Source organism: Clupea harengus, chromosome 2, assembly GCF_900700415.2.
Source record: "Clupea harengus chromosome 2, Ch_v2.0.2, whole genome shotgun sequence".
NCBI classification, from domain to species: Eukaryota; Metazoa; Chordata; class Actinopteri; order Clupeiformes; family Clupeidae; genus Clupea; species Clupea harengus.
Window position 1 is genome coordinate 32285830 of NC_045153.1, and position 107989 is coordinate 32393818.

A 107989-nucleotide genomic window follows, 5' to 3' on the forward strand; every position below is an offset into this window, starting at 1 on the left:
CCCATAGTACAGAATCGTCTACACTGTGTGGGGAACTACAGAAAAATACTAAAAATAATACTTACGGCTAATAATTTATATTCAACTGTATTTAATTAATTTGTAATAAAAGCATTTGTGTAATTCATTGCTATTTGTCAGACAATCAACATAACCTACCTAAGAACTGAACACCAACAGCAATAATAATAAAAAAGAATAAACAACAATAGTACAATAAATGTAAACAATAAGCAATAATCATGATAATAATAATAATGAAAAATAATAATAAACAACTAACCATGTCTGAGGAGGACACATGCAGGACCAGTGGGGAGGAGTGTAGAGGAGGGGCAAGACTTTATGCCTCCAATCCAAAGTAGGATTTTTGACCAAAAGAAGTACAGTATACTCGTGGCCCAAGGTGTGAAATACAAATGTGGCACCTTGCAACGCTTTAAAATGCAGAGGCACCAATATTCTTCTACTCCAAGATCCCACAACAGAGCTAAGGAACATTTAGAAGAAGTAGTGTTCAGCGCACTGCTCTGCTGGAACCCAATGTTATGGTCACTAGATCCGGGAGAACCTTCCGTCCACCAGAAAGACTTGACTGGTAAAATAGACTGTAATTAGTATAGTTAGACCTGCTCTGAAGAAGAAGGAAGAATAAATCCCTTCAGCAGAGTCCGAAGGTGCAGGGAGTCTACCCTGTTCTAGCTTAGGTCAAAACAATGCTATTCATGTTTAAATAAAAAAAAATGTAAAAAAAATGAAATAGTGTTTTGTTCTATTACCAGCTAGATAAGATTTAAAAGAAGAGTTAAAATAATATGTTAAATGACTAAAATGAGGGGTGTGGTGGAACCATGTCAGGGCACTAGGCAATGCTTGGCACTGGGGCACGAAGGCATGCATCAGACAAATGTAATAGTGAATTGAACAACAGAGTGAGTCCACCAAATGCTGTCTCCTTCATCATTGCCTGTTGAAACTTTTATGTAAACGTCCTTTAATGTAAACAGTAAACAGAACATTATACAGTACATAGTGGAGTATATCTTGTTTTGACATCTGAGATTTGACAACAAACAAGCTGCTTTTACTACTCACATCGTATCACTCCAGATCAATTTGGCCCTCTAGGTAGATGTTCTGATGTAGAGATACAGTAGCTTGGTTTTCCCTAACCACCTCTGATAGATCTGAATAAAGATATTGAGGTGGAACATTCCTAATGGTGGTCACTGGTGTGTTGTACTTTTGTTCAGTTGCTAATACATTTCTTCATTGTCCGGGTCAGTTCCATCTGTGTCTACAGACTCAGATATATTAACGGAAAAAACTCTACAAAGTTTGCAAAAAGCCTTACTGTAGCTTCATTCATTCTAAAAATGTGACTTGATGTTTTCTGAATTTACGCAATCATCACCCTGACCCATAATCCAGTGAGCTGCAATTATTGCAACTTTTTCTTTGACTGGGTTAGGCTGTGTGCTCCACCACTGAAGCTGAGAGATTATTGGAGCTTTCAAGTCAAGACCTTTCTTAAAAGCTTCAGATTCTTTTTAGGCCAGGCAAATTAACCCATTTTGGAGCCAAAAATAGAATTAATTGTAAAATATTTTTTTTGAGCATAGATCATTTCTATGAGGGGTCCAGAACAACATACTAAAAGTCTTAAGAAATCCTAGTTGAGGAAATATGTTTAATTCTCATCAATCTGAGATGTGTGCTAATAATGGCAAAAATACACCTCAAAAATGTAATTTTTTCCTTTACTCCTATCAAAATGAAACTTTACACAATGAAAGTACCCATGAAAAGTAACATTTTTTTTTTCAACATCTCAGATTGATGAGAATTAAACATATTTCCTCAACTAGGATTTCTTAGGACTTTTAGTATGTTGTTCTGGACACCTCATAGAAATGATCTATGCTGAAAAAAATATTTTACAATTAGTCTGTCGTAAAACGCTATTTTGCCTGGACTATTTTTGGACTTGAATGTACCATTGATTTACTCACAGTTCAGTGTTTGCCATACATTTTAGTTGGAACACCAGGAACGCAATGCTGTGCATCACGTTGTGGTCGGGGAAGCATTTTCTGACGGACGCATCAGTCATTGTTGTTGCCTTGTGTAACTTTGATGATGACGAAGTTGAATGTAGGATTATGAATGAATTGTCAGTGCTCAGTCATTTAGCTAGCTAACTGTGTTTAGCTGTTTAAAATGCCCTCGCGGATTGTATGTAAAGGCACAGCTGCGGCTGTCGCTGCAAGAAGAATAAGGAATATTTTGGGACCTGTTATGTTGAAGGGTGAACGGACATGTTCCATTCACAATGTTCAAAGCAAATTCTTAAACACGTCCTCAGGTAACACACACCCCAGTGGATTCAGTAACTTATTTTCTAAGTGTATAGATCCAGTGTATAAATCCAAGTCGCGTGCATGTTCGTTTCAACGTCAGTACGAGGTTGAAACAAGCAGAGAAGGAGAAAACCCTGTCTGGCAGAAGGGTTCAATATGATGATTAGCTGACTCGCAACCAACTAACCAGCTCGTCGGCTTTGTTGTTTGCAAAGCAGGACAATATCTAAAATGCTTTCTTATGTCACTGATGAAACTACCCTTCACTTTTGTAGGTGACATTGTGAAAATTGGAGACCTTTCATACCAGCTCAAGAAGCCCCAAAGACCAGAGCTTGTTCCCATAAAACACAGTAAGCATCTTGTACACCTGCTGTAAAATATACTTTTGACATTTTTCTCTCCTTTTTCTTTCATGTTTTACTGTTTAAATGTGTAACTGGTTGGCTGTTCTCTTTAGTAGACCTACCTGTAGCCTCTTAACCTGGCTATTTCTGTATATGTATGACTTTTCATCAGTTCTCTGATGTTTGGTGTGACTTGCAGTGATGGATTCCTTGCCCCAGACGGTTGTTCAGCATCTCAGATGGATTATGCAAAAGGATCTGTTGGGGCAAGATGTGTTCCTCATAGGACCCCCAGGCCCACTGAGGCGTTCCGTAGCTATGCAGTACCTGGTACAGTACTTCACAATCAGTCAGCTGTATTCTAACCTTGGTTCTCTTGGAAACCATAACGTGACAAATGGCTGAATTAGACTGTTCATATTTGTGATCCCACTAACTGTACTGCATGCGTGACAGTGGATGCAGTAATATAGAGACATTAACTGTACTGCATGGAAATACCCTGGAAATTTCCAGAATAGAATATTGCAATGCTGTTCTAGCAGGCTCGGCTGCATGTATCGTGAAACTGTTGCAGATGATCCAGAATGTGGTTGCGCTTCTGGCCTTTGATCAGCCAAAGGGGAGACATAACCCCTCTGCTGGTTACCCTTCATGAATCCCTCTTGAACACCCATCAATAGACTATATGAGAGTGGTCGAAGTTGAGCTGAAACTAGTCAGGCAACACAGATGTCGCTACACGATGGTAGTCCTTTGGGGGATAGTAGTCCCTCACATTGCGCATGCTCAGACACAAACGGTTTACGGCATAAGGCTCAACATCAACATCAACATATCTGGCTTGTCTTAACGCATAATGTAGGTTTATTTAACGTAATATTTAATAATGTTGTAAACGGTTTAAACGTCAACATATGGGGCTTGTCTTAACGCATAATGTGGGTATATTTAATGTTATATTTAATTATGTTGTAAACGGCTAACAGCATAAGGCTCTACGTCAACATATGAAACGAAACTGGGGAGAGACTTTTTGATCCTCCACCTCATCTGTTTTGTCCACTGTGACATCTTCTTTGTTTTTAAATAAATGGTCATGTTTTCAAAAAACTGGCTATCGTTGCTTTTCTCCATGATTGAAAACGGATCTGTCATTGTGACGCATGCGCGCGCGGCTTCGCTGTCGACAGTGTCGCAAAATGACGCATGCGCAATGTGAGGGACTACTATCCCCCAAAGGACTACCATCGTGTAGCGACAACAGATAACAGCACAGCTAGCACTGATAAAAGCTAGCGAACCTGCTAACTGAGGATACTCTGTAATATATTTGACAATGTTTGCTGCAATAATTTTCTCACATTTTTGTCACCACCAAACTGCATAGTTAATAGCCTGAGCAGTTAGTGTTAACAACACTTCACATGACTTTGTACCTTTAAAATTAATTTGAGGATGTTCTGAAAACTAGCTACCTAGCTTAATTTACCTTATAGACGGTAAAATTGACCTTTTGTTAATACCTACTGTTACTGTAATAACAAGTAGCTAATGGAGAAAAGCGCATTTTCAACAGCATTTGCATTGGCTAATTGAAAATGATCTGAACATCTGAATTTGCTCTACAGGAGTTGACAAAACGGGAAGTTGAATATGTTGCCCTCTCTCGTGACACCACTGAAACAGATCTTAAACAACGCAGAGAGATAAGAGCTGGAACGGCCTTCTACGTCGATCAGGCAAGAAACAGCCTTATGGCACTATTTTTCATTGGAATAGCTGTTATCTTTATATAAAAAAATATTAGTCATGAGTGAATGGTATGGGACACCTCGGCACCCTTTATTATTATTATTATTATTGTTGTTGTTGTTGTTGTTGTTGTTGTTAATTATAACAATAATAGTGATGATGTATAGTAATTAATATGTGTATTTATTATATTTATAAAAAAGTTATTATATATTTATACACTGAAGCTCATATTGTTGCTTATGTATACATGTACATTTCATAATATATCAGTTATGAAGTCGCACTTATCCTCATAGTCACGAGTCAGGACACAAAACACTTCACTATCAGTGTACAGCCACCACGGTCACTTGCACAGTCACTCAGTTTTTGAGGATGGCCTGCGCTAGGCAGACTTACAGCTGTGCCATCATCCTTCTGTTTCTTGATGACGGATTGGACATGTACTTGTATCCTTCATCAGACTTGTGCTTTTCACATTTAACATGGTCATGGAGTTGCTTTGAGTGTGATTTCGTCTTCGTGGTGTAGAGTTTCAGCAGTCATTGAAACAGGTGTTGAGATGCATTGAATGCACACAGGTGATCTCCTTTGTGAGTGATCTCCTAGGTGAGTTACTTTAAAGGGGGTGAAGATGTATACTATCAATTATTTTGAGTTTTATATTTGTAATTCATTTAGATCACTTTGCAGAGGTCTGTTTAAAAAAATTGGCCATGATGCAATGTTGTAGAACAGTAAAAGGTGAAAACTTCCAAGGAGGATGAGTACTTTCTATAGCTACTGTATATACAGTATGCTTTGGTTTCTTCATGATAATAGAATGGATGGCATATCCAACCTACATTTCTTCTGGTGTTCCAGTGGTGTTGTTCTCCAAGAATAGAAAAGGTTGTCTCTCTTGCTTGTCCTGCAGGTATATTTGAAAATGTATAACTTGCATGTAGCTACTCTGAGTAGCCCATTTATATGTCAGGAGAGATGGTGAAAGAGATAAACAGTGTCCATGCATGTGGGTCAGTAGTTAAGTTGGTCCAACATGGACATGTTATAGGCTATAAGTAATATCAACTTATTTAGGGAGAAACAGAGACATGGCAGGACTTTTGACCACTGCTTTTTTAACTCTGAGTTTCTCTCTTCTAGTGTGCAGTCCGTGCAGCCACGGAGGGGCGCATCCTCGTCCTGGAGGGGCTGGAGAAGGCTGAGAGGAACGTGCTACCAGTTCTAAACAACCTGCTGGAGAACAGAGAAATGCAACTGGAGGATGGGCGCTTTCTCATGTCATCACAGCGCTACGACAGTCTCCTAAAGGTAGAGCTTGCCTTGCCCATTTGATTTGCAATTGAAGGTTGTACAAACATCAGACATTAAAAGATACAGATTCTAGATTTTTGTATGCAACTGAAGAATCAATTCAGGTACCTGGTGTATATATACAGTATTGTGTCATTGCTACTAGCTTCATGTCACAAAGACTGAACCAAAAGACCTTAAGAGCTAATAGTGGGGGTGTGATGTTTGCAGGAGCACACCAAAGAGGAGCTTGATTCTTGGAAGATTGTGCGTGTGAGTGAGGACTTCCGTGTTATTGCCTTGGGTCTTCCTGTTCCAAGATACACCGGGAACCCACTCGATCCACCGCTACGATCACGTTTCCAAGCCCGAGACATCTACTACCTACCCTTCAAGGTCGGCTGGGTTCATTGCTGTGAAGTTTAGTATGACATAACTCAGTCTGAAATTAGTACAGTACAATCATACCAATTAAGCTGTGTTTGACTTCTTTGAGTTTTCTATCGTAGGACCAGCTGGAGCTGTTATACAGCCTAGGACCCAATGTGGCAGCACAGAGGTGAGGAACCTCCTCTTCTTGATTTACAGTAATAGAATCATTAACAGCCTAGTCAATACATCAGGACCTTGGAGTTACAAGGTTCTATCTGACCCCTGTGCAGTTTTAAGATATATAAACAGAAGTAAATGTTTTGGAACAACATAAAAGGAGAAGCACTATATGTCAACTGTCTCTGAGTTTTGCCAGTGATACCTAGCTACTGACTATATAGATCTTTTCACAAGCTACCCTCATTTGATCCATACAATGGAACGTCTTGAAACTTAAGACATTTCATCTGTGAGAAAGGCAGCCTGTTAAGTCAAAAACAGAGACGGGGGTGTCTGTCAACGCTTGGGTCAAACACAGTTCATTGCTCTTCAACGCTTGCTGGCAATTAAGACAGTGTCGGGGATTTAAATGGGAATGATGTACTTTTGCTCTCTCGTTGCCTGCACTTAGGACACCGTGTACAGGAGACATGGTCACATCAACATTGTCACATCATCAACCTTTGCAAACAAAATTGTATTCTCTCACTGGAGAAATCTTTAAAAATATGTGGTTAGATGGACCTTCTTACTCTCTTACCCTTACTCTACATCAGGGGTGGGCAATTAATTTCCCCAAGGGGCCACATGAGATAGTGGGAGTGTTGTGGAGGGCCGGACCAATAGGCTGAACTCAATTCTGCTCAATATAAGTTGCATCTCTTTATAAAAAAACATTAAATTGTATGGTTTTGATTAACTGCTACTGGTAAGAGTAGATGTTGCATTTAGGCTATCAAAAAAATGTGGTGCAGGCATAGTACAAATTCCAACATTATTTAATCAACATGTAATCAACATTCACCAAAACGATTTTGAAAATGAGCATGTTTTTGCAGTATTAAAGGTGTTCCCAGACGACCAATACACATGGCACACACACACACGAGAGCAAGCTTGTAATGCAATAGTATAAGTATACAAATAATAGTAATATAATTTTGTATCAGCGCAAATGGTCGCAGGCACGCCCACACGCACGAATGTAGGCCTACGGAAATAAAAAAAATATCCCGCAAACATACGGTTAGCCTACTTGCCAAAACAATAGAAGACATTTCTCCAAAATACCTCTTTTTGATGATTTTGTTGCCGTTTAGTTCTTCACGCAAATGCGAAGCAACCCGCCTTCTGACTTCAAGTTTCAATGACTTTCAGTTACGTTAAATGACCGGACTACTTGCGTTGCGGAATGATATGAAAGATGTGAATTAGAACACACAAAACCATTGCCAATGACAGCAGTCATACATTTTTCGCAGCAGTGAATATAAAGAAACTGCAAACGTTGGGATGGCCCATTCAAATCAACGGAACTTTTTGGAACATTCTGAAGAGCCGTATAATAAATACAGGTATTTACGTTTGATTCCTAATTTACAATTGACCTCCGCGGGGCGCACAGGGACAGCCAACGGGCCGCAAATTGCCCTTGGGCCGCACTTTGCCCAGGTCTGCTCTACATGGTAAAATATCTATGTTAAACATGAATGGATAAATAGTTTTCAATTTTCTGTGATTCCATGGTCTCCCCTCTTTCATTTTAATGAACTTGACCCTGCAAGATTAAGGCATAGCTGGCGAATCAGTTACCAAAAAGCGCTTTCCGCTCTACATATCTTGCTGGTTATTAGAGACTTTTCTGAACAGTATTGGTGGTGTACGTTGGTATAGCCAAAGTGTTCAAATTGCCCAGTTAATTGACCTCAGTTTGGCCGAAAGGCATTCATTGAATGAACTAATACGAGGAGGTGCAGTCAAACGGTTCAGAGACTGCGCCTATGATTGAAATGTGGCTGTCATCATGCCTTCGAGTTAGTCACTTTGTGCAGAGATACACTTCTCCCAGTGCTCCTCCGCCACCCTTCAGCTTGAACTTCATCTTGAGGAAGAGGAAGAAGTCCCAGGGAGCCAGATCTGGCCAGTAGGGGTGGTGGGGAGAAACAATAGTGTTGAAAACTTGTGTTGTTTTCCACATGCTGTGAGCATTGTCATGATGAAGTACCCAAGTGCCAGTGCCCACAGGGCAATCAAACTTTGCATTTTCTTTGCATCTCTGGTTCTTTTTTGGGAATGCTCATCCTTGGCCATTTGTGGGTATTTGTATCTGATTTCCTTTTAAAGCCTTTTGATGTACAGTTGCCTATTGCTATGTGATGACTCCCATATCCAACTTAAACTACAAAAGAAATGAGCCCCTTGAAAAATAGTATTGAAATGGTTGTGTGAGCTTGATTTCCTTATTTGATACAACCCAATACAAATAAAAAACATTAGAATAAGCAGTGCCAGAGAGTCTCAAAGCTGTTGTTGAACTTGAAGCCAACTGGTCTGATGAGCCTTTCCCCTATCTTAGGATTTCACAGCTTCTTTCTGTTGCTACCGCCCTCTGCTCCCAAGAGTCTGCTAATCTGGCCATACCTGATTTCCCTGTGGACAACCTGGCCTCAGCTGTCAAAGTCTTGGTGAGTTCGAAAAACGGACAGGATTGGCATTGTTTGTTACATGGAGTGCTATAAACAGAATGCACCATTAGTAAGTACACTCCCTCTGAAATCTGACAAATGAAGCAATATGCAAGCAATATCGACTTCCTCCTAAAAGTGACAAAACGACCAAAATGATTTCTGATGCTAATTAAGGGCAGTTGATCAGTGGATGGGTCTGTTAAACCATCCTACTCACAAGGTAGAACTGGTCAACCAATACAAAAGTGGTGCTTCTCTTATCTAAGGAAGACATCAATGGCACCACATGGGAGAGAGTTATCTGGAGACTTAAGAAAGATAATAATTTATTTGCACAAAAGAGGACAAGGGTACAAGAGGATCACTTGTAAAGCACTGTTATAAGTTAGAACACTGTAGCCAAAGTGATACAAAGATACTAAGAAAAGTATGGCCTAGTTCCCTCAAACTTTCAGATCATTGAAGTAAACGTTCAGCTCGTGATGAGTGATTTTTGCTTAGAAAAGTGCTGAAACCAACGCACCAGAAAGCCTGTTTAAAGTTCCATATTCAGACTCTAATGGTCTGAACCTTTTTGGATTACATTAGTGTCTAGACATGTTTCAACATGACGATACTCTAAACGTCAACTGCATTCTTGAGGAACAAAAAGGTGAAGGTGCTGCAGTTGGCAGGTATATCACATCATTTCAACCTAATTGAGCACCTGTATGGGATTTTGATGATTGAGCAGCACTTCCCCTCAAACACCAAGGCACTCAAGGTGGTGATCATTAAGGAGTGGAACAGGGTAGACATGACCGTATGTTGCTTGTGCACTCAATGCCATTAAGGATCAATGCAGCACTTGTTAGTAACATGAGGAGGACATACTAAGTTTTAGAATATTACATATTACATATAGTAACATGAGGAGGACATACTAAGTTTTAGAATATTACATATTACATATAGTAACATGAGGAGGACATACTACGTTTTAGAATATTACATATTACATATAGTAACATGAGGAGGACATACTAAGTTTTAGAATATTACATATTACATATAGTAACATGAGGAGGACATACTAAGTATTAGAATATTACATATTACATATAGTAACATGAGGAGGACATACTAAGTATTAGAATATTACATATTACATATAGTAACATGAGGAGGACATACTACGTTTTAGAATATTACATATTGCAGCGTTTAATCAAGGGAATACTCATTTTTGCGTTGCCCAATTAACTACTTTCACAGTTATTAATAACCGAGATTTCTATGTTGTTTTCAAGTATAAGTTTAATACATTTATAATCTGTCATCTTTCAGTTAATTGTGAAATTGATCATTGAGAAATAGAAATATGTGTTGATGTTTAAGAGGGGGGTGTAATTATTCATGTTGTACACTGTAGCTACATATGTTCCATGAGCATGGTTATACAGCATGGTTAAGTGAAAATAAATGTACTAATTCATTATATATATTGGTATAGAAATTTTCAGACTATTAACCGCAGTTTATGTATTGATTTTGCACAATTTTTGCAGCCCTTCGGTAATACTGGTATTTTGGTTTCTGTTTTTTTGTTTTGACTTGTTTTCCAGAATCTCTTCCCCATGCTGACCCCCCAGCAACTGATCCGGAGACTGTATCCCTATCACGTCATCCTTGGCAAAGAGGGGCGCACTGCTGTGGAGGGTTTACTCCATGTAAGGCACACAAACACCTGTCCTCCCACGGGAAACACATCAAAGCTTTCCTACAAATGAAGCAGTTATAGGTCAGAGGCAATGTAATGAAAGACCAGTTAATCCTCTATAGTTTGGTCAAGAGAAATGAAATCAATTTAGTCTTAAATCTCGATTTACAGCTTCTCACCATGTTATCATACATTTGTGATGGCAACCTTAAAGCCTTTTCTTTCCAGCATATCCACTTAGAGTAGCTAGGAGAAGTGAAAAGCCTTAATTTTCAGTTCTAGTCACATGGTAATGACTTACATTTACATTTAGTCATTTAGCAGACGCTTTTGTCCAAAGCGACGTACAAGGGAGAGAACAGTCAAGCTAAGAGCAATAAAAAAGCATGGTGTAACCATAAATACTACTTTACATGAGAATTAGAAAAACAACAACCTAGAAAAGAGGAAAAAGAAGTGCAGGAATGTAACTGCTGAAGTGCAAGTTAAGCACTAGTCAGGTGCCAGTTAGGAGGGGAGGTGCTCTCTGAAGAGTTGGGTCTTCAAAAGCTTCTTGAAAGTAGAGAGGGACGCCCCTGCTCTGGTAGTACTAGGCAGTTCGTTCCACCAACGTGGAACTACAAATGAAAATAGTCTGGATTGCCGTGCTTGCACGGACGGCAGTGCCAAACGACGCTCACTAGACGAGCGCAGCGTCCTGGGTGTAACATTTGCCCTTACAAGAGCATTTAGGTAGGTGGGAGCAGAACCAGTAAGCACTCTGTAGGCAAGCATAAGTGACTTGAACTTAATGCGAGCAGCTACTGGCAGCCAGTGGAGCTCGATGAGTAGCGGGGTGACGTGTGCCCTTTTCGGTTGGTTGAACACCAGACGCGCCGCCGCGTTCTGGATCATCTGTAGTGGTTTCACCACGCAAGCCGGCAGGCCCGTTAGGAGGGCGTTGCAGTAGTCAAGGCGGGAGCTCACCAAGGTTTGCACCAGCAGCTGGGTGGCATACTGGGTTAGGTACGGCCTGATTTTGCGGATGTTGTATAGCGCAAAGCGGCACGACCTGGAGACAGAGGCGATGTGGGCCGTGAAGGTCAGTTGGTCATCAATAATGACCCCGAGGTTTCTTGCTGTTTTGGATGGAGCAAGAGATAAAGAGTCAGTATTGATCTTGATGTTGTGGTGGATGACCTGTTTGGCTGGGAGAAAGGCCACTGTGAACACAACAAAATGCCATCCATGGTCGAGCACAATTAGCTCACTATTAGCACAATTAGCCATCATTTTTAGGTTTTGTCTCTCGTCACAAAGTGACTTAGGCTACCCTAGCTACTCCAGCATATACTTAGAAAGAACCTTTGGTAACACTTTCTATGAAGGCCATGTCTATAATGATGTATGCATTCATAACATGATATAATGCAATCATAAGGTACAAACATGAGACTGTATAGCAATGTACATAATGCATTATGAGATGTTGATTTAATGTATTATAACTAATGGTAATACCAGATTATATATATATATAACTTAAGAATCATTGACCATGTTGCATAGCATGTGCATTGTAACAACCAACCCTGCCTAGTCATAAATACACACCAGTCACTGTATTACACATATTAACAATTTATGATTAGTGATTGCACAAGATGGAATAATACCAATGACAATAAAATAATATTGTTGGAGTTGACAGTCCTACTGACAATGCTACAAAGGGTTAATGTGGTTTAGGCATCACTTTGGGCATAACGATGTATTTGTGTGGAAGCATATTTGCAATAGACCTTAAAAGTTTTGAATTACTTACAAACCCAATGTGAAAGGGCCTTTCACAGGGCATAATTTGAGAATGGACAATTTGTAGAGAAAGCCTACGTGTGGCCAGACATCTGTCATCTTCTGTGATTTTCAGAAGCAAAACAATTTAAATAATTCAACTGCAATTCAACATTTTTTTTTAAATGTCAACATATTTATATTTTGTGTCTCTGAGCATGGTCTCATTTAAACTAACTATTAGAGAGAGATGAGCCTAAGTAGACAGTCGATTCCCTTCCCTGTCATTTTTCCCATCTTTCTCTGTCCTTTGGCTTGCTGGTCACCTGGTTTGTGTTGAACAGGTTGGCAGATGCTTATCATAAGTTGCCTTATACTATTTAAATCTTTGCTTGGTTTATGCACCATTTATGATGATTCACTTTGCTAGGCAATATTACCTGTTTCCTAAACACCTTTGCTGTTTCCTTAGGAATAAATTATTGCGAGTCTCTCTGTTTAAACAATTGTCATTGTGGGATCAATACTTCTCTCTCGTTCTTCTGTTGGCATGTGGCTGGGACTGTTCTGCCATTAAAGTCTGATTATTTTGTTATTTTGCAAGAAAATGCTGTGATGCTGTGTTTTTGGTTTATTGAGGGATAAGCACATTTTATATCTGACATTTCTCCTTTTCTTTAGCGGTTTGAACTTGTTGAGTCTCGTGAGAGCCAAGTTTCTGAGGTGGTCAGCGTGGAATCTGTAAGTACAGAGACGACTGCTCAAGTGGCTGTTACCATCCGTACTGCAGCTGATAATATCACTTTTCAGGTGAGTGATGATTGTGAGGCTATTGCGGGTGTTGTTTGTAGTAGGGCTGAACGATTTGGGAAAATAATCGAATTGCAATTTTTTCCCCCCAATATTGCGATTGCGATTTAATATGCAATTTTTTTTATTTTATCCTAATTTTTTCTCCAACATATCGTAATGAATTATTTAAATATGACCAACACAATATTGGATACATTTAGTGTAAAATATTATTTCCCACATTTTACATTTTTATTTAACTGCTAATTACAGAATCAAGAACAACAAATCGGTGGCTTTGCCACTGTGCATTTAAGTCATTTAAACAAAGTCATTGTAAGAATAAACACAAGGCATGCACTTTTTAAACACTGTGTTCAAAATTTACCATCATAAGATGGTAAACCACGTTTTTAACGTTGCGGTTAGAAAATCGCGTTCTATCATATCGCGATTAAATCGCAAATGCAATTAATTGTTCAGCCCTAGTTTGTAGTCAGGATATTATGCCTCAATGTATCTTCTGCATCCACAATTTATGAAAACACAACATTGGCTTAATATCACAGCTGTACATCCAAGGAGAATGTTGTCATTGGCTCTTTGAAGACACGTTTTTGGTTGAAGTAGTTTGAGGCCCCAAAGAGCAGGATTAAGATGACTTCCTAGGTTGATTTAAAGAATGTTTATTTGTCTGCCTTAATGAGTGTGACTAAAGAGGGATGCTGTGATTATTGAAGACTGTGTTGTCTGCATGGTCTTAGAATCAGTGCCATTTTCTTTTTCCAACCTTTTTTCTCTCTTTCTTTCTTTCCACCTCTAATCTCTTCCCATCCTCTCAGGTTCCATCTGGGGTTTGTCCCCCCTGTTCACCCCACAGGAGCTCTGGCTTCATCAAGATACCTACCCATTCTTCCCTGCTTGCAGAGATGATGCAATCCCATCTTGTCAAAGACATTTGTCTGATTGGAGCCAAGGTATGCAGTCATCACCTGCCATCTAGCTGTTCATTAGATGTGAAGAAAGAGCTAATTTATTTTACTCTATCTTTCAAGCAATTAAGGACTGTTCATATTCCATAATTAGTTTGCTCTGTTTTCCCTTTTCATCACACAGGGGTGTGGGAAATCAGTGATTGTCCGTGAGTTTGCTGACATGCTGGGGTATACCATCGAGCCCATAATGTTGTATCAGGTACATATGCACTACTTGACTAGTTAACTGGATGATGTTCCAAATATTGCGCCTGGTCTTATACTGGTCTGGGCTTATCTAGGCAGTGCTCTTCCATTTTATCTAAACTTCATTGAATGTACTGTCATTGGCAGTGGTGGAAAGCTATAAAAGCTAGGCACCAGTGCTTTTATCTGACATGCTCGTCGCAAGAAATCCTGCTCAGTGAGATTGCATAGAGTGGACTGTGCGCTGGAGAAGGAGATGGTGATGTTGACAGCATGTTCACGGACTCCTTCCTTATGGTCAGAGCAGATGGCTGACGAGTGTGAGACTGCTGCCCGCAGGCCCATGTGGCCGGAGGAGAGGGCTGACATGGGAGATCCCCTCCAAGGCCGGTGCACGTTGGTTGGCCGCCTGGGCCTGGGTCTGGGCCTGGGCCTGGGTCTGGGTCTGGGCCTGTATCTGAACGGCCATCTGGATGGTCAACCCTGCCGGGTCCTAGTAGACTCAGGGTCTCCTCTCCTGGCCTTTCCTTGGTGTGACCTAGCATCCTCATGGGCACCGCCTGCCCAGTGCCCACTCTCAGCAGCATGGCCACCAACCAACACCCAGCTGTTAGTTCTAAACTCTCAGCGATACTCAGGACTCTGAGTGCAGTCTCTTAATGTCTATCGACTATTTTAACCTGCATTAAGATAAACATTTGGATTCACTGAAGACTTTATGGCAACACTTGATGGCTTTAACCTAACACAATATGTAGATTTTTCAACCCTCAGACAATATGTTCTTTTTAACCCACTGATGTGCTACACTGGAATTACACCACGCAATCTTGGTGCTGCTAAAGTACCCATCTTAGACCATCAAGTTGTGCTATTGGACACATTTACATTTACATTTACATTTAGTCATTTAGCAGACGCTTTTATCCAAAGCGACTTACATATGTGCGACTTACAATGTATACACATTTTACATTTTTTTTACATTTACACTGATGGCACACTGCACATCAGGAGCAATTAGGGGTTCAGTGTCTTGCTCAAGGACGCTTCGACAGGGACTCGAACTAGCAACCGTCTGATTACTAAACGACTTCTCTACCTCCTGTACCACTGTCGCCTGTGTGGACACCTACCTGCCTGTCATGTAATCAAAAGTTCAGCGTGTCATATTCATTCATGCTTCTTCACGTAATACAGTTCATTCACATGTCCCCAAGTAGTCTGTGAGCACTGCAGCCATAACCACTGGCTCGCTTTTTCAGCAGCAGCCTCAGACAGCTCCTTTGACTGTCCTTGAAAACCAAAATCCAACAGGAGTGTTGTGGTTGGTGTAGCTGCAAAGCCTCTAATACCCATCTCCTTATGTGCTTGCCAACCTCGCTTCCGTCACCAGCTTCGCATACCTCAGTTTCTTCCCCTCATAGGTTTACTCAATCGTATCTCCAAAGGGAATCGCTTACTCAATAATGTAAACGATGCGCACGCACTCAGAATACAACACCATGTCTGATCTCATAGCAGTCACAACAATACAATGGGGCAACCTGAAGCTGCCTTCCGACATCAGCCAGCAATCTCCAATCCCGCGCGTTGCCCCATTTCCAAGTACAGTTTGTGCGTGTCTGGTGTCCACTTCTCTGGCCCTGTCACACAAAACACATTCTACTGTGCCTAGAATTAACCCGTAAAGAGTTAACCTCAACTCTCTTGCTGTCAAACAAACACGCAAATAATTATAAAACCTGTTTGTGTTTGGACTATGAATTTATGAATCTCATTCTACAGCTTTCTGTGTTTGTGTGATGTGTCTTGCTCAGGACATGACTGTGTGTGTGTTTGTGTTTGTGTGATGTGTCTTGCTCAGGACATGACTGTGTCTGTGTGTTTGTGTTTGTGTGATGTGTCTTGTTCAGGACATGACTGTGTTTGTGTTTGTGTGATGTGTCTTGTTCAGGACATGACTGTGTTTGTGTTTGTGTTTGTGTGATGTGTCTTGTTCAGGACATGACTGTGTTTGTGTGATGTGTGTTGCTCAGGACATGACTGTGTTTGTGTGTGTGATGTGTCTTGCTCAGGACATGACTGTGTGTGTGTGATGTGTCTTGCTCAGGACATGACTGTGTGTGTGTTTGTGTTTGTGTGATGTGTCTTGATCAGGACATGACTGTGTTTGTGTGTGTGATGTGTCTTGCTCAGGACATGACTGTGTTTGTGTGATGTGTGTTGCTCAGGACATGACTGTGTTTGTGTTTGTCTGATGTGTCTTGCTCAGGACATGACTGTGTGTGTGTGATGTGTCTTGCTCAGGACATGACTGTGTGTGTTTGTGTGATGTGTCTGGCTCAGGACATGACTGTGTTTGTGTGATGTGTCTGGCTCAGGACATGACTGTGTTTGTGTGATGTGTCTGGCTCAGGACATGACTGTGTTTGTGTGATGTGTCTGGCTCAGGACATGACTGTGTTTGTGTGATGTGTCTGGCTCAGGACATGACTGTGTTTGTGTGATGTGTCTGGCTCAGGACATGACTGTGTTTGTGTGATGTGCCTTGCTCAGGACATGACTGTGTTTGTGTGATGTGTCTTGCTCAGGACATGACTGTGTTTGTGTTTGTGTGATGTGTCTTGCTCAGGACATGACTGTGTTTGTGTTTGTGTGATGTGTCTTGCTCAGGACATGACCGTGTTGTGTTTGTATCTTGCTCAGGACATGACTGTGTTTGTGTTTGTGTGATGTGTCTTGTGTTTGTGTGATGTGTCTTGCTCAGAGGACATGACTGTGTTTGTGTGATGTGTCTTGTTCAGGACATGACTGTGTTTGTGTGATGTGTGTTGTTCAGGACATGACTGTGTTTGTGTTTGTCTGATGTGTCTTGCTCAGGACATGACTGTGTTTGTGTTTGTGTTTGTCTGATGTGTCTTGCTCAGGACATGACTGTGTGTGTGTGATGTGTCTTGCTCAGGACATGACTGTGTGTGTTTGTGTGATGTGTCTGGCTCAGGACATGACTGTGTTTGTGTGATGTGTCTGGCTCAGGACATGACTGTGTTTGTGTGATGTGTCTGGCTCAGGACATGACTGTGTTTGTGTGATGTGTCTGGCTCAGGACATGACTGTGTTTGTGTGATGTGTCTGGCTCAGGACATGACCGTGTTGTGTTTGTATCTTGCTCAGGACATGACTGTGTTTGTGTTTGTGTGATGTGTCTTGTGTTTGTGTGATGTGTCTTGCTCAGAGGACATGACTGTGTTTGTGTGATGTGTCTTGTTCAGGACATGACTGTGTTTGTGTGATGTGTCTTGCTCAGGACATGACTGTGTTTGTGTGATGTGTCTTGCTCAGAGGACATGACTGTTTGTGTGATGTGTCTTGCTCAGGACATGACTGTGTTTGTGTGATGTGTCTTGCTCAGGACATGACTGTGTTTGTGTGATGTGTTGCTCAGGACATGACTGTGTTTGTGTGATGTGTTGCTCAGGACATGACTGTGTTTGTGTGATGTGCCTTGCTCAGGACATGACTGCGCGGGACCTCCTTCAGCAGCGGTACACCCTACCCAATGGGGACACGGCTTGGAGAGCTTCCCCTCTAGTGAGTGCTGCTCAGGAGGGCAAGCTGGTTATACTCGATGGTATCCACAGGGTCAACCTAGGCACACTGGCTGTTCTCTCCAGGTCAGTGAACACTCAGAAGTAGCTTCCACTCTTAGATTAAGGGTCAGCAAATAATTAATATGAATTAAGCAGTGTATTACAGTATTATAAAATACAAACAAATATACTGATTCATTCCATGAACAAGCAAACTGGGATTCGTTATTTGGTGCTTTTATGTTATCAAATGAATTCCCTTGATATTATCAGGTACAGAAACTGCTGATGTCTTCCCCCCTGAAAAGTAAATAATTCAAAACAATTTGAGAAATTGGGGAGAACAACGATTGAAATAGTCGATTAGTTGGGGACGTCATTAAACACATTATTAAATGCATTAACTATCTCAAAGACAAGAAAGGTTCTTTCTGAACAAGGCAGCCTGTACAGTATGACGTTACTGTATTGACTGTATACTCAAAAAGGACAATGCCACATAGAAGCAATTTACTGGGGATTCTACACTAAAATGAGAAAGTTCATCAGCTACCATAATGCAGAGTTGACTATACACCAGCATTTTTTAAATAGAAAAATGCACTTTGTGGAAGGAGACTAAGCACTATAAGTTCACTTAATTTCAAAAGCAGCAAGATTTTCAACTAACCAGTAGGAATTGTAGTAAAGAGATTGTAAAATTAGGGAAGAACTGTAACTTCAGTTTTCACATCAAGACTTTCTCTTTAAGTCACCAACTCACTATTAAAGCTTAATATAGAATAGCTTGCCCAAAAATGAACATGTCTTCAGACATTGTACGCACATATACATAGATAATTAATGATTGTAAAGCAGGCAGACTAGTTTCATCATCCCGACTCTTGTATGTGCATGCTGTAATAATAGCTACATGAGATTATGGGATTCCTGACTTCAAAACAACTTATACCATGATGTGAAATTCAGTTCAGCTATGGTTGTTTTATTGTAAACTATGCTTAAATAAGCAGTATGCAGTAATTTGCCACTCTTTGAGGTATGTCTAGTACTAGTAATAATGTATCTTGATATTGAAAATGTCTGGACTTATTAGTAAAGATAGCACATACTTCTTTGAAATTATATGTACCAGTAGATTTTGGTGTGTACCGTTGTAAAAAGCTCTCCCCCCCCCCCCGTAGGTTGCTTCATGATCGAGAGTTGTCGCTATATGATGGCACCCGTTTGCTCAGGTGGGACAGGTACCAGGCTCTTCAGCAGGAGCTGCAGCTATCTGATGAGGAGCTACAGCAGAGGTAACGGCCCACACACGGCCCGCACACAACTCAGTGGAGCTGCCATAGTTCATTTTAGTATGTCTACTTATCTATAGGCACACATACAGCATCATTAATCAACTTTGTTTCAAGACTACACAGTTTGGACCTACAACTGATTTTATAGGACTGGAAAACTGAAGAAGTAATATTATCTATTTTGGTGATGAAGAATCAGTATGTGACTTTTGCCAGACAGTTCAGTCGTACAGTCCGAATGTGGCAAAAGGATATTGATATTGTGCTCAACAACCAAACAACACCCCTCCCTTCCGTGCTCCTGAAGCAACATGTTGATTGGCTGGACCAGTGTATGGCTAGTCGGACTGCACAAACAGAACAGACAGATGGAAGATTGTGAGGAATAGTTTGCTGAATTTGACTAAATTGGATTAGAATTATGGTCTGCACTTAACCTTAACCGAAATCTTTCATGTCTGTGCCACTTCTGGGATACAGCACTTTTCAAATCTTGCATGACAAAAAAACATGCCGCTGTGTTTCTGTCTTTAGGTTTTCCCCGAAATCACTTTACATCATAAATGTGCCACGGCGTCCCAGCGGAGGTCCAAAAGCACGTTCTAAAAGAGGCTAAATAGTTGAGCGCTCTGCTCATATGCTTCTTCTAGTGTGTCTTCAAACACCAAATCAGGTCACAGCATAGTGCTTTAGATACATTGTGCCAGCATAATATGGCCAATGATGTCTATCATGACTTCCTAGTCTCTTGCTGTAAGTCACATACTGTAGATTTCATTTCATTTATTTCTTTAGTTTGATAGGGACATGTATAGACAACATACTATATATTCAAAAGAATAGTAATAGTAGTATGTATTTCTTTAGAAACTTACATAAGACTGGTAGTATTGAAATTGTTAGATGGATACCAGTCAGGATCCCCTGATTTGACGATCAGTACAACAATAGCCTTTTGATGGTAGTTGAATTTGGACATGATCATTTAAAAAAAAAAATGTGGTTACGACCTTTGTCTTTTGACATTATAGTCCCCATAAATAATGTTTTTAGTAGTGTACATCAGTAACATTATTTCCTTAGTTCTTCCATTTCTTTATAGAACGGGGCTTTGTGTGATGGTGGATGAAATATAAAACAACAATATTAAAATGCATATGTGGTGAGAGTGTCAACTCTAAAGCTATGCATTGCAGAGCGCTGTTGATGGCTATTTCACTCATATATACACTCATATATACACCCCGTCCTCTGCTCCCCACTGATCTTTCTTTTCCAAAGCAGATATACCACAGCAAATGGATCAGAATTGTTGGCACATTACAATGCATCCGGGTTTAGTTCCAGTTAGTCCAATCCCAACCCCTCTCTCATCGCACTCTTGAGATAAACTAAATCTGGGTATAATTAACCTGCGAGCACAACCATTAGCACATCAATGACCGTGGTTACATGGATTCGAATAACTGCCTTAGTCGGACTGAAATCGCATTATCCGTTTCATGTAAGCACCTTAGTCGGATCGTAGTCGGACCGCACATAGTCGGACTAACACCCCTGGATAACTCGATCCGATCCAGTTGATAGTTCGACTATTGCGGCATGTAACGGTGAATTGGATAAGGAACTGGACTTTGCGTCTTTGCGCATGCTTGAGATCCCGCCGCCCTCCTCCCTCCCTCCCTGCCAGGTCGTGACCCGGAAGACGAAAGAGACGATACGTTGTCTCAACTGTTCATACTAATGACACGTTTATTTATGAATATCCTGCAGACTGTCTCACAAGCTTATTCTTGTTGACTATGAACAAACATAACAGAAGAGGTCCGAAGATATGAGTACCTTTACAACCCCTCCTTAAAAACGTATAAGGACGTTCAAATTACGATACTTATGTGGTGCCAGTGTTGACAAAAACGTTGACTGCGACTGTTTGGACAGAACGCGCTAATTCACCGAACAAATACTTTCATATTAATTTCCCACCACTTGTTAGTCATGTCATCCATTCATATCGATGTGAATCAATCAATACTAATACATCTTTAACTGTGATGTGTTTTTGTTTCATTTCACAACGTATTTACTGTATAATCAACGATAGCAGGTGCCCGCTTGTAAACAGTCCACATTTTATTTGCTTAAAACACACAGCAGTACTGTCAAATCAGAAAGCAAATCAGCTGTCAAAGGGCTGTTACCTGACCAAATACCTTTCAAACTCGGTGATAGTATTCACAACTAATTTGTTCTTCATTCTATCAAATATGATGAAGTGTGGTCCGCGACGGCCACAAGTAAATTATTGCGACATTTCTAACATACAACTCAGAACGAAGAGAACACAGCCAGTAGTAGCCTAATCTAATAAAGAGTTGCCTAATCTATTAACAAGGTCATGGATTGGTGGCTTAAGACAGGAACTATGAAAAGAAAATTAAATGAGAAAGCCTCTAACATAGACAAGGAGAAAGTGGTTCAGCCTCATTGGGAATTATCTCGCCGCGGAGTTGCATTCAAAACACTGTGTTTTTCTCCCGCTGAGACAGCAAGATGATAACTAGGCTATATTCTGTGTTGTGTGACGTTGGATAATGACAGCTCTTAATTATGAAAAGTTGACTACTAGGATGGCTGTATTAATGCCAGTGGGCTAGCCTACTGTTGGTAGTGAAATACTGCGGTCAGTATGCGCATCGTTGTGTTTTGTGATGTCTGTCTGAGTGTGTGATGGGAGTATGAGGCTGTGAGCGAACTATAGTTTGTAACATAACCAAGTCACGCATGGAGCAGGGTTCCAGATGCTTTGCCTTGCGCATTGTCATATCTATAACTAGCCTACTGGTACGTACAAAAGGAGAGCCCACCCGCGAAAATCATGTGTGCGCTAACAATTGTCTGGCGCCAGGTCTTGGGTAGGAGGCATGTTGTTCCGGGGATATTTAGTTAAATGGTCCGCGAATTTTTTTTTATTGGCTAAGTGGTCCTTGGTCTGAAAAAGTTTGAGAAACACTGCTTTATAGACAATAACGATCATACACTCCCATTGCACTCAAACAACCACACTCAAACGAGGAGATATTGTATCAATTAGCCTATTAAGTACTGTATTTATTGATTGCAAAGAGTTCAACGTTACAGCAACATAACTTTGCTCCGGTCGCTAAATCTGATATATCCGTGTGCATCATCGCTCTCCCTCTCTCTCTCTGCCACACCCACCCTGTAACCTACGTGTTTATACATTATAGAAGCAAGACCATTATATTGTAACAAATCACGGAAGCGTGGTATATTTGTTATGGCTTTTTATTAAACACTAAAACACAACACACTGTCACAATGGCACGGGCTTTATGCCCTGGTGCAAGTTACCACGAACAGACTGTGCTACCGTCACCCACCTGTATAAGCTCTGTCCCAACACAGAACAACGACATGTAATTAGAACGGTAAGGAACATATAGGGAACGTCGTTGAGCTAGTGCATCACATAGAGTATAACAGTATGCGCCCGCTGCACGGCATTACGGGGCGACTATGCCGGCACGTTAAAATATTCTGGTTTAAAGTTAATGCTTGTGAAATCAGCTGTCACTCGGCTATTACCTGACCAATACCTGTCAAACTCGGTCATAGTATTCACAACTAATTTGTCCTTCATTCTATCAAATATGATGAAATTTGGTATTGTACCCGTGAGGCAAGCCTGAGTTAAGTTCTGTTCGGTTATCTGGCGCTGAAAAAACCCACGAATAAGTACTGTCAAATCAGAAAGCAAATCAGCTGTCACTCGGCTATTACCTGACCAATACCTGTCAAACTCGGTCATAGAAAAATATCATGAATGCATATTTATTACAATGGGGAAACTATAAAATCGGAGTACGGACAACTAATGCCCAGCGTTGACGATGCAGATATAGAGCTGGAAACAGCTAAATGAGCTACAGCCCAAATGCAGTGAGCTTTATCAAGCCCTGGAAAGTTCGGCACATTTGCCCGTTTCCACAGCGTCTGCTGAGCGGTCATTCAGTACAATGGGGCGTCTTAAGACATATCTTACGAAGTACGATGACTGACAAAAGACTGACTGGACTTGCTCTCATGAATATTCACACAGATTTGGAAATCGACAGCGAAGAAGTACTAAAACAATTTGATGCAACTGGCAGAAGGGCAATGCGTTTTGGCTGTAACCCATTATTTGCGCGCGTGTGTGTGTGAATGTGCATGCGTTTCTCTCGCCTTTTATCTTTCACCTTTGAATAATGTAACTTATAAACACGTTGGCCCAGCAGAAACAAACAAACAACGCGATGGACAACCCAAGAGGCAACACGCATTTCTGGACCGATGAACAGACGCGATTCATGCTCAATCAACTGTTGTTGTTGGTAGTGGTGAAGAGGTCAAGCGGAAATGGCTGTATCACCACTAGTTGTAATGAAAACAGCGCCACCTATCGTATCGGATATGACATGCTTTCGGCCAATGATTCGATTTATTCACTGCCATGTATATTGGGATAATAGCACCTACCCTCGAAAGAAAGCATAGTCCGACTAAGCAAAGATTCGAATTATACCATCATGTAAACACACTGACCGAATGCATAGATGAAGTCGTATCTTTACTGTGCTGTGACTTGCCTTGGTAATGGAGAATAAATGCAGTTTTTTTATAATGTGTCTTGTATAGGTCGGTGTTTCCTGTGCATCCATCTTTCCGTGTGGTGGCCTTGGCTGAGCCCCCAGTAGCAGGCAGTAGCACACAGCAGTGGCTGGGCCCTGAGATGCTCACCATGTTCCTCTTCCACACAGTCAACCAGCTGGGCAAGGCTGAGGAGGCCGCCATCATCCAGGGCATGGTGAGAGTCAACACACACATCTCATCCATCCATCCATTCATCCATCCATCCATCCATCCATCCCTCCCTCCATCCATCCATCCATCCATCCATCCATCCATGCACACATATATGCAGACAAATTCGTCCAATAACATGCTCTCTCACATACCGTAAATCCTCAAATTGTGGCCGGGGCTTTTATTTACTTAGGCTGCACAGCGCACCGGCCTGTATTTGGAGCAGGCTTCTATTACGGGGAGGCCTTTATTTCGTACTTATTATACGGCTCTTCAGAATGTTCCAAAAAGTTCTGTTGATTTGAATGGGGCACCCCAACGTTAGCAGGTCTGTAATTTCTTGATAATCACCACTGCGAAAAGTAAATGACCGCTGTCATTGGCAACGGGTTTTGTGCTTCTAATTCACATCTTTCATATCATTCCGCAAGAAGTCCGGTCATTTAACGTAGCGGAAAGTCATTGTAACTTGAAGTCAGCAAGTAATGGGTTGCTACGCAACACCTGGAACGTTAAAGTTATATTAGCCTGAAGAACAATTTTTTTCTTAGCGGAAATCACGAGACGGCAACAAAATCATTAAAAAGAGGTATTTTGGAGGAATGTCTTCTATCGTTTTGGCAAGTAACTGTATTATAATAAATTCGCCTAGTAGGCTGAAACATTTCTTTTTTTATTGCAAACAGCCCATAAAATTAGCCAACAACATTAAACATGAGGAGAACATGTATTTATGAAATGCATTAAATACAATTTGTGATGTTTGCTTTGTGCTGATGGACTGATGCTGGTAGGCTACAGTAAAATAGGCTACCGGTGCCTTTTTTTACCCCCGGCCTGTATTCGGGGCCCGGCCTTTATTTGTCCGTATCGACCACGCCCCCGGCTACTATCTGAAGCCCGGCTTCTAATTGAATCCCGGTCTTTATTTGAGGATTTACAGTACTAATGGTACTAATATGACGCAGTGCACTGTCATCCTCTCAGCCCTCATTGTGATCTCCACACGGATGTTCATTATCCTTGATGTGTTATGTGCTTCGGTGAATCCCAAGTGGTCCTGGTTTCAGCTGACGGTCCCCCTGAAAGGGCTGCCCTTGAAGCCAGCAGGTTTGCTTGTATCCAAAGTTATCTTCCAGCTAGCTAGCTAGTTAGGCTGCAGCTAGCGGCTGATTAACTCCACTTCTTCCTGACAGACGCAGGTGTATCCCTGTAGGGGTGGTTTCCATGTTGTCAGACACTTACTGTTGTGGATGGTAAAAGGTTTTCTGAAACGCATGCTGAAAAGGGACCACCTATATACCATCAGGCATTAGTCTCATGTTCTTCTTCAGACACCCTATGTTGTATCCAAATGTAATCACCAGTTGCATTTATGTTGCCTTTGGATGGAATATGCTGCTGAATTCAGGATGCCAAATCTGTGCGAATCTGTGTGTTGTCATGACTGGTGTTGTCATGACAAGTGTTGTAATGACCACTGTTGTAATGACCAGTGTTGTGGTGACCGGTGTTGTGGTGACCGGTGCTGTAGTGACCAGTGTTGTCGTGACCGGTGTTGTCGTGACCGGTGTTGTCATGACCGGTGTTGTAATGACCGGTGTTGTAATAATGACCGGTGTTGTGGTGACCGGTGTTGTGGTGACCGGTGTTGTGGTGACCGGTGTTGTCATGACCGGTGTTGTCATGACCGGTGTTGTGGTGACCGGTGTTGTGGTGACCGGTGTTGTCGTGACCGGTGTTGTAGTAATGACCGGTGTTGTTGTGACCGGTGTTGTGGTGACCGGTGTTGTGGTGACCGGTGTTGTCGTGACCGGTGTTGTAATGACCGGTGTTGTCGTGACCGGTATTGTTGTGACCGGTGTTGTCGTGACTGGTGTTGTCGTGACCGGTGTTGTCGTGACCGGTGTTGTAATAATGACCGATGTTGTCATTACTTAGTAATTCTTTTTCTATTTGCTGACTTGTGGTGTCCTGCTGGTGGAATATCTGTACTGAAAACAATAGAGGGGATTGTGTCAGTTTTGTTGCTGGTTGCCAGAGGTCAGAGTGCCATGACTGAAGTTTCATGAACAAAGCAAACTCTGGGGCAGATGTACGTATGTTGGGCAGCGCAGCGCAGACAGAAACATTACCAGTCTGCAGAAAGCGCATGTTATATCTTCATTTCACATTGAATGTACTTAACCTGTGGCTGATTGCGTCATCAACGCATGTCAACGCAACTGTAAATTGCGGGTCCAATTGAATGGAATCATGGAGTTGCTGACTGACAGAAAGGGAAACATAAGTTTAGTGATCAGGAAATAGATATACATGCTAAACATGTGTCATCAAACATAGGGCAGTATTATCCAGGGCTATAACAAACTAAATCAATAGCGTAAGAGATGGTAGACACAAAAAGGTGAACTAAAGGAACGATTGCTTTCTACTTGGTACAAATGAGAAAACCTCATGCTTGGAGTACTGCTCATGTTGTTTCTGGATGCTTCTATGTTTCTATGCATGCATCAAACTCACAAGCTGGATTATACATGCTTTTAAAAGTTTCAAGAAAAATGTCTGTCCCCTGCATACATACAACAGCATACATAATAAGTGCCCCCAGCCTTGATGACCTTGTTCCCCATGGCTTATAGCGCCACCGATATGGCATGTATAAGTTGCTGAACTGATTGTATTCTACAGATCCCACATGTCCCAAAAGCAGCTGTGGACCAGTTGCTTCAACTCAGCCACAGTCTCAGGCAAACCAACGACCCCACAGTAAGTTCCATTGTGTACTGTACACGATTAGCTCATTTCAGGAGGGAGTTCAAGTTTGGTGCTTTGGTAAAGGCTGCTGCTGAAATCCTTTATCTGATTACGGCCACCATATGGACATCCAGTAATATCAATGGGAATCTTTAGAAATGGCTGTCAATTATCATTATGCAGTAATTGCGTCTGTATTTATCTGTTCATGTGTGTGCTTGTGTGTGGTGTGTTGCTTTTTTTTGTTCACGTGTAGTATTTTTCACTATTCATTCAGGCCCAGTCTTTGGCCTCGTCACTCTCCACCAGACAGTTGCTTAGGATATGCCGACGTATCTCGCAGTATCCAGAAGAGAGTATTGCACATGCTGTCAACAAGGCTTGCCTGTCCAGGTAAATCAAAACAGCACAGATAGCACACACTCAATTAGTTGGGCAACTTCAAATCATTGATTTGATCTCAGTTTTGTGTATTAATGTAAAGTGTTAAAGGTTTTCTAGGTTTTACCTTGAAAGTAAAATCATATTCCAATATATTTGTGTGCCTAACTAAAAGTGGTGCATGTTCACCAGTTATTTTGGTAACTACTGTTGCCTATTTATAGTTTATTGTCTATTTCTAATCCTTATATCACCATTAAGTCAAGGATCAAGCCACTGCTTAGCCCAACAGTTAACCCCAATTCACAGTGATATGAAAAGACTATGTCAAATCTATCTTTAACTAGGAGTGGAGATATTTTCAATGACAGATTAGATTAGACACCCGAAGGCAGCAAATCCCAAGATGCACGTGCACGTACAACTTCTTAAGCACAATGTCAGAAGGAGGGGAGAATTGTTATTTTCTTTCATGAATGGGCATGATCCTAGCCTAGGTTATTCCAAAGTCTATGTGGGATAAGTTGAGCAGAAATATTATTTTGGGGACGTGTTGCTGCATTTCTGATTTGTCATAGCATAACTGTCGCCCTAAAAATCTAGCAGTAGCCAGCAAGTAAGTGCAAGTGAACAGCTAACACTAGCTAACACTAGCTAACTTAACCTAGAATACCCCAGGGCACTAACATCAGTTTGTGTCTGAATATGTTGTCATAACTAACCTTATAGACACTACAGCAATAGGCTCAAAACATTTGAATATCATGGAAAATGTTTCAAGCCTTTTTTGTTTGAATCTTGATGATTACGCTTACAGCAAAAATCCAGTATATCAAAACATTAGAATTTTTTTTTTTACAATGCTTTGATTGATCATTCCTTTTTTGAGGTGCACCTTTACACGATGCATAGAAAATTGATAGTGGATAAGATGGGGAGAGACCATTCAAGTGTTGTAGAACAACTTAGTTGGTATAGAGTGGGCTCATAAGGTTACTACTACAGAAACTATGTCAGTGGTGGCAAATATTGACATGACGGGTAAATAGCACAGAATATGTAGATGTATCATGAGCAGGGGAGAATGAATGCATGATGCATGCAGGGTTTCTGCAAGAAGATCAGGTGGAGAGACAGACATGTTTTGTATCACTCCGTGAGGTGCTCTTAACGTGCCATCGAACATGACAGACATGTTTTGTATCACTCCGTGAGGTGTTCTAAACGGGCCATCTAACATAAGCTGGCACATTTCTCATGTTCTCCGTTAGATGGCACGGTTAGAACACCTCACATATTGATTTTTTGGAGTGTTTTGGAGACAGAGAATTATATTTATTGTTATAGTTATAGTTTTAGTTATAGTTATTGGTAATGCTGAGTTATGTTGTCTGATAGCTTTCAAAAGTAATGGTAGCAATAGCCAGTTGGGTGATGTTATGTAAGGGATAATGTATTGTCCGGAGGTCATTATCCAAAAATAAATCCCGACGGTGTTGACGCGCAGCGGAGGGGTGTTGTTTCGTCCTGAAGGGATTTATTTTTGGATAATGACCGACGGACAATACATTATCCCGCTTATTATACGGTTACTTGCCAAAAACGATAGAAGACATTCCTCCAAAATACCTCTTTTTAATGATTTACTTGCCGTTTCGTGATTTCTGCTAAGAAAAAATTGTTCTTCAAGCAAATAGAACTTTTAAGTTTCAGGTGTTGTGTAGCAACCCATTACTTGCTGACTTCAAATTACAATGAGTCTGTTACGTTAAATGACCGGACTACTTGCGGAATGATATGAAAGATGTGAATTAAAAGCACAAAACCCGTTGCCAATGACAGCGGTCAATATCTTTTCGCAGCGGTGAATATCAAGAAATATTCACCTGCGAACGTTGGGATGACCCATTCAAATCAACGGTACTTTTTGGAACATTCTGAAGAGCCGTATAATAATAGTACAAAAAGCCAGTTCATTTCATTATACTGAATGTGTCATTTAATTTTTCCCAAGGACTGCTGTCTCTCTTCAATGAAAGTCTTTTCAGAATACGTTTTTGTCAACAGTTAGCGTATTATTAGCAATTATTATTATTAACAATTATAGCGTAATATTTGGCCACATGGTAGTCTCCAGCCAACCCAACTGCTATACTGAAAGGATGTTACCATCACTAGATGTCTCGGTGAACTGCCGAATGCAGTGTATTATAGATTTGTGATCTTACAGAAACCCCCCATGAAATTGTTCTTGGTGATACCAACCCCTAAATGTCACTATTGTGTTTTATTTGAATCACAAATACATGTATTGTTTTTTAAATAGGTTCCTGCTCTTGAAAATCATTAGATCCTCCTTGTATTGGCAAGAGTTTTGAGTTTTTAACATACTTTTTAACTGTTGCTCTTGTTTCTCAGATTTTTGCCCAGCTTGGGTCGCACTGCCTTGCAAAAGTACCTTGCCGATTGTTCCATCCAGGAGTTGTCCCAGTCAGCCACATTACACAATTACACATGTGAGTGACCTCAGTCAGCAGAGATCAGCATGCTCTGAGACCTTGTGTCTTTCTTTCTTTTCTACTAACTTACGCACTTCCTCAATGACCTCACCCTCTTTTCTTCAGGCACAGTTCAAAATGGTATCCTAACTATAGGGCAGGTGTCAGCTCCTGTCTTCAAAGCTGATGAGAAGATGAAGGTTCCGGATGTGCTCTTCTATGAGAACAAACAGGTATCTGTGCATTACCAAAGTACTGTATAATGCCACACTTCTCCTTTTTGTTTTGTGTGACTTACAGTGGGAAAAGCAACCGTGATCTCTCTAGTTAAAAGATTCTTTTCCAAAGGAAGTATTGCTTTTTAGTATTTATTTTTGTTACTCTTGTAACAAAACCTAATATGGGCCAGGCTCTTTACACTTTTACATTTATGGACACTAGTCATATTCCATGAACAGGCAGTAGAGTGCATGAGTTGTTTGTGAGCAATCAAGGAAGGGTATGTATGACTGGCAGAGTGTGAGGATACATTGGTCGTGTAGTTGGAGAGGATGTGTAAATTACTGGGGGAAAACATAGAAGGAAGGATGACCTATATTCTCTTCTTTTTTTTTTTTCGACCACCTAGCCTGTACGGAATGAGAATATATAAGGAGGAAGAAGATATAAAAAGTTTTGCCATGACCCACTTCTATATGACCTGCTTTTTGTCTTTCCAGTGCCGGATAGAGAGATGGCAAGCATGTATGCCCGACTGAACAAAAATGAACGCACATTCATTTTGACACAACTGTTTCCTGTACATGCCCATACCACTTGGCCCATACCACTTGGCTCATACATACTCTTGGGCCATGCATACTCTTGGGCCATACCACTTGGCCCATACCACTTGGCCCATACCACTTGGGTCATACCACTTGGCCCAGACATACCACTTGGCTCATACATACTCTTGGGCCATACATACTCTTGGCCCATACCACTTGGCTCATACATGGCCCACTTGGGCCATACCACTTGGCCCATACCACTTGGCCCCTACCACTTGGGTCATACCACTTGGCCCATACCACTTGGCCCATACCACTTGGCTCATACATACTCTTGGGCCAGACATACTCTTGGCTCATACATACTCTTGGCCCATACCACTTGGCTCATACCACTTGGCCCATACCACTTGGCCCATACATACTCTTGGGCCATGCATACTCTTGGGCCATACCACTTGGCCCATACCACTTGGCCCATACCACTTGGGTCATACCACTTGGCCCAGACATACCACTTGGCCCAGACATACCACTTGGCCCATACCACTTGGCTCATACATACTCTTGGGCCATACATACTCTTGGCCCATACCACTTGGCTCATACATGGCCCACTTGGCCCATACCACTTGGCCCATACCACTTGGGTCATACCACTTGGCCCATACCACTTGGCCCATACCACTTGGGTCATACCACTTGGCCCATACCACTTGGCCCATACCACTTGGGTCATACCACTTGGCCCATACCACTTGGGTCATACCACTTGGCCCATACCACTTGGCCCATACCACTTGGCCCATACCACTTGGCCCATACATACTCTTGGGCCAGACATACTCTTGGCTCATACATACTCTTGGCCCATACCACTTGGCTCATACCACTTGGGCCATACCACTTGGGTCATACCACTTGGGTCATACCACTTGGCCCATACATACTCTTGGCTCATACATACTCTGGCTGTTTAGAATTGTTTGTAGGTTTGTGGGATTGTAGGTAATTTTCTCTGTGTCAAATGTGTTATTTTTTGATTTCATGATGTATTCAGTTTCTGTGAAGAGGCTATTTGACCTCAACATGGTGGTTGTGTCCTCCAATGCTATGCTTCTGTCCACAGCACATGATGGTGATGGAGGACATGCTGAAGGACTTCCTGCTGGGAGAACATCTGCTGCTGGTGGGGAACCAGGTGAGTGCAGAGCACCAGGCATGCATGTCCAGGGCACATGGCTACAGCAGTTGCTGTCAGATTCGACTTGCTTCAGAAGTTTCAGGCAGAAGACTCATCAGGTTACCTGAGTGACTGAGTGTGTTTCCGGGAGAAACTCAACTCATTGGATACCATATTTAATATTTATTCCACAGAAGCAGGATACCTTTTGGGATACCCCCTTCTGAAATATACTGCTTGAATCCTGCAGTAACAACTTCCCTGCACAGCACTCCCCGACAGTAATCCACACAGGTTGTGCGAAGTAGTAGAGCAAGTTCTGATCAGAGCGTTGGGATCATAGATAGGTGTTTGATACACCAATGGATTTATCCCAGACTGATCATAACGCTAAGGTGCCCACTCAACACCAGAAGAGGCAGGTTTTCTGAAACAAACTTAACAGAAAGATGGACTGGCTTGCCACAGTGTTTAAACTTTTACATTCATGCTCCCATACAGTTCAGCTGGAAGGGTGCATAGAGTCAGGCAGTGGGGGTTAATGAGGCGCTGATTTCAGACCCAAACATTACTTTGCCGGGGAGTAGTACTACCAACAGCGAAGCCTTCGAAACCGCGGATAACCAGTAAATGTGTGTGTGTGTGTGTGTGTGTGTGTGTGTGAGAGAGAGAGAGAGAGAGAGAGAGAAAGAGAGAGGTGTGTGTGTGTGTGTGTGTGTGTGTGTGTGTGTGTGTGTGTGTGTGTGTGTGTGAGAGAGAGAGAGAGAGAAAGAGAGAGAGGTGTGTGTGTGTGTGTGTGTGTGTGTGTGTGTGTGTGTGTGTGTGTGTGTGTGTGTGAGTGTGTGAGAGAGAGAGAGTCAATGAGGGAGGGAGTGAGACTGGCTTAGATATGACAGAGTGCACTGATGCGGCTCCAGCTCCAGTGTTGTGGGCTTCATATGCCTTCCTTCTGAAACAGGGCACATGGCACATTTAGGCTGAGAGGCAAGTTCCTCATGCAGGGAGATCACTACTGAGGATAGAATATGCCTTTGATCCCGTCACACAAACAACATCTGTGCCTTTTTAAGTCATTCGTTTTAATACAGCTCTCCAATTTGTTTTTTTAGGGTGTGGGGAAGAATAAGGTTGTTGACCGCTTTCTACATCTGATGAATCGGCCAAGAGAATACCTGCAACTTCATAGGTAAGAAAGGACCCCAGTACACCAATTCAATTGACTACTTGTTTTGATTTTTAATTTCTTTAACATCATCCATGATCAATTTTGATGACCAAATTCTGGAAATGATGTTCTATAAAATAAAAAAAAGACACTTTCAGTTTCTCTGATGGTGAAAAATTGATAAGCTGCTGTTATTTTCCAAGTGGTTAGAATGATGTGATGCAGAAGGTGTTCAACATATCAACATGATTCAAAATTAAATCTTATGAGTTTAAATTGATAAAGAAGGACCCTTGCCTCCCTCTTTCCAAGGATAATGTGAATTATTTCTGTCTGTGGAGAAATGAGGACACCTGTCTCTGGGGCAAGAGGCTGCGTTTACCTCGGGAGGAGACTCTATTTATAGAGGACAATGACACCAAAAACTTTTTGGATCCAGACTCCTATTGGGTTTTTACTCTTCAGCTCAAAACGAATTAGCTCACTTACATAACAGGCCTGTGGAAACCTCACACACACCATCAATAGCACCCCAGGCACTCATAAAAGCTTGCTAGGATGCAAACTCTTTTGGTGATATAGTTACCAGTGTATAGTTGGTGATATACTGTAGTTACCAGTGTATAGTTGGTGATATAGTGACCAAGCTTTTCTTAAGATTTTGTGTGGTGGTCTGACCTGACCCACCTGATGCCAAAACTTACCTCAAAAAGTGGTAAATTGCATGGTATTGCTTTAATGATTTATAAGCAATCATGAAATTAAGGATATTATGTGTATCTATGAATGCAAAGAAAATATAATAATGAGACTGACACTACCAGTGCTTTATTTAAGATGATATACAGAGAGGTAATTGATGCCTAGTAATCAAAAACACATTTATGTTTTCTGAGAAAATTGCAATTGCAATTGTTAAGTGTTGTAAATATCATTTAATAAAGGTATTCTTAGAACTCCAACTTCTACACCCCAGTTATAGTATTGTATGTAATCCAAAGGCCAAAGCCCTCTTTTAGACTAACATGGTGTGTATGAGGTCCCCTGTAGCACTTCAAAAGTAGGCCCAGACCAGTGAAAGTTGTTTGAAAGTCACATGTTCCCATGGCCTGGTTAGCTGCTATGGAGCACAAATAGAAGTCTGAAGAACCCCCCATGGGATTGTCCCCACCAGAAAGGAAGTGAAAAACACTGCAGATCAAAATAAAAATGAACTGGGTCACCATATTAAATTAGGTTCTGGTGAGGCCTGAGTGGAATTGCCAGTGGTAACTTGAAACCCTTCTGAGAATTAGAAAGAAGCATTTTTAGACATACTTTAGAAACGCTGTTCTTAATTGTCTTTTTTTTTTCATAGAGACACGACAGTGCAGACGTTAACGCTGCAGCCCTCAGTACGAGATGGGATCATTGTGTATGAAGACTCACCTTTGGTCAGTATCATGAGTGTTGTATATTGCTCTCTTACAAAAACACACGGAAGTGCACACACACAAATCATGACCAGACCAGAGCAGAGCAGAAATAGGGCACATATCCTTAAATAACTTCAGCTCACAGGTGTGGCATGGCATGGCATTGCAGTAGAACCTAGGGCCCCAGGTGCTTTTGATTTGTATGGTCTTCGGAGAGAAAGAAAGAGGAATGGTCATAATTGAAACGTTGAGGTTGCCTGTGTCAGGTGCTCCTCTGCAGGGAATGTCAGCAGCATTTAGGGTTTCCATTTCAGTGCCTTCATGGCAGGTTCTCTATATTGGATTCATTTAATAGATTTTTTTGGTAATTTTTTAATGAATTTAATTAAATGAAATTTAACAAAGTTACACAAAGTGTATTTTGGCACTGGAATAGATGGACCGTGATAAACCACAAACTAGTTGTATTGTCTTGATAGACTCAAATGAGTAATAGCAAAAGTATTGGCTTGATTTGAAATCATATGTTGTGATGTTTATACAGCCTACAAACACGAGATATTCTTGGCTTGTTTCTCATTTCTCCCTTGTGTTTGAAATCATATGTTGTGGTGTTTATACAGCCTACAAACATGAGATATTCTTGGCTTGTTTCTCATTTCTCCCTTGTGTTTGAAATCATATGTTGTGGTGTTTATACAGCCTACAAACATGAGATGTTCTTGGCTCGTTTCTCATTTCTCCCTTGTGTTTGGGTGTGAAGGTAAAAGCAGTGAAAATGGGACACATCTTGGTCATCGATGAAGCAGACAAAGCCCCCACCAACGTGACGTGCATCCTGAAGACCCTGGTAGAGGACGGGGAGATGATCCTGGCAGATGGAAGGAGGATTGTGTCAGGTAGGTGCAGCTCCCATGTAGATGTTTCTAATTATAGTAGCTATCTATGTAATTTATCTCCTCGATAATGAATGAAATAAACATGCTGTATGAAATGTCATGAAATTTAAGTCATGTTAAAAAGTTTTATTTTTTTCCCCATCTTGTAGAAGCGTCTGAAATGTCCAATGTCATTGTTATGCATCCAAACTTCAGGATGATTGTTTTGGCCAACCGGCCTGGTTTTCCATTTTTGGGGAATGACTTCTTTGGTGCACTTGGTAAGACTTCGCTGTCAGTATTAGCAAGAAGGAAATTCTTTGTATAATACTTTGTGGTGAACGTTGTTATAATTCAGAAATGTTTGTTTTTAAGGCGATATCTTCAGTTGTCATTCTGTTGACAATCCCAAGCCAGAAGCAGAGCTTGCAATGCTAAGACAATACGGGCCGGATGTCCCAGAAGCCATTCTGCAGAAGCTAGTGGCTGCTTTTGGAGAGCTGCGAGCCATGGCAGACAAGGGCACCATCACGTACCCTTACTCAACCAGGGAAGTGGTCAATATTGTCAAACACCTTCAGGTACGTTCAAGGATACTAAGCCACAATCTTTTTGAATGATTTATAGAACTGGGTTTGTAAGTGTCTCAATGGCTTAGGGTCACTTATGTTTTTGGGGGGTGTCTTGGTGTTGACTCATTGGCCTTATGTTTTTGGGGGTGTCTTGGTGTTGACTCTTTGGCCTTATGTTTTTGGGGGTGTCTTGGTGTTGACTGTGAGCGTTTCATGTTTGGGTGGACACCCAGCTTTCTGGGAGGGCAGGTCAATGTGCTCTATCTGCAGGGAGGTGGGTAAGGGATGGCAGGTGATGTGTCCTGAGCCTTCACACTTACACATAGAAGTGACACATATAGATCTAGAAGCTTGTAGTGGTAGTATATAGAGGAAAGGATCCATTCCGAGGGTATGGCTTTGGGCAGGTGGTATTTTCATACCAAAGAAGAGAGATGCAGTGACTACAGTGCCTGTACAATGTACAGTATTTACCTCCCTTGGAGGTGTTCACTATTTATTGCTTTACAATACTGAATCATGATCGATTTCATTTGGCTTTTGTTCATGTTAAAGTGAAAACAGATTTATACAATCTACTCATCTAAATGGGTTAAAAATATAAAACACAAAATAATTGATTGCAGCAATTTTGGCAGCGATTACAACGTTGAGCTGTTTTGCACTTCTTCCAGAGTTACTTGAATTATTCTTTTGTGGTTTTGGCCTAGGATACTGATTCACCAGTAGCTGGACATTCCAGAGACAGGTGTACCTACATTGCAATCACTTGAGACACATTGACTGCACACAGTCGACTTCAAGATGATACAGACTTTGAAGTCCCTGGTCATCCCAGGGTTTGGAGTCAAGTTGAAAAGGAGCAACAACTTGGGCAGTTGCCGATATTGGAGAAAATTCTTACGCTGCCATTAGATAACAAATCTCACAGACGCAGCAATTTGGGTGACCTGGCAACAGTCTTTCAGAAGTCCGAGCCTATGTTCGTAATCGAATTTGGGACCGCCAACATATCATGATGTGGGGTTAATCCCCAACACCACGTAGTATCCTTAACCGACACTCCCGAATTCACCTTGTCAAGTGGTTGGCTTCGCTGCTCGGACCTATACTGATCAGAACAAAACAAATAAGCTTCCTAAACATCGGAAACCCTTTTCCCCTTAGGACTGCTAACTTTGATAATTGGGCATTTAGCTATCCTAGCATACTCACTACCTGGCTAAGCATACAACGTTTTACCTTTGCCATTGTACGTGTACATGATTTGTTTTGTTCACCGAACATGAATGTTGGGATATACTGTACATATTCAGGGTTATTTAAACAATTCTGCCAAGAACAATGGGAGAAACCTCCAAAGGAAAGATGTGCCAATTAGCTTGTAGGATCATTCGCAAGAAGACTTGAGGGCGTCACTGCTGCCAAAGGTGCTTTAACCATGTACTAAGGAAAGGGTCTGAATACTAATGGAAATAAGATATTTCAGTCTTACTTTTGATAAATGAATGAAACACTCCAAAAACATGTTTAAGCTTTGTCATTGTGGAGTATTTTGCGTAGATAGGTGAGAAACAAAATTATCGAATCCATTTTAAGGTTAGTCTGGAACATAAAATGTGGAAAAATTGAAAGGTCTGAAAACTTAATTGTTTTTAAAGCACAGTATATCACATAGATAGCTACACATTGCGGACATGTAACATTTATTATATTGCAGTAGCTGTTATAATGTTAGCTAGTTTGCCCCGGTTCACACAATACATCCAAATGCAGCGCTTTTGTCTTCATTTTTCTAATTTTGATATCTGGATGCATAATAAAGTTTAATTTGGCAGAGCTCATAGTAGGCCACGTATTATCTAGCGTAAATTAGGATTAAACAATAGGCCTCCTACTCCCTTTCAGCCAATTTTGTTGACATAATCTACCTTCTGCTCCTGTTAGAAAGGCTCTATATAGCCTACATGCATACTGACACTGAGCTCACCTCACTCAAATTGTATTGTGCATCCAGATATAAAAAAATGGAACAATTAAGAGAAAAGCGTCACGTTTGCAAGTTCTGTACGAAGCGGGGCAAACTAGCTAACATTATAGCAATACAGCGAACCTCAGAGCAATACGCCGAGCAATATATTTACTTACATGTCCGCAATGTGTAGCCATCTGTACAGTGGACTTTCACCCATATCTTCACCATATCTTCTGCCGCAAAATCTAAACTCATAACTAGTCTTTCTCTAAAACAACTACTTAAGGGGTGGATGTTGAAAACTGTCCTGGTTCTTCGACTAAAAATACCTAAATAATGTACCTAATTTAGGTTCATTTCAAGCCGTATTTTTCATTTTTCTTCAAGTTCATTTGCAGGAAAAGCCTTTAAGGTTTATGTCAATGCTATTATCATATTTGTAAGATGATGGTGTGAAGATTGGAATCCAGATTCAAGACAAAATTGACTCTAAATAAGATATGTTGTGTTTCTTATTCTGTACTCTTTTTGTCTTTTACAGAAATTTCCAGATGAGGGACTTGCCAATGTGGTACGAAACGTTTTTGACTTCGACTCCTACAACAAGGATGCACGTGAAGTGCTGATTACAGCCCTGCACAAGCATGGCATCCCTATCGGGGCCAAGATCAGCAGTGTGCACCTTGCTAAGGAGTAAGATAACCTGCCACTTTCTGTTATACCCATACCACAGGCCTTGCTTACATAGAAGATCAGTTATTTCAGTTAAGTCATTATTACAAAACAACATACTAGCTTTCAAAAAGAGCTCTGAAACTTAAAACATACAATTTTCAGCAGAGTATATCTTTATAAGGCACACAACAGAGAAAATAAATTTCAATCTTCGATATTGAGTTAAAACATGGCCCTGCAAAGATAGCATTACCATAAACTATGTGACTTCTGGCGACGTGCAGTATTATTTGTGAAGTCCTAATGGTAATGTACAACACATACACTGTAGAAAACCTTTTGCGTGCACAGGGGATCTAACTGAAATCACACCACCTTTTAAGTGGGTGTCCTGACATATACAAGTAAATGAATTCCTACATTTTAAACATGTTTACTTTTATACCTCCATACTGTGCCAATATCTCCTTTAAATAAAGGAAAATATTTGGGGGGTTTTTGTGGTCATTTTAATCACCTACAGTATATTTGACTATGTTCTGCATTGTAACCTAGTGAGGCACCGATCTGACCCAGTAGATCAGTATCTGCTCAGATATTAATATTGGACTCATTTCGAATTTCATTAGAGATTGCCATTGTAAAAAACTGCGCTTTTATAAATGCAAATTGAATTGCCCATTATACCATGAAGCCCATTATTCCAAGATTTTTTTAATTTTATTCCTCTTAGTCATTTTTTTCATCCATAACACATAATGTTCACAATTTCCTCCTTTATTTGTAGAACTATCTCTATCTCTCATTGAGTCTTTTCTTGAGTCACAATCCAAACTATGGCCAAAATCCTATAATTCATTTAACACTTCTCGTTACCAAGCAAATGTATCCATGCAGCTTTTAGCTATGTACAGTCACTGCAGGCTTTACCCTACCTAAATAAAAGTTTGATCATTTGAAAGTTTAAGACTTTTTGTGTGTGCTTCCATCATTCCATTGATTTGCAATTAGTCACAAAATTCGAACCGGTGTTAAATTGTTATAATTTCATTGTCAATCATAAATAATTTAATTGACGAATAAACTATTGCCATGAAATAATGAGGCAAATACACTGGTAATCTAAGACCCCGTGGTCCAGTGACTGGTAACCAGTACTTCTGGACAAGTAAGTAGTGAGGCTGAAGAACCGCTCTCAAACCCTGCTCACACAAGAACCGCTCTCAAACCCTGCTCACACAAGAACCGCTGTCAAACCCTGCTCACACAAGAACCGCTCTCAAACCCTGCTCACACAAGAACCGCTCTCAAACCCTGCTCACACAAGAACCGCTCTCAAACCCTGCTCACACAAGAACCGCTCTCAAACCCTGCTCACACAAGAACCGCTGTCAAACCCTGCTCACACAAGAACCGCTCTCAAACCCTGCTCACACAAGAACCGCTCTCAAACCCTGCTCACACAAGAACCGCTCTCAAACCCTGCTCACACAAGAACCGCTCTCAAACCCTGCTCACACAAGAACCGCTCTCAAACCCTGCTCACACAAGAACCGCTCTCAATCCCTGCTCACACAAGGTTCAAATCACACGTGCTGATATTCAAGACATACACAGTGAGAACAGACATATAGCTGGCATATCTGTTCACACGTAGAATTATAGTCCTGAGCAGTATAAATGGGTTACTGTTACTGTTTCTTAAGGGAAAGCAACTTAAGGAGGCAACTTTATTTCCAGCATCTCCTCAGTTCAAAAGGCATGGTACAGTATGCCAATTAGATACATTATACTCTAAAAGAATAAGTCATCAGAAAGAAATGAGAAATTTGGTTTCTGGTCATCCTTTTGAGAAGCATACCAGTAAAATCAGCTGTGACCTAGATGTTCTGGTAACTAATGATGCACCCTTTCCCATAGGTTGCCACTCCCTGCGTGCCAGATGTCTGGATACTGGACCATAAATCAAAGTGGAAATGCACGGCGCAAACTCTTGTGCCCCACTGAATCGCATAAAATAGACATCAAGGTATCAGCTTTTTAAAATATATATTACAGTAAAAATAACTTCCACCGCATTGTTATAGCTTCAATACGGTCTTGGTAAACCCTTTTCTATGTCTTGAATAACAGTAATCAAATATATATTACAGTAAAAATAACTTCCACAGCATTGTTATAGCCTCAATACGGTCTTGGTAAACCCTTTTCTATGTCTTGAATAACAGTAATCCATTTTCTTTGTGCCATAGGGCCCAGTCTTCCTGCGTGTCCAGCCTTATGACATTGAGAGGCACGAGTCCAGAGCGGTGAGCTTCACTGAAGAGCACGCCCACTGGCAGATCCCTATGAATGAGGTCAACATCATCTGTGATGTCACCACTGCTAAGGGTATGTCTCCAGCAGAATGAATCTCCAGCGCCACCTCTGTAGTTTGGATGTGACCTTGGACATCCAGCACACGACTCCTGTGTTCCCCATATCAGGCCATTTAGATACCTAACTAGAACCCTTTTGACTCCTCTGTGTTCCCCATATCAGGCCATTTAGATACCTAACTAGAACCCTTTTGACTCCTCTGTGTTCCCCATATCAGGCCATTTAGATACCTAACTAGAACCCTTTTGACTCCTGTGTTTCCCATATCAGGCCATTTAGATACCTAACTAGATCACACGACTCCTCTGTGTTCCCCATATCAGGCCATTTAGATACCTAACTAGAACACTTTTGACTACTCTGTGTTTCCCATATCAGGCCATTTAGATACCTAACTAGAACCCTTTTGACTCCTCTCTGTTCCCCATATCAGGCCATTTAGATACCTAACTAGAACCCTTTTGACTCCTCTGTGGTCCCCATATCAGGCCATTTAGATACCTAACTAGAACACGTTTGACTCCTCTGTGTTCCCCATATCAGGCCATTTAGATACCTAACTAGAACCCTTTTGACTCCTGTGTGTTCCCCATATCAGGCCATTTAGATACCTAACTAGAACCCTTTTGACTCCTCTGTGTTCACCCATATCAGGCCATTTAGATACCTAAATAGTACACTTTTGACGACTCTGTGTTTCCCATATCAGGCCATTTAGATACCTAACTACAACACTTTTGATACACCGTAAAGCTTCCAATACATTTGGAACCCATACATTTTTTTTAAATGACTTATTTGCTTTAATTAATATTGTTTGTGATGCAGAGTCATTAAGACACAGGCCTAATAGGTGCTTGGTCATCAGTGATAATAATAATAATTATTTATTTTATTTGTAATGCACTCTTCATTCAAAAGAATCTCAGAGTGCCAACATATCAAAAACTAACTATAATAATACAATAAAATAAAAATGAATTAACATAAGCATAATAGAAAACTTTTTAACATTTTAACATGCGATTTAACACAAGGCCAGAAATGCCTTCCTGAATAAAAATGTTTTTAGTCCAGCTTTAAAGGAGTCCAGCGTCTGCGTTGCTCTTAGGTGCCTTTAGATGCTTGCCTTGCATTGTCTCACACACAATAGCTTGCTGGGTTTGGATATTGGCAACACCCGTGAAATGACCAAACCTTTTCCAGTTTCTTCTCCAGACATTCATGGCAGGAGAATCATTTGACAATAGCCTCATCACTCTTGATTTTATGTTTGCAAAAGAAAGAAGCCTCTATGATGAAGCACCAAGCAACCTCTCATCAGACTTTCTCCTTTCATAGATCATATAGTTCATATTAATATTGCAGACATAAAATATCAATAATATTAGCAAGTTTACTGTTTCAGATGTCATCTTCGTGGCCACATGTAATCCAGTGTCCATCTATGCCATGAAAGAAAAGGCAAATACGTTGCACTGTGTGGAGCTCTATGAGCTCTTCCCAAGAACGCTGAGTGCTCGGCAGCCTTTGATCACCGTAGCACCTCTTGGGGAACCCCTCGATGGCCAGGTGATCCTCCATGAAGAACAGGTGAGGCTGATTTATACTCCACTAGAACCAGGCACATACACATCGACACAAATCATATGTTTGTTTATTACCATATGCATATTTATTGTATTCATATAAAGTGTGGGGAAGGTTAAGCAATGAATATATGACTAAATTATAAACAACAAATACTTCAGTTTACTCACATTTGTGGTAAATGTTGATGTAGATGGGGGGGTGTGTGTGGCTCCTAGTCTGTCTGAAGTCCACAATGATCTCCTTTGTCTTCTGGATGTTAAGGTCCTGGTTGTTGTCTGCACACCCTGCGGCCAGGTGCTAGACCTCATCCCTGTAGGTCGTCTTGTCCTCTCTGATTAGGCTTACTGACGTGGTATTGTCTGCAAACTTGATCATGGTGAACCATGTACAGGAGCTGTACTTCAGTTAGTGATAGCTTCTATCTGTTACTTCAGTTAGTGATAGCTTCTCTCCCTCCCTCTTCCTCTCCTGTGTCTTCATGCTAAGCTATTCCTTTGCCTCCTTTAGTGATAATACAAACTTTGTCACAGGGAATGTTTTAACTGCAATTTTGGGATTGTGCCCCCATCTTTTCCTCTTAGTCTCCTCTACACTGGGGCAGCAGTTTCCTTTAGCTTCCAAAGCATCGTCCTCTCCTCCATGGACAGCAATTTGGCGGCAGTTGCTGATTCACAATAGCAGGAAACTGATTTTCCACCAAGGCCGTTTGAGGACCGATGCCTAATCACTCTGGCATTTCGACTCCAAAATAACTGGCTCTCAGACAGAAAAAATTGGTTCAAGAGGTCGAACCAACACATTGCTTATCTAGAACCGCGTAGCGTCTAGTCAGCCTAATCAAAAGAAGAAAAAAAACAGCTTGCTAGCTAGTTAGCTGTTAGTCAGCTAACATTAACCAAGCCTAATTTCTCATATTACACATGTTTCATCAAATTAGCAGCTATGCTTGCTCAGGTAATGTTAGCTGACCAACAGCTAGCAAAGCTGTAAACAGACAGTGTAGATAGATAGATAGATAAGATGGATACTTTATTAATCCCGAAGGAAATTTAGGTCATCCAGTAGCTTATACACTTAACTTAACTCACAAACATACATACACAAATCACAGTAGAAAAACAATACACATAGGGAAAAACATGTTCACAGGGAGTGGGGTGTATACAGATATTATACAGATAGTACAGTGTGCATTGATTGTGTCAGTGTTGATGTCCACAAGGAAAGTAGTGCAAAGAGTGCAGAGAGATAGTGTTCATGTGCTTGTGTGGATAGTGCAAAGATAGAGTACTTGTGCTTGTGTGTGTGAGGATAGTGCAAAGTGATATAAATAGTAAAGACTGTGCAATGGGCTAGTATAGCCAGTAAAAGAGTAAAAAGATAAAAAGATGGACAGTGGGATGGAAAAATTAAGAGCTGAGAAGAGGAGGGGAGACTGAGGAAGACTCATGCAGAGAAGTCCATCTCCCTCCCCCTCCCCTTCTGTGTGGCATTAAAAAGCTGGATGGCCCTGGGGACAAAGGACTTTCTCAGCCTGTCCGATGAGCATGACAGTGACAGGAGTCTGCCACTGAAAATGCTCCTCTGTCCGTTAATAGTACTGTGAAGTGGCTGGTGGTCATTGTCCAAGATGGTCAGCAGCCTACTCAATGTCCTTTTCTCCGCCACTGATGTTAGGCAGTCCAGTTCCATGCCAACAACAGCTCCTGCCCTTCTCACCAGCCTGTCTAGTCGCCCTGCATCCCTCTTCTTCATGCTGCCTCCCCAGCACACCACAGCATAAAAAAGGACACTGGCAACAACAGATTGGTAAAACATGCGCAGGAGTTTGTTGCAGACATTGAAAGACCTCAGCCTCCTCAGGAAGTAGAGCCGGCTCTGACCCTTCTTATAGATGGCATCTATGTTGGCTGACCAGTCCAGTTTACTGTCCAGATGAACTCCTAAGTACTTGTAGGTTTTGACCACCTCCACACTGACACCCCCGATGGAGACTGGTAGCAGAGGAGGCTGAGACCTCCTAAAATCCACCACCATCTCCTTGGTCTTGGTGGCGTTCAGCTGCAGGTGGTTATTCCTACACCACTGCACAAAGTTGTCCACCAGGCTCCTGTACTCACCCTCCTGTCCATCCCTGATACAACCCACAACAGCAGAGTCATCAGAGAACTTCTGGATGTGGCACGACTCCGTGTTGTAGGTGAAGTCTGATGTGTACAGGGTGAACAGGACAGGTGAGAGCACAGTCCCCTGTGGAGCGCCGGTGCTGCACAACACAGTCTCAGATACGCAATCTTTCAGCCTGACAAACTGTGGTCTCTCCGTCAGGTAGTCAGTGATCCAGGATACCAGGTGGGCGTTCACACCCATCTGCATGAGCTTGTCACTCAGTCGGAGGGGCTGGATGGTGTTGAAGGCACTGGAGAAATCAAAGAACATGATTCTCACAGCACCTTTCCCCTTGTCCAGATAAGAGTGTGCCCTGTGCATTAGGTAGACGATGGCATCTTCCACGCCCACCTTCTCCTGGTAGGCAAACTGCAGCGGGTCGAGTGCATGGCGTACCTGAGGTCTGAGGTTGTGAAGCAGCAGTCGTTCCATGGTCTTAGATATGTGTGATGTAAGAGCGACTGGCCTGAAGTCATTCAACTCACTGGGGTGCGGCTTCTTCGGGATGGGGATGAGGCAGGACGTTTTCCACAGAGTAGGCACCTTCCCTAGTTGGAGGCTCAGGTTGAAGAGATGCTGCAGAGGCTCACCCAGTTCCACAGCGCATGCCTTGAGGAGTCTTGGACAGACCACTATTGAGGTTGTGCTTGCTGCTAACGTTGTTTGGACAGCTAAGACTTAAGCCTGATTTATGGTCGGCCTGACACGCAGACACGCAGAGCCCTCTCCGTCATTGCAAACCCTCTCCGAGCACCTCTCCCTGGCCTGATGTGCACCTCCCAAATTTTGTAACTATACGTCAAAATGACGGAGAGCCCACGGAGACCGAAGGGCTGTGATTGGTCCAAGCCATCGCTGTGTACCTTGTGGGTAGTAGCATGCTAACATTAGATAGCTGGCTCAGACACTTCACAAATCCCCTCAGACGTATTCTTGAGTTACAATAACGGGTTTTTTACATTTTGCAGTGTCTATTTCTTGGTCACTTTAAAAAGATCTAAGCAAAAAGAAATCAAACAAACAACTTTTATCGCTGTTTAACTTGTGGGTAGTAGCATGCTAACATAAGATAGCTGGCTCAGACACCTCGCAAATCCCCTCAGATGTATTTTTCTTTTACAATAACAGGGTTTTTACATTGCACAGTGTCTATTTCTCTGTAACTTTTAAAAAATCAAAGCAAAAAAAAGTCAAACAAACAACTTTTTTGTACAAATACGACCATCTACGGACTTTGGTCTTCCATCTTTTTTTTTTTTTTATTGCTTTGCGAAACCAACCAACCAACGGAGAACTATAAAGGTTCACAAGTCCGTCGAAGCAACTGCGTGGCCACACAGTAGCGCAGTCGCGGAAGCATATGTATTTCATTCATTTTACAGACGTACAGTGATGTAATGACGTGGCTCTTTGGTGGCTCTTTCGCCCATGGAAAATCAAACATTCTTAGCAGGTTCTCAATAGAAAAGGTGACCTGTCATGCCACTCTTCACAGTGGCTGAGATCTAGGATATTCAGAGGAAGTAAAAGAATTGAATGAGTTGCCATGGGCACTAACCTTTTCCAGTGTAAATATGTAGATTTCTTCTAATGTAGATATTCTTCTGAGATACGATCATACCAATATATCAATTCTATTATTTAATATTGAGCCAATTGTTGCACAGTGCACTATAATGTTACAAATAACATTAAGGAATTGGTCTTGGTGATATTACAAAGGTGGTGATTAATCCACCGTACAAAGTTGGTATTGTAATATTTACCACTCTAATGCATTATTCTGCCCCTTAATGTTCAGACACGCTTAAACGTTCCAGTCTGGTTTTTCCATCTTTGGTAACATTTTGGCTGCTCTTTTATAGGTTCAAACACATCAGATAGTTTAAAGGCTATTTGATGCAAGATATAATCAGAAAATGTAGATTTGAACTGGAAGTTGTGCACTGTTCTCTGGAATAGAGGACACAGTAGGACCAGGAGGCCAGGAAGCACGTCATTTTCTGGAGAGGGCTGCTGGTGTTGTTGATCTGTGTTGTATCCAGGGAATATTGAACCAGCATTGATAACACAGCCTTTTACAGCAACATACTATTCCCTCTGTGTGTCTTAGTAGGAGTCTTTCAAAGTCTGACATGTGAGAAACACACAATTGCCTTCGTGTATTTACCCTCTCCTCTGGATCTCAGAGTAACACAGTGCTGCACCTGGACCTGGTGACCGGGGCTACAAGGAGGCTGCTGTTCACTGAGGATAAAGAGGAGGCCGCACACAAAACCTCTCAATGGTGGAGCAGCAAGAAGGGTCAGGTCAATCAGGTAGGCTCCAGCCACTGGCCTCATCCGCTTTTAACGGCATGGATGAAGTTCATGTCATGAATGCTTACCTGTTTACCCCTGTGTATTTAAACACTCTTCCCAGCCTAACTTCAAAATGTGCCGGGAGTTTTCCCAAAAGAATTGGCTTCTTTTCTACAAAGAAGATGGGTAAGTCATTCTCTTTTTTCTGTCCTGATGTCTGTTTTGTTTTTCTCCAACTAAACGCAACGGGCCGCAAAAACTATAAGTTGCATGTGCACCAGATCTTGACCATAGTAAAATGACCATAAGAGTTTTATTTTGAAACGGGGATTGGAGAAAGACGTGGAGCAGCAGAGAAGAAGAGAGACTGACTTGTGGGGAGGGAGATGTTTTGGAGGGAGCTAGTGACCAGGTCAGCCAGTCGGTAGTTACCACGTGGTGTGCAGCCCATCGGGTAAGTTATAAGGTGAAGTGCTCAATAAACTTGCAAGCTTGTGAATTCATCTAAGCTCTGTGTCAGGTGTATGCGGATGCCTCCAGATATTTGAACCATTACAACCCAGGCCATATTTCAAATTAATAGCAAAAATGAATGTGTTTATTTTTACAGCACTAGAAATTCGGTGTGCTTATGCTATGCTCACATTTCCAAAGTGCCAGATGGCTTGCCCGACATAATGGCCACCAACAGCCATTCAAATCTTAGCATCAATATTTGCTGATCTTAATGAAACATTACAGGCTCATTTATAGGCTCTTCATAATGGCACATAGAAGCTATTTATTCAATTTCAGACAAATAAGCCATAAACTGGATAATTCTGTGTGGATTCACCCGGAGTCTCCCACTTGACCATCACAGAATTTCCTATAATTGTGTGAATCGTGTATGAAGAATACAAAAAAAAAGTTACCCCTTAATTTCCAGTTGTTTTATATGGATACCCCTGCCTTTTCTGCCTTTATATTGGTTTTGAGTTGGTTTTATTTTTCGGGGCACTGCTTGTATTAATCCACTTGAGTCAGGCAGTAGATTCAGGCACTGACTCTATTCTGCTATTTGAGCAAGTAAACAAGTAAACAGTGTTTCAAACGTCAACTGTAGACTACACCTTATATTCAGTGTTTACACATACACAACATCAAAAGCTTGGGATCACCCAAGAAAATGGCAAATTTTTCAGGAAAATAGTATTTTTTCAATTCAAATAAGGTGATAAATGATTGAAGACTTTGATAAGGACAGCGACAATGATTTCTGCTTGAAATAACACTTTTGTGCTACAAACTTTGCCTTCATCAATGAAATTTAATTCCAGCTGTGTAATTTGGCGCAGTGCTTTGGGTAATTGTCCTGCTGTAGAATGAAACTGGCTCCTCTAGGTGGGATCCACAGGGTGATGTCAAACAGAGTGATGTCCTTCCTTATTTAAGAAGACTTTTATCCTGTACATAGTTCCCACTTTACCAGCCAATCATTTTCCCTTCACCATGCCTGAGAGATGGCATTAAGGAGTCCTCCAGTATCTTTTCATTTATTTTGTGCCTAATGAAGTTTCTTCTCTGTGATCAAAACACCTTACGGGACGAACACATGCCAGCAATGTGAAACGCTTCCACCGCTTTGAGTGGGCGTGGTGTAGCGTGTGGAAATAGCATAACAGACTGGACTAGAGAGCTAGTTAGCAAGCTAGCCAGCTAGTAGGCTATCTAGTTACTTGTCTTTATATCAAAACTGTCATTCTGTTAAAGTAAGCCCAGGATTAAATATCTAACATACCAGGAACAACAGCAACCCCTTACAAGGCCATCCAAGCTTTTCTTTTTAGCAAATGAAACGACCGAAGGACGCCATAGTCCTACAATTTTCAAACCGTCAGAGACAACACCAAACAATCTGATTGGCCGCTGCTGGCAAAATTCGCTCCTCATTTGCATAGCAGGCTATTGGTTACTTTCACACTACACCATGTAAGCACCCAAGATTGATTGGAGAAGCCTCAACCTTAGATCTGAGTTACAAAAGTAAAGACAGATTTTTTTATTTTCCAAACCATTCGTCTGTTACAGCGTATTGAATTCAGCGACAAAGCCACCAAACAGGATGTGAGCTTATATCTTGGCCAGTCTTTGGTCAATTGACTCGAAACTTGCTGTGAGCGTTTACAGCATGCCCCTTGACATGGCAAGTTTCCATGGCAACTCTGGCCTGCTTGGCCCCCTCATCGCTGTATAGCTATTTTTTTAAACTGAGCTAATGAAGGAAGTAGGACCCAAGTGCAAGATGGTTGCAGGAATTGTTGTCTTTTTAATCACTTCTCCATAACAGGGAAAATCCCAAAACACAAAAAGGAATAATCCAAACGCTCAGAAGACAGTCAAAAACAGAGAGCAAAAACAGAGAAGTTGATTCTAACAAGACTAGGAAAAACAAGAGATTTACAAAGACTATGACAGACTATAAAACTGGAACTAGCAAACTTGAGAGACTCGACACTTGACAAGAAACATGAAAGCTAGAAGCCAGTACTGACCAGAACACAAACGAGTAAAGTCACCGAAAAGAACACAAAAAGCAACCTGGTATAAATACAACACTTAATGAGCCATGTGACCAATTAACTAGCAAACAGACAGGTGGCAACAATGAAAGGAAAACCGACACAGGAAGTCAACAAAAGCACATGTACAAACATAACAAACACAGGAAGCACATGTAGAAAACAACCACACCACAAGCCTCTCTAGTTGGCGACCTCTAGAGGCCCGGAGGTCCCAACTCGTGACACAGAGGTTCCAAACCTTGACAAAAAGTGCAGGAATGCAACTACTGTAAGTGCAAGTTAAGTACTACTAGAAGTGCAAGTCAGGAAGGGAGGTGCTCTCTAAAGAGTTGGGTCTTCAAGAGCTTCTTTTTGTATAATCTTTACACATTTTAGGTTCACTTTACAATATACTGTTTTATATCATATTAATTAGTGTTTCTCCTTTGTTACAAAACAGCAAGAGAACATCCAGATGTCTGCTATTGTTTCTTTGCCGTGTATCAGGATATCTGTGTATCACATGGTGGCATTATTCCCTTGACTTCAACACTATCATATCTTTCCTATAGCATACAGTAGGCCTAAGTTTAAAAGCAATTCATGAAAGATTATTTTAGACAATTGTAGTGACTCAAAATAGAGAAGTGTCAGTCATATGCAAACAGAGTTCTGCAGGCATCCAAGTACTTCTGACAAACAGCAGGTTTGTTTCCTTATGGTGTATTTCAGAAGTCGGAATTTCCCAGTTCCAATTTGGAAGTTTCAACAGGAACGCCCACAAAGTCGAAATTCCAACTCGGAAAGTCGGATGAACTTCACCAACTTTGGCTTCAGAATCCATCAACTTTATTAGCAATTCTATCTTATTTGAGTCTTATCAAATCCGTCATACACACAGTACTGTCCAACTCCTATGTTGCTACGGTGTTTGTATGCGCAAAATACCTCACAATGCGTTGTCATCAACTGGTATTGCTAACATCTGGTAACAATTGCTAACAACAACAATTGGTATTGCATTTGTTTTCTGACTTGTTACTGGAATGCGGTCTACTAAGGCGTTACGTCATTCCCAGCTCCTAGTTCTTCTGAGGTAAATGGAACACACCATGAGTCAGACCTTGTTTCAGGCAGTGTTGTTAATGGTAGTGTATATGGAAAAACATCCATCATCTTATTGTTTTGGTAGGAATCAGCTGGAAGTCCTGGATATATTGGAGGGACAGGTTCACACCATCTCACTTCCCATCAACCTGAAAGCTGTCTTCATGGTGGCTGAGGACCGCTGGCTTCTGGTTGAGAACAAGACAAACAAGTGTGTTCTCTTTTTTTTAAATGGATTTGGATTTCAAGTCTGTAAATATGTTGTTGTTATAATTTGCAAATTTCAGTGGAGAGTGTATCTTACTTTGGAATTTTTGACTCACTCAATTTTTGTCATTCTTCTTAGCGACTGACAGACAGATTTGTTTCACTGTCTTTAGGAAGTTCCTGTTAACCAAGCCCATGCACATGGGTGCGGAGGACTCTGGTGTCTGCCAACTGCACACCGTCACTGAGGAACCACATGGCATGGGCTTTGGCATGAGCTCAGGTAACAACTAACAAACAAAACATTCTTAGGGTAATCGAGGTGGTTGTTAGGGCATTGCTGGGGTAGACATGGTGGTTGCTATGGTAATTGAAGTTGGCTGCTATGCTGGTTGCTAGGTAGTCATAGTGGTTGCTATGGTTATTGCTAAGTTGTCATTTTAGTACTGGTTGCTATGTTGTTGCTAGGGTAATTGAGGTGGTTGCCAGGGTAGTCATGGTCCAAAACAAAAGTCAAAATATTCCATAGGTGTCCGTTTATTTAATCTATTTAAGTGATTATGAAACTATGTATTTGTCTTTATAATACAGAATAATGTAACTGGGGTGAGCATTACGTTTGTGCAGGCTATAAACATATGTAGTTTAGTTATACAGAATTAAGTTCCTTGCTCTTGCAGTGAAACTGCTTTGCTCTCTCTAACGATTTTCTGTCTCTACCCCTCTTTCTGGATCAGAGATAACTATCCCCCAGGAGATATCCAGTGCCCAGTTGTCCCCTGAGAACCTGAGTGCGGTTTTAGACCAGAAGATTATCTCCCCTAACCGCCTTTTCTGTGATAGCAGCACCTACGCCAGGGTCATTGTGGGTTTCCCTGATCTTATGGTGAGTTGCTCAGACTGTTTCAGCTTTGGCTTAATTTGAGTTTATGTGGTAGGGCGGTTTGTTTGTCAGTGTCACAACATGTTTACTGTTGTACAAGGTTGGCTGGGATTTTTGTATGCAATGCATAAATTATATATAAATACAATTCAGATTGTTGTCTTTATTTTCAGTGAAAGTGCCGCTTGTGAATTATATGCTTTGATAATATTGTGTGGAAATAGAATCTCTCCATATTTGAATGTTTCAGTACTATAAGTTCAGATGTGTTGTTGTGAAACTAACTAAATGTACATCTTGATTGAAAACAAGTATGAAATGTAAAGAAAGGCAAAGAAAATATGAAGCTAGGACCATTTCATATGCATGTTGGTTTATTGATTGTCTCTTGTTTGCAGTCACCTAATGAAGTGCACACATTTAAAAGAGAGAGCCCCCTCACTGATGGTAGGGGTGTGGACGTGTTCTTCGGAGGGAGTCGGCACATTGGACCTCCTAAGAGGATGAACTGTGTGACTTTATTAACGACCAACCAGGTAGTGAGAGCTCTGCAGGCCTCACAAGTGCCCCTGGCTGACATCTACCCAAAAGGTAACCACACCATCATCTGACAGTTAAACGTCATTGCAATTACATCATTGCAAAAAAAGTAAATACCTCTTGGGAAGTATACCTTCCTACAAACCTGCTCTAAAGTAAATTACAGCCTGGTAGAATGTGTCTCAGTGTAACATCTCCAGCACACAATGTACAGCTTGTGTCTTCACTTTTCCTTTGACTTCACCTTTCCTTTGACTAACAATTGTAGGTGTTGGAAGAAACACTTTATCTCGCGTATGTAATGAACTTAATGCAGCTAGTGTCCAACGTCCAAAATGTTCCACCCAATCTTGCTTTTCTCTACATTATCGATTTAGTTCACCCATCGCCCTTGCTTTGCTTGAGAAGTCGCCAGCCATGTTTTCTTGCACCATGCTTTTCATCCATCACATGATCAAAACCCTTCCCTTCCTCTGCACCTGTCCAATAATGTCTTTATATTTGAGCGCTGCTGCATGCTCTGGATAACCTCTCATCTTCCCCTATTAGTCATGAGCAACTCCAGAAATCCTTCCGTAAAATGTCACACTACAGCACAGCTCTCTAATTTATAACTGTCTTATTCATAACTTCAGTAATGAAAAGACTTTTAACTGTTGATTGTGTATGCTACTCACAGATGTCAGTCCACCTATGACAGCTGCATACTTGGAGGTGACTGACCTCAACCTCAAAAAGGTCAAATACATCCCTGTTCCAAGGTAACACCAGTTAACTAATTACATTTAATGTTAAATCTACCTCTTTATGAAACATCAACCCTGTTTTGTTCATTTGTCTTTTCAAAAATGTTGATATTCTCTTTACGTATTCCCAGTTACACTTTTACTTTGGACCTGAAGGTTGAGAAAGGGATAACTAGAGTTAAGTTTAGGAACCAGTGCCCAGTTTCATAAAACTAGAGTTTTACAGTCTAGAGTTAAGTTTAGGAACCAGTGCCTAGTTGCATAAAACACCTGAAGTGAAATGTCCCCTTAAATATCCCTTAAACTTCACGCTGTTGCATAAAAGTGTACCTTAGGGTTTCCTTAAGTGAAATGATGAAAACCCTTAAGATGTCCTCAAAAGTATTGCATTTTTCCTTGTGTTGCATAAAACATCATCATCAACATTCAAAATGCCATCCCATCTGCTGATGATGACCCTTCCAGTCATTTCACAATCAAAGTGTCATCACAGAGATGACCAGCGTCTTGGAAAACTGTGTACCGTACTGTATCTACAGCAGCAGCTTCAGTTGAGAATTGAGAGCCTATAAAATCGTCAGAAGGAAGACCACAGATTTTATAGGCCCTCAACTCTCAACTGAAGTGGCATCAAGCTCTTAGGCACCCTCAGTGCAATTCTAAAAGGGTCAGCGCGAAGCTAGTGGTTAGCTGCCCACAGTCAAATATCCAATTCCAATCAGACTACCAGTACCAGATTGAAAACAACTCTGTTTAAGTGTGCAATCACCCACTCATTGCCTAAGGGACGGCGTCCTGTCTACTGTGTGTGTCACAACAAACAAAACATCCCCTGTATAATGGGCTTTAATTAATCCACCCGGAGCTGATATTTAATCACACAATTACGTTAGTGCTTGCAATCGGGTACGTTAAGTAGCTAACTAACAGTTACTCGCTAGTGAACTTACAGCATTATGTGCTTTTCTGATGAATTCGCTTTTAATTAGCTAGTCTTATCGAAACGTATCTAATAATTTTCGTATTACTATTGAGGAAGTTTCTATCACAATATGTATTGCTACCGTTTTATTGCCCAGGCCTACTTCAGTGCAAAAGGTGGGCATGCCAAAAGATATTATGAAATTCATTGTATTTTTAAACATTCACAACTTCTCACTTAAATTAAGCTATTACTATAAATTATAATGACCTAAGTGGTCTCAGACTTTTGGACCGCACTGTATGCAATAGTATCCTGGTTTCTTTAGTATAAAGACTTCGAAAAACTTCAGAGGGAGAGGTCACCCCTGATTAATGTTAGGGTTAAATACAATATTGTCATGAATTTCATGTGCTAGTTTTTAGTGAAACATCCCTTGATGGTTTGCTGGATGTTCGATTGTCAGTTAATTTGACTGTTTTTGTAATGAATATGTCAGTTAACACAAATGCCTGTTTGAAGCACATCGCTGTATCCAAAATCAACATCACTGTAATGTCAATCAGCTTTCCCTGAAGTCAGTGAACAATGAGTTTTTGTCTTCTTTTGTTTTCATTTTGACATTTGTTGAATGCTAACATGTGTAGGTCATCAACTGTGTCCCCCTACACTGCTTGGATCTCAAAGTTGTCCGACACTGATGTACTGCTGGCTCCTCTTGGCACTGGAGGTGTTGTGACTGTGGACATGGGAGGCTACGTGCGCCTGTGGGAGACCGGACTAGACAACCTGCAGCGCTCTCTGCTGGAGTGGAGGGGAATGATTGGAGCTGAGGATGGTCGCCCAATACAAGTCAGTCTGTCAAAATGTTTCTGAAGTGTTATGAGTTAAGAGTCACTGTGCACTTGGTGTGGTGCCTAATCCTTCTTCTGCAGAGTTCATTTCAAGTTTTAAAGCAGTAATCCCTAATTTAGGCAGTCGAGTCCTTCAGGATTTCGTGATTTCTGTTAGGGCTGTCAAAGGGCTGTAAAATTGGATTAATTACCTAATTTATGGTTAATTAATCTAAATTACTTCCATATATAAATTTACCGTGAGAAGCATTTTAAAATTCAGTCAGATTTGCCATTGATGTAAAGTGACAAAGTAAACAAGCACTGGCATTGTGATGTTCAGCACACATTAATGGTAAACAATAGAAACAATAGAAACTTTGGTGAACATTGGTTAATAAACACATTTTCTTTATCCTAATGAACTCACCTCATACTTTGTCTAAGACTAGCGAGTTAACTAACTTTTCTAATAAAGGGAACATGATATTTTTTGCCAGATTGATGAATCAGAATTGGACAGTGATTTTGATTGGCGCATACAAATGTTCCCTGTCAGAGAAGAATATCTCACCACTCCTATATCCAAAATCCACGCCTCGGAGTTTAAGTCAACCCACATGGGTGGAGTAGGCTGTTTTTGCGGAGTTTCTGCTTCTAAACTAGAGTCCTTTCTATTACTGTGTCTTAACACACACACACACACACACACACATGTCTATTGTTTCCTCTCTCAGATTACAATCCAGAGGGACAGCAACCTGGATGTCAGCGCTCCCAAACATGGCAAGGTTGACGCCAACAACGATCCCCATGTGGGTGGAAACCAGTGGGCTGGGGGCACAGGTTGGTTATTCCATTTTGGAGTTCAGTTTCAGTTGTCCCGAGAGACAAGGTCATGCAGGCGAATGTCCACTGTAAGTACAACAAAATAAAATCCAAGTTACAGCATAGTTTGTTAGGGCCCAAGCACAGGAGGTGCTGCACCGCCGGTGTCCACTGGAGGGCACTGGAGGGCACATGCAGTGGAGATGCAGGGCAATATTGTTCCCGTATGGATTCAGTGTTCGCTGGAGGTGCAGGGCCCCATTGTTTACGTTAGGATTATTTATTAGGGCACCGGAGATTTCTGTGTTCTGTAAACATTATTATTATTAAAACATTATTTGGCAACTGCTACCCAGAGACTTGGCCTTGGCTGTCTCATTGTCCTTGAAATTTAAAAGCTTGGTTAAAAAATAATAATAATCCCAGCTCTGTGCATGTCTCTGTACACATATTGCACATGCGAGTGGACAGATTCAGTATTACATTTCCAACTGACAAATATCATGGCTTGCCTGAAAATTCAGTAATGAAGGGGTGAGTGTTTACGCTGGCCTACTGGTGCTGTGACTTAGAGATGTGCATACCTGAACATTTCACTTTTAATTGTGGATTTATTGGAAGGAAAAGCCTGTAAGGTTAAGAAATTCAGTTCTAATGGACTTGAGGTCATAGAATTCCCTCACTGAGAGAAATGTGCACAACTTCAAAAGTCTTTTTGTAACTCATTCCAAATAAAGTGAAAGCCAGCTCTGGGAATGGGTGTTAAAATGAGTTTTATAAAAAAAACTCCAGTTAAGTAGAAAAGAGCTGGATAGGAACAGTAGTTTTGAACACAAAGATCTTCTAGTGTTGTTCTCTCCTGACAGTGCTGGCAATCCAACCAGTTGTTGTATGAAATAAAGTGTTGTTTGTCATAGCAATCACCAGTGATAACACACGGGGCAGAATGGTATGATTCATTTCACTCTGGGGTACTGCGTAATGATTGATTTGATTGATCTTTTTGAAATGAGCTAACCGATGTTCATGTTGGCCGACAGGGGGCAGAGACACAGCGGGGCTCGGGGGTAAGGGAGGCCCCTACCGTTTGGACGCGGGACACAAAGTGCACCAGGTCTCCCAGGTGGAGAAGGATGCTGTACCTGACGAGGTCAAAAAGGCAGCACGTGAGATGGGCGAGAAGGCTTTTAAAGAGAGGTACCAGTAAAACGAAGGTTACGTATGTAACCACGGTTCTATGAGTTTCGGATGACCGCCAGAGGCGGTGCTTACAGCACTGGATTTCCATCGCACGTACGTGCAGGTCGAGTGTTAATACCAACAAAGTCACCTGTGACCTGGGTGACGTCGTCAATGTGCGCTAGCACAAAAGGCTGTCTAACCCAGCAAGCGACCTCTTGACAATCTTCTCGTGCAAACTCCGAGTGACTGCCAAGGTCTGGCGGTCATCCGAAACTCATAGAACCGTGGTTACATACGTAACCTTCGTTCTATTTCGTTTCTCCTGACCGCCAGAGGCGGTGCTTACAGCACTGGATGACTAATACCAACAAAGTCATGAGGAGTGCCTACCCGCTTCTAGAGACGCCGTAACGGCGTAGGGAGTATCGCTGCCGCGACCGGGTTATGGGATACCACATTCACCCTGTAAAACCTAGTGAAAGTGCAGCCTGATGCCCAGGAGGCTGCCCTGCAGATGTCACTGAGGGGAACCCCCCTCAAAGACGCCCATGAAGCCGCCACACTCCTCGTGGAGTGGGCTCGGACCTGCTGAGGGGCTGGGGAGCCACTGTGCCTGTAGGCCTGTTGGATCGTCTCTGCAATCCATTTAGAGAGCCTCTGTCTGGATAATGACCCCTTCTTGGCCCTGTGTGGCAGACAAACAATGCGTCTGACTGACGGCAAGCTGCCGTTCTTGCGACGTAAGTCCTTAGGGTGCGCACTGGACACAACCGTTCTGCGCTCAGGCCCTGTTCTTCCGCCAGGGTGGACTCGAAAGCTGCCAGGCTGAGGGGCTGGTTGGAAAATGTGGAGTGAAGGGTCTTTGGGAGGAAGGCGGGGTTCGGCCACAGGGTGACCCCCTTGCCTTCAGGATGCCACTGCAGGCAATCCGTGCCTACTGACAAGGCGTGTAACTCCCCTACTCGCTTTGTTGACGTAATGGCTAGAAGAAAAGCGGTCTTCATTGAAAGCCAGCTGAGCTCCGTCGTCTGTAAAGGCTCAAACGGGGCTGCACAGAGTGCTCGTAGCACCAGGAGGAGATCCCACTGGGGCACCTGCCTCCGCTGTGGGGGTCTTAGTCGAAGAGCCCCCTTGAGGAACCGAGTCACCAGGGTATGGGACCCGAGAGTTCTGCCTTCTATCCGAACGTGCCCTGCGGAGATGGCAGCAGCATACACCCTTATGGTGGAGGGCGTGAGTCCCCGATCCAGAAGTGACTGCAAGAACTGTAAAGAAGTGTGCTGGCTCCTGTCCCCGTGCCTGGCACCATTCCGTGAATATCTTCCACCTGTTCGCATAGAGGGCATTGGTGGAGGGTGCCCGCGAGCTGTTAATGGTGAATACCACCGCCTGCTCACAAAGTCCTAGCAGTGGGTCCGGCCCCTCAGGGGCCAGACCCAGAGCTGTAGCCGAGACGGATCTGGATGCCAGATCTGGCCGCCCAGCTGCGATAGTAGATCCCTCCTCACTGGGAGGCACCAGGGTCTCCCGTGCAACAGCTGGAGCAACCTGGGGAACCATACCCTCCCCGGCCACCGGGGAGCGATTAGTAGCAGCTCGTGCTCCTCTGTTTCCAACCTGTGCAAGGTGGGCCAAATTAGTGGCAGAGGAGGAAAAGCGTATAGCTGCCGTCTCGGCCATGTATGCGCCAGTGCGTCCCGGCCTAGCGGGCCTGGCTCCGAGAGGCTGAACCAGAGGGAACACTGAGTCGATTCTTGAGAGGCGAATAGGTCCACCTCTGCCCTGCCATATCGACCCCATACCGCCTGTACCACCTCTGGATGGAGTCTCCATTCCCCTGGGTCGGGGCTCCCCCGGGACAGGAGATCTGCGGCTCTGTTGTAAGTGCCGGGCAAATACACCGCCCTCAGGCTCAATAGGTGCTGATGGGTCTCCTGCAAGAGCTGCTGGGCGACCCCTAAGCACTGCAGCGATCTGGTGCCTCCCTGGTGGTTGATATAATACACCGCTGACATATTGTCCGACCTGACCAGCACGTGCCTCCCTACTAGCGCAGGTAGGAAGTGCCTTAGAGCCAGCAGCACCGCTCGAAGCTCTAGCACATTTATGTGCTGCCGCTTCTGCTGGGGGCTCCAGCAACCTCTGGCCGTCTGACGCTGCCACACGGCGCCCCACCCCATCTGGGACGCGTCCATGGTCACCACTTCCCTCCGGGAAGGAATAGCGCCCAACGGAACTCCCTGGGTCAGGTACTTCCTCCTCCTCCAAGGATGGAGGAACCTCCTGCAGCTGGTGGTAACCCTCACCAGTCTGTGTCTGTGCCGCACGTGATGGAGGCCCAGGCTGTTTAGCCAGATCTGGAAAGGCCTCAGCGCCAGGAGGCCTAGTGGGATCAGGGATGCCGCTGATGTTAGCATCCCCAGTAGGCGCTGGAAGGATCTCAGGGTCAGAGCCCTGTGTCCTCTGAAGCGCGCCACGAGCTGCTGGATTCCGTCGACCCGCTGTTGAGAGGGGACAGCCCTCATCGCCTGCGAATCGATGGCCATGCCCAAGAACCCAGTCTGCTGACGGGGAACTAGGGAACTCTTTCTGAGGTTCAGTCTGAGCCCTAGACCCATGACATGCGCCATCAACGCGGCAACATCGCTGCGGGCCTGTACCTCCGACTGGGAGCAGATAAGCCAGTCGTCCAGGTAGGGCAAAATGCGCATTCCCTGGGCCTGCAGAGGAGCCAGAGCAGCTGCAACGCACCTGGTGAACACCCGGGGTGCCAGAGCTATTCCAAACGGTAGTACCCGAAATTGGTACGCCCGACCCTCGAAGGCGAACCTGAGGAATTGTCTGTGGTGTGGTGCGATTGGGACGTGGAAGTAAGCGTCCTTCAAGTCGATGGTCGTGAACCAATCGTTCTTCCGAATGCTGTGCAGAACCTCCTTGGTGCGCAGCATATGAAACCTCAGTGTCTTGAGATGAGTATTTAAGTGCCTGAGATCTAGAATGGGGCGGAGCCCGCCATCCTTCTTTGGAATTATGAAATAGGTGGAGTAGAACCCACCTTCGTGTGTAGGCGCGTCGAGCTGTTCGATGGCCTCTTTTTGGAGGAGAGCGCCGATCTCCTGACGTAGGGCTAGGGCCTTCCCCGGGTTGGTGACGGTGGTGGTCTTGACCCCACGGAACCTTGGCGGTCGGCCTTGAAATTGGATACTGTAACCCTGAGACAGGGTTGCCAGTACCCAGGGGTCCGATGTCACCGCTTCCCAGCGCCTGAGATGTTGGCTGGAGAAGCGGCCGACCGCCGGTGTACTGCTGTCACTGCCTGCGCCCTCTCCCCCTCCGGTCCCTAGAGGGGTAACGGGCCGTGGCTTGGGCGCCCTGTGTAGGGCGAAGTGTGCGGGTGGCGGGGGGTGGGCGAGATCTGTCTGGCTGGCGAAACCTCTCTGACTGCCGTGTCCGCGGCTGGCTGACTGGCCACTGTGCGGGCGCCTCAGCTCTTAGTGGTGGGGGCCCGCGTCTAGTCTGGCTCCCCCGACGAAGGCTCGCAAACTGCTGCCTGGCCTGTATGACCTGCACACTGCGCTCCAGGGCCTGCTGTGCAGCTTGACCAAACAACTCCCCGGGGACCACCGGGAGAGAACGTAGTGCCCTCCTGCCTGGCTCGGCTAGGGGGGATTGGGCCACCCATATCTGGCGGCGAGCTAAAGTCAAATATGACATTAGCCTACCGAGCTCTCTCGACATAAAGGCAAACGCCTGTAGCGAGGAGTCACACAACCCCTGGGACGCCGACGCATCCCCTGTGCCCTGCAGTGTCTGGGTGAGAGCCAGCATTAAGTGGGACATTGAATTCCCTATGCGCGCCGTACGAGCGGCTGCATCATAACACCTCACAATGAGGTCGTCTGTCAGCCGGCATTGTGGGCGGGGGCAGCGAGCATGGGGCCTAAGCGCCTCATCGGGGGACAGTATTAAGGCTGCCACCGACGGCTCCACATTAGGCATCCTTTCCAGCCCATAGGTGGACGCCCCCTGCATGGCCGACAGGACCCTGCAGTTGGTGGGGAGGTGGGAAAATTGTCTGGGGTCTGCCCAGCACCTCTGCAGCTCCTCAATGTACGGAGCTGAGGGTGGGACCGCAAAGGCAGTCTGCTGTACCGCGGTTCTAAAAAACGCATTCTGGGGGGGCACCGCCACAGGGACCGGGTCCAGCCCCAAACGCGCCAACGCTGCCTTCAGGGTGGACTTAATAGAAAGCTGGCTAGCCTCTGGCTCGACCCCTGTACCCCGGGCTGTATCCTGGGAGCTGGTCTGAGAGTCGTGGGGGGCTGACTCGTACGACTCGTCCCATGTCCAAACTCTCTGACGCCCTTGTGGAGAGTGTATCTAGCTCCCGGGCACTCCCTACTGGTGACAGCGTCGGTGGTGACCGCTCCGCCTGATCGGCTGGTGGGGTTCGAGCGTGTACGCTACCACCCTGCCCTGTGTGTGTTGGAGGCTGCAAGTTGGCCAACAGCGCCTTAATACTTTCCAACTCTGTGGTCACCGAGTCCACCTTCTGTGCCAGTCCACTCTTCTTCCTCTTTGCCTTAACGGTGGCCTGGCGTGCAGTACTACGGCGCTTAGTCGGCCGTAGCACTCTCTCGTGTGCCCCCTCATGGGGCTGTGCAGTGCCCGTCTCCACCTCCACTAATCTAGCTGCCCGAGCTGTCAGGCTTAGGCAGTTACAGCTCATGCAGGCAAACTCCGTTAGCCCCTGTCTCAGATGCTCAACGCCCAGACAGGCGGGGCACTCCATATGGCCATCCTCCGGCTCGAGAGGGGCCCGGCAGCTAGCACAGATGGTTAACATCTTGCCCTGTACTGTCAGTTCTGGCTTCCAGCGAGAAGCACTTAGCCAGACTAGTATAAGCCCGATGGGGCTGCCTTCAAAGGCTAGCGGGCTAGCAGGCACGTGAGGGCGTGTACACCCCTGCTCTGCTCTAGCAATGAGACCGAGAGCGGGTACACTCAGGTCCGGTGTGAACAGACGATCGTCTCTTCCCCACCGATGCTATCTTTAAGCCAACAGACTCATAAGGAGTCTTAACTTCTTCACAGAGCGAGACACACTCCGAAATGAAAAACACAATATATTAGACCAGGCTACAAGAGTGAGTACACTCAGGCTCCGTCTAATCCGACGGTGGTTCCCCACCGCCGCTAACTTAAACAAAAAGATCCGTAACAGAATCTTACTCTAGTAACAGAGCGAGACACACTCCGAATGAAAACAGAATCTATTACCAGGCTACAGAGCGAGTACCCTCAAGCTCCGTGCCATCCAACGGTGGCTTCCAACCACCACTAATTTAAACAAAACAAAACCCGTAACAGAGTCCTACCTTAATCATAGAGCGAGACACACTCCGAATGAAAACAAAATATACTAAACCGGGCTACAGAGCGAGTATCCTCAAGCTCCGTGCTATCCAACGGTGGCTTCTAACCACCGCTAATTTAAACCAAAACAAAATCCGTAACAGAGTCTTACTTTAATCACAGAGCGAGACACACTCCGAAATGAAAAGCCGTGTCAAACCAGGCTACTGCGGCAGTGGAGCGAGCACACTCCACAGCGGCTGTCACAAACAAACTTACAACAACAAGTTTACCTACCTTACGACTCCGGTGCTGTAGACTTAGCTGTTAAGCTAAGTCTAGCTCTGTCCATCAACGTTCGTCTAATATGGCCGTAGCCTGCCGGGTAGCTGTCTAACTGAAGATACTAAGGACACTATATCCAGAGAAAACCGGCGAGAACACCGTTCAGCTGGGTTATTTCCACCTGTGCCGAGTGAGCGGGGCCGCTCCGGTCCAGGCTACACTTCAAGTAAGAAACAACCAGTTAGCTTACCCGCTTTGATGCGAACAAAAACAACTTCGAATAACGCAGTTTCTCGGAGGGTGAATATCCACTGCCCCGACCACAATGGGTAACGAAACTTCTAGCGTCTTCCTCAAATCACGAATGTCGACCTGCTTTCGCGAGAAGATGCAAGAGGTCGCTTGCTGGGTTAGACAGCCTTTTGTGCTAGCGCACATTGACGACGTCACCCAGGTCACAGGTGACTTTGTTGGTATTAACACTCGACCTGCACGTACGTGCGATGGAAATCCAGTGCTGTAAGCACCGCCTCTGGCGGTCAGGAGAAACGAAATAGAACAACCTTTATAGTATATTCACATTCCTCCCAGAGAAGACCTTTAGATATGATAAAAGTTGCTAAAGTTTCATGTTTCATGAATAATCAGTGTTATTCCAGATGTCATGATTATAGTTGTTAACTTACATTTTTGATGACATACTGTACATTTCCAGGAGAATTAATTGACACCTTCTGGTCATCAAATTGAAAAAATAAAATCATCAAATTGAACTGGATTTTTACCCGAACATCACTTATGAAGCACCAAACATGCACACATGGAGGGCCAGCCAACTCACCTGCAGCTGCCATGGTCCTCAGGCCCACAGCTCCACTTATATACTAGTAACTAATTAACAGAATCAAAATGTACAAATATGACAGTGATGCTGAATGCTGAGGTCAACCTGGTGCCGTTACATTTCTGTGAACTCATATGCCTGTGTATGTTTGGAATCTTCAGACTTAAAGAGATTAACATGAGTGAGTTTGATGCCTCCACTTATGAGCGCTTTTCCGGAGCAGTCCATCGGCAAGTTCAGTCTCTTCGAATCATTCTGGATAGCCTTCAGGTAAATGTGTTTGTGTTTGTGTTTGTGTTTGTGTGTGTGTGAGTGAGAGGTTCATTATATAGTCACACCTTTGATTCCTTTGATGTCCATCTGGTCCCTCTGAAAACATACACATTATTTAGACCTAATCGTTCACTTATGTTACAGAATTGGGAGTGTTGAGTTTCAGTAAATACAAACCCGGAACAGGAGCAGCCATAGTAATTGCTCAAAAGACAGAATTGTATTTAAGTGTTTAAGGTGCTATATGTAACAGTCAGAAATTGACTAAAAATAGCAACAGAATGTGAAGAAATAACCATTCTGACGTACTGTCAAAAATGCTAACCAGCAAGAGTGGCTCTGGATAAATGTCATGATACATTTTTGTTGACAGTTGAGTTACGATAGTAATAGGTTTACACAAGGAACATTACATGCATGAGAATACCTGACTGCAATGATTGATACACGGACCAATTAGCAAAATATGAGCAGAAATGTTGTGCCATGGCTTGGGGCACTAACATTTGGACAACTTATGTTATCCCATTAGCTGTTGGCTGGAGGTAGTTGAGTGGCTAACTTTGTTATCGTAGATAACCTTACCTTACCATGTCACTTTGAAACGAGCGAAACATTAGCTAAAATATAGACTATATATAATTATAGAGATATTTATCCGCATTGGTGGTGGTGGGGGCACTAACTGCCTGTTCCACCAAGAGAACACACCCTTCAATAATGCCCAGAGTCTTCGGTTTTGGTCTGAAACAAGCAGAAATAATTATGTATAACCTTGTCAATGTCTTGAATATACAGTATGTTGTATTCATTTAATGGTGTGAGTTGTGTCTCTGACCCGGTGTCTCTGCTTGTCTCTTAGGCAAAGGGAAAAGAGAGGCAGTGGCTCAAGAATCAGACTCTGGGCGAACTGGATGACTCCAAAATCATTGATGGCCTCACTGGGGAGAAAGCCATCTATAAGCGCAGAGGAGAGCAGGAACCAGAGGTATGTCGCTGAAAATAGTTGAAACTTTTATCTTGGCTTCTGGGAAACACACAGACACAAATACCATGTGACATATGGTTGATTCATCCACATACCAACAAAAACAAAATGCTTTGTGACATAACCTTGTTGAGAGCTGGAATACAAAGGCTTAAAATGCCACCTTTTTCTTTTTTACTACAGTGACATACCACGTCTAAGGATTCAGACAAAAAAAATGTATCTAAAAATGTATCTGTGTACTGCTCTGGTCTGAAAGTTAGGATAAACACGTTTAGGGGCTTATATTTCAGCACTTACATGTAGCACATTTTATTTACTAGACTACATTAAGTGAAATTATCGGAGTTTAAAGCAACACTATTCAACAGATTGCCACTTTTTAATTGTGGTTTCATTATAGGTCACTAATTTGGTATCTTCAAATTCATTTTGATGGTATATGATAACGCAAAGGACTGATCAACGCACCTGTCGTTAAGTCATTCTGTGGGCCGTGTCAGAACACACCGCAAACATTTAAGAAAATCTTTCACAGCGCAACATTGCCAATCATATCACTAAAAGAAACCAGTTAGCATGTTAGTAAGAGCGTTTATCAGAGCCACTGGTGTGGTGTTCACATGCCTTACCATAGATAGATAGCCAAAGCCATAGATAGCCACAAGCATTCGGACTGGGTTTACAGTTCCAATGCAACGGGAACCTCAGTAATGCCTGATTAAATATGCTTTTGGACCAGTATAGGTCCTATGGAGGTGGAAGGAATGATGATAGTAACACAGGGTTGTACAGCTAAAAGAGAATGGTGTGTTTATATTTTCAATTGCGTTAATCAATAGTTACAGTAGTCTGTTCAGAAGCAATACTAATATAAGTCCATTAGGTATAAATAAGTAACACTTTACTTTAGGGAACAAATGTTCGCCATTAACACATAACTACCCTGTGTCTGTATTAGTGCCCAGTAAGGTCTGCATTAAGCACCATAAATCATTTATTAGGCCAGTATTCACCCATCTCTTATTCTCTGTTGGGACCATTGTTCTTGGTACATCCTCAATAACCAACTAGTTGGTCTCAACCTAAAGTTACCCATGTATAGCAAGGATCAAAATAGAAGGTTTATAGCCTTTTAATATATTGTTTGAGTATGTCACTTATAGTGACAGAATAGTTGTAGAATAGGTATTTCTACCTGCAAACTTTACTCCACCAACCAACAAACAAACCAACAAGTCCAGCTTGTAGTCACACAAGACAGAAACGTCTGCTGAAGCCTGATGGAGGCTTTGGAAAAGGTCTGTCTTGTGGAAACACAAGATGGTTAATTGAAACCAAGAAATTGGACACTTGTAAGCCAATCAGAAGAGTGTATTTTGACACCAGGGTGTAAATCAGGTGTGTTACAGCGGGCTTAGTTCCTTTTAGTTTACAGTGCAGCAACTATCTCTAAAACACACTATTTGAACATGTGCTCACATTTATTGTACATTGTACATGTACATTTATTTTGAAACGCGTATGCGTATGCAGCTATGCTAAGATGCTAAAGTTATGGTGCATTGTATAGTATGTGACTACTGGTATGTGACTAATTGAACATTTTTGACTGTGTGGCTTTGAAGTTTGAAGTTGACTGTGACTGTGAGATAAACATATAGAATGTTCTGCTTTGATCTGACTCTGTTTATTTGATGCTGCAGCTGGGCACCCCACAGCAGAAACCCAAACGGTTGCGTCTCCTGGTCGACGTTTCAGGCAGCATGTACCGTTTCAATGGGCTGGATGGCCGATTGGAGCGCTCAATGGAGGCTGTTTGCATGGTGATGGAGGCGCTGGAGAGCTATGAGCACAAGTTTAAAGTAAGAGCCCAGTTTAATAAACCAAATACGTGGAAGGAGGGGGGAGTAGTAATTGATGGTAGTTATTGAAGGTGAATTCCTAGGTCAACCTCAAGAATGTATATTTAGAGAGTAAACAGAACCTACTCCAGTGTGGAGCTTATCTCATAAATCATTCGATTCTCTCTTTCTGCTCTTCCTGAATCGTACTCCTTCTGTCTCAGTATGATGTTGTAGGCCATTCAGGAGACGGATTTGATCTGGAGTTGGTTAGAAGTGACAAAGTCCCTAAAAACAACAAAGAGAGGCTGAAGGTTCTGAAGGTATGTTATCCATTTTTAAACTCCACTTTTCACAATACTGTTTGCCATTTTTCCCTTTTAAAGTACTGCTTAGTGATCATTATATCAAATGAATCACCAGATTTGGACTGTATTTGGTCATTATGGTATCTACTGTAAGATATATTAAAAAAAAAAAAAAATGATCATATTTGGAAAAATCATTCACCTCTTGATATGGAAATAAAATATATAATTAAAAGAAATTTCAATTTCAAGTGGGAGTATACACGGCCCCATTTACACTTTGACAGATATGCATAACAATATCCATTATACAAACCCATGTGTAAATACAGCCTAGAATCACTGATGACAGATTGGCACCCCCTGTTGGTTTCTTCCTCCCCTTGCCCAGACCATGCACGCCCACGCCCAGTTCTGCATGAGTGGCGACTACACGCTGGAGGGCACAGAGCATGCCATGCAGGAGCTGGCCAAGGAGGAGGCCGATGAGCATTTTGTTGTGGTTCTGAGTGATGCCAACCTAGAGCGCTATGGCATCAGCCCAGATCGCTTTGCCCAGGTGCTCACAAGCAACCCGCAGGTCAATGCCTTCGCTGTCTTTATTGGCTCGCTTGGAGACCAGGCTGAAAGGTGAGTTATGCAGCTACACACACACACACACACACACACACACACACACACACACACACACACACACACACACACACACACACACACACACAGAAATATATGTATCTCTCTCTCTCTGTACACTACTATTCAAAACTTTGAATCTCTGACATCTCTTTGTTTTTGAAAGAAAAGGACACTTTATTTTCATTTCAAATAACATTCATTTGATCATAAATATAGTGGAGACATTGTCAATGTTGACTATTAGAGCTAGAAACGGCCTATTTTCTGCCACCATCACACTGTGTTTCAATGGCACATTTTTTTGGCTCATCATAAATTATCATGTTAAAATTCATCATTAGCAATCCCTTTTGCAATTAAGTTTGTGCATCTGCAAACTGTTGTGTTGTTTAAGGAAGCAGTAAACATGGCCTTCGTTGGGCTGTATGGGTGTCTGGAGCCTCAGCACTTGGGTACTGAATTATGGTCCAAAACTGGTCAGGAAGAAAGAGCATTCATTGAAAAACACATGGGTCAATCCTTGTTCTTAAAAAGAAAGGCTATTCAAATTCAGTGAATTGCTCCTCTAGCGTTTAAAACATTTAAAATCTGGTGTTCGTACATTTACATTTACATTTAGTCATTTCGCAGACGCTTTTGTCCAAAGCGACGTACAAGGGAGAGAACAGTCAAGCTAAGAGCAATAAAAAGCATGGTGTAACAATAAATACTACTTTACATGAGAATTAGAAAACAACGACCTAGAAAAAAGGAAAAAGAAGTGCAGGAATGTAACTGCTGTAAGTGCAAGTTAAGCGCTAGTCAGGTGCCAGTTAGGAAGGGAGGTGCTCTCTGAAGAGTTGGGTCTTCAAAAGCTTCTTGAAGGTAGAGAGGGAGGCCCCTGCTCTGGTAGTACTAGGCAGTTCGTTCCACCAACGTAGAACTACAAATGAGAATAGTCTGGATTGCCGTGCTTGCACAGACGGCAGTGCCAAACGACGCTCACTAGACAAGCGCAGCGTCCTGGGTGTAACATTTGCCCTTACAAGAGCATTTAGGTAGGTGGGAGCAGAACCAGCAAGCACTCTGTAGGCAAGCATAAGTGACTTGAACTTAATGCGAGCAGCTACTGGCAGCCAGTGGAGCTCAATGAGTAGCGGGGTGACGTGTGCCCTTTTCGGTTGGTTGAACACCAGACGCGCCGCCGCGTTCTGGATCATCTGTAGTGGTTTCACCACGCAAGCCGGCAGGCCCGTTAGGAGGGCGTTGCAGTAGTCAAGGCGGGAGCTCACCAAGGTTTGCACCAGCAGCTGGGTGGCATACTGGGTTAGGTACGGCCTGATTTTGCGGATGTTGTATAGCGCAAAACGGCACGACCTGGAGACAGAGGCGATGTGGGCCGTGAAGGTCAGTTGGTCATCAATAATGACCCCGAGGTTTCTTGCTGTTTTGGATGGAGCAAGAGATAAAGAGTCAGTATTGATATTGATGTTGTGGTGGATGACACATTACTGCCACTGTAAATGGTAAAAAAACATAGTGGCTCAGACCAAACCATAAACAATTCCAGCCAATCAACATGTTGCTTCAGGAGCACGGAAGGTAAGGGGGTCATTTGATTGGCTGTTGAACCTTTCGCCAGAATCACGGACATGACATCTTTAAGTGACATGATCGCTTCATGAGTACATTCATTAGCAAAAGATATGGCGATTAAAACTGTAAAAATGCGAATGAATGTGACATGCTCCCTGCAATGATCCCGAGGCCCTCTGCGTGAGGCTGCTGCCCAGTATTGACACGGGGTTGTGCACCCTGTTTTAGTCCTGTTCACCCAATAGGTCTTTTGCCTAACTCATGTCAGGCATTGTAAATGTGTTGCCACTTGCCACTTTAACAAGGTAAATAGATGGATAGCTACTTTATTTATCCCCTAAGGTAAATCAATGGATAGATACTTTATTGATCCCCTAAGGTAAATACATGGATAGATACTTTATTGATCCCCTAAGGTAAATCGATGGATAGATACTTTATTGATCCCCTAAGGTAAATCGATGGATAGATACTTTATTGATCCCCTAAGGTAAATACATGGATAGATACTTTATTGATCCCCTAAGGGAAATAGATGGATAGATACTTTATTGATCCCCAAAGGGAAATTGCAGCAGTTGACCATGTAATATTTTTGGGTCAGAAATATGAAACATCTCGTCTTTCTCTTCCACAATCTGTAGGCTTCAGAGAACGCTGCCATCAGGACGATCTTTCGTTGCCATGGACACAAAGCAGATCCCTCAGATCTTGCAGCAGATCTTCACGTCCACCATGTTGTCAAGTGCCTGAGGTGGCTGTGCCTGATCCATAGAGTGCCAGCACCCTGAAGTCTGTTCCATAGAGTCCCAGCACCCTGAAGTTCACTCTTGGGCACTCAGCTGTGGACACCAGCCTAAACCTAGTCATGCATGTTTCATCTTGAAATACCTGCTGCTGCTGCTGCTGCTGCCGCCCATTTTTATCTGAACAATTTACAATTTCTAGGGTTAGGGTTGTAAACCTTTTTTTAATGAAGATGATGTACATGAATAATACACCTAACACACTCATGATGTGTAAATGACATGAATCCATATGTTAAAATATTGAAAATAACTCTACCCACACGTGCACAGATGGAGTATTAAGAGGGCCATATCACAAAATGTATCAAAAAAATGTGTTAATATATCATTCAATAAATCAAAAAATATTTAATTGTTCCATTAGATGTGTCAATATATCATGCAATATATAAACAATTACATACATGTGTTGATAAATGCATAAATGGTGATATAAGGATTTATTGATGGATATATTCAAAGCAGCAGGTAGGAGTTTTGGTCTAGAACTACAGAGTAAACTACCTGCAAGCTAAGCACAAAACACCAACAGTCCAGTCCAGTCCAGTCCAGTCCAGTTGGCACTGATACAAGCTTGCTAAAATGCTAACTGGTGTCATTTGGTGATACAGCTGATTATGTCATGCTGTGAAAGCTTTTCTTTCATTTTTGCAGGGTGTTACGGCCCGGAATACATCACCACAGAGTGCATATCCCACATGGCTAATGGGAATTAGAGATGCATTTCGTGCATGCATTTTGTGATAGCTTAACAGCAGCAGAGGATCCCTAACCTTTGCCCATACGCTGATTATAAGAACGACAGATGCATTCACAAGAAAATGTGAAGTGTATTGTTCAACAGAGTATACTTAGTGTAACAGCGCACAGGAAATTGTGAAATAATTATGTTGTACAACATGTATGGATAAAAGAACACATATGTGAATGAAGAGACATGTCAATTGTTATCACTACATCACCATACTGATTAGTCACTCAACATCACCTCAGCATCTCCTCTGCGTGGTGTAGACAAGCAGACCAGACTTGAACCCACAACCTCAGGCGTCGGAGGCCGGAGTGCTAGTGGAACTGCGTTAAATGTGTTTTCCTGAATTTCCCCACTGTTGGCTCGTGTTTTCTTTTTGAGTTCATGCCATTTCTGTGCTTTTCTTCCTGTATTCCCTCTGTAGGGTGGACAGTAGTAGGGGGCAGGGTGTGGGTGTGAATTCAGTTTCATTCCTACTCTTTTGGTATTGCTTGGTCTCTGCCTCTTCTGTGTGTGGTCCTGCAGCAGTTTTTTTGTATTACAAGTTTCTCTTGAAATGAATTTGAATATGCACATGAGCGTCACACTTATTGAATATGTCCTAATTCTATAGGCAGAAACACCATACCCCTGGCAGGTACTACCAAGCCAGGCAGTTTTCAGGTTAGAGGCCAGTCTAAAAGCAGCATTGCCATCTCCCATTGGCAGTAGGATGATTGGATGGGCCGATGTATTTGTCATACATATGAATGGTGTTTCTGCCTATGGACATATTCAATAAGTGTGGAGCTCATGTGCATATTCAAATTCATTTCAAAAGAAACTTGTAATACATTTTTTTTAACTTTTCATGGGTACTTTCATTGTGTAAAGTTTCATTTTGATAGGAGTAAAGGAAAAAATTACATTTTTGAGGTGTATTTTTGCCATGCATTATTAGCACACATCTCAGATTGATGAGAATTAAACATATTTCCTCAACTAGGATTTCTTAGGACTTTTAGTATGTTGTTCTGGACACCTCATAGAAATTATCTATGCTGAATAAAATTATTTTACAATTAGTCTGTCGTAAAACGCTACTTTGCCTGGACAATGTCTTTTTTATGTCTTCCTGCTAAATGTTTGTATTTTGTGTTAACAATAGTGTAGTTGTCATCTTGTACTGAGTTTGCATATTGTAATTATTATTTGTTTTACTTTTACACAACATTGTGGTCCCTGCGCTGCATTATGCTAGCGGTGCAGCAGGAGCGGTTGGATGCTATCCCCGCTCTTTTGTGTGCCGTCCAGCAAGACCAAGACTGGTTGTGGCGTCAGTTCATTTCCACCAAACACAATGCAAAGAGAGAGAGAGAGAGAGAGAGAGAGAGAGAGAGAGAGAGAGCGAGCGCGTGCTCCTGTTCCACTGGTGCTGTGATACTCTGAGAGAGAGAGAGCGCGTGCTCCTGTTCCACTGGTGCTGTGATACTCTGAGAGAGAGAGAGAGAGAGAGCGCATGCTCCTGTTCCACTGGTGCTGTGATACTCTGGTGTGTTGGGCTACTGCTGAACAGGCAGAGTTGCTGCCTGGATCTGGACCTGGACCTGTTGCTGAGCTGCTGCTTGACTCTCATCTGTTGCTGGTATCTTTTCAATAGCCTTTAACTTTGAAAAAGTATATTTTTGTGTATATCTTGTGATGCAAAATAGCAGTGTATATAAATGTATATTCATCTTTCTATAATTTCTAGTGTTTTTGAGTATTTAGTTGCCATGGATTTTCCTGGCAAGAGTCACGGGCCTTCTGACATGTAGTACTTCAGGTGGTCCTGGGTTCGATTTTCTACTCCTTTGTCACATTTGCCACCACTCCAGTACACTGAGCCTGATATCCCTGTTAGTTTGACTAGTGCGCAGGTTAAAGAGGTTCACTTCATTAGTGGCAGCATTTTGAATACTATCTGGTCAGGTTTACCAGCTAATGAGGGGGGTATCTGGACAAGACTAGCGACGGTGGGAGGGAGCGTGTGGATGAGCTGGTTAGCAGACTGATGGGCCACGGCAGGGATGGAATTAGGATCTGGCTGCACAATAATGTCCGGGTTTCTGATTCTGTCGCCATGAATACCGTCTTATGCATCCATAGATAGCATTATGAGTGCTGTATATTCAGGGAGGCCTCTTGTTGATTTACACACCACTATACCATATGTCAATGCACAACCTCTCGACTATTGGAATACACTAATAAGACAGCTGATTGACTGGACTGTGAAAGACAAAACAATGCCCAGTGGGTGTGCAGAAGAGGCCTACGAATGTTTGCCATCTATGAAAACATACAGTAAATTGTCAGTGAACGTCAGTACCTGAAACCTCCCCTATGCTTTCAACCTAAACAATGCATAGATACCATACAAGATTCAAGTAATGCAACAGCTGCAAGGAGCCTTATGTTATATTGCATCCATATGCCCTGAAATATTTTGAATTGTGTCGTCTTATTATGTGTAGGCTGTCATTTTTTGTACGCCTGATTGTCTTATTGTGCTGGTTATATCTCTGTTAACTATTTGTAATGCCAAATAATAAAGTAGTTGAGTAGTTGTCAGCGAGACTCTCTGTCTCTGTAATAATAACATTAATAATAAAATAATGAATGTATGTTGTAGGATACGAGTGGCGATGACATGAGCAATGGGGCTGAAGATGGCACGCTAAATTCTTCCAGATTCTGCGAGTTTTAACCAATGGTACCCAAATGCCTATTCACCAACACCGACGCTGGAGCAGCAACGGTGGAAGATTAAAAGTGCCTCAGATATGCTTCAGTGATCCACTTTCAAATGGATGTAGTAACATGTTTTCTGGATACATGAGATGGGTAAAACCAATAACATGCACATTTTCATAAAAAAAAAATGTTTTTGTCGACACAACCAGAGCAATTCATGTGATAACACTATGGTAATGAGCGATCATTTTTACTAATACAAACTTCTGTTGAGTGAAAAGGAAGAATAGTTTTTAAGAAGAACATTTTATTAACTCAGTTTCATTCCATTAACATCCTGGATGAACAGGGACCATCCACCCATCTGCCTTTGACAGTTTATAAGCATTTCAACGATCAGGTTTAATAAGGATGTCACAGCATTCTTGCCAAATTATTTGCATGCTACAGTTGGTTTGTATTTGGGTTAACAAAAAATATAATTTTGGGGGGATTTAAATGCAAAGGATAAAAAAAAAAAAAAGAGTGATTTGTATTATCTTTCCTAAATCATAACTGTAATAAGAAATGGAGAGCAAAATGATCACCATCAAATGGCACATCAGCTTCAAATCAAAAGTCATGAAATGTGGGAGATGAACTTCTCACAAATTTAAAGACTAGCCAAAAGTGAAAAGTACAACCCCTGCATTAGAAAATCTACTAGTTAAATGTTTTGCTCATCAGTAAGCAATTCATTTGAGGCCACACATTGGAGACCAATTCATTTGAGGCCACACATTGAAGACCAATTCATTTGAGGCCCCACATTGGAGACCAATTCATTTGAGGCCACACATTGGAAACCAATTCATTTGAGGCCACACATTGGAAACCAATTCATTTGAGGCCACACATTGGAGACCAATTCATTTGAGGCCACACATTGAAGACCACAGTAATGCTGACCTTCCCTCTTACAGTTGATCACTTTTTTTTTGTCAAATCTCTTTTCTATAAAAATGTGAACATCCTAACTAATATAGTCAACAATGAAAGGCAGTATTTTTATTTTTATTCTGTTCTGGGTGGTTTGAAATTCAGTGGCAAATGTTATGCTTTGGAGAGGGCTACAACAGTGAAACGTAGTTCTTGAGGGTCTCGTGCCATGAACTGTTTGCAAACTTCTGTGGCATCCTAGTAAACAAACAAACAAGCACAGGAGATAACTTACCAAACAGTTCCCCCTTTCATGACAATAACCAGCCAAATACTGTACATGTCACTATTCACAATATTCACTAAGTATCACTTTTTGTTCTGGTTACAGGAAAAGTATTTAGTATTAGGTTTAAACCAATCTCCCTTGTACGTCGCTTTGGACAAATGCATCTGCTAAATGACTAAATGTAAATGTAAATTAGGATTTGTGCCCTTACCTCAAGAAAAGTGTCTCCTGTGGTTTTCCCATGAACGATAGGGAAAGGCTTACGCCCATCTGTCAAAAGAGTAATATTGGGAGAATCATTTCTGCTCAGGCCATCAGAAAACAGCATGTTGAACATCTACTTTAAAAAATGAATGTTAAAACATTTTTAGTTATACATAACCCTTTTAAATGAAAGTTCAGAGTGGTGTAAACAATATTTGTATTTAATAAATATTTGTCTTACCTAGTTCATATAGATGACCTCCAACATTTACGAAAGCTATGAAATGCAAATCCACCTTTTCATCTAAACTTGGGGCCTGAAAGATGGGGTCACAGTTTTAACATGATTCCAGAAACATTATGTATTCATATCTGAACTGCTAAATGACTGAATCTTCAACTCAATATTCCAAACAGACAACAGTTAACATGATTGCAATCAAATGCCAGGCAGAGAAATCTGTCACCCACACACCTAACTTTGAAATGTCTTCCGGCCACACCTAAAAATAGTTGCAAACTATTACTTTCATTTGAGTGGCGCAGAGTCCAAAATGTGAGCCCGAAATCTTACAAAACTTGAAACTGCCACGAATTTGAAATCAATGCTACACCCCAAGTCTAGAGGCCTCATTTATAAAACATTTGCTTATACAAAAATCCATGCCAACATTCAGATTTAGAAAGACATATTCTGATGTGAAACAATTCTCATGTCAGGTCTTTATAATTGTATTATTAGCAATAGCAGTAGGATGTGTATGTAGAATGGCTGCATTTGCGCTTTTTGACGGAGATGTCGGGGAGAAGTGCAAGTGTGCTGTTCCAAGATGCACAAAAGAAAACCTGAGTCTGCATCTTCTTCCAAAGGAAGTTAATACACAGAGACAGTGGCCGAACTTTATTTTGGGGAAAACCTTGAACATTTTGAAACTGAGAGCTGAAACCTTTTGACATTTTGAAACTGAGATGGCCTACATTTTGGAAGTGGAGGCAGGGGTGAGGCTGTGGGGTGGCGTTTAGTTTCTGATGATGAACTTGTAGCTGTGTCATGGCTGCTTTCATCAAATCAATTTTATGTTACACGCATATTACAGAACCTTTGCTCACAATAAAAGAGAGAAACCGTTTCAAAATACTATCCCATGTAAATTTTTTGCTAAGCTAGGTGGGTTGTACATCAGGAATATTTGGCTGTGTAATACAACGTCAATCGATACAAAATCAGTTTAGCCTATGAGGTAATCTGCAAATAAGCATCACAATTAAAAGACAGGTTGATTAAATATCAACCAATAGACTTCTTCTTTGTTTTCTGAACTGACCTAGACAAATAGGCTGATTCGATTGCATATGATGAGCAGTAAGTAGTGGCTAACTAGTCTCTTGAGCCGCAACTTTAGCACATATTTGGTTCAGGAACCTTATCCTATTGTCAATTACTGTCTCGGACGTTTTCCCACCTTTCATTATTCATAAGGCATCATGACCGTATAGATGTGCTTGTAGATGTTTATCTATGAATTATGTTGTATTAACACATGTTTAGAATGGCATTTCACAGACTAAAGTCAATGGGGGACAGTCAGTTTAATAGTGTGTCATATATTCATGCTGGCGTGGCTGTTTCTGATCTGATTCCCTCGCCCGCCCACGCCCAATTTACTGGATGTGTTCATGGAAGCCAAACATTTGTGGGCGAAAGGGGGAAAAGTTGATCTAATCAGAGGATTAAGGTAGGCCTTATTTAATTTAAAATAAGAGAAGAGATTTGATTCCTACCAGTTCATTCACTCAGTAGCCTAATGTTTCAGCCTTCAAGCTTGTGTGAAGTGAAAGTGTGACATGTTTCATCTGCTTTGAATCTCTGACATAGCCACCTCCAAGTTTGCCAAATATTAAAATAGCGTATCCCAGACCTCCAGTCTCTCAATTAGTTTCCTCAATTTAGTCAGGAAAAGCACTTTTTTGACAGAATTTGGTTTGACTTTCACTCTGCAAGGTATAATCTAAACAGATATCTTACCTCGGTCTGTCCTTCCTGTGCACTTGACTCGTGTGATACACGTATACTCTGTAAATATCACAAGGAAAAGAATGAACTGCTGCTCAGCGTTTTGAAACACACGTTTTGAAATAAGAAGAGTGTTTCCAATACCTCATCTTTCTCAAGGAAAACCGCCTTTTCATCTGGACTCAACTTGGATGACTGCAACAGGAAGTTCTTCAGGGGCGAGGCTGATTCTGAACAGATTTAGTTAGTTTAGTGCAGAAACGGACGGCAGGGGGACATAGCCAGACAACTGCCCTTGTAAAGCTGATTTCACATTATTTGACTGGAATTCTTATCAAGGATGTACCAAGAATAAATTACATTCATTGAGAATAAAAAAATGGCAAATACAGGCCTAATAACTGTTCAATGATGCCTTTATTGACTTTATTAGGCACTTTACCATTAACACAACTAATATGTGTCTGTATAACATGTTACCTAAAGTGTTAGCCATTTTTCACATTGGGCAAAACATGTCAAAAACCATGATACACTTACCAAATTCCAGGCGTTCTTGGTTGTTTGCCACAGCATGGATCAATCCAATTGTCCCACAAGCATTGCCAATGGTTTGTCTCATGAAATATGCATCTGGGGAGACCTGTTGGCCTTCTGACATGATTTTCTTCTCCTCATCCAGTCTGAAGGACTCATACTATACATAGGAAAATGACAGAGATGAAACACAAAATAATAAATTATTATTATTATTATTATTATTATTATAAGTGGTGATGACAGCATTCCATACAATGAGATACTTGACTCACTGTTTTCAAGAGGACAAACACAATCAGTACACAATGGTGCATACAGTAAAACTTCCCATAACTCCCCAGGTGTTTATTTCCTCAATCCTGAGGAGTTCAGGGCTAGATTTCGGCACTTTTGTGGTTCTGACATGCTTTTTGAAAACTTTGCAAGTAGTATGTATGTTGTATAGAGCTCCGGAAAAGAGACCACTTCAAAATGATCAGTTTCTATAAACTACTCAACATTTCTACCAAATACAAATATTGTCATTTAGAGCATTTATTTGAAGAAAAATGACAACTGGTCAAAATAACAAAAAAGTTGTGCTGAAATATGTGCAAAAACATACAGAGCCACAGTGACTGTTTTGGTCACTTGAAGTGATCCTGTAAGGGCTTGGTTATGCTATGCTACGCACAAAAGCTCCTAAAATCACTCCATGATTCATATGAACAGGTAAATGAGCACCTAACGTTTTTGACTGTCACTGTAGTATCAATGGAAGGGGTAATGGCCTTGAATCGTGCATATGCAGAGGGGGCTGTTAACACCCCTGCCCATCCTAACTCTAAAGCCTTTTCACATGGGAATGTAGATGCCAACTATTTTAGAGAAATCTCCACACTATTTGCATGACACAGTATATACCAACACATTCAAATGTCATGTTTACTCAAATGCCATCCAACCACGCAGGTGGGCATCCATCACATCGCCTTCTATGGAACTCATTATCTACTACCATGTACTTTCTAACAGCAGGACTTTGAAGATTTGTTGATAGTGAAGGAATTCAAAGTTTAAGCTATGGAACTAACGTTAAATGGGTTAAGGGGAAAAGATGTATCGATGCCACCAGGATCATTCCAATGACATGAAACAGGTTGAGACAGAGGCCAAGTTACCTTCTCTGTAACAGGGAACAGTAGCAGAACGGCACAGACGGGCCTCGGAACCATGCTGAGAAGTTCTGGGTCCAACCCATACACATCTCCAAACTGCCATGTTGGTAACAAACCCAACTGCCGAAGAAACTTGAAAACAGGAGTGAAAAATGTTACCATGCTATGGAGGTGATAAACTTGTGTTGAACGTAAAGTATAATTACATAACTATGTGTAGTGTGTTAAGTCGGTGTTCTTTACATTTGTAAATGGCTAACGTTACTTTGCATCAGTTAAGTTAGTTTAGCCAGTCATTTTAACGAAACAGCCAAGCTGGTTAGCTATCCGCTAACGTCAGTCAGCTACCTGAACTCGTTTGCAAGACACCTGGCTAAACAGTACTTACACATTTATCTCGTAAATGATGCAACGCAAATATTGTATCACTCTTCAGTGACCTATCTAACTTTATTGTTTTCAACAGCAGGTAAGCATCGTTGGCTATAGTTAGCTGACAGGCTACATGTATAGTTAACGTTGGATAAGAGGCTAACGACAAAGAACGAGTACCAGTGAGGAAACTAACGTTACCGTTCACTCAATCAAAACATTTTCCACGTCTCGATTTTCGGTTCCAAATAACTATGTGCGTCTTACCGAAGCCAGTCGAAACGTACCTGGTTCATCACCTGAAAGACAAAGACAAAACACACTGATTAATATCCTAAACAAACCGGAATAGACAGATTGCTAGATAACTTAGCTATCGCTAGCTAGAGTGCAACTACAATTGTGGTAACATGAACGAAGGACAGTTAAACTAGCTTCAATAAGAAGGTTGTATTAACTCTCTTCTGAAAAATATACGATTTGATGACGTGGCTAAGTTAATAATACATAAATGCATACATCGGGGTTCGCCTCCAGTGGTAACCAACGCTGGCCTTCCATTTTAAGCAGACAGAATGCCTTTAACTATAGAGTGCACTTCCGCCTGTGCACATGGGGCCCAAAGTATGAAGGGTGAGAAACTTTTTACGCAGTTAAAGGGTGGAGCTATTCTAATACGCACACTTGCACTCCCTCCCACTTCGACTCCGTTCGCACCTTCACGTCATGAAGGGAGTTGCAAATGTTAAGACTTAGTTGTCTCCTGTTTTCTTGATGGTTTTATTGTTGATTACAGTGCATGAACTGCCCTGTATTGTTATTCATAGGCGTCTTATACTTCTTCGTCTTCTTCTTCTTCTTCTTCTTCTTCTTCTTCTTCTTCTTCTTCTTCTTCTTCTTACCGACTTCTGCGATTAATTCAGCTCGAACCGCTTAACGTAGAAACTTCGTTCAAAGGTAGGTCTTGTAAACGACACTTATGCTAAGTATTTTTCATTTTTCTGAACTTTATACTTTTTAAGATATTAAAGAAAAACTAATACAAATTTTCCCATTGACTTACATTGGGCCATTATGACATCATAATAGGGTCATTAAACTGGCTTGCACCTGTGCTTCACTGACACCTGCGCCAAGGTTCCAAGGCTCCTCTTCTCTCTGTCCCTCTCCATTCAACTGTATAACTAGGAATATTAAGAGACACCTTCCATACTCTACTTTTTTTTCTCTCCATCTCTCCATCTTTCTCTTTATCTCTCTCAGTCTACTTTCTCTCACACTCATCTCTCTGCTTCACTCCATTTTTCGCTCCTTCTTTCAATATTTTCCCTCTTCACTCTCTATCTCTTTATCCACAGCCACTCTCGTTCACTCTTCTTTCCTTTTTCCACTCTTCTTTCCTTCTTCCACTTTCCTTTCTTCTTTCCTTCTTCCACTCTTCTTTCCTTTCTTCTTTCCTTCTTTCACTGTTCTTTCTTTTCTTCTTCCTTTCTTAACTTTTGCATTTCATGCACTGGTATTTCCTTCAGGAAATGCATTTTCTAGTTATTCTCTTTACCGATTTTCTGCGCTTAATTCAGCTCGAACCGCTTAACTTAGAAACTTTGTTCAAACTTTGCCGCGTAGGTCTTGTAAGGACACTCATGCTATGTATTTTTAATTTTTCTAAACTTTATACTTTTAAAGATATTAAAGAAAAACTAATACAAATTTTCCCATTGACTTACATTGGGCCATTATGACATCATAATAGGGTCATTAAACTGGCTTGCACCTGTGCTTCACTGACACCTGCGCCAAGGTTCCAAGGCTCCTCTTCTCTCTGTCCCTCTCCATTCAACTGTATAACTAGGAATATTAAGAGACACTCTTTTTCTCTCCATCTCTCCATCTTTCTCTATCTCTCTCAGTCTACTTTCTCTCACACTCCATCTCTCTGCTTCACTCCATTTTTCTCTCCTTCTTTCAATATTTTCCCTCTTCACTCTATCTCTTTATCCATAGTTACTCTTGTTCACTCTTCTTTCCTTTCTTCTTTCCTTCTTCCACTCTTCTTTCCTTCTTCCTTTCCTTCTTTCACTCTTCTTTCCTTCTTCTACTCTTCTTTCCTTCTTTCACTTTTCTTTCCTTTCTTCTTTCCTTCTTTCAATCTTCTTTCTTTTCTTCTTTCTTTTCTTCTTCCTTTCTTACCTTTTGCATTTCATGCACTAGTATTTCCTTCAGGAAATGCATTTTCTAGTTTTCATTTTGACCTTCATCTAGTCTTTCAGATTACTGTGTTTTACATTTTTACAACAAAACCATTTGGTGAACTATTCTCTTTATCAATTCTGATACAACATTAGCTAAATATTTGTTTGGGCGAACAGAAATGCTGCAGTGAGTGGATTACTTACCCTGTTTAAGGTTGCTAGCATTTATTGTCACGTTATATCAAACAAATCCAGAGAAGGCTTTGACCGATAATGTTTCCGATAATTTGAGCCCACCTCGTAGAAATAGAACAAATGTTCTATTTCTAGAACAAAACTGATTAGCTGATCACCAGGGCAGGGGTGGACTTAATCATTAGGAAAAAGTAGGCAACCGCCTGAGGCCCCCAGTGACAAAGGGCCCTGTCAGAGTTTAAAGTTCAGTTTTCAACCTAAACCTATGCTGTTAATATTAAACATTCCTAATTTTGTTAGTGTTGCCCCCCTGTCAAATGTTATAACTTGGGCCTTTCCAAGTTAACAATTCTCCTGATTTTAAAACATCAACTCTGACAGCAGAATGAAGTAGCAGTTGTCGCTGTCCGATGTGAGTCTAGGTAGATGTGAGTCACACATGTGCCATTTGTCGACATATTTCCCACAGCCCTTTTACAGCACTGCTTATCAACATAAAGCCTAAAATAAAACATTTCATTGAGAGGGCAAACAATGCAGAAATACCAGGTTGTTGTGAGCCAGCTGATCATTACCTACCATAGCCTAGGTTACGCCAATGAAAATTACACTTTTTTTGGCTGGTTCTACTTCTACGACTCGGTTTCTCCATGGTCACGTAGTTGCCTCGACAAACTTGTTTTCATTTATGATTCTCCGACGGTTGTGGGTGTGGAAAAGCAATTTTTTTAAAAAAGATGGCGGCGGACCAAACTCCGTTGATGGTCGTATTTGTATATAGAAGTTGTTTGTTTGACTTTTTTTTGCAATATAAAAAACACTTTATTTAAACTGAAAAATAAGTTCCAAGGAGATTTGCGAGCTGTCTGAGCCAGCTATCTAATGTTGGCATACTACTACCCACAAGGTAAACAGTGGGATAGACGGAGACAGTTACAAAATTTGGGAGGTGCACGTCAGGCTGCGGAGAGGTGCATGGAGAGGGGTTTGCCATGACGGAGAGGGCTCTCCGTGTATCCGTAAACGGACGACCATGAATCTGCTGCGTCAATTCATAACAGCAACAACAACAACAATGGCGGACTATATGCGCATGCTCCATGTCTTCTTCTCCGTTTTCTTCTGTTGTCTGTAGCAGCGTTACAGTGCCACCAACAGGCCTGGCAGATATACTACAGCGTTTTCAGCCGCTTCAGCGTTTCCATGTTTACGCAAACATTTCTTGACACAATATCGCGTTTACGAGATAAACAAAAGTACCGGTTCCGAAAAAGGATTGGTTGAAACGTTGGATTTGTATGTACATAGCCTAAGAGTATGAGTGTGAGCACTCTTGGCTACACTGGGATACTTTGAAAAGTGACAGGTGAGCAGGTAAACCAGAGTCAGATGGTCGATGTATTGGAAGGAGGAGGACACAGGCACATTTGTTATAGTCTTAACCCTCAATTGGATGGTTTATTTAAATGTCCAAAGTGATAGGTGATTATGTTCTGTAACAATAAGGAGAACAAAAAGAAACATGAAATGTGACGCACTTAACGTGAAAAGTTTTGGCACACATCACACTCCATCTTGACAATTCATGACTTCATAATACTTAGATAAATAAAGTTACTGCCTAATACATAATAAATTCACAAAGAATACATGTACACATTGCATATTGAATTCATATCAACCTCTTCTGAGTACACATTACTACGACCACAACATAAACAATAACGAATACTCGCGGCTGCCTAAGGTCACTTGACCGAGGTCACGTCTGTCAATTCAGTGAGAAAGCCGGTCAAATGCATAACAAACTAGAAACCGACCATCTCACTGCCTAATCAACAAAGGCGTGTAATCGTCAGGTAAAGAGATTCAATGCAATAGATCAAATAACTAACATTTATATGACGCACGCGGGCATACACAGGAATCACAACGCTCAATGGAAGAGCTGCTGCTGGCACGTATTCAAGGCTACAAAACAGGTTTTGCCCTCAACCCACGGGCTAACATACGCCACCTTATTACTGGGAGTGGAGACGAGACATGATGGCCAATTAGTGCGTCAGCTAACTAAGAAGTGAAGGAGGTTTTTCTCCACTAAATTTTATTTCTATTTTTTATCAAACTACACCAATTTTGCAATTGTTCAGAGAAATATCTCACCATAAAACTAAAAACATAGCCCACCTCCTTTCTTACTGCACTTACTGTATGTCACTGCATAATGAAGTACAAATAAATAAATAGAAGAACTTTAAGAAGGATTGTTACCCTTACTGAAGATATATCCATGTTTCAGCAATTTGCAGTGCCTAGAATATTTGCAAAACACTAAACAAATGTCCCCCCTATATTGAGGGGGTACAATTTTTCTGTTTTGTCAGCCTTACAAATTTTGCAGCATCAGTGTATATCAATTATGCCTGTAAAGGTCAATAGGCCACACACTTAAAAAGCTGCGTATGCCACACGGACGACAATACCCCACTTTTTATTTCAGAATCATGTTCTACACATTCTAATAAAGACATTTTACTCATATATTCAGGAGGTACATTTTTTTGTTTTCTCAGCCTAACAATTTAACCTATAGAGGTCAATAGGTTACAATAGGTGGACATTATTATAAAAAAATTAAATAGTGAACTCACTCCTTTTTCTTAGTTATGTAGGCCTACATGTCAAATTTTTAACACTTTAGCGAAGCAGATTATAACCAAAATAACAGTGAAATATATAGTATAGAAATATCTATTTCACTGTCTCAAATTAGAATCTACGTCACCATAAATACGACATGCAAATTATGATTGGCTTTTTAGTTACATTTATTTTCAACACTCCCCGTTCGTAACGAGGGTCTTGTAGTAACAGTTTTAGACTTGACTATTATTTTGACATGTTTTCAACGGCTTTTGACATTGCCAAAATCCGGATGTCGTATTTAGGAATATTTAGGCTGGTGTAAAGCTGCTACGGTTTTCGGGGTGATCGGAAGTCTTGTTGTCTCTTGATTGGACTTTTACTTTGACGACAACATACACTGCCATATCGTCGCTACTTCCCATGCTACAGATGATGGCAGCCACTTCGGTGTTCCAGAGAGTTAGGACAGGATCAAAGATCGGAGCGCAGTATGACCAAGAAGGCAACCTTATTCAGGTAAGAAGAGCTCTGCTGCCTTTAAGCAATAGTCTTTAAAATAGCGAGAAATGTGTTCAGCAGCTGCTTGAGTTGCCCTAGGACTGTGTGCTGGCTGGCTAGCTAGCATTGAATGGGGTTCTACGTTAGAGACTGTAAAAAACAGTCATTTTCTAGAGTTTCTTAACAGTTATTAAGGTAAACAGACGCTGGTGTATTTCTGTAGGGATCCTTTCCATGTTGTCAGACCCTTATAATATCATTTATGAGCCTGTCAGTGGCGAAAACAAGCATTTACCTAACTGTTAACGTAATTGGTTATGGTAGCAAAAGACGGTCTGAGCTGCATTATGGAACAGTTTTTTCATCTCTACTAAACGTTTTGGCACAGACTACATGCAAAGTTTTGACCGTCAGGTCTCCATCGGGCGAAACTGTAACGTTTAGTACAATTGTTGCAGTAATCTCCCTCTACGAGTTCTGTGCAAAATGGGAATCCCTATGCTTCTGCATTGAAGCGTCATAGAGAGGCGTACCGATAGACCCGTGACTTATGTCTCCAGCTGGTTCATTTTGCATATGCGCTAACCACGCGCGACATCTTAAAGGGAATTTATACCGGAACGGTTCGCGCACCGCGCAGCTGACATACAAGTGAAATGAACGAACAGGACATGAAAGTCGTAGCTCCGTCTGTATCTGTGCATCTCTGTGACCCTTCAATGCATGAGCATAGGGATTCCCAAATGCCACAGAGGGAGATTACTGCAACAATTGTACAAGCCTTTTGTGTGGTTTATTAACTTTACCTACTAGTTTTGCTGGTGACTAGCAATAAAACACTAACCAGAAACGTTTAGGACTCGTCCAGTTTAATTCGATTAGATTAGATTAAACTGTATTGTCATTGCACAGAGTACAAGTACTAAGGCAACGAAATGCAGTTAGCATCTAACCAGAAGTGCAAAGCAGAAGAGTGCAGAGTATGTGCAAAGTGGTAATATAAATATAGATAAATAGGATATATACAGTATGACATAAGATATAAGTGGTATGAGCAGTAAGAACATGAGCAGCAATAATGGTGATTAGTGCAGATGTGATATAGATATACAGTATGTAAAGTGCAGGTGAAGTACAGGTGAAAGTGGCAGTAGAAGTTATAAATGAGGTAGGAGACATGATAAGATATAAGTACGATGATTAAGGATATGGACAACAATTTTAAATAAATAGATATAGACAAATGAACAATTTAGTGCAAATGTTCAGTGGCTGGAGGGAGGTGTGTGGCAGTCAGGCCAGGGTAGAGGGGGGAATACAGTCACTGTAGGAAGGAGTGTGAGGGGGTAGCCAGGGGGGGCTATCACCGTGGTGCAGAGTTCAACAGGTTGACAGCCGCAGAGAAGAAGCTGTTCCTGAGCCTGCTGGTCCGGGATGAATACAGGTGATCCAGTTTAACTGTAAACATTATTATTTACCTACTCTTATTGCTGCTTCCAGCAGTTCATCCACAAATGAATACTGGAACCATAGATCCTGAGCAGCAGTTTAGAACAACAACGCACATCTGATTGGTGACAGCCACAACACACACTGCATGTTGTACCTGGGATCCGCAGTACTTAGGCCCACAATACCTCCAGTGATGTCTGGCGTCCCAGACCCACCCCCCTCCATACTCATCAGACACCTCGACAAGATTTTAAATGTTCTGTGTTCGTTTAGGTAAATTCACAACCCCAAGTAGTCTGTGATTGCTTCAGTCACAATCACTGGTCTGCTTTTTCAGCAGCCTCAGACAACTCCTTTAGAGCTCTTTGAGTGGCCATCCTCAAACCAAAATGCAAAATCTGTTGTGGTTGATTTAGCCACAAAGCGTTGAACACCTATCTCCACTGGTCTTGTGTGTGCTTGCCAACCTCATTGCCTCGCTTCGGCTACAAGTTCCGCATACTTAAGCTTCTTCCTTTTAAATGCTTTTTCAATCGCATCTTTAAAAGAAATTGTGAACTCAATAAAGTAAACAATGTATTCTCACTCAGAATACAACACCATGTCTGGTCTCATTGCAGCCACAACAATAGGGAGTAAAATCAACATAATACCATAGTACTCTTTTCAATTTTGCTCTTAAGCAAGTTGGTTCATTTTAAAATGACATTCAAATACAGTGAAAAAAAAAAGGTTTGTTAAATGTGGCCATTCAGTGAAAGATTGGAGCCCTTTTTTGCCTATGAGCTGAAATGTTTGCATTGAATATTGTCATATTTGCGTTTTATGTAAGTAGGCCTGTATACTAACATCCAGCTAAATATGAGTAATTAAATATATTAATATTTCATTTCTACATTTCAGGTTGAGACACGAGAGGACGAGGAACAGAATGTCAAACTCACAGAGATTCTTGAACTTCTGCTGGCAGCTGGTTACTTTAGAGCCCGCATTAAAGGGCTGTCTCCATTTGACAAGGTACAAAAGGAACCATCTACTCACTCTGGAACTGGACTTAGCCCTGTAGGCAATACTTTATGTATAGCTGTAGGCAGTACTTTATGTATAGCGTACACGCCTAACTGTGGAACCTATAGGCTTCTATCTCACAATTCATCTTGTATTTGTATTGATCACTTACTGCAATGTATTAATCAGGAAGAGTTGCACCTGGGTTTACATTGGGTTCATAGAACTGTTTTAAACAGCAGCTCCAATTTATTCACAGCAAATGAACTATAGAAATGGTGAGAGGTACCATCTAAAATATGTGCACAATCATTATTCTCAAACCACCAAGTTTTGAATGAACATTGTCTTGTCTAGGACTGGTGGTTTTCAAGGCGCATCACTTATCTATTGAAAATGCTGTTTGGTCATATGTTGATTCATTTGTCATGGAAGTTGCAATTAAATGAAAACAAATTCAGATGTCTTGACTTATGTTTGTATACAGAATACACTGTAGCATTTGTACCACAGCTTCATAGTAATTTTGAATTACAGTGGAAATGGCGTGTGTTTTGTAAATGCGCGCTCTTAGTCTGTAAATAAATAAGATAGTGAATAGGAATCAGGATTACATTTGCTAATCACGAATTTTGAAACTACTCGAACTCCATAGAGATAACATAAATGCGTATGTCTCATGCCAAAAACTGTGAGAATTGGCAAAATAATGCCCCTTTAATATTGCTATGGTTATTAGAATTTGTTAATATAATTAAGACTATCTTTTTTCAAACGTTGTACTGGATAAACGTGTCTGCTAAATAATTTAAACTAGTTTTGCGATCCTGGTTGGAAACTCCTATGGAAACATGGGTACGACAGGGAGACAGCTCAGCAGCAGCCATCTTGGATGGGTTTGAATAGCGACCTCTAGAAAAACAGTGTCTGTTTGTGGTAATAGTTTGTATTTTCTCCCACTCCAGCGCTTTTTCATCTCGGAATTATTTTATGTTACTTTGATAGTCTTCTCTCCAGTAACATTGACATGTATTTCTTTGGAGTTAAACATTTTTTTGTTGTACGTAGGATGAAAAAAAAAAAAAAAACACACACAACGCTTTTGCAGCACTACTTCTCTTAGTATATCACACACATCAATTAGAACACAGTAAATCAGTTAGTTCGAGACAAAAACTCTGTAATGCCTCTTTAAAGCAACATTATGCATGGTTCTACAATTGTTAAGCTATATTTTTGGTAGTAGCTAGTTTATTTGAAATCCTCAAGCTCATTTTGATGGTATATCATGTCATGTCAAGAAGAGATAAAAACACTCCGCTGGTGTTCGCTAGCTGCCCAGGCTATTTGCCATGTAGTTTTGTGCGCCGGGTTGGAAATCCTTTACAGCATGACATTGCCAAATCAATGCCAAAATGCATTAATGAGGAAGTCGGGTCATTTGTGTCTGCCTGTTGGCTTTTAGCTAGTTAAGTGATTACTACTTAAATTGGCTCATTACTTTGCAGGTGGTGGGAGGGATGACCTGGTGCATCACAACATGTAACTTTGATATTGATGTTGACCTGCTCTTCCAGGAAAACTCAACCATTGGCCAGAAGATGTAAGTGTTTTGCTAGACCCCAGCTGAAATCAGTTCACCCCTCTGTGTATGTCACTGTACTCGTCAGTCATCATGTCTCATATTTCTCTCTTTTTCTTCCAAGAGCCCTCACAGAAAAGATTGTGTCAGTGATGCCTAAGATGATGTGTCCATATCGTCTGGAACCGCATCAGATCCAGGGCTTAGACTTCATCCACATCTTCCCAGTTGTACAGGTGAGTGAGTAACCATGTCTGCTCAACACTCTTAAAAGGGACTACAATTCAGCATTCACTTTGAACTATCAGCTGTCGGTCTAGAGAAACTGTAGTTCATGGATTTGAATTTGACAAGTCTATGGTGCCTTCATTCTGTTGGTTACCAACCATTTTAGTTAACTTGTTGTAAACATTGCTGTCGATGCTGCCATGTAAACCATGCTGTGTTTCATATCTAGTGGTTGGTTAAACGTGCCATTGAGACTCGCGAAGAGATGGGGGACTATGTGCGTGTATACTCTATTTCCCAGTTTCAGAAATCTCACACTTTCCCACAGGTGAGTCCTTGTGAGGTATGCTTGTTGACCATTGTATGTCAGAGTACAGAGCACAGAAATCTACAATTCTAACCCTTGCAATGTGCTTTATACATAACAGGATGAGGCCTTTGTGCAGAGGAAGAACAAAGCTGTTAAAACAGTTGAGGATGTGTCTGTAAGTAGCCTTTGCATTTGCCTTACAAGCACAGGACAAAAAAATCTACTCATCTGTCATATTACAAAAGTATTGTGGCTGACATATTGTATTGCAGTCAGGCAGTCATTCCCTTGCTGATGCACTTCTACAAAGACAGTGTCTGACGAAAGAGATAAGCAGCATCAAAGAACTTTTCCAAAGCACAGATGATAAATCAGATGTTAAAAATACATTCTTAGATATGTATGATCGCGCGTATCACCTTGTACTTAAGGGCAAAAGGGAAGCTTTTTTATTTTGAAGTTGGGTGATATTTTATGTGGGCCTACCATATGCCTAGCTTTTGATGGTGGTGGTGGTGGTGGGGCATAATTAAACCTGAAAAACCAATCCATCAAAAATGGAAAATGCAGAATCTGGAAAATAAAGACACTGTATGTGGGGGGACGACAGTTGTAGGGCCATGTTGCAGTAATCCAAACCTTCCTGTCTGCTATAGGATGTGTATAAGCCCCAGAGGAGGTACAAAAGGCAGTGTGTTGCTGGGGAGTTGCTGGATGAAGAGTCCCAGGTACACTCTACCTTGCTGGAGTATGGAAGGTAATGGAAGATCATTTTCCTTTTACTTTTGCACAACAATCTGGAATTACTAGTGTCTAGCTTTGTTTGAAATGGTTAATAGATTTTAAAAGATGTTTGAAAAGAAGAGTTCTGATGCAGAAGATTATATGACCACTGTTTAGAATAGTTCCAGAGTCTGCCAAGGCAGGTATACATGTTGAACTGTTTGGGCAGTTGCATGTATGTACATAAACAGACATGGATCAACCAACCGTACGTCCCTAAGCTGCCTACTTTCGATGTCCCCCATAACCCTTCACCTCTCCAAAGCACACACATGTCCCCCATAGCCCTTCACCTCTCCAAAGCACACACATGTCCCCCATAACCCTTCACCTCTCCAAAGCACACACATGCATGAACACAGATTAACTATTGTTAGTGAATTCCAATGCACCTACACCACATTTATAGTGATGAATGCCAACACATTGTACTGAAATATTTGCGCTACAAACAGGAACTTGTCAATAGAATAGGCACATCAGTCAAAGTGGACACACAAGTCAAACATGGACTACCACATAGTCCGCCGCTCAAAGCATCAGCTGTTGATACTCAATATATACTAATAGAGCTTACTGCCAGTTCACAAAGCTCCTTCAGCCTCTGTGCTCTCCTTTTTTGATCACCTCTTTCAAGTTGTATAATTTATGTCATATTCCATTTAAATGTAAAACATTGAAAGGAATTGTTTCTCACAATGCCAATGCCCCTTTAACTTTGCGTATCATATGAAACACGAAGCTTCTTATGAGTTGTAAGTGAACTGTATTGTGAATTGAATTGTAATTTGAAAGCCAACACTGTTGTGTATTAGTCACGGGTGTGGTGCGGGTGAAGGGGGAATTTGTACATGGATTGCTTGTATTCAGCAGAGATTGCACACTGAGGACCTCTTATATACAGTGGTCCAAAATGGTGTCCGCAAACTTCCATATAATCCATAGAAAAAGACACACCAGAACTGTGAAGAAATATTTTCTGCTGAAAGAAATACATTATATTATAACATAATGGGACTATCACTTTTTCCAAAAGCAAAGTTAGAAAGGGATTGAACAAACCTAGAACATAGGCCTTCTAAATGGCAATGAAAATATTTGGAGTTCTGATTAACACATTGCATGTTCCATCCCGTGGTGTCATTTATGAATGTCAGCATCCTTTCCTGCTACTGTTTAGGCCAGGTATGTTACATTGTGGCTTATGTCTGCCTGAGGGAGGTCCCCATGGTCCTGCTAACATGTTTTCTTGTTAGGAATATCTTTCAAACTTACACACAGTAAAAAGACAACTTATCTCCACCAAACACTTTAGGGGGTAATAACACTTTAATGTACCTACACCTATGTATCCATTGGGTCGTCCCGGTTGCAAAACACTGTTCTTGGGATACGTTCAGTTCCTTCATTTATTGCCATAAACACGGCCATGTTGCGCTGAAGATGGTCAGAGGTACCCTAAGTTGTTTACCTTACACTGATTGCTAAGGTCTTTTGTGCAACAGTTTAACACACTTTAAGGGATTCCTTAAGTATAAGATTAAGATAAGGAGAAAAACTTGAGCAAGTGAACATTTTAAAGAGAAGACTTGGGTGTTTTGTGCAGCCTCAGACTAGACTTGAGACCGGTCTCCCCTATGTTGAAACTAGACTTGATACTGGTCTCCCCTATGTTGAAACTTACCTCTATACAAACTAACTCTCATTTCTGTCATGTGTTTGTCATGTTCTCTTGGTGTGTGGGGCATGAATAATGTTTTTGTATTTGCTTGTGGTTGAGCATGTTTAGCTAGTTTTGTGGTCTGATGTCCTTTTAAATCTTCTCCTTAGGCGTTATGGGTATAGCAAGCAGACACAGAACGAAAAGGGCAAGGTGAGTATTCCTGTGCTTTTGTTCTCAAATGGATATGGTTAAGTTACCTTTACTGGTACCTAAATGTGTGCCACATACTGTATTCACTGACAGATGGAGGACAAGAACGTGCTTAAGGCTCAAGTGAGCATGACTGAGCTGTCTGAAGACGAGGACTTGCAGGCTGCAGAGGAGGTCTGAGGAATTGGATTCCTTTCAATATCTTTGAGTTTGTGTTTCATAATTCCATTATTCCTTACATACTTTTGTTTTGTTTTACAGACTCGGATTAGAACTCTGATGACCAGCATGGCCAGCATGACAACTGAAGAGGTTTTGAATTTTTTCAGAATGAAACATTTAAACATTTCAACAGTATCACACTCACTCTGAAGTGGGATTGTCCAGGGCTGTGGGGCTGTTTTTAGATTTGTTTTGTGAAATGTCAACACATTTTGGTCGTGAGACCCTGCCTCTTTTAAGGTATTTATATTTATTAATTGAAAAGCAGAGCAAAAACATATTTGATGTTATTTTAGTGTTGGGGGGGTCCCCAAACCGTACATCTCCCCCTCCAAACAATAAACCAACCCATATCTGTTTCTTGGTAGGGGAGACTAACAGCAAGCACAGTGGGTCAGATTGTTGGACTGAAATCTGAGGAGATCAAACAGATAGCCTGTGAATATGCTGAGAAGGTGAGTTTCCCCCCACATTTCATTTCTTCACAGGAAGAAAAAGTCATTTAATACTTGGGTTTGCATTTTGAGTCCTGTGCATATGTATGTATGCATATGATTGTCATTTAATACTTGGGTTTGCATTTTGAGTCCTGTGCATATGTATGTATGCATATGATTGTCATTTAATACTTGGGTTTTGCATTTTGAGTTCTGTGCATATGTATGCATATGATTGTCTTTAAAAGTCTTGACACTTGGGGCCTCATTTACTAACATTGCGACCGCAGCTTAATCTGCGCCTTTGCCAAACCGCAAATAACGCATGGTATTTTGCATCCTATTTATCAAATAAGAACCCTCGTCGCGTCATCTGCGCCTAACACCGCCCATTAGTGTTATTTAGCGCTCCGCGAAAATAGGGAAGAAAGAGCCTGCGTGTTCCACCGTGGATGATGAGCTAAAATTAGAATTAGAGCTTTTGGTTCACGAGGTTACAGCAAACTAACCCAGGTAAATATAGAAACTCATAAATATTTCTCCGTTTAGCCCTTCGGTCCACATTAAAAGTTGTGATCACTTTGAATTCAAGACTGTCTTTTATTGGTGAGCTGATTTGGGGAAATTAAACTTTTCAGCGAACATTGAGTTTCTGGGTTGCTATGGTTACCCCTCAGGGTGCCTGTGCAGCTTCATATTAACGAGTTTATGTTCACAAGAAAGTTCATATTCACACAGGCAACTGCAAACTGTTAAGATGGGTCTCTAAGCTAGAGATAGCTAGGGTAGTTAATATCCAGGTTAACTGCTCCATAGCATCCCGTTAAATAGTCTGGTAGGAATACACGACACCCCTTACTTTAAAACGGCGTATTCCAACACTGAAAACCATGCTTTTCAAAAACGCTGCCCTAGGCAGATACATTTGAAAACTGTAGTTGTAGGTTGCCATGGCACTGGGGGTAGCTTGCGCTTGAGAGGCTATAACGTCAAAATAAACATGGAAGGTGAAATGAATATGCTGCTCTGTCTCTACAATTTACTTACCGGTAGTTTAGTTAGTGTACTTCAAGTACAAGTACTTTTCCTGAATAGATACGCGTTACTCCTACGCAGAAGGTGTGCACTGTACTCGGTGTGCTTGAACTATGAAATACCGTTTAAACCATACAATGAACGGCGATTCTGGGTAAGACGTGGCCGAACTTTTCCCGAACAGCTAGCTGGTGGGACAGTTTGTAATTCTATTTGTTTGTATGCCTATATTAAATGATATATCAAATATAAACATTTTTCAAATTTCTCGCAGGCACATAGTTTTCATTTAGCAGCTGATATGTCATGCTAAAACACCTCTTGTTTCGTTACTAATACATAATTAGGCGCACTTTACACATCTCCTCCCATCTCTTTGCGACGAACACCCACTTTCCCACTGTTACAAACCAGGTACCCTGATATGCAACAAATGAAGCACAAGACAGAATGGGCTCGTTTCTAGGGGGTTTTGATAAACAAATAAGGCGATATAGAACAGAGAATTTCAGTAACAAAAATAGGACGACGAGGAAGGCCAAATAGCGTGGCGGCACGCAGATGAAGGAGAGATTCTTGACGGCCATCTCGGCCTTAAAACGTGTTGGGCTCCGCCCAGTCTGACAGGCAACACCTGCACACAAATAAGGTAAAAGGCACAAGGGAAAATAGCGACCCCTAAGGCAGGAGGACGTAACACCCACACCCACCTCCTAGCAGCGGTAATCTGCGCTTTTACTCAGGTGCACCTCCTTTGGAAATAGGGTTTTATGTCTTTACCCGCTATTTTACACCTGAAATGGGCGCAATCCTGTTAGTAAATGAGGCCCTTGGAGTGCTGATCTTTGTCATACAAACATGATCTAATAATATTGACATGAACCGTAAAGCCTTTTCCTCCCAAATAAATCCAGTGACAAAAGAATCGTTTTGAAAGTCCCTAAAATAAGTGACATCTAAGCACATTTAGCAGTCACGCCACTGGAAGATCAGTGCAAAGTGTGGGGGGTAAAGTCTGCTGTTGAACCAAACAGAATTCCTTGCAGGGACATGATATTTCAGACATGTGTATACACAAGCTAGAATTGGGTCTGTAATATTTCACCCAGCCCAACCATTATGTTTGTTCCAGACCCAGAATGATATGTGATGTTGTAAATCTCACCCGAAATAACATACTGAATACATTTTTCAAAATATGTAGGTAGTGTCTAAATGATCATTTTACGATAGGCTAATCAACCAAGCTTATAACCTATATTATGAAGGCCTGCATAAACTCGGATAGCAGCGTAGCTAGCCCAGATTACATTTGAACATATGCTAGCCTACATCTAAAATGTACAGATGCTTTATTGTTACTATAGATTAAACAGACAGGATTAAAATAATAAAAGAACACAACCTGAAATCAAAATTTTAACTGACTCGAGACTGACGTCTATTTTAAAATTGTATTCGAGCATTAAGAAATATTTTCCTCGACCGAGCTTGTGTATGTTTAAAATTATGTCGGAACTCAATGTGACCCGAAAGAGTGTGTGTGTGACACACACTCACACTCACACTCACACACACACAAACTGTTGCTGATATTGCGGTTAGTATAAGGAAATACGTTTGACAAAACTATCAGAGCATGTCCGAATCACCAATATCTCTGAATCTGGTCCCTGTCTCCAGAGAGTGAGTATTCTGCAGGGGTTGCTTTGAATACATTATGCATGTATGAGTCCAACTTTGATTTTGAAGATGTAACCAATTCGCCCCATCCAAATCTAAGCAGGCAGAACGACTGACAGAGGATCAGCTACCGAAGTATGGGTCTGTGCAACAACACGGCAGGATGGTGGCCTCCCTCAACAAGCAGATCCAGCAGAGGACCAGAGAGCTAGAGGAGGTCAGAACTGTTCTGAATGGGTGGCTCTTTGAGGCCAGTAAGAGGGGTGGTATCAGATCATAAGTCCCTGGACTCTCTTTTTTTCAAACTGGCGTAAACAAGGGGATTTTCGGATATTTATTTGAGTGTATAAATGCATCTGCAATTTGTCAGCATGGATAATGAAACACAAATACTAAAAACGCTTCTCAAGAGTCAACAATTTTACCCAATAAATCCTGTGTTTGATAATAAATATATCTGATTCATGAATTGATTGAGCTTTCTGGAGAGGTTTTTACTACTAGTCTCAAAACGTGATTTTATGGTCTTTTTATCAATAAAGTATCAAACCACTACATGCTGATTCATCTAGGAATTAGCTGCATGAAGCATATGTGGAATTTTTGGTTGAATTTTCTTTGTGCTCTCCACAGGTACAAGCTCGGCGTTTGGATGTCCAAGGTGTCTGTGAGGAAACCAAAAGTACATTTTCAGAGGTAAGATGCTTGCTAACTTAAAGATTCCTATCTTTAGAAAATATAATCCAGTTGTCAGTTGTCCAGGGCGGTACAAAATAAAATTTATAAAGTGCACATTTCAGGTAAACAAGGACTCAGCCTATAGTGCAGTTAACCCATGGCTTAATATTTTCTTTTTTTCAAGTTTGCTGGGAACATAGCAGTCAGGCCTCTTATTTCAGAAACAATGAACCGTAACAGTTAGGTTACCAATAAAAGGTAAGCCTACTACTTCTTTGCTTTCAGCCAGCTGCCTGTTGACATTTTCAGACAACAGTGAAGCTCGCTTCTTTTGCACAACACAACTTTTAAAAGTAAACTTTCCATTCAAAAGCTTTTTATCATCCATTTCGGTGTATTGCGCTCACCATTCACTCAAACCGTAACGTTAGCCTACTACACAGTTTGCGAGGCCAAAAAGAACGTTAATCTAAAAAAAAAAAATTACCCCAAAAAAAAAATTATAAAAAAAAATCTTGCGATTAAAAAAAACGACGGCGTTAAAATGGGTTTGCGTTAACGCCATTAATAACGCGTTTAACTAACAGCACTACTCGTAACATAATCCTTAATAGTCACCTAGCGGCAAGCTAGCAATGTCGAGAAGACCCCATGTTCTGTGTTGTGAGGGGAAATCTCCTTTATGTGCCCTGCCAAAGGCAGAACAAAAACAAAAGTCTGTGGTTGAAATTCATTTTTACCACTGTTCCCTCCACTCTTCCTAACATTAACGGAAGAGAGCTTCAGAAACCGGTCGCATTTTGATGCTGGATTTTTCACAGCTCTTCCCCCTGAAGGACAGGGCAGTTCTTGTGTTAAAATGGTTTGGCTAATCAGCTGCAGGCCCTCTTTTACCTAAAATGATTTAGAAATATGGCATTGTTTTTTTTTATCACTAGATGTCGAACAGTGTTCAAGCGTGAAGGTGGATTTATGATTGCAAGCTGTAATGTTATGAGTACGTTGTAATACCCCCAGTACAGAGAACTACATGCCCTACACAAGAGTTCTCCAAAAAGCATGCCAATTGTCAGACTAATCAATCTAAATCTTCTTGAATCATCAACTTCGAATGATTTATCATCATTGATAAACCTAACAAATAATTTTGCATAGTTTTCGAGCAGTACTTTGCTTTAGAAATCATCTTCAAATGTCCTGTAGTTTTTTTTTGTGCCGTGCTGTGGCCTCTCTGACATTTGACCGATCAGAGCACACTGAGCATATCGGCTTAGAGACACAGGAGCTCTAACAGAGCGTTTCAGGCAGAGGGTGAATACACATCTACAGTGTGACAAAAAATCATGTGTTTTTGGAACATTGAAGCATGTAAATCTATTCTAGTAGATCCCCAAAAATGATATACATTAAAAATGAGCATAACTGGTCCTCTTTAACTTCAGATTCTTTCGGGAGCACAAACCCAGGTTAGGGGAAGGGGGGAAGGGTTGGTGCTGAAAGAGCCCCTCTGGATTACAAACCTGGGTTAGGGTAAGGGAAGAACCTGGGATGTGAACCCTGGTCACTTTAGGCGCCCAAAGAGAATGACAAGTAAAGTAAGCACTTCATCAGTGTTAATGACAATATGATGTATGGAGACAGGAAGAGGTGGAAGGAAAGGGAGAAGTTGCCTGGCATGGTCATTCTAAATTTGAGTTATACAGGAAACATTTGTTTTAATTCCTTGTGCTATTTATTGGGGACTTCATGGGTTTGGGTTAGATGATGTTCCTAGGTCGTCTTAGGTCATTTAGGTAGACTGCATTCCAGCCGCTCCTTAACTTGACCCTTACATTTGTGTCAATACCAGTGGTGTAAATCTAGGGCTTTAATCACCACTCTGACCTCCCCAATGAGAGACAAGAAGAACTGGGTGAGCGAGTGCAAGCCTGTCTGGGCGAGTATTCACTAAAGAGGGGTGTTTTAGTCTAGAAAGGTGGAAAGGGTGTTCGCGTCTCAGATGGAGACAAGAAGATTATTCCGCGGGAGGGCAGCTCAATAGCAGAAGGCTCTGCCTCCTCTTGTGCTTCTTGGAATTACGAGAAGACCTTTACCAGACCCCAGGATGGGTTTTTAAATCTCTCTCTTATCTCTCCAGGTTTCAACATCCTTAGCTGAACTACAGATGGAGTTGAGTAAACTGGAGGGCCAGGAGGCTGAATCAGACTCAAGGTCAGCTATGGAAGAGAATTGAGTTGGTGGCAATGCACCAAGGATGTTTAAGTATGGTTATAGTGAGACAGTCTAGTGACTTTGATGAAGACACAAATCTGGACAGGGAGAACAGGAGATAGATACATAGAGAGTGAGTGAGTGAAAGCGAGAGATGTGGTGTAAATTGTAGATCTGTACGGTATAATTCTGGAATGACTTAAAAATAACAATAAATGTTTTATTTGACAATGTTTTTGTCAATTAATATAATTTTTTTATATTATTTCATTATTTTTTTTATTTTGCATGTATGTATTGTATGTATCTAACATACATTAGAGATTCCCATGTGTGAAGTCTAACGCCTGGCTTCTCCTAGCTGAACACCATGAATTGTATATGTCCATTTGCAGTAGTTCAGTAATGGAACTTTTTCCTTTATGTTTGTCTTATTGATATTCTTGTTTCTTTTCAAGCCTACTTGACAGTATCAGAGAACTAGTAGCAACAAATGAAACCTTGAAGACACAGGAGCAGGAATTCCGCATGCAGTGTCGGGTAAGATCTTGCCTTCTTTTAATGCCATGCACTATAACGCATATGTTGTGTTTATGGTTTACATGGCTTTTTAATAACATTAACATGGTTAATGTGAAAGTCTATGTTCTACATTTTCCCAACAGCCAAGAGTCACCCAGTTTTCTTATATTTTAAATAAATCCCACCTCATCACCTTTCATGAGATGGGAGCGCGATGGGAGTGCTTTGGGGAGAAGAATGCACATAACTGGAGGGACACAAAAAGCACTCGCACATACATGAGGGAATGGGGCCCTATGTGACTTGACACACTTCGTGGACTGATTGAAGATTGAGAAAGTTTTAAGAATGAAGAATTAATGATGAGATCCCATTACTCCTAAAACTGTATTAAAATTGGCACTGAGAATTCTTAGCTGACTCTTAGTTCTGGAAGCCAATAACCATGGGAAAAGGACCAAAAAAACACATCAACCAGCCGCCTGCTTTAATGGCTGTGATGCAACCTTTTTTCTGTACCAAAACAAACTCCTCCAATTGTCACATTTACATTTACATTTAGTCATTTAGCAGACGCTTTTGTCCAAAGCGACGTACAATGGAGAGAACAGTCAAGCTAAGAGCAATAAAGAACATGGTGTAACAATAAATACTACTTTACATAAGAATTAGAAAAACAATCTAGAAAGGAAAAAAAGAAGTGCAGGAATGTAACTGCTGAAGTGCAAGTTGAGCGCTAGTCAAGGTGCCAGTTAGGAAGGGAGGTGCTCTCTGAAGAGTTGGGTCTTCAAAAGCTTCTTGAAGGTAGAGAGGGACGCCCCCGCTCTGGTAGTACTAGGCAGCTCGTTCCACCAATGTGGAACTACAAATGAGAATAGTTTGGATTGCCGTGCTTGCACAGAAGGCAGTGCCAAACGACGCTCACTAGACGAGCGCAGCGACATTTGCCCTTACAAGAGCATTTAGGTAGGTGGGAGCAGAACCAGCAAGCACTCTGTAGGCAAGCATAAGTGACTTGAACTTAATGCGAGCAGCTACCGGCAGCCAGTGGAGCTCAATTGTCATGAAATGTTGGGGGTACGTGACATCAGTGTTTTCGGGGAGAAGTGTTGCAGTGCCACAGAGACACCAGGCTATGGTAAAAAGGGCCTTGAGGACGTTGAATATGTCAGTCATTTGAACATTTCAATTAAGAGGTTGGATGGACAGGCCTCTGAAGTATGGTCATCTATTTTTATTGATTTGCCTTTTCATGTTTGTGAGTGTTTTATTATGCCTATTATGACTCATGTCTTTATGATGCCTACACTTATTATTATTATTATTATTATTATTATTATGCCCAAGCCTAATCACTACATCACTTTTGGATTTCATGCAGGTCTGGTGTGTGTCTCTAGTTTTCAAACATCACAAATACCTCAAAAAATTATCAATATGCAAATAACAGTTGACCTTTAGCACCTCTGTGTCCGGGTCCTAACATTAAACATGCAGAAAACAATAGGGATTCAGCACCCAGGGCCCTATAAAGCAAAAAAAGTGCATATATGTACACTGCAAACATAGACACGTAGCATACAATACGATTTTAAGTGACTTGATTTTTCTTGATTTGCAGCAAGAGATGACACAGCTACAGCAAAAAATCGAGGACCTGAAACTAGAATCTGGTGGTGACGCTGATAATGACAAGGTGAACTTTTATGGAAATACACCTTTCGCTATCTGCCACCTTCCTCTAGTCTATCTGTCTTGTAATGTACAAAGTAAATTATTCTGTTTGATGTGTTTGCCCTCTATCCTTTTTTTTTAGCTAAGATTATTGAAAAGGTTGTTATTAAGCAAGGAACTGATTTCCCCCTCAGAATAATGAACTTGATCCTAACCTGTCTTGTTTGAAAGTCATTCAACAGAAACTCTGTGACTGAAGCTTTGAGAGTTGCACGAGCTTCTGCTCATCCGTTCTTATTTCACTAGACTTGTCAGCAGCCTTTGACACAGTGAATAACACAATCGTCCTATTTCTACTGTCTGTTGTAGGCATTTCAGGTAAGGTACATCATTGGCTGGATTTGTATCTCACAAGATGATCTTTTAACATGTCTTAGCAGAGACGAGTATCTAAGTTTCACCAGCTCTCCACTGGAGTACCTCAAGGCACTGTACTTGGACCCCTCCTACTATCTGTTTACACCACCTCATGGTTCTCTTGTCATTGGTATACCATTGCCCCTGTTGACTCCACAGTGTAGGCTCGGGGTGCCTTAATGAAATCAGTTTGGATAAAGGATCCTCATCATTCTTTCAAAGACTGAGCTCGTGGTATTCCCAGATGGTCTGTCTATGTAACATAATATTAGCATCCTTAGTCACTCAAATTCTTTGATTCCAACTAAACCTCAAGAAACTTGGGTGTCAAGACTGATGACCATCTTCTTCCTCTTTCCTGACATTGTGGCTTCTGTCTCAAGGCTGTGTTGCTTTACTCTCTGTTATATTTGGGTGTTCAGTGTCATTCAATATGCTGCCCAAAATTCTTGTGAAGGTCCTTGTCATCTCTAGACTGTATTACTGAAAAGCTATTCCTGCTGGTCTACATGTATGTGTGGTGAGACCGTAACAGATTATCCAGAACACAGCAGTGATTCTCATCTTTGATCAGCCAAAGAAAACACATCCCTCATCTGCTGTATAGCCTTCACTGGCTCCCTGTAATTCCTAAAATTATGTTTTAGAATTCATTTCATTTTGTAATTTCATTTATTTTTGTATTTCTGTGTATTGTATTCACTTTTAGGCACACACAGTCCAATTGGTCAGCATAAAAACAAACTTATCATACATCTACATTTGTAAATCTTCTGCTGCAAAATTAACATTCTCTCAGTCTCACCTGAAGGATAGCCACTCGATTGGCAGTTATCCCTCTCGATCACTTTCTTCTTCTGATGAACGACTCTGCTACAAGAGAAAGAGATCATAATCCAGACTTTTTTTGTTTGTAGTTCTTCAGTGATCGTCTTGAGATACAATTCCAGCCAATTATGTACTTAACCTGAAATGCCTGAATGATCAACCCAATTCTATCTGTTGTGGTGACAGCTTTGCTATTTTAAAGAAACATTTAAAAACCCAGCTCTCCACAGCAGGAAAAATCTGAATACAGTAGAAATACTGTGTTAACTATCTATTCAACTTTTTTATCTTAGGAGCAAAGACGACTTGTTGAGATGCAGCACAGAACAGATAAAGAGAAACTCCAGAAAATCCGCCTGCTCATGGTAAGTGGAATGCTAGATGACTACGTTTGGACATTTCATGAGTTGCAATGAACCTAAACAAAAATACAAATCAGAAGTGTAATATATTTGAATGTTGCTATTAGGGTACCCAGGGTTCAATATTAACCCTTTAAAGTTAGCAGCAGATTTGCATTCCAATGTGATACCGTATTTTCCTGACTATCAACCGTGGTTTATACATTGATTTTGCAATTGACTATTTTGAACAGAATGCTACAGAGCGTGAACCCATGTGAGAGGTGTAAAACACAGCAGGTCTCATGCCAGTTAACCTAGCTATCTCTAGCATAGGGAATCATCATAGCAGTTGGTAGTTGTTAGCATGTGTAATATGAACTCGTGTTAATATGAAGGGAATATTAAGTTGTGTTAATATGAAGCTGCCCAGGCACACAGAGGGATTTAACCTATTGAAGCTTTTTAACTATTGTTTGATGGCTCTCTCTAGCTTAGGGAACCATTTACCGTTGGCAGCTGCTCATGAGCTGGTCTCATGTTTATGTGTGAATAAGAACTCGTGATGATATGAATCTTCCAACGCACCCTGAGGGTTGGTTCCTTTTCTTATTATAATTGTATAAGTTAAATTGAGGAGACTGTAACATTAGCTAGATAACTAGCTATGATTTAATGCAAATGGGCCATTTAAACTTTTAAGGTTATGTAAACATAACATAAGTCATCACAAACCAAATGACAGCGGTATCAGTGGTATTGAAAGGTAAGGTGCAGACGAGCAGTAATAAGTTGGATTGGCTCCATGCCAGCATTTGCGGCAGCCGTATTGGATGTTTTTTAAATCGTGCCTGAAGGTTTACGAAGTTCTCCAAGGTGTTTCCATATCCATTCCAATGGGGGAAAGGGGATGAACAAGAACAAGAAACAAAACAGAGGACTCTCTAACAGTTCAACACGAGCACTGCACGGGATCAGGATGGACGTCGTGTCAGAGTTGGAGTGGTGTTGATATCTCAAAAGCACAGGAGCAGGATGGTCGTGTCAGAGTTGGAGTGGTGTTTCTCTCAAAAGCACTAGGATCAGGATGGACGTCGTGTAAGAGTTGGAGTGGTGTTGATATCTCAAAAGCACTAGGATCAGAAGCGGTGCCAAATAAAAAATGTGTGGAATAAAGAAAAAAAAATTTTTTTAGGAAAATAAGACTTAAGAAAACAGCACTGTGATTGCATCACGCTGACGCATGCTTATTCCTGATAATAATAAAACTTAAAAAGAGCAATATGTGATTTGTTTTATTATTTTTGCGCAACCACACAATTGCTTGCACAATTACACAATAACTAAAGGTAGGACCACTTAAGGTGCTTTCTGCTTGGTCCCCAAAAAGAAAAGATATAAATTCAATGGTGTCGATAATAATACGCCTTTGCTGCTTGGCCTACTTAGGCTACACCTCCTAGGCCATATTGCAGCGCCCAGAAAAAAGGATCAGTATCCACACCTCATGCGGATGGAAACGATGCAAATTGAAACATTTGCTTATTCACCTCATCAACTTGTTGGATGTACACACCTTGTTTTTCCATTTTTGTCTAAAAAACAAATGGCGGGACTAATGAAAAAGTATTGATTCCAATTCTCGATTTCTTTTGTCTTCCCTAGGCTAGACGGAACCGTGAGATCACTGTCCTTCAAAGAAAAATGGATGAGATCCCCAGTCGGGCGGAGCTCAATCAGTACCAGAAGAGGTTCATTGAGCTTTACTGCCAAGGTGTTTGTTCCTTGTTTCTGGATTCACCATAATTCCTTCTAACCTATCAGTTTCTCTTTCCCTCATATAAAACAAATCAATTGAAGATTCTTTGTCGTTCCTTTTCCAGTTTCAGCAACACATAAAGAAACGAAGCAATTCTTTACCCTGTACAACACACTTGACGACAAGAAGGTTTACCTGGAAAAGGAGGTCAGACAGAAACTGTACTTTGAACTACAATTTGCAATGTCATTTTCATGTCCTAAGGCTGTATATTCTGTCAAGTTGAGTAGGTTTATTGCTTCACGTTGTATTTAACCTCTGGGTATGTCTGTTGTCATTTACAAAATCATGTAAAGGATGTATATGATCCCAAAAATAGCAGTTTTTTCAATCACATTTGGATTACTGCGCCGAATGTTAATGTGCTGCTAACATTTCTGTTTGGTTATCTTCAGGTGAACTTGCTGAACTCCATTCATGACAATTTCCAGCAGTAAGTATTGCAGCATTTTAACCATTTTATTTGAGATATTGGAGTCAGTTAAGCATTAAGCAATAATATTTGAAGTGTACAAAGATAATGTTGCATATCATTTGTTTAGCACATGGGATAATAAGACCTACACATGCACATGTGGGCCTGTGACTAATATTGTCTATTTGCCGCTCAGGGCCATGGCATCAGCCGGAGCCAAAGAGCAGTTTCTGAGGCAGATGGAACAGATTGTGGAAGGCATCAAACAGAGTAGGATCAAGGTATTCAATCACTGTACTTTGATATCTGAATATGAAGTGGCAATATTGTAAGCAGCCTTTTAAAGATCATCATAAAGGTATTTCAGTTTAGCCTTAAAAATGACCCTTCCTTTAAAACGTGTCTTAGATTTTACGCTAGATGCATACAAATGTAGAATAGTCTAAGTCCAAAAAGGCTAACTTTTTCCCTAGGCGTATGTTTGTGTACATTCTAACAAATTACATTATTTGTGTCAGAAGTGTTATCTTTGCAATAAGTACAATATTCGTTGCAAAGTGATCAAATAATTTGACCACATGAACATTTTTGAAAACTTGATTAAACTGTGAGGACTGCAAAAGGGAATGAAGCTTACAGTATTGATATAATATAATAATATATTAAAGCAGCAGTAAGGAGTTTGGGTCTACAACTAACTATCTGAAAGGCATACAAACACCACCAACAGCCCAGCTGACATTGATAAAAGCTTGCTAACATGCAACTGGTGTCTTTTGGCAATATGTTTGGCTATGTCATGCTGTGAAAGCAGTTCTTACATTTTCAAGGTGTGTTCCATCCAAGAACACAGAACTACATAATGTACAGTACCAGTCAAAAGTTTGGACACACCTTCTCATTTTTTGAGAAGTGTTTTCTTTACTTTTATTATTTTCTACATGGTAGATAACACTTTTTTTGTTTAGTACATCATTCCATATGTGTTCTTTCGTAGTTAAAATGTCTTCAGTATTAATCTACAATGTAGAAAATAATAAAAGTAATGAAAAGACTTCTCAAAAATGTTTTACTTTTGACTGGTACTGTATATCCTGGATGGCTAGTGAGAATGACAGGTGTGTTTATCTGTTTTTCACATGACAATATACTATCTTAATTCATTTCAAGATGATACCAAAACTGGGATGTGTCTCTCACCACTGTCACAACTATGAGCAGCTTATGTTGTCAGCTGTATGAGGACGTTTTCAGAAATGTGAGACGAGAAACAGCCAGCAATGCCGGCAAAGTATAGTGACTAAAATAGAGCAATAGTTCATGGCAATGAATACAAATACAAAAGCAAGTCTCATGCTAGTTTACTTGGCTATCTAACTCTAGCTTAGGAAGTTCTCTTAACAATTGTCAGTTGCTAGGAAATCAATTGTTTGGAAGTTTTATAAAACGGACTGTTAAAATAAATAAATGTGCAGCAAATGTGAGTTTAGGATGGATTTCTCAAGGATGGCTGAAACATCGATTCTGTCATATAGTAGACTAGGCTACTACACTAATGTGGCTAAACAAAAGAATAGATACAAGCAATTATGACTAATTTCAGTTTGGGCTTACTAATGACCAGGTTTCACAGAATTTAGAGAAAAACACAAAAAGAACACTTGTTCTACCACACAGAACATTGTTACTGTGGAATGATGGTAACACACGCTTAATCATCCTTGGCATCAAACATACTTCACCATTACGTAGGTATGACTAAGAACATCATTTCATGCTTTGCTCTGTGTGCTGAGACCATCCCGAGCACCCCGTCAAACTTTGTCTTATTTTGCCAGATGCTAGTATATTTTGCGGCAGGTCTGATTTATATGGCTCGGCGATGATTTAAAAAGATATATGATGGTCCCTTTTGTACGGTCGGTTGCTCATGAAACAGATATAGATGCTTAAAGGCTAATTTACCTAGACGTCCAGTTAGGAGGAAACATGTCTCATTAGTAATCTTTTGAGCTAAATATTAAAGTAATTGTTTGATGCCTTTTTCTGGTGGATATATGTTTTACAGTTTGATTTTGCTTCTAGAATGAGAAAAAAAAGCAGGAGAACAAGATGCGGAGGGACCAGCTGAATGATGAATATCTGGAGCTTCTCGACAAACAGAGGCTATACTTCAAAACTGTAAAGGACTTCAAAGAGGTAATTTTTAGTGTTGGGTCTTGGTCCGTGTGCTGGTACAAGATTACTTGGGGTGAAACAATACAGTCCCAGTTGGTGTTGGAATGGTCACCAAATGCTTAAGGTATTTTATCACTGTTCTGGTGTTTTCTCTGCGTCATAGGTACTGTTGTTAAGGGACAAAAACATGACTATTGGTATTTTATTCTGTGGATCAGCTGCTGACCAGAGAAATAGGCAGGGCTTGTATGTTTAACCAAACACAAGTTTTATGTTTTGCAACGTATTGAACATGCGCATAGATTGCTGTGTTTGCCAGATGTTTGGGTCATATCCAAGCAAACTTAGAAGTGGTCACCATTTTGGGAAGAATTTGCCATTTTTGTAACCCCCTCTTTATTGTCATTTTTCACAGTCACATTGTAACATCACGTTGTACAACAATGTTAGCATGGCCCAACATGGCTCGCTTCATTAGGGGGGAGGCTGCCGGGAACCTATTGGGCCCTAGCTAGGTCTGCCGCACATGAACTTAAGCTAATGATAACTTGGCAAAATCATTTTGCTAATTTAATACCATGAGCAAGATCCTATGGGGGAAACATGGGTTGGTCAGTGCAATGCTGATGGCTTTAGTTCACATGTGACAGACTTTGCTGGTTGCTTGTTGCTTTGCTCATTAGGGCTCATTGCGTTTGTTCTGATAAAAAAAATAAATGATTGACCCTCACAGGTAAAATTACACATTCCTAACAATGTTCATACCTGGAGCACTACAAGTGCATCTCAAAAAATTAGAATATGGTGGAAAAGTAAAAAAACAATTGACAGCACTCATACAGTTTTACGATGTATAATAAAACTTCTTTTACCTTTTGATAATGACACTGATGACATCTTTGCCTTGTGTCCACATTTTTTTCCATAGGTCAATATTTTTTATCATTTGACAAGCCTACTCAATAAATTAAGCTTTAAGCAGCACATTTATGCCAGAATCTCAAAATTAACATGTTCATCCACGGGCTTCGCCCATATCTCAAAATGATGAGTTGTGACTTATTCTTATTCCGGGTTTTGCTCCGACGGGTCACATATGTTTACTCTCCACCTCAAGGTAACATCAACATTGTCTTTTTTACTTATGTGTAGGATATGACGAGGTAAATACTACTAGTATTGAATTTGTTATTTTATTTATTTATTTTTACAGGAATGTCGCAAGAATGAAGTGCTGCTCTCAAAATTCCGAACAAAAGGTGCCTCCTGACCGGTTCTCCAACGGATGTGCTGACACACAGAGACTTGTGAAGACGTGCTTAAAGAGAGGCTTCCTACTTATTTCATATTTTACCATTAACAAATTATTTTAAAACCTACAGTTTAGGTTAATGACTTCCCTGTGAGACAGAATATGTACATTCCTCATTCAAAAAATCCTATGCTATAAAATTCATCTGTCAATTTCTCTCATCGTGTTCTTGCAAGCTGACATCTGAACACATGTGATTTTTTTTGCATTAACTCTGCTATTACAGTACAATCATTTACAAAATTTCACTTTGAACGATTACATAAAAATATTGTTTACCTAAAGGTATACATAGTGATTAACAAGAAGATCAACAGATACATCTTGTTTATGAAGTTTTCTACCCAGCAGTAGTCTGAAAATGATCACATTTGAATCAGTGCAGTTTTAAGCAAAATGTTGATCATCAACAAATTTGTCGTTGCAATCACTAAAAACTGTAAAAGATTTCCATCATATCAGTGTTGGTTTGGTTGTCTGGGGAGACATTCTATATAGTTTTGCTTACCATGTGTTCTCAGACTTCATCAGAATATTTGAATGAAATAAAGACAGAATAATGAGAATCAAAAGGCGTATCTTGTTCATATTGCTCAGGTCAAAATCTGGGCTTCTCACTGCTACCTTTCACTGTCAAATCTAAGTGTTTTGGGGGCAAGAACCCTTACTATTGTTACAAGTATTTCATAGATAATTTGCCTATAGATTACACACACAGAATGAATTTACAAAATAATTTGAATTGAAAGCAAATGTGTCTTCAAAGGGTTGTACACCAGTCCCAAACCAGACGGTTGGTCTATTTATCCACTATAGATTGGCAAGTCTTTCTTTGTAAGACATTCAAAGCTCTCAGCTCTTATCCAGAGATCTATAAACAATAATGAAACAGTATTTTATAATTTACCAGTTTATATCTGTTTATATAAGCAGCTCATTGTGTGCTGTGCAAGCAATCACACTGTTTTCTTATTGCTATTCTCCTAAAGTTTAGGACATTAACACAACATTGACCTAATTCTATCACTCACAGGTCCGTCCTAA

The 107989-nt window shown here is 41.4% G+C and overlaps 3 protein-coding genes across 7 annotated transcripts; 2 read left to right on the forward strand and 1 right to left on the reverse strand.

Moving 5' to 3' along the window:
- The first annotated feature begins 2076 nt into the window (after positions 1–2076).
- Positions 2077–69802, forward strand: vwa8 (von Willebrand factor A domain containing 8). Of its 2 annotated transcripts, XM_031561231.1 has the most exons (45): positions 2077–2365; positions 2636–2713; positions 2907–3037; positions 4339–4449; positions 5612–5779; positions 5993–6157; positions 6271–6320; positions 8709–8817; positions 10425–10529; positions 12974–13102; positions 13927–14061; positions 14201–14278; positions 17782–17942; positions 19043–19156; positions 23858–24026; positions 26717–26794; positions 27060–27175; positions 29582–29679; positions 29788–29894; positions 31564–31635; positions 32727–32803; positions 34140–34215; positions 34961–35096; positions 35246–35356; positions 35451–35656; positions 38164–38315; positions 40218–40326; positions 40550–40688; positions 42085–42269; positions 46628–46756; positions 46860–46924; positions 50474–50599; positions 50769–50878; positions 51333–51481; positions 51877–52069; positions 52698–52779; positions 54334–54538; positions 55257–55365; positions 56388–56544; positions 63175–63283; positions 64149–64274; positions 65981–66139; positions 66343–66441; positions 66818–67056; positions 69282–69802. In XM_031561231.1, exons 1-45 carry the CDS (start codon positions 2221–2223, stop codon positions 69388–69390), a joined length of 5676 nt encoding a protein of 1891 aa, XP_031417091.1. In that variant the 5' UTR covers positions 2077–2220; the 3' UTR covers positions 69391–69802. The 2 variants fall into 2 exon arrangements, with proteins under 2 accessions (XP_031417091.1, XP_031417095.1); XM_031561235.2 differs by lacking the exons at positions 52698–52779; positions 54334–54538; positions 55257–55365; ... (5 more) ...; positions 66818–67056; positions 69282–69802 and adding an exon at positions 52287–52688.
- Positions 69803–73199: 3397 nt separating this feature from the next.
- uchl3 (ubiquitin carboxyl-terminal esterase L3 (ubiquitin thiolesterase)) lies at positions 73200–79063 on the reverse strand. Of its 2 annotated transcripts, XM_012819827.3 has the most exons (9): positions 78926–79063; positions 78694–78705; positions 78038–78166; positions 76878–77034; positions 76482–76567; positions 76350–76397; positions 74565–74640; positions 74331–74389; positions 73200–74088 (listed from the first exon to the last, which is right to left on the reverse strand). In XM_012819827.3, the coding sequence occupies exons 1-9, from the start codon at positions 78965–78967 to the stop codon at positions 74005–74007; spliced, it is 693 nt and encodes a 230-aa protein (XP_012675281.1). In that variant the 5' UTR covers positions 78968–79063; the 3' UTR covers positions 73200–74004. The 2 variants fall into 2 exon arrangements, with proteins under 2 accessions (XP_012675281.1, XP_031417118.1); XM_031561258.1 differs by lacking the exon at positions 78926–79063 and having other exon boundaries at positions 78608–78698.
- Positions 79064–79344: 281 nt separating this feature from the next.
- ccdc93 (coiled-coil domain containing 93) lies at positions 79345–107517 on the forward strand. Of its 3 annotated transcripts, XM_042702943.1 has the most exons (24): positions 79345–79363; positions 83869–83955; positions 86293–86406; positions 87906–88000; positions 88104–88215; positions 88437–88535; positions 88636–88692; positions 89174–89274; positions 91131–91173; positions 91267–91347; positions 91435–91485; positions 91764–91850; positions 94651–94767; positions 95184–95246; positions 97366–97439; positions 97898–97979; positions 99583–99657; positions 101174–101245; positions 102887–102995; positions 103105–103187; positions 103436–103473; positions 103652–103736; positions 105541–105654; positions 106847–107517. In XM_042702943.1, the coding sequence occupies exons 2-24, from the start codon at positions 83869–83871 to the stop codon at positions 106901–106903; spliced, it is 1896 nt and encodes a 631-aa protein (XP_042558877.1). In that variant the 5' UTR covers positions 79345–79363; the 3' UTR covers positions 106904–107517. The 3 variants fall into 3 exon arrangements, with proteins under 3 accessions (XP_042558877.1, XP_042558875.1, XP_012675252.2); XM_042702941.1 differs by lacking the exon at positions 79345–79363 and having other exon boundaries at positions 83758–83955; XM_012819798.3 differs by lacking the exon at positions 79345–79363 and having other exon boundaries at positions 83758–83955; positions 94654–94767.
- The last annotated feature ends 472 nt before the right edge of the window (positions 107518–107989 follow it).

Bases quoted from the DNA above. Each gene is read 5' to 3' on its own strand.
- vwa8 (XM_031561231.1), top strand. From the start codon at position 2,221: ATGCCCTCGCGGATTGTATGTAAAGGCACAGCTGCGGCTGTCGCTGCA. The intron at 17,943-19,042 runs GTCAGTGAACAC...CCCCCCCCGTAG, and splicing joins ACACTGGCTGTTCTCTCCAG to GTTGCTTCATGATCGAGAGT. The intron at 63,284-64,148 runs GTAAATGTGTTT...CTTGTCTCTTAG, and splicing joins TCATTCTGGATAGCCTTCAG to GCAAAGGGAAAAGAGAGGCA.
- uchl3 (XM_012819827.3), bottom strand. From the start codon at position 78,967: ATGGAAGGCCAGCGTTGGTTACCACTGGAGGCGAACCCCGAT. The intron at 76,568-76,877 runs GTAAGTGTATCA...AAATCTGTTCAG, and splicing joins CCAAGAACGCCTGGAATTTG to AATCAGCCTCGCCCCTGAAG. The intron at 74,641-76,349 runs GTAAGATATCTG...CCCATCTTTCAG, and splicing joins CACAGGAAGGACAGACCGAG to GCCCCAAGTTTAGATGAAAA.
- ccdc93 (XM_042702941.1), top strand. From the start codon at position 83,860: ATGCTACAGATGATGGCAGCCACTTCGGTGTTCCAGAGAGTTAGGACA. The intron at 88,693-89,173 runs GTAAGTAGCCTT...TGTCTGCTATAG, and splicing joins AAACAGTTGAGGATGTGTCT to GATGTGTATAAGCCCCAGAG. The intron at 103,737-105,540 runs GTATTCAATCAC...TTTTGCTTCTAG, and splicing joins TCAAACAGAGTAGGATCAAG to AATGAGAAAAAAAAGCAGGA.